The following is a 123,483-nucleotide window of genomic DNA, read 5'->3' as shown; positions in this document are numbered from 1 at the left end:
CTAGCATTTCAGTCTCTGATCGTAGTCAATCATATCTTGTCAACCAGGTCCCCGCGCAAAGTCTTTGCCTTTTTACCACGACCAGGAATTAATTTTCGCCGGTAGCTTCATTGCATTCCCTCACTCATGGGAGGGCATAGATAGAATCTTGTATATTATGGCTTCGTAGCTTCTTGCCGCACTAACCTCAGATTCCCTACAACCACGTTGAATTGGGTTTTGAACAAGGTTCAGCATTTCCTTACGGTAGAAGATTCAGATAGTAGGTCGGTCTTCACGTCTCAAGCGTTAAAACAATTCTCAGGGGCACACAGTAGAACAACGCGTGGACCACGGCTAGCAGATAGCTGTTGTCTGGGGAACTATTCAAGGATTCTCTTCCTATCTACATAATTCTTTTTGGCCCTCATTCCTTCATAGTCTAGGCAGTTAGGTTTCGGTCCCACGATCTCCTGAGGCTGGGGCATTGCCAGTACTCCCTAGAACCAAAACTTTACAAGGTTCAGTTGGTTTTCATGATCCATTTCACAACGCGTTGGGGCAGTATCTGCAATATTGAGCATCATGTCTCTGGCCTTGTCATCCACAAGATGGGTTGTAGGTCTCCTTCTGGCCTTGCCTCATACACCCCTAATTTTCGCTCTAGATCCCTGACGCCTTGCAGTTGGCTTGGGGATTAGTTTGCACATGCCATTCGAGTTCCTTTTCTACCCTACTTGGCTTAGTTTTTGCACACTTATAGGCCTACCCACGATCACTGCTTAGGGCACACAACAAGCCATTAAGTCAAGTTAGCTAAGACACGCCTAGCTGGGTTAGGTTGTTCCCGTTGTTTCTCTCCCTAGGGTTCTTCAGATATCTCTTGGTCGTAGCCATGACCACAACTCTAATTTATTAGGTGGGGGCTTCACATTATATACCCTCCATATTAGTGGGAGGAGTGGGCTCACATGTTTGGTCTTTTAGCAAGGAGGAATGTAAACAGGAAATAAGTTTAAGGCATATGTATGATAGACTCAGAGGAATTCCTGACAGTTTCAAGTCTTTGCTGCAAATAGTTGCAATCAGAGAAAGCATACTGGGGGTTGTCTCTCGGACAGACACCATTTTGTTAGTGACAAGCAAGTGTCCATTATATTCCATAACACTTGTTTTCTGTTTCTACAGATGTCCAGCTTCTTTTCTTATGTGGGCAAGAAAAAGCTGAAGTCCAATTCCAATGTTATGTGTGCTAGTTGCCAACAACCTCTTCCCGTGGACTGGGAACATTTCCTGTGCTCTTATGGATATATGCCGAGTCTCCTCTGCAGTCTGAGACCAAAATCTTCCTCTCATAGTTCAAACACCAACTCTCTGATACTTTTCTAGAGATAGAGGCTGTTCTTTTTTTGTGGATACTACTGCTAATACTAAAAGGAGACAGAGTGTGCCCTCTCCTGGTTCCGCTTCTCCCTTTTGAACTTTCTCAGAGGGTGAAATTGTGTCTGACAACTATGATGATGATGATGCAGCTCATACTTATTGAATTGGGATCGGACTGGCCTAGGCTGAAACTGTAAAGGGCCCCAAAGGTCCAGGAGTAAAAAACCATTAGGCTGCCTTTGGAGCCAATCACTTGCCACTTGGCTCTATTTCTGTAATTCAAAACCTGTTAAACATTTTTGACAATATAGGCGTTGGGCCTCTAAAATAATTTCCTCTAATGGGCCCAAGGAACTCCAGTCATACACTGTATTGAATATAGAAAAGATCCCTGTACTTGTTAAGGCTGTCAAAGGGACTGTAGAATCGGATAAAGACATCAGTCAAAAGTAAAAAAAAAAAATGCTTTTTTATTTTTCTGTTCTGAAAGAAAAAGTTCTACCATTCCATTCTGTATTTCAAAAAGTGGTTTCAGAAAGATTGGAACAAGTCTGAGAAGAAAATGGACCCAGGGTCAGAGGATCTCAAAACAACTATGGATTGAGACTCCCCTCCAAAGGCAGACCTAATGATAGCTTGTCTATCTAGAAAAAACGGTATTTCTTACATCTCCTTTTAACGAACCTGTGGACTTCAAAGCTGATAATTTATTGAAAAGGGTGTATTTTTCTTCTGTGTCTAATTCAAAGGAAATGGCAATCTCAGTTCCAGAGGATTTTGCTCAGCCTACTGACGTAGGATCTTGAGGAGGGAGTGCCTATCGAAAACACCCTACAAAACATACCTCTTCCAAAGTCAGCAGCTGAACTGCTATGCAATACGCCGTTGGACATCTTGAAATTGTCTTCTAGTTCTCTAGAACTCTCTAATGCTGCATGTTGTGCTTTTTGGATTAAGCAATAGGAGGGGGAGGTTCCCTAAAAAAATAAATTGTTCACTTCATTTTCACCCCTCTTCATTATTTGGGCCCCAGCTTGATGGTATTCTTAAATCTCTGAATGAAACTAAAGAAATATACTTTCCCAGGTGCAGTCCAGCCAGAAGAAATACAACAAGTCAAAATCACCTTCAGTGGGGGGAAGGTTGAAAGCCTTTGTCTTGACCTGGCTAAAAACATCTTCAGACGTCTGGGTCTGTATCACCATTGTGAAATTCCTCAAGAGTGCTTCCTGATGAATGGTGGAAAAAAAATCTGTCCATCCTGTAATTTCTTCAAAAATGTCTTTCAAAAACAAGCAGGTAATAATACCTTTATAATACATTTTAAGTACCTGAACAATTGTAATGCTGTCGGTCTGTGGCTGCCAGTGACCCTCTGCTTCTGGTGGGCACTTCCACCAGGTTACTCATCCACTTGTTGCTCCAGCTCTGGGGGTCCATGCCCGATGCACACCAGTGTCCTCCTGCACCTTCCTGGTGAGCACAGTTGCCAGAGTCGCAATGCCATTCCTCTAGGCCTATGTGGCTCATTACATCCATCTGTGGCAGCCTTTCTTTGGGTGTGTAAAGGCCCCTTTAAACTGCCAGAACATTGGAAAGATTATCACTAACAAGAGTTCATATGAACACTTGTTAGCAATAATTTGCCTGTGCAAAGGTGCATCAGGTAATAGGATAGTTTATGCAGATCGTGTCGTCTACTCTGCTGCCAGCAAGCGTTAATTTTAACGTAAATTTATTTTCCCTTAGTCCTAACAGCAGCACAAGTGGGGAGTTCTCCCCTGTGAAACTGGTAGGACAGGTGGAATTTTTATTGTTAAAAATTACTACCAAGCTAATTAAACAATTAACCCACCCCCTATAAAAGGGACACCCGCCCCTCAACCAGTGCTTTATCAGCAAGTACACAAAAGAAAAATAGGGTGAGAAATTTGTGTGCTGCTGTTAGGACTAAGTGAAAACAAATTTACGTTAAAATTAACGCTTCCCTTACGTCCTAACCAGCAGCACAAGTGGGGACCTAGCAAGGAGCAAAAGACAAATTGGGAGGGTCCTCCGTTTTTTTTTTTTTCTGAGAGGGCGGCACTGAGAATGGTATGTCCAAATGCCACTCCGTCAGAGCCCCTAGAATCTAGGCGGTAATGCTTCATAAAGGTGCTGTGGGAGCTCCAAGAGGCTGCAGCAGAGATTTGTTCTAGCGGAACCAAACTTTTCTCCGCGTACGAAGTAGATACTGCCCTTGTAGAGTGGGCAGTGACAAAGGATGGAGGAGCCAACCCCTGAGCTAGAAAAGCTTCATGGATTGCCTCTTTTACCCATCTTCTCAAAGAGGGTTTAGAGGCCTTTAGACCTTTCTTTTTCCCCGACAAGGACAGCAGGAGGTGTTCGGATCTTCTGAAGTCCGCAGTTCTGTTCAGGTAGATTCTGAGATTTCTTGAAATGTCCAAGGAATAGAGGGATTCTTCCTCCGGAGATCAGGGAGAGGGACATAACACCGGTAAGGTGACCGAAATCTATCGAAATTACGTCTTCCGCCATAGGCACAGGACCTGGCGATGAAACTCTGGCCCTCTTAGAAGAAAAGGCACTCTTGATTTTCATAATGGAATTCCCCATAAATTCTTTCATCCAACCGAACATGTCACCCATAGTGGGTTGCGTCGGGGGAGGACAGCATAAAGGACACCTATTATATTCATCGGAGTCCGGCATCGGCATCTCACAGGGTAAAAACCTGCAAGAAAAACGAGGGGGCCGAAGCACAGCTACAAACAAAGCTGATGACTCGCGCCGCCGACCTGGAAGTCGTCATCCAACACACTTCCGGGTATGGCGCGCATGCGCGTGAACGCCCAGCCCGGCCAGGACCGCGGACAACATGCCGAACAAAGCGCCGAAGTGCTGGGCCGTGCCACAAGAGTGGAAGCTCGCCAGGGAAATAGACGGGGAGCCGAGCTCCTATCCGAATGAGGAGGCAGAAGCCGCGTCCTGGCTGAAAAATAGAAAAAATGGGCCAAAAGGAGCAAAGTCTTGGTAGCAACAGAAAATAATAAGGTAACAGGCAGGACGCCTGAACCTGTCCCAAGTCCACAGGACAGAAAAAAAGCACTGGTTGAGGGGCGGGCATCACTTTATAGGGGGTGGGTTAATTGTTTAATTAGCTTGGTAGTCATTTTTATCAATAAAAATTCCACCTGTCCTACCAGTTTCACAGAGGAGAACTCCCCACTTGTGCTGCTGTTTAGGACGAAAGGGAAACAATGATTCTGTATGGGGACGAGTTTAGCAATCTATCTAGCATGTAAATGCAGCGATCTCCTTCACTGACGAGCAGGCAATTGTCGGGAAGGAAGTGTCTTCTCAACTGAGCAGTGCAAAGGGGCCTTTAGGCAGCCGCCCTCATGATCGAGTGGGACAATGGATTATTCTGTGACGGGGTAGATGTCATTCACATTGAGTTGTGTGCTGCCTGTTCAGAGACCTCCGGTTCTGCAAAGTCTTCACAGTCTGCCTTTGGCCTATGTCATTTTTACAGACATATTTGACAAGGAGTCCAGTACGCTGCCACCAGATCGTGCATATGATTGTCCCATCGATCTCATGCCCGGAAGCACTTCTCCCCGAGGTCAGGTGTACCCATAGTTTCTACCAGAGACCAAGCAATATCAGATTACATCAAGGGGAATCTAAAGAAAGGATTTATCTGAAAGTGCTCCTCACCAGCTGGAGCAAGATGATTCTCTAGGACTTTGTATTGATTATCAAGGGCTGAACAAGATTACAGTAAAAAAATAAATACCCTCTGCAATTGATTTCTGAACTATTAGACAGAATCTGTGGAGCCAGGATCTTCACTAAGCTGAACTTACAACCTTATATGAGGTTGATAAAGGGAAGACAGCTTTCAATACTCAGGATGACCATTACTAGTATTACTTAGGTCTTAGTAACGCTCCCACTGTCTTTCAAGAATTTGTGAAAAACATTTTCCATGACCTGCTCTATGCCCGTGTGGTAATTTATCTGGATGACATCCTTTTTTTTTTTTCTCCTGGTTTGATTGAAAGCATGTTCGTATGGTGCACAAAACTATGATAAGTGTCTTTTTGAAAAGACATCTCTCCTTCTTCTGGGCTATGTAATTTCCAACCATGGTCTACAAATGGACCCTAAGTTTGTCTGCAGTACTGTATTGACCTAGTTCACAAGGCCTTAGAGCTATCAAGCTTAGGATTCGTAAATTACTACAGTCAATTTATTTCTAATTTCTTGGTGCTCACTGCGCCTATCTCTGCCCTTGCCAAAAAGGGAGCCAGTTTTTCCGGGCGAAGGGGAGTCTCCTTCTGGGAGGCCGTTCTGATACATGTGATTCACTATCTATTCTTTTGATACCGTTGTAATATGCTGTCATGAGAGTCGATTGTATGATTTGATGGATATGCCATACCATTGTAGAATATGTATTTGAACGCAATGAATCAAACTTGATTTTTGTTTCTGCTCTTCTGGATCTGACTTTTCACCTGAGAGACTGTCGATATTTCTCCAAAGAGCAATGGGACTTCTGGGACCAAGGAAGGGGGGGGGGGGGGGGGGGGGGGAATGTTCTGTATTTTTTCTGATGTTGGAAAAAAAAAAAGAAAAGAAGAATCTTTCAATAAAAATAACCTGATTAAAAAAAAAAAAGGGAGCCAGTGCCAAAGAATGGTATCCTAGGGCTGAGGACTTATTACAGTCTATTAAACAGGCTTTCTTCTTGGCATCCATCTTGCGCTGCTCAGATTTTACCTAACAGTTCTTCTTGGAGGTGGGTGCTTCTTCTGTTGGAGCTGGAGCAGTACTGACTCCCGTGATAAGGTGGTAACTGACTCAGCTGAACCAGACCTATTCCATCATAAACCAAGAACTGCCTACTATCAAGATGTCACTGGAGGAGTGAGGACATCTTCTAGAGGGTGCCAGTCATCCTGTTATTTATACTAACCACAAGAACCTGACATATTTTCAGACTGCCTCTCAATCCCCATCAAGCCCAGCGGTCTCTGTTATTTTCCCTGTTTTAACTTTGCATTTCTGTCCCACGGAAAATAACACTAAAATGGATGGCTTCTCTTGATCCTTCAACCCAATTGACCAAATAGTAGAGCCTTAACAAATCATTGACCTATCCTGAATCATCTCTGTCGCGCCTGTCCTAGTTAAGGATATTTCTCCTGATAAGACATATGCTCCTGCAGCCAGAAAGAGGCAGGTCCTGGCTTGGGGTTCTAGGTCTAAACTAGCTGGTCACTCTGGACTCTGTAAGACTTTGAACTTCACATTCTAACACTACAGTCGTGGCCAAAAGTTTTGAGAATTACACAAATATTAGTTTTCACAAAGTTTGCTGCTAAACTGCTTTTAGATCTTTGTTTCAGTTGTTTCTGTGATGTAGTGAAATATAATTACACGCACTTCATACGTTTCAAAGGCTTTTATCGACAATTACATGACATTTATGCAAAGAGTCAGTATTTGCAGTGTTGGCCCTTCTTTTTCAGGACCTCTGCAATTCGACTGGGCATGCTCTCAATCAACTTCTGGGCCAATTCCTGACTGATAGCAACCCATTCTTTCATAATCACTTCTTGTAGTTTGTCAGAATTAGTGGGTTTTTGTTTGTCCACCCGCCTCTTGAGGATTGACCACAAGTTCTCAATGGGATTAGGATCTGGGGAGTTTCCAGGCCATGGACCCAAAATGTCAACGTTTTGGTCCCCGAGCCACTTAGTTATCACTTTTGCCTTATGGCACGGTGCTCCATCGTGCTGGAAAATGCATTGTTCTTCACCAAACTGTTGTTGGATTGTTGGAAGAAGTTGCTGTTGGAGGGTGTTTTGGTACCATTCTTTATTCATGGCTGTGTTTTTGGGCAAAATTGTGAGTGAGCCCACTCCCTTGGATGAGAAGCAATCCCACACATGAATGGTCTCAGGATGCTTTACTGTTGGCATGACACAGGACTGATGGTATCGCTCAACTTTTCTTCTCCGGACAAGCCTTTTTCCAGATGCCCCAAACAATCGGAAATAGGCTTCATCGGAGAATATGACTTTGCCCCAGTCCTCAGCAGTCCATTCACCATACTTTCTGCAGAAGATCAATCTGTCCCTGATGTTTTTTATGGAGAGAAGTGGCTTCTTTGCTGCCCTTCTTGACACCAGGCCATCTTCCAAAAGTCTTCGCCTCACTGTGCGTGCAGATGCGCTCACACCTGCCTGCTGCCATTCCTGAGCAAGCTCTGCACTGGTTGCACTCCGATCCCGCAGCTGAATCCTCTTTAGGAGACGATCCTGGCGCTTGCTGGACTTTCTTGGACGCCCTGAAGCCTTCTTAACAAGAAGTGAACCTCTTTCCTTGAAGTTCTTGATGATCCTATAAATTGTTGATTGAGGTGCAATCTTAGTAGCCACAATATCCTTGCCTGTGAAGCCATTTTTATGCAACGCAATGATGGCTGCACGCGTTTCTTTGCAGATCACCATGGTTAACAATGGAAGAACAATGATTTCAAGCATCACCCTCCTTTTAACATGTCAAGTCTGCCATTTTAACCCAATCAGCCTGACATAATGATCTCCAGCCTTGTGCTCGTCAACATTCTCACCTGAGTTAACAAGACGATTACTGAAATGATCTCAGCAGGTCCTTTAATGACAGCAATGAACTGCAGTGGAAAGTTTTTTTTGGGATTAAGTTAATTTTCATGGCAAAGAAGGACTATGCAATTCATCTAATCACTCTTCATAACATTCTGGAGTATATGCAAATTGCTATTATAAAAACTTAAGCAGCAACTTTTCCAATTTCCAATATTTATGTAATTCTCAAAACCTTTGGCCACGACTGTACTGATGGTCTATGATTTCCCAAGACTATTTAACCTTCTGTGCCAAATGCGTCAAGAAAAAGTCCTCTAGACAAAAGCATCCAGGGCTTTACCTGTACCTAATGCTTCATAACAATACATAGGAATGGACTTTATTACTAATCTGCCTCCATCCTCCATGGTTGTTGACCAATTCTCATTTTGTTTTTCCAACTGGCCTTCCCTCAGTAATCAGTTTTCCAATCTGTTCATTAAACACATTTTTCGTCTGCACAGCCTGCCGTAACATCTAATTTCTAATCAAGGACTTCAGGTTACATCTAAGTTCTGGAGCTCTATCTATAGACTGCTGGATGTCAAGTTGGACTTTTCTCCCCCCTACCATCTGTGTCCACCATTCTTTATTATGTATGGTTGTCAGTTGCAGATTCCTCTTCCAGTGCCAGTCTCTGAAGTACCTTCCGCCAGGTCTACTATCAGTGAGCAGGAGACTAAATCATCAGTGATTACCCCCACATCTGGCAGGAGACTAAATCATCTCTGTTTCAGATGACTATTTGCATGAAAAAGTTTGCAGATAGGCAGGGCCGTCTTTAATATTGATTGGACCCTGGGCAAAAATTTACTTGGGCCCCCTGGATCCCGCCTTCCCACACCTTAGCAGGCAATCACGCCCTCCATCACAACACACACACAAAAAGTCCACACATCTGGTAGAGTACAGTGAATGACTGTAAATACTTCCAGTTCTGAAGACTTCAGCGGCTCAGGATCAGTGCTCTGGGCCGCTGGGCTCAGGCTGGAAGTGGGCACCGCTCTGCAGGAAGGAGACCAGGGCTCGGCTCACCCTAGCGTTACAGTGCACCCCAGCACCCCACAGTATGCAGTATAGCACCCTATAGTATACAGCAACCCACAGTATGCAGTATAGCACCCTATAGTATACAGCACCACACAGTATGCTGTATAGCACCCCACACTATACAGTACCCCACAGTATATAGTAGAGCAGTATAGCAGTCCACAGTATACAGCACCCCACAGTATACAACACCTCACAGTATACAGTAGAGCAGTATAGCACCTCACTGTATACAGCACCCCAAACTATACACGATACAGCACCCCACACTATACAGCCCCAACACTATACAGTACAGCAGTATAGAACTCCACAATATACAGCACCCACAGTATACAGCACCCACAGTATACAGCACAGCAATATAGCACTCCACAATATAGTATACAGCCCCCCCACAGTATAGCATTCCACAATATACAGTATACAGCCCCCCACAGTTTTGCCCTAATTCATTCTGAATGGAAAAGGATCCTCTCAGAAACGAAACGGAGCCAAACGGATCTGTTCTGACACACAATGTAAGTCAATGGGGACAGATCTGTTTTCTATGACACAATCTGGCACAATAGAAAAGGGATCCGTCCTCCATTGACTTTCAATGGTGTTCAAGACTGATCCGTCTTGGCTATGTTAAAGATAATACAAACGGATCCGTTCTGAACGGATGCAGACGGTTGTATTATCTGAACGGATCCGTCTGTGCAGATCCATGACGGATCCGCACCAAATGCGAGTGTGAAAGTAGCCTAACCCTGTATGTTACAAGTTGCACCTTCCACCCTTTTTACGCATCCCTAATTCCTTCCACATCACTCTTCCCATCCATTTATGCTCAACCACTACTCCAGCTCTTTATTCTCTGTCCCCACTCCAATTAGCTCTCTACAAGATCAAGAGTATTCTGGGTGTGAAGTAAGTTAGAGGTAAAACTCTTTGGCCCAGATTTACTATATTTTTGCCAAAAATCTGTCTAAAAAGTTGCGGAAATTGGCATGATTTTGAGCATTTAGGGTTTCTAAATTTTTTTTTTTTTTAACATGCTTGACAGAAAGTTGACCAAGATTCACTGGAAAGTGGGAGAGGCCTAAGAGGCATCATTTTGTGACAAAATATCAGCACAATTCTGGTATAAAAATCAGTCTCAAAGTAAGCCAATCAATAGTTGGTATAGAGTAAGTGCAAAGTGTCTATCCCTGCACTAGATTTATCACCCAGCCTGAGCCACTGTAATAAATCTGGCGCAGGTCTAGATGGCCTGTCTAAGCTTATGCCATTTTTGGGATTAGTAAAATATGGGCCATTATTTGGTGGATTGGAAGGAATTTGGTCCAAAGGAGAGATCTTGAGAACCAACTGAGAACATTAAGGTACTTGCTTTTCTTTTTGAATTTTGCGAATTATCTGGACCAATGAAAAGGGTGCATAAAGGGGGAGGTACTGGAACTCCCATGGCCACCGGGTTACTCACCGATTTATTGCTACAATTGCATTCCATTACGCCTATACTTCTTTTCTGCTGCATCTCCTTCTAGGGTGTTCATGCTTTCCTCTTAATCTTTGAAAGGGCCAGCGCATACAGAACTCCATCTGTCTCCTGCCTATAGCAGCATCTATGGTCTGTTTACTGGATTGTGTGAACTCTGCCAGCCCTGAACTTGGCATTTTCCTGACTATGGTTTTGTCAGATCTGTTAGTGCTATGCACCAGTGTCTCTCAACCCCTGTGGGTCAGCAGCCACTAAACAGAGAAAATTCCAAGCGATAACGGCCTGGTGGGTCCTCTTCAGCAGAGTGCAGATCCTTATATAGGATTTATAGGGTGAAGACCAGGGGGGCCACTTAGGAGCACCAAGCCAAATAGGTTCTGTGACACAGTGGATCCACATTCGCTTCAGTTACAACGGCTTGTTCATAAAAAGAAATTCAAAATGGAGTCCATCCAGTCATAAACATTAGCCAGCAAATTGATTATCTCGCAGCAACAGATCTTAGGGATGCATTTCTGCATATTCCTGTCTTCTACAAACACAGGAGATTTCTTCAGATAGTTCTAGCGCAAGACCAGAATCTTCATCTAAATTTTTACTTGCCTATTGTTTGGGATTGTAAGTCAAACTTTTCTGCTCCCTGGCACATGGAGTATCAATCTGAGTCTTTCTTCAGATAAGGATAGGTTCACTTTTACTAGATGTCATGGCAACAGCCCAGAACTCCAAAACCAATAACTTTTATTCCCTTGACAAATTGGATCTCCCTTTAGCAATAGACAGACTTTCCATCCCCTGGTAGGGGATATTCATCTGTCTTTCCTCCTATCCTTCTAATACCTTAGGTACTGAGGAAAATCAGGGGGTAAACATGATTTTGGAAGCTTCCACTTCAAAAAGACTTGCTAATTTGATCACAGAGGTCTATTTCACTCTGATCTGTATCATCTCCATCTCACTGCCTGGAGACTGAGCAGTAAATCCTGATAAGTAAAGTTCTGTTGGGGGGCAAGTAGTTGATTCCCGTATCTGGTGCATTTTTTCCCCAGCTGGTATAAATAACATGGCTCCAGGCACAGATTTTTATTGTTCTTCAGTTTCTACAAGAAGGGCATCAACATGACAAATCTAACACTCTAGAGGTCCATCTCACTGCAATCAGTGCTCAAATTGAAGGGAAATGTTCTCACCATCAGGGGCGGATTGGCCATATACCTTACAGGGAAATTTCCCAGTAGACAGATGCCTAAGGGGCCGCCTGAGCCCTCCTCACGTAATGTTTTTGGGGATGTATTTTGTGCTGATGGGGGCAGTATTTTGTGAGGGACAGTGGTATCTGGCTCTGTTGGGGTGGTATAATGTGCTGCAATATGATATTGCTGGCCCGCCTACTTAGGCTGTCCCTGCCTTACATCAATTTGGACTCAACTACAAAACTGGGCCATTTTTTGTATTTTTTTCCAAGGCCACTAAGTTCCCAATCCGCTCCTGCTCACAATCCTCTTATAATAAGATTTTTTTAAAGCAGTCAGAAAGCTGAGGCCTTATATGAAAAAGAGATGTCCAACTAAATTCATGGTAATATGGCAAGGATGGTTCACAGTACCAGGATTGGCGTCTCGAGCGCTACAGAGTGATTGCTTGATGGAGCAGCTTTCCACAATAAATCTTGTAGTCCCGTAATTGAAATAGCTAATATGATATCTACCTATATGCATGGCCTTCTAATCATGAGCCAGTAGCCTCCTAGGACTTATTCATTATATTGAAACATCTCTGTCTTTAGCCCCTTCAGGATACCGGCTTAAAATTTTTATTGAACAAATTTATCTTCTTTGTTGCCACTACCTTTCTCAGGAGAGCTGCATGCCTTGTCTTCTACAGAGCCATTTCTTAGCCTACTTCCTGATGCAGTAATTTTGAGAACTATCCCTGGTTTTCTACCCAAAGTTGCTTCAAGTTCCAATTTAAATCAAGAAATTGTTCTACCTGCTCTCCATCCTTGAGGTAACAATGGCTCAGATTAGAGATGAGTGAATTGATGCTAAACTAATTGATATGTTATGAATTTCCCATAAATTACACTTCCAAATAAAGCCAAAAGGTTTGAGGATTCCAGTGGGTAGAATTGCACAAAGTGGTGCCTGCAATTTTACCTATCAAATTCAGTAAACCAGTAAGCGAAACAGGGCAGGAAAGATGAAGACAGAGATCATGAGCAGGGTCCATGGCCAGCGGGCTTGCCCTTAATGCCTTGCAGTCAACTTCACAGCGAATCAGTATAGAGAATATTGACTAATCTACTAGGCACCATTGTAAAAACTTCACAGCGAATCAGTATAGAGAATATTGACTAATCTACTAGGCACCATTGTAAAAACTTCACAGCGAATCAGTATAGAGAATATTATCTAATCTACTAGGCACCATTGTAAAGTCCCAAGCAGACACCATTCTGAAATCAGCCACTGATGTGATAGGATGCGTCTGTCACAGACACACAAGACAGCTATATAGCCATTGTAGGGTCTTATTGTTTAAAATATATCTTACCAGTGATTGGCAAGATATATTTAGTTAGGTCGATTGAATTACTTGATAGAAAGAAAAGATAAAGATCTATCAATCTCTCTCTCTCATAATATACTGGTATAGTGCAAAAAATAAAAGTAATCATATAACTGGGATTGAACCAGTCAAATTATAATATAGTATATGGTACCCATAAATATTGTAAGTATAATTGGAAAGTGGGATTACCTTAAAAATAACTTTTATTAGTCAATAGTCCAAATAATAGTCCCAATAGATTAATTGGAGACTACATACACTAGTAGTCAGACACCACCAATGAATAAGGTAGAGAGGAGAAGCAGGTGTGAAATGTAAACACTTGCTGGGAGGGTGAGTTTACGAAGCATAGGGATACAAGTAAAGAGGGAGACAGATGCTGGGTCTCTTCCCCTAGTGTATCCCTTGGTTCTAGCTCAAAATGATGCCCTCACTATATGTCCCTTAGTGTCCTTTGCAGGCAATAACAGTGACTGCCCAGCTTCGTCAGAAATGCAAAGGTGTCACACATCCAAGGACATACAAATCAATTTGTGTCAAATATGTTTATATAGATATGTAGGGCTGGCTGAGTTAGCCCATCTCTCAACCCCTCATCTCCATATCTCCGACCTCCCAATGCTATCCGAATCACCGCTACTTAATCGTAGGGGACGGACATGGGGCTACTCTGACACACCTCTAGTCTGAGTCCCGGTAATGTGACTCCTTTTTGTGATGCGGCGCACTCATGACCAGTGAAGTCACGACCCGCGTGATCGGAGCATGTGACTTCTTGAGGGGCGGATTTATCTAGGCCCACGCTGGTTAAAAAGAACGCCGGTATGGGCACTCACTGCCATACGCAGGAGGAGTGGACCCTGAACTGCTGCACATTGAGAAGCTAAGTACCAGTTAAACAACACTGCTCTTTCTCTGGCTGGCCCCAATATACTTGGAGGCGCCGTTGATACTTCTCTATTTGTGTATATGTGTATACTTTGTTTTGTATATAGGTTCCCTGGTGACCTGGCTGACTGCCAGTGAAACGCGTCAGAACTATGTCTTATGCTTGACACAAATTGATTTGTATGTCCTTGGATGTGTGACACCTTTGCATTTCTGACGAAGCTGGGCAGTCACTGTTATTGCCTGCAAAGGACACTAAGGGACATATAGTGAGGGCATCATTTTGAGCTAGAACCAAGGGATACACTAGGGGGAAGAGACCCAGCATCTGTCTCATTCTTTACTTGTATCCCTATGCTTCGTGAACATTTACAGTCTATGCGCAGTCAGCAATTTTTAAGGTATCTTAATTAATTGCAACTTTATGATTGGTAGATGCTGAAGAAAAAATAAAAATGGTACCCATTTACAGCTTCTAGGAGTTGTACAAACATGACCATTTTGTTTGAGCAAATCACTATTGGACCAGCTTCTGAAACCCCTGGCACTATTGCTGGGGAAAAGAGTGCAGCCATTTGAGGTTTTGCCGCTAAAAACAAATTGATCACCTATCCATAGCATGTTTTCCCGCTGGAGGCTCTCACTGTTAGGACCATCATGTTCATGAGAACATCCCCTCTGAGAATAGTGCAGAAGTGTGCATACTTGACCATCATTACATTCACTGCACTGGGACTGATGGAAATAGCCAAGCATTGTACTCAGCATTCCCATAGAAGTGAATAAAGTGCATATTGTAAATAGGGATGAGCGAATCGATTCGAATTTCTAGCTAATTGAATTAGTTCAAAATAAGCCTCATGGAGCACTGAGGGGCTGGCCCTACTCCTCAAGAGACCGACCCCCCCCCCCCCCCCTTTAAAGGGTTTCTATCACTTGGTATCACATATTTAGGTGTCAGACACTAGCGATCCGCTAGTGTCTGCTCTAACAAACCATCCTAATACGATAGGTTTTGGGGCAGCTGTTTTGCTAAAATAACAACTTATATCTATATGCTAATGAGCCTCTAGGTGCTATGGGGGCATCATTAGCACCTAGAGGCTCCGTCTACCTTCATAAACTGCCGCCGCCCAGCGCGTCCCTCCAGCCCGCCCATCTCCTGCTGAATGCAATCCTCTCCGTGCGCGTCTCTGTTCTGCGCAAGCGCAGTGAATGTCTGACCGCTTCCCTGCTCAGACATCTCCACTGCGCCTGTTCCTCGGAGCACTATGATGTCATCGGCGCAGGCGCAGTGGAGATGTCTGAGCAGGGAAGCGGTCAGACATTCACTGCGCATGCGCAGAACAGAGACGCGCACGGAGAGGATCGCATTCAGCAGGAGATGGGCGGGCTGGAGGGACGCGCTGGGCGGCGGCAGTTTATGAAGGTAGACGGAGCCTCTAGGTGCTAATGACGCCCCCATAGCACCTAGAGGCTCATTAGCATATAGATACAAGTTGTTATTTTAGCAAAACGGCTGCCCCAAAACCTATTATATTAGGATGGTTTGTTAGAGCAGACACTAGCGGATCGCTAGTGTCTGACACCTAAATATGTGATACCAAGTGATAGAAACCCTTTAATTGACAGGGCCAAACATTTTACTTGGCCCTATCAATCTTACACTCCCATGCCACCACTTCCACATGTACTAAGATGTCAGCGATGCATGTGCAATCGGTATAGTGCAATGCTCAGATAGCAGATCCTTTGCACTTGCGCTGATAATCTTCTGCACCGCTTGTTCAAGTGACAGGGCCAGGAGAGATGTTTGGCCCTGTCAATCAAGGAGGAGGGGGAGCCTCTTGAGCAGTAGGATCAGCTCCAGGGGGCTGGTTTTGAACAAATCTAATTAGAATTGATTCGCTCATCTCTAGTGATTAATACGTTTTGTGGGGCAACCCATTAAAAACTGAAGCAGCTCACTTTGTGAAAACCAAAATCTGTGTCAGTCTCAAAACATTTGGCCATGACTGTAGATTGGTACAAGCTTTGCCAGTTCCAATAGACTAAAGTATACTGGTATACCTCAGCAAGCAACCATGCATATAATGCTAATTTACAAGGTATACACCCTATAAAACGGGTATGGCAACATTTAAAGGGAATGCTTCACCTAATTGCTTTTATTCTTTTTCATCTGTACACAATCAGCTAGGACTACAGAGAAATGGTGCAGTGCTACTGATTGATTTTAACTACTGAGCTGTAGTCCAAAAGACTACATTGAGGTGGACCTGCAGCTGCTGTCCTAGTCTTGTGGGGGCAGCCATCTTGCCCGATTTGAAACTGAACAGCAGGTCAGTGATTTGCTTAGCCGGAACAACAGATCACCCCAGTAAGAAAACCTATAGACTTCTATGGAGAGTTTTCTGGGTATGCTCTGTCACCTATGCTAACAGGATGGGGAAGGTGACCCTATCATCTATTGTCTATGGTATGACCCAGTGTTTCAGGCTGCCAGCCTTGTTTTAATCGTGCCTATAATAAGGAGATATCTCTAGACAACAGGAAGTGTCAGCCGTGTATGAGACTTCAAGAGCAATATGAAAACTGCAAGATACCAGTGTATATTTATATTAACATATATAACAAGAAAGCATACAAAGAAATTCCGTTTAAAAACCCATGTTCTTCTCAAAAAGATAAGCCATTCAGGGATGTCATTTGTAAAGATTCTATTAGAGGACAGAACCATACTGTCTGGATATAGAAACTGTGGGGAAACAAGGAAAATGGCAAGATTTCTGAAATATTATGCATAAACATGTTTTATTCTCAAAGATTTCATTATCTCTTCTTTCAAAACTCAATGGAACTACCACTCAACACTAACAGAAATCGGTAGAGGCGAATTCAAAAAAGAGCTTGCATGCTTTCAATTGAGCTGTATGGGCAGAAATGTACTTTACAAAAATACTTATCCTTCTTTACATTTTATATTTCCTAAGGACGCTGTTTATAAAACTAAAACCCACATCTCATTTTCCATTATGATGAGTCAAATGCCCCATTGTGGCATGGTGTCTACGTAACCTTACTCTAGACTACACAGCCCTCTCCTTGTCCAGTTGAAACACTCGACTCATGCTCAGTGGGATAAGGCATGGCCAGACTTGGTCAGCTTTCTAGGAACTAGCTTAAAGGAGAACTGTCATTTTCACTCAAAATTCAATTTTCATATATGTTGTTGCTGCTGTGGTGATAATCCATAATCACTAATTATTGTGTTCACATACCACTTGTTTAATAAGATTCCGTCCATAGCAACCGCTCCTCACAAGACTTCTTTCTGACTGTCTTCTCAAGATGACTGCCAATGCCCTTGGTTCATTCACACGTCCGCATGTGTTTTGCGGATCCGCAAAACACAGACACCGGCAATGTGCGTTCCGCATTTTGTGGACCGCACATCGCGGCACTCTCATAGAAAATGCCTTTTTTTGTCCGCAATTGCAGACAAGAATAGGACATGTTCTATTTTTTTGCGGAACGGAAGTGCGGATCCGCAAATGCAGACAGCACATTCCGGCCCCATTGAAAATGAATGGGTACACACCTGTTCCGGAAAATTGCGGAACGGATGCGGACGTGTGAATGGACCCTTACCCTGAGGATAAGACCTCCCTCCCTAACTACCCAGAATTCATTCAACTCATCTCGGGATAGCGCTGCCTCACCCCAACCAATCGGCTTTCTCCAGACTTAAACACACCCTCTTCCTCCTGAGTAGATGATCGTGAATATTCTAATTGCAAATTTTTATTGAGAATATTCTAATCGTGAATTTTTATCGCGAATATCGGCACTATCCCGGTCCGAATTCGGGACTGGCCACTACTACATCCTCCGTCTTCTGTATATAGAAGATAGGAGACGGAGGACACTTAGCAACGCTGTTTTAGCTGCACCACTGAAATGCCTGGGGGAGGAAAGAACATGCTGCAATTACTAGGTAATTCAATACCTATACAAAAGTATTAAGTAGGGAACTAAGGTAAACTTAGACCAATCCAATTACATTAAAAAAAAAAAGACAGTTACCCTTTAAAATCAATTTTCATCCATCTTCCGCCTCCTGTTTCCCCTCGTACAGTTTATGCCTCTATTAGCTTAAAAAAAATATATAGCATTTGGGCTATAGAAACCCTATTTTTCACCAGTTATTAAATAAAACAACCTTTGTGTTCAGGTGACATGTAGCAATTACAGTGCCCTAAATAGTTGTACTTTAAAACGACATGCCCACTCTGCTACTATATAGTTGTATCAATCAATATAGTATTTGGGGTATTTTTGTAGGTCTGGTGCTGGATTGTTCTTATTTACTGGTGGTATTGTCTTCAAACACCCTTAATTTAATGAATGCTCTGTGAGAGATCACTAAGCGTAATAGCCTATAAAAAGTCCTATAAGTTGGGCCAGTGAAGACGGTATTTAGATAACTAAAAGTTTATATATAACAACGTATTAAAGGCCCTAGAATTTGTTAGTGATTATATTTGTAATATTAGGGAGTTCAGACTACTGTTGTCAGTGATGGCAGCTAGACCCTAACTTCCTTGCATTCAAATAAGAATTTTGCTGTATATCTCACAATCAGTAAATACCTCAATTGATAATAGTGACTTTCAAGGACTGCAGCTCAGATTATATTTCAGCTGGCTAATAAGTAGCAATTCAATTCTCACTGACAGGGCTCCATAGGAACAAAGTAACATGCCCATAGACTCCAATGCTAATGTACTTCCATTATAGAGGTGGTCATTAGTACAGTAGGACCGAGGAACAGCAAATGCAGTACTTCCTGGTTTTCGTCTGCCAATGGCGCATGCGGTGCTGTGACTTGCACACAGCGCAAGCACATTGGCTTGCTCTGTGAACTCACACTGTGTGACATCGGATCCCAGCACAGCGCGGCAGGAGCGACAGCCGGAATAGGATCGGTGAGTTTATTTATTTTTTGTCCGATTTGAGGTCTGATTAACATTAGGGGGTCTAATTGGAGCTCTGAGCCGAGGTCTGATTAACACTGGGAGGCTGATTGAGGGTGTGATCTGAGGACTGACACTATATTTTTTCTTATTTTCCTACCCTAAATCATAGGTGTGCCTTATAGGAAAAATATGGTATATGAATGTGGTATCATTGTAATCGTACTGACCTGGAGAATGAAGGTAGCAGGTCAGTTTTACAAAAACAAAACCCATAAAACTGAGGCGGAATATTGCGTGCAAATAATTACATTAGAAAGTACAACTTGTCCCGCAAAAAAAGCAAGTCCTCATACAGCTGACGTGAAAAATGTGAAGGACGTGAAAAATAAAAAAGGTTATGGCTGTGAAAAAGCATGGAGTATAAAAATTCAGACGAAAAAATGGAAACTGTCCTAGTCCTGTAGGGGTTAATTTCCTCTAATTTACTATGTGAATGAATGCGGTCTTCCCAGAGGGGAAAACTGATTACCTTTCATAGACGTCAGTTCACCAACACCTAAATTATTCACATTTTTAAGAATTACTCAACTTACTCCTATTATAGCATCTGCCCACTGTATGACAAATGGTGGATGTAGCATTTTTCTTTTCTTTCCCCTTTTCTTGGTCGTGGTTTGCCCAGTTGTATTTTTCTATCCTATATTTTTATGTTTCTAGTACAGCTATTTGGCAGTAATTTAAGACCATTTAAAGGGCAACTGTCAGCAGATTTGTACCTATGAAATTGGCAGACTGTTACATATGCAGTTGGCAGCTGAAGGCATCTGTGTTGGTCCCATGCAGGGCCGTTTCTAGGGGCGGGCGGGCAGGCCGGCCGCGGCACTGTCAGAAGGGGGGCGCCCTCTTGTCGTTTCTCTACCATGGGCCCTGGCTCCCTCCCTCTTAGATCTCGCCTGCCCTGCGACCGAGTGCCCGTACGTACTACAGAGTCCAGTCATTCAGCTCCGGTACGTGCGGGCGGCACTTACTGACGTGACGCGCCTGCTCCTCCCACTAGGCGGCGCAGGCGTGTGACGTACAGTGAGTGAGTGAGCGCTGCACTGCATGCCTGTTACCACCCGCCCTGAGCCGTGCTGATGCAGAAAAGAAGCCTGCTGTGAGGAGAATGATGGTCTGTGGGGGGGGGTACTGTTGGAGACATGAAAATGGGGGCCACTGTCACTGTGGGGAACATTGAGTTTAATAAGGATCACTATGGACATTATTTAGAATGGAGGCTGCTGTGGGTGTCATTACTCATTATAACTATAGTGTCTGATAGGCCTAGTCCTGAGCTGAGTTATATTACCCTGCCCTGTATAATAATGTACCCATCCCTGATACCCCTTAGTTATATTACCCCGCTGGGGTAATATAACTAAGGGGTATTAGGGTACATTATTATACAGGGCAGGGTAATATAATACATTTTTTACAATGGGGAGACACTTATTTCATCGAGCAGTTTTGAGAGGGGGGGGGGAGTTTTTTTGACACTCGCCTTGAGAGAAATTTTACCTAGAAACTGCACTGGTCCCATGTTCATATGTGCCCGCACTGCTGAGAAAAATGAAGTTTTAATATACGCCAATGAGTCTCTAGGAGCAACTGGGGCGTTCCCATTACACCTACAGGCTCAGCTCTCTCTGTAACCTCCACATCCTCTCCACCTTGCCAGGACCAGGCAGGAATGATCACTTTAACACTGTCTGGCCCTGTCAATTAAAGTGGAGAGGGTGCAGCAGTTGTAGAGAGAGCTGAGCCTCTGGGTGCAACAGCAATACCCCCATTGCTCCTAGAGGCTCAATTACATATATTAAAACTTGATTTTTCTCAGCAATGTGGGAACATATGCACAGGCCCCTGACTAGTAAGACACTCATTCACTTATTCATTTCTAACTTACAGTCATAAGAACAGATGCTCCAGAATTGTTAGTTTGCAGGGAATGTGAGAAGTTGCTAAAACGGGAGAGGTCTTTAAATGTGCATATGATTAATGTCACCGTCTCCAGGATTACAAGTCACATTGCATATAATTATTTTGTTTAAATGAATCCAATGAAAAAAAACACTCACTGAAAAGAAGGTGTGTGGGAATTGAAGACACAAATCAAAACTCTTATTGTATAATATGTCCACAGTTCAGTATTTTTATTTCATTTACTTATTTTTTTCTTTTAAATCTGTCATCTCAAATTGCACAAACAAAACCGAACAGCATTGATAGATGTTGTTGCTTAAAGTCTCTCCTCTGTACACTCAAAACAGTGACCTAAGAACACCACAATATCCAACATACACGAACCTCAGGGAGCAGGAGAAGGGTACACAGACTGGATTTATGGTGCCTTCTTTGTTCCTGAATGAAATGGTCCCACAAAAAAAGCACAGGATACAGCACGACATAGGGCCATCTGTTCATCATGGAGTGAGCTACACACACTAGCATTATCTATATGCGCAACTGAATATTCCCTTACGTGACGGATGGGGTTTTTTCTTTTCCTTTTACGTAGAGTCGTCTTTTATGTTGCTAAAATTAACAGAGTCACACAACAAGTGGTATAGAATATGTAGATTAGTGTTCTTTTGTCATCGGCAGTCTTGCATGTGGAAATAGAAACAATTTCATTTTTTCTTCAGAATATACAAGTAGATTTATATGCATTTAGATAAGACAGTACATACGCTGCTTACATACATCAATTCTGAGAGTCAATATTAACTTTTTCTAACGCTAAGAGTGCAAATCAGATTCTTCACGACAGACTGTTAGCATTGTTAACCCCTCGCTACCAGTGTCTCTACAACATTTTGTTTTACATCATGTATTGCAGGTCCTCTAAGGGGTTGAGAGTTGGATTAATTTCTCTAAGAGCTGAAGCAGCCGCACCATATGAAGCCCCAACTACTGGAGGGGTTACAAGCAACTCATTTAGGAAAAAAAAAAAAAAAGGGGAACAAAAAAAAAAAAAAAAAAAAAAAAAAAAAACACAAACAAACCACAATGCCAAATAAAATAAAAAGCCTGCTTAAAAGAAATCAACTAACATACAAGATTGCAATTTTTGTAGATTACGGAATGTGAAGAAAAATAATTAAGGGAAGTATGATCCAAATACACTGTAAAAAATAAATTGTCCTTCATGACAATAGGGAGCCAATTTCTGCAGCTTTTCCCTGCTATGAGACAGTAGGCGGAAGAGGGACGGTGGAGTTTCAGTAAGAAAATAGCCCAGGTTCAAAGATTCCAACCCTTTTCTTTTACATGCTATATCCAAATCCTGGCTGGGGCTGCCCATAGGCAGGTGCAGTATAACCATAGCCAAATGCAGCTTGTGGAGGTACTGCAACACTGGGTCCCGCTGTCAGCATTAACTGGGGCTGACCTAGAGAAAAGAAATAAGACAGAGGTTAGAGCATACAAAAAAAAAACCTCAAAGCTCAAGAAACCAAAGTTAAAATAAATAAATAAAATAGACTGGTCAACTAATAAGGAACATTTTATTTCCAGTAAAATAGAAATCACTCTGCTGACCAGGTTTCCTGGGTAACAGCAACTGAAAAGAGGAAGCCTCTACCATGTTTAAAGAGGTTTTCCCAGCCATAGATACTGATGACCAATCCTTAAAGGGGTTGTCCAGCCTTAAATATTGATGACCTATCATCACGATAGGTCATCAATATCAGATCGACTGGGGTCCAACACCCGGACCCCTGCCGATCAGCTGTTTGACGAGATGGTGGCGCAAACACCTCTTCCTCATCTTGACACTGTGCATCTTCTCCTGTGGACCGGTGGCATTCACTTGAATGGAGCGGGTACTTGTATTACACAGCACTTCTGAGACAAAGTGCAGTGTAATGAAAATAAAGAGCTGATTAGTGGTTGTCCAGCCGTTAATATTGGTGACCTATCGTCAGGATAGGTAATCAATATCTGAATGGTACGGTAGTTGGACCCGTACCATTCAGATATTGATTACCTATCCTGACGATAGGTCACCAATATTAACGGCTGGACAACCACTTATCAGATTGATGGGGGTCAGACACCCAGGACCTCCACTGATCAGTTTTCAGCAGCCACTGGAAATAACAAAACTAACACAAACACAGAGCAGGAAGCACAGCTCCATTCTCTGTGTTGTGACTGTGTTGGACTACTGCAGCTCAGCCTCACACTCTGCACAGTCCCATCTGTGAACAGCTGCATGGTGGGGGTGCCAGGTGTCAAGAACTAGAACGTGGAAAACCATTTTAAGGCCAGACTCAGACTATAGAGTTCAAGGAGAGAAACGCTTAGAGCATGGCAGTGTGAGTTCCCGTCCTGACCTGTGCTCCTCTGACAGAATGGCACTGCATTATAATGTTTTATAAGTGTCTGTGTCCCTGTTAGACTAGGAATCTACTGAATTACACCGATAGCATTATGTCAATGTAATCCAATAGAATGCAGGTCTAGCAGCATTATAAATCATTATAATGCTGTGCGATCCTATCAGAGAAGCAGAGATCAGAAAGGGAACTCGCATTGCCACATGCTGCGTATTTCTCACACTGAACTCGCTTGTGTGTGCTTGGTCTAATAGAGTGGAAATTATCAATATCTCAATATCTATTGGGGGAGGGGGGGGGGGGGGTCTGGATAGGAGGCAGTCAAAGTTGTATTAAGCCACTATTAGACAGGCAGATAATGCAAGTGACTGTCGGGAAGGAAGCAGAAGTTCGTATTGCATGCAACAATCTCCTTCTCAATATGGGGAAAAGTGATAACTAATGCCATCGCTCGTCCCCATACTGAATCATTGTTTGCAAGCAGATCTGCCCAACGAAGCAATGATTTTTAAACCTGTTGAAAAAACGTTGGGAAGATTTTATGATAATAGTATATTCAGATTTGGAGTTGAAGAGCTTGATGACACCATTTCTATCCTCGGAGTGGTATTTGAAACGAAAAATTGCTGGGACCTTAGGGAGATTATTGTCCGATTAAAGTATAAAATGTATCTAGATCCGGTATACTGGAGAAAAAAGTTTGGGAGAGGGGGAAGGGAGGGGGGGGGCAAGGGGTTATCTTCAGTTAGGGGTTAGTTGACTACCTTTGAAGATCAGAATTTTGATCGAGCAGCCAATAAATAATGTGAAAGGAATGACAGCTGGGGATCAGCTTTATTCTTGTAAGAAATTGTTCAGTATGTGGCAGATATATTGTATCTTTATGTCAAACCTTGTCAATTTCTCATACCATTGTAACATGCTTTTGGAATGAAAAATGATAAAAGTTAATAAAGATTATATTTAAAAAAAAAAAAAAACTGTTGAAAGACTGGGATTGCCCGATGAACGAGCATTTGTTCATTCATTGGTTAATCGGCAGCAGTATTACACTGCCAGATCGTTAGCGATAATCTGGCAGCGTATCTGCCATTCTAATAGACCCTTTACAGTCTATGGTCCTGCCTCACTGCTACAAAGATAAACCCTGTTTCACACTTGCGTTGTGGCTTTCTGGTTTTGAGATCCAGCAGAGGATCTCAAAACCAGGGCAAAACGGATGAGTTTTGTGCCCATTCATTGACAATGGTGAAAAAAAATAAAAATAAAAATCAAATAAAAATCAAGATGCATCCTGTTCCATTTTGCTGCATTTTTTGACTGGACACAAAACCGCCGCAAGCTGCGATTTTGTGTCCAGTCTGCGGAACTGAAGAACCAGATCTGGCATGAAAAATCAATGTAAGCCTATGGTGCCAAATCGTATTATTTTTTGTTAGCTAAAAAACTGGATCTGCTGCTTACAATGATTATCATACCAGATCTGGTTTAGATTTAATACAAACGATATCGGCCAAAACGGATGCATTTGGATGTATTGAATGGCACGAATCGGTTTTATTCCAGTTTTGAGATCCTCTGTGTCAAACAGGCCTAAAGCAAATAACTGTAGGCTGTATAGTAACATGCAAAGAAGGAAATGTCATGAATAGTAAAAATTACCATAGACAATAGGCTGCGTTTCTGTAGCTTGTTCCTCCTCTTTTCTAAGGGATTCAGAGGCATCCAGTTTGTCAACCTTTTAAACGGTACAGAAAAGGATGTTAATACATTACATGATCCCCAAATGATATGAGAATCCTAGAGTGCTGAAAACTAAAAACGTGGAAAAGCCTTAATATTCAGAAAGATTTATATCTAATATATATAAAAAGGCTACATATTATGCCACCCGCAAAATGGAGCCTGGATTTAGTATCAGCAGTCACTTGAAATATGCACATTAGAGAAACATATCAATTATTGTTTAATATAAGCACCTATAGAACGACTCGTGTAGATATTTCCAAGCAACACAGCTTTAAAATGAAGCAATGACATCACGGGGAACATGGTCTTCATATAGTCGCTCCAAAACAATTTTTAATAAATAACATTTTTTAGGACTTCTATGTCTCGTGTTCCACTGGACTCAAGACAACAATGGGAATCTATTGTGAGTAAGATATGAGATTACAGGAAAGGACATCCTAATGGCTTGCAAGAAGGAAAATTCAAGCAATGCTCAAACATGCAGGTCATTCACATTAGTTCCAGTCACAGAGTCTAACACTGAATATTAAAGGTGCAGAAAAAGGGTTAAAACAAAGGTGTAATGTATATAGGTATAAAAATGTCCCCTGACCTCCTTTATAGCCAATATTCTTCATTCTGTCTGATCATCCCTCATATGTCCTCCTCTGTGATCCACAACATGAAGCTAAAGTGCCCAGATACAAATTCACTTTAAGAGTTAATATATGGGGCTCGCTTTTGTGAGGCCTGCTGGGATTTCGAATACATCTTCCTAGACGCCTGACGGCAGAAGAGTACTGAAAACCTCCGAACATAACAGCCTGGAAGACACCACCTAAACAATTTGTGCGTGTGGTCCTGCTCTTCGTGCAGGCAAGGCATTGCCACAAATGCAATGATGCAGTATTATGGTGTTAATCATGCCATATAACCACTAAGTGGAAGACAAAAAGCCCCAAAAAGGCAAAAAGCACTATTTCTACACCCATAACAGGCGGGTATGCAGACAATAAAAGCTGAGGTACAAACACTTCCACATGCTCCTTGCCCGCCTATGAATAAGGGGCTTTACAGGTCATATTCGGGATATGGAGTCTTCAATACCTACATACTGCTAGTCATTTAAAATATGCAATCCACTAAGAAAGAAACATATATGGGAAGAAATAAAAAACACAATTGTGACTACCAACATCGTATCCTTTGATACTTTGTTTTTCTCTGAAATTTGGAAAATTGGGATTTGTCACATTTTCCCCCAAACTGGAGGTGGATTCAAAAGCATTTAAAGGGGTTGTGTCACTATTAACACTTATGCCCTATCCTGGGGGATATAAAATAAGTACTTCATATCAGGAGAACAGGGGGTCCAGAAGTGCCTCTGAACTGCCCCATGAGAAGAGTGGTGGTGCTCATGTGCATCCACCTCTCCAGACTTCTATAGGATTGCTGCTGTAGAAGTGAATAGAGCACAAAGTTTTATTCTCATGGGGCATTTGCAGACCCCTGTTCTTGTGATCACTGGGGGTCTCAGCAATCACTTACCCCTGTCTTGTGGATAGGAAATAAGTGTTATTACAACCCCTTTAAAGATCTATTCCTAGGTAACCATTCTTTACAGTGATGTTCGAATACAGGTGCGGTCATTCCTGTTACTGCAGCCCATGACGACTTTCAGATGGCCACTGAACGCTAATTGGGAGTAGGAGCAGCACATACAACTGGTGGTAATAGTAGGGAGAAAAGGCATAAAAGCATTGGACTGCAACCATTTGGGCTTACAGGGATGCCACTTGCTCCGTCTACTCTGTTCTCGCACCTCGTGTCATCCATGTAAACGTCAAGACAGAACAGCTATGAAAGGCTTTTCCACAGAAGCAGCACATTGCAAGGTAAAAAGAAGAACTCCTCTGGAAACATGCATTGAACGCCATTGGCGCGTGAAGTGTAAAATGTGTGCATGAAAAGAAACGGCAACAGAACTGAAGCAAGGAGTGGATTCTGGGAAAATAAAAATAATATGGAGGTCGCCATACAGGCTCCTGATAAAGACAGCCAACCGCAAGGCTTGCTCTATCATTTGAAAAACGTGGTGGTAAAAGGCTGGAATTCTTCATGCTGTGCTTTCATAGTGCAACACTACTGCAGTTCAATTACCGGTTTGGTTTTCACACAAACACACTCACACAGATTTCTCTCAAGGGTCAGGCACAGAAGGACATTCCCCTGCTGTATTTCCGGAGTCCAGGAGATCATTCCTATGGCGTCAGGCCGTTTGCCAAAGAAACTACAAAATGCATTAACAGGATTTTTGCAATATAGTTTTACAGGAACCCCAAAGTATTTATATGGGAAGGGGCGCAGAACAAATGGCCACCATCTTTTTTTTTTTGCACCCCCCTCCTCCCCTTAATTTATATATATAATGAATGTACTTTGGCAATGGACGCTGACACCATACGATCTGGACCAGTGAGGGGAAGGAAAAAACCAATAACCACAGCAAGAGAGTCACTTCTGTGACTTTAGTTTTGGCTATTGTCAGAAAATCAGTAAAGAAATAAAAAAATAATAAAAAATAAAAAAAGATCAGGAACTGGATCACAGTTTTATCAAATAAAAAATTATAATTTGATAAATCTGAAGGATGCACATAAGTTTGACTACACGCTTGTTGATAAAGCCTTACATAACCTGTATCCCTAAGGTAGGTTTGTCAACGAAGGACTGCGCCATCTGGTGGTGTGCGATTAAACTACACACGGCATATGTATCACATCCTTCAGAATTAGGAGACCAATGACCAGGTTTACATTAGTAACTGTGAACCAATACCTTGTATCTTCCTGAGATTAGCCGATTAGTATCAAAACACTAGAAACAACCTAAATCTAACTATTTTAGTTCTGGTATTTTAGGCCTGCAGAGGCTTTAGTGAGTGTTTTTTGAGGGGGGGGGGGGGGGGGAAGGAGGACAGCAGCAAAAGTAGTAATTGTAGTAGTAAAAGAAAGGAGGCGGTGTGGGAAACGCATGCAGATTCTTTAGACTTAGTCTTCCAGGTTTACAGATGGAAAACAAGAATCAACTTTCACCTTTTCCTTTATTGCATCAACCTGCAAAGGAATTCAGAGGGTGCAGCTTAGAAAATCAAATTTCACATTGAGCATAACAAAAAGGAAGAATAAGCAAAGAAAAAAAAATAATGAAAAAATAAAAAAAATTAAGGCCGTTAGAGAGAATAAAAACAAAGAAATCAAAGGAAATGTGACAAGGAGAGGAAACAGGCATGGGTTCCATTGTGTCTGGGTTTCTGTAGTGGATTTGATGCATAAATCCAAATCAGTAGCCTAGCAATATACCATTACAGGAGGCATGGGTACGGTAGAAAACAAAGTGGTGCATAGGTTGATCGCCCCCCTGTAAAACAGTTATAGAAATGCATTGTGGTTGCTAAGTAGATAACGTGCCTTCCTGACAGGCAACACATCATTATGGAGGAAACAGGACCTTAAAGGGGTTCTCCGGAACTGTAGCCTGCTCAGTACTTAAATAATCATAAGCAAAGACCTTGGTGATTGCACTTGAAAGATCTGCCTGCATGACATCAAGACTCGATGTAAGATGGGTGTGTTCTCTGCTTGGAGTTGGACTGCAGCAACTAACAATCCCTTAAATTTCGGATACAATCCATCTGTCAGGCCTTGCTACTAGAAATACTTGCAGATTACTGTTTCAGATTGGTCTTTTTTTCACTAATAGGAAATCTAGAGTGAGGTTGAATATAAACCAAATGCCAGGCTGCTGCCACAGTCACTGTAGCTGTGAAAGATTGTTGGTGCAACCCTCGCCAATACAAAATCCTGTTGGTACCCTTTAACAGTGCATAAACACTCAGCACTACACGTCAACTGCTATAGACATTTATCTTTCCCACCAAACAAGTGACAGCACAGAATCGCACTAGGAAGCATGGATAGGGTCCTCCTGGCGTGTGCATGCATTACTTTATTGGATGACCTGGATCTTTGCACCATAAGGCCTCCTGCACACGGCCGTTTTTTCCCCCCCGTTTACTGGCCGTTTTTTGCGTTTAGTATACGGAACCATTCATTTCAATGGTTCCGCAAAAAAACATGAATGTACTCCGTATGCATTCAGTTTCCGTATTCCTGTTCTAACATGGAACATGTCCTATTATTGCCCGCAAATCACGTTCCGTGGCTCCATTCAAGTCAATGGGTCCGCAAAAAAAACGGAACACATACGAAAAATGCATCCGTATGTGTTCCGTTTTTTGCTGAACCATCTATTGAAAATGTTATGCTCAGCCCGATTTTATCTAAGTAATTACTGTATACTGTATATGCCATACGGAAAAAACGGAACAGAAACTGAAACAAAAGACGGAACGGATCTGTGAAAAACGGACCGCAAAACACAGAAAAAGCCATACGGTCGTGTGCAATAGGCCTAAGGCTTTATTCACACTTCCGTGAGATACCGGACTGGCATCCTGCTTAGTGCAGGAGCGCACGGAGTCATTGGTTGCCATGACGCCGTGCGCTTTGTGCCGCTGCAGTACAGTAATACACTCATATAGATCATATGAGTGTAATACCGTACTGTGGCGGCAGCACAAAGAGCACAGCGTCATAGCAACCAATGACTCCGTGCGCTCCTGCACTAAGCAGAATGCCAGTCCGGTATCTCACGGACCGTGTTCCATGGATGTGTGAATGAAGCCTAACTGTGCCAGCCGAATAGGATGACACTATATAAATATAACTGCATGTTCCAAGTATTCCATGGTTAAAAGGGACCTGTCGCAACCTCCAGCAATGGCAGCTGCGTTTGCCTGGCTGTAGCTGGCATTCCACAAATTCTGTGCTGACAGTTACGGCTTCTGATATGCCACTGAGTCCATGAGTCCATGCAAGGGGGCAGACCTCTGTGCCAATTTTCAATAAGGAGTTAACCACTGTGCTCGGCTCCTGTCCAATCAATGCAGAAAGTGTCACTCTCTCGTTCACTTGCAGGTGAGAATCAGCACTCTACAGTCCCCTTGACAGTCCATGGACTCATTGCGTATTTGGAACCTAAACGGCCATAATGAAAGGGAAAACTGTCTCTGAAGCTATAGTAGGGTTGTTTCGATACCAAAATTTTGATTCAGTTTCGATACCATATTTTGTCCTATTCACCCTAATAAAGCAATGTTTTTAATACTGGGGACGGGAAGGGGGGAGGGCGCACTGCACCACCAATGATAATTAACATTTAATATACAATTACAGCCGGCGGCAGAAACACATTGCTGGCACCCGACCTCTGACAGGGAGCTGCGATCAGCGGCAGTTAACCCCTCATGTGCCGCACACCTGAGCGGTTAATTGCCGCGGATCACAGCACCCTGTCAGAGGTCGGGTGCCAGCAATGTGTTTCTGCCGCTTGTATTTGTAATGTATTAAACGTTAGTTATCATTGGTGGCGCAGTTGCCACAGCCTCTCCCCTCTGCGCTCTCATTGGTGGCAGTGGCAGCTGCTTCCTTCTCCCTGTGCTGCTGAGGGAACATGGCCGCACTGAGAGCAGCACGATCATGTTCTCTGATACTGGGCTATGCAGTAGCACAGCCTAGTATCGATAAAAGGCAAATCCCGGTATCGTATTGATACAGGGACAGGGACAAAGTATCGACTGGGTTTCGAAAGTTCGATACCCGAAACAACCCTAGGCTATAAGCAAGGTAAAGGAAGCTGCTATAGTTAGAGGATGTGACAGGTCCTCTTTGAGTGCAGCATAGTCCACTATTAGCCCAAACAAATACACTGTGCAATTTTGCAAGAATACAGTTGATTAATGATCGATGGGGGTCATCACAAATCATCACACTTGGGCCTCTTTCACACGGGCGTTCCGGATTTGCTCCAGATGCGTCGCGTGTGCATTGCGGCATAGTCTTCTTTCAGGAAATGCAAAAGGACCTTTGAGGACGTAACCACGTGGTGACGTCAGCGCAGGTCCTGCTAAACGAAGATAGAAGATCCTTCTATCTTCATTCAGCAGGACCTGCGCTGACGTTACCACGCGGTGAGCGCCATTACATCAAAAGGTCCATTTGCAGGTCCTGAAAGAAGAAGAAAGAAGACGATGCCGGCTGCGGGATCAAGTGGAGTTTTTTTTTAACCCCTCAATCGACATTTTACTAAGCATTCTGTATTAAGAATGCTATTATTTTCCCTTATAACCATGTTATAAGGGAAAATAATACAGTGAATTTACATTAATGGGGTCCGGGGTTGCTCATCCCCATTATCTGCTTGCAACCATGCGTGAAAAATCGCACCGCATCCGCACTTGCTTGCGATTTTCACGCAGCCCCATTCATTTCTATGGGGCCTGCGTTGCGTGAAAACCACCGCTCATCTGCACAGCCCCATTGAAGTGAATGGGTCCGGATTCAGTGCGGGTGCAATGCGTTCCGCTCACGCATTGTACCCGCGCGGCATTCTCGCCCCCTGTGTGAAAGGGACCTTAAAAAATAAAAATTCCTGTGAACAAATAAGTCAACGCTCTAGCTTGTAGGATAACTTATAATGGTGATTGCTATTCATTATCCAACTAAAATATAAAGTTCCACTTCACAAATCTAAAATAAGACATCTTTCTGACCAAAACGCTGCCATGTTTAACTGGTTAGTCCTGTTGCCAATTCAGCAATAAATCCGCTAAAAAATAAAAAAACACAAGCGTGCAGATGTACATTTGTAAGCGCTCTAGCACAACAGATGCAGAAGGTTCCAATACTGATGTGAACAGTTTTTCGTTAGGAGCCAGCACTTCTGCGCCATTCTTATATTCTCTTCATTTATTATCGGAATAGACTTTTTTTTGTCTATTGTTTTGTGTCTGTTCTTACCTTGCTTAAGTATTCCCTCATGACCTGAATGAAGTAGGGCATGGCAAAGTCCATAATGTTGTGCCGCCATGCAGTTTCCAGGACCACATCTGGCCGCAGCAGGTCGTAACAAGTGAAGAGACAGGCTGCAAAGCACTCTTTCTTCCCTTCCAGCAAAAACCACTGCAAAAGTTCCTCTGCCAGTTCTGTGTCTTTGGATTCAGAGCCATACTGCATGGCATCCTGGGAGAGAAAGGTGTAAATACAGATGGCATCACTAGCACACTGGTTAAGTTTTATCAATGAGACAATTAAAATATTAAAATAAAGCAAGAGAACATCTATCCTTTGCTATAGCGTATGGCTTCCAGTCAGGACTAATGGCCATCAAGGAAATGTCATCTCCATGTGAAATATTTTAAATATATCCATTTGGTGCTAGAAAAATGTGCAGCAGTCTATCAAGTACAGTGATGGCAGCAATTTTTGGACTGACCTAATTATTCCGTAGAATAATTAGGGTCTGCATTGTCAACGGTTGGAACCCTTATTAGATTTGACCACTGGTCATATATACCTTATAGAGCCGGTCTTTCTTGCACAGCTCGACACTTTGTTTCCAGCGGTTGTTGCCCTTGAAAAGGTATGCAGCAATTCTTCTAAATTCAATAAGCTCATGCCTCTCCAAACGCTGAGCAAGGGATATGTTGTCAAAGTTGTCATATGCATCTATGGATGTACGAAGTGCCTAGAACAGAAAGTACAAGAAAAAAAAGGAATATTAAAAAAAATGACACTTTATAATGAAACTTCTAGGTAGCATTTTTTACAACTATTACCTGATAGTCCTCTTCTGTTATGAAAAGGTTATTAAGAGCCTCGTTGACGGATTTATTGTTATGGTTCTGTACTGAGCGGAGGTATGGTTTTACAAGAGGAAGCTGCTTCACCTTGAACAAAAAAACAAAATGTTCAGTTCAAGTAACATCTGTGCATGCGGGATTATCCTAATAATGAATATACAGATTTTCGGTGGGTATAAATCCTTGCTAGTCCACACTGAACGTACCTTGCTGAAGTAGTTGACAGCGCGGGTGTGGTCCAGTCTTGGAGACAATACCATCAGGAGATCGTTCAGTAACAGTGGCTTGAATTCCAAATAAAACTGAATTGCTCTGTAATACAGCTCCACGTTGGCCACCTTCAAAACCAAAAATGGCAGATGATACATCAGTTATATGAATACTAATACATTCCCCTTAGCTTCAGTCTGACTCAAGAACCTGCAGACGGCAGTTTTTGCTCACCATGCATTATGCGGCTCTGTTGTAACATACATGTTAACCCCACCCAAATAACATCTTCTGTTAATTTACACTTTTTTAGTGTATAAAAGGTGTCTACTTTGTAGATGCCTAACAATGTCAGTAAATACAAGCATTAAACACTTTGCAGATGGCACAAGCATTTGCAGCATTACCTTTGTGATAATATCTTTAAACTGTCCTTCCTTCCATGCGTCTGTCGGGTGGCTCATCATGGTGATAATGGCATTATCATACTCTTCATATTTATCATAAAGGAACACCAACTCTGCCCAAAGGTGGGCTTGCTCGGCTGCTCTGAGCACCTGCAAAAATAAAGCACACATATAACACCATTCGTGATGGAGACACTTTCCTTCAATCTACATGTATAAAAGATGCTGTGGTTTACCTTGGGAATGTTCACTCTGGACCAGAAGAGCTCCAAGTGCTCTCTCATTTTTTGTGGCTTGAACTTAGAATACAGAATGGCAAGCTCAGTGAACATGCCCATGTGTGCCCTCTCCAGTCCCAGAGCTGCTTCAAGCATGGTGATGAGCTCCTCAAAATACCCACGATCCTACATAAAGACAAAACACACGATGGCACAAATGTGAAGTGTTGAATTAAGTTCCTAGACTCCACTTGGTGAAGTCTTAATGTAGGTACTGTAGCTTACAATAAACCATCTGCAGTTACCTGATAATAGTTTATTAGCTCCTCCAGTTCATCAGCATGTACCACAATGTGAAGGCCACACATTTGGGCAAGGCGGAACTCTTTACCATCAACACAAGCAAAGCAAACCTGGTAAAAAAAAGACAAAAAAAATATTATTTGATGGAATATTCCAAAATGAACTGACAAAAATCCAACTGGTGAAAAGATGCCCGTTTCACCTCTTTCCATGTGCGAGTGCTGTTTGCCTTTCGTGCCCCATCGACAGCCGCTTGATATTCTCCCAGATGAACCAATGTGGATGCCAAACGGCCAAAGTTTGAAACGTTATTGTAGAGCAGCTTAGCAGCATCATACATCTTCTCATCATAGCATCGATCACCAACCTAATAGGAGAAAAATGAACGGTGGATAAACTCACTGGTTTTATACACAACAAACAGTACTGATTTAAACTAATTAATACACTAGCCTCCAGCTATTAGAAATGAATATTTAGCTAGGGAAGGTGCTTGTTGCAAACAGGCTTCCAAATCTGGATGTGGCTTGTCCATGCTTTAAAAATATGTAGAACTCCGCAGCACTCTTCTGTTTGTGAAAAAAATAGTATTTTATGTAAATCAGCAGCATAGTGAAAGCGACGTTTTGACCATTTCTGGTTTTTATCAAGCTTGATAAAGACCAGAGATGGTCGAAAAGGAGACTTTTGTATTACTTACCAGTAAAGTCTCTTTCTCGCTCTTCCTTGGGGGACACAGGAAACCATGGGTATAGCTCTGCTCCCTAGGAGGCGTGACACTAAGTGAAAGCTGTAAGCCCCTCCTCCATCAGCTATACCCTTCAGCCTGGAGAAGAGACTGCCAGTTGCGTGTCCAAGTAGTGAAAGATAACCACCAACCGGAAAAAGAACCGTCAAGCCCCAACGGGGGCAACCAAGCCGGAACCACAACTGTAAACCCAAATGAAGGGCGGGTGCTGTGTCCCCCAAGGAAGAGCGAGAAAGAGACTTTACTGGTAAGTAATACAAAAGTCTCCTTTTCTCGCCCATATTCCTTGGGGGACACAGGAAACCATGGGACGTTCCAGAGCAGTCCCAGAAGGGAGGGACCAGAACAAACTAGACCAACACCGGAGGCATCAATCAACTGCCGCCTGCAACACCAGACGGCCTAAAGCAGCGTCAGCCGACGCATGAGTATGCACCCTGTAGAACTTGGTGAAGGTGTGCAAGGAGGACCAAGTGGCCGCCTTGCAAATCTGCTCCGTAGAAGCCCGATTTCTCTGAGCCCAGGAAGCCCCGACCGCTCTAGTGGAATGAGCGGTAACACCGAGGGGCGGAACCTTGCCCTTGGCGAGATAAGCCTCAGTAACAGCCATCTTGACAAAACGGGCGATAGCAACTTTGGATGCCGCCAACCCTCTGCGCGACCCCTCCGGAACCACAAAGAGCGAGTCAGTACGCCTGAAAGAGCCGGTTACCTCCAGGTAAGCCTTGAGCGCCCTGACAACGTCCAGGCGATGAAGTTCCCTCTCCCTAGGGTGGGAAGGGGAAGGACACAAAGAGGGGAGAACGATGTCCTCGTTCAGATGAAAGGCGGAGACCACCTTAGGAAGGAAGGAAGGGACCGGACGAAGAACCACCTTGTCCTGGTGGAACACTAGGAAAGGTTCCAGACAGGAGAGTGCAGCCAATTCGGACACCCTCCGAAGAGAGGTGACTGCTACAAGGAAAATAACCTTGCAGGGGGGAGAGAAAAGCGGAGCGGAGGAATCCCTAGATCGGCACAGAACCCCAAATAGGTCCTCCAGGTCCTATAATAGATCCTAGAAGAGGACGGCTTACGGGCGCGGATCATGGTGCGGACGACGTCCGCAGAAAAACCCCTACGTGTCAGGACGGTGGTCTCAACAACCACGCCGTCAAACGTAGGGACCTTAAACGCGGGTGGAAGATCGGTCCCTGAGAGAGAAGATCTTCCCTGGCGGGCAGCGGCCAGGGCGCGTCTGCCAGGAGCAGCATGAGGTCGGCATACCAAGACCGGCAGGGCCAGTCCGGAGCGACCAGAATCACCGAGACGCCTTCCGCCGCGATCTTCCGAAGGACCTTGGGCAGGAGTGGGATGGGAGGGAATATGTATGGACGCGCGAAGCCTCGCCAAGGAAGAACGAGGGCGTCGGCTCCGCAAGCTCCCGGATCCCTGGCCCTGGACAGATAGGCGGGGACCTTGTGATTGAACTTGGAGGCCATGAGGTCCACGTCCGGTATGCCCCAACGAAGGCAAATGGCCTCGAATACCTCCGGGTGAAGAGACCACTCGCCGGGGTCGACAGTGGTGCGACTGAGGAAGTCCGCCGCCCAATTGTCCACCCCTGGAATAAAAATTGCCGATAGGGCCGGGACGTGGGCTTCCGCCCAACGGAGAATGCTGGAGACCTCCCTCATTGCAGCAGCGCTGCGAGTGCCCCCCTGGTGGTTTATGTACGCCACAGCCGTGGCGTTGTCCGATTGTACACGAACTGGATGACCCTTCAACAGATGAGTCCAGTGTCGTAGAGACAAAAGGGCCGCTCTCAGCTCCAGGACATTGATCGAGAGTTTGGACTCCAATGGAGACCAAATGCCCTGGACGGATCGGGGAGGAAACACGCCTCCCCAGCCCAAGAGACTGGCATCGGTTGTAACCACCAACCAGTTGAGTGGCAGAAAAGACCTGCCCAGAAGAGGGGACTGTAACCACCAGCGGAGAGATGACCTCACCGGAGGCGATAGATGGAAGGGATGATCCAGAGACTGCGGCGATTTGTCCCAGGAGGAGAGGATCGCCCGTTGGAGAGGGCGGGAGTGAAACTGCGCAAACGGGATCGCCTCGAAGCAGGCAACCATCTGCCCCAAGACCCGCATGCAGAAGCGGAAGGACGGTCGACGGTGGAGAAGGAGACCCCGAACCGCCCCACGGAGGATCAGACGTTTTTCCGAGGGAAGACGTACTTCCGCCGCTCCCGTGTCTAAAAGCATTCCCAGGAAGACCAGTTGTCTGGAGGGGGGAAGGGAGGACTTGGGGAAGTTGATGACCCAACCGAACCTCGTCAGAGTCTCTAGAGTGAGATCCACGCTGGCAACCGCTTGAGAAAGGGACGGAGCCTTGATGAGGATATCGTCCAAGTACGGTAGCAGAAAAACACCCCTGGAACGGAGTAAGGCCAAAACCGGGGCCAGGACCTTGGTGAACACCCGGGGGGCTGTTGCCAGCCCAAAGGGAAGGGCGACAAACTGGAAGTGGAGGTCCCCCACGGCGAACCGGAGGAAGCGATGGTGACACCGGGCTACCGGAACATGGAGGTAGGCATCCTGTATATCGATGGAAGACATGAAATCTCCCTGCTCCAGGGAAGCCACCGCGGAACGGAGGGACTCCATCCGAAACCGTCGAAGGAGGAGAAAACGGTTGAGCTTTTTGAGGTCCAAAATGGGCCGCATGGAACCTCCCTTCTTGGGAACTACAAAGAGGTTCGAGTAGAACCCTTGGAACCTTTCCTCTAGAGGAACGGGGGTAATCACCCCCCTGTCCAGTAAGGCTTGAACGGCCGCGGAGAACGCAACCGCGCGTTTCGGGTCCCGTGGCAGGCGGGAGCGAAAGAACCGATCTGGAGGGAAGGATGCAAATTCGATTTTGTATCCGGAGCACACAATTTCGAGGGCCCAGGCGTCGGAGACGTGAGCCAACCAGACGTCCCTGAAAAGGAGGAGCCGGCCCCCCACCCGGGTGGGTGGGGGCGCGCCTTCAGGCAGAGGATTGCTTTGCTGCGGGTGTGCGGGCAGCCTGCGGCTTGCGCCAGGAGGGCTGCGCCCGAAAAAAACGGCTTCCTATGCTTATCCTGGGGAGGAGCCGAAGCGGCAGCTGTGGTGGGAGCCCCAGAGGCCCTGCGGGAGGACCGAAAACGAGACGCACCAGGGCGTCCGCGGGGGGCGCCCCTGGCTTGGGGTTGAGGAAGATGGGTGCTTTTACCACCCGTGGCCTCCGAAATAAGTTCGTCTAGGCGGACCCCGAAAAGGCGGGAACCCGCAAACGGTAGCCCCGCCAAGGAACGTTTGGAGGCAGCGTCCGCTTTCCAAACCTTCAGCCAGAGCTCCCTCCTGACGGAAACTGCCAGGGCGGAGGAGCGTGCAATAAGGGCTCCCGCATCAAGGGAGACCTCACAAACAAAATTCCCGGCCCGAACAATAAGCTGGGCCAAGGAACGCAGGTCCTGGATAGGGACGTCCGAGTCCAACTCCTGTTCCAGCTGCGCACCCCAAGCAGAGATTGCTTTCCCTGCCCAAGCAGAGGCAAAAACCGGTCTGAGAGCCGAACCGGAGGCAGCAAAAATGCCCTTAGAAAGGGTCTCCATGCGACGGTCCTCCGCTGACTGAAGAGAGGACCCGTCGGGAACAGGGATGGCCGTGTTCTTCGACAGCCGGGCCACAGGGGGGTCCACCTTGGGTGGGGAAGACCATGTGGCCACGACATCTGCTGGAAAAGGATAGCAAATGTCCAGCTTCTTGGGGTTGACAAAACGGGCGTCCGGTCGAGCCCAAGCCTTAGACACCACAGAGGAGAAATCAGAGTGGATTGGGAAGACTTTTGAGACCTGCCTGGGTCTGATAAATGAGACGCTAGCTGCGTCCGAGCTAGGGGGATCATCCTGCACCTTAAAGGTGTCACGAATATCAGAGATGAGATGACCCATCGCTGAGGCTAGCTTGGACGGCAGGGCCGAGTCCATTTCCAAATCTGAAACCGCCAATTCACCTTCAGAGAGCGAATCCTTTGGGGAGGAGAGGCTCGTCTGGGTGCGCACGCGTGGCGGGGAGAGGGAGGCATCCGAGGAGGAGGCTCGCTCTACTCTAATACGCTTCTGAGAGTGCCTAGCTCGGGAGGGGTCACTAAAGGAGAGTGAACCCGCTGCAGCGGCAGAAGCGGTGGACCCGGAGGGCGCGACAGTAAGAGTGGCGTCCTGCGGGGTAGGCGGCCTGTCTATTAGGCGGCCCACGACATGAGTGAGGCTTTCCACGGCCTGGGACAGGGATCTAGCCCAGTCAGGCGGGTCAGAGGCAGCAGGGAGCGACACAGCGGGCGACTGAGGCTGCGGTGGAGCCCGACATGCAGTACAGTGCGGATCAGACTGCCCCCGGGGAAAGGGTTCCCTACAAGCAGTACAGGCATGGTACCAAGGCTTGGCGGCTGCAGAAGGGTCTGACATGGTGGAACAAAGATGTTGCACTTAAGTGGGAGACCCCAAGGAAAGAAACGGGGATAACACCCAAGCGACAGTACTGTGGCACGGAGGGGGTTAAAAGTCCTACCAGACCCGGATGATGCAAGCGGCAGCGGTAAGGGGGAACAGACTGAGGAGGCTGTGGAGGAGAGGCAGCAGCACCGGCTTCGGATCGCACTGCAGAGAGGATTCCACGCAGCACTGTGCGATGAACCCGGAAGTAGCGGAGCGCATGTAGGAAGCTCCGCCCCCTCCCTGCCGCTCTGAAGCAGAGCCGCGCGCGCGCGGCAAAATGAACTTAACCCCCAAGGATAATGAAGTGCCGGCCTGAAATGGCGCCGTTCACGCCAAGAAAGCGGCCCCCTCCGCGCCTGGATGTGGCAGAAGGCAGCGTCCCTGCCAAGGACTTGCCCAGATAAACTCCCCTGCCCGGTAACGGTCCGATATCGGGGGGGGGAGGGGTGGGCGCACGATGTAGCAGTGGCCATGTAGTAACAGTGGCCATGGGAGCCCAGGAGGCCTGTAGCAGCGGTGGGAGGGAGGAAGGGGAGGCTGGAGCAGCCTGTCTCACCATACGCTGTCTTCACCCTCAATCCATCCAGCGGGGTCGCCCCTTCAGCTCCTGGCACCGCAGTGGCAGCAAGCCGGGGGAGGGACTTGGCGTGCGGGCGACCCTGAGCTGGCGGGACGCAGGGGAGCGAGGCTGCCCTGGTCCACCTTGTCTTCTGTGGGGGAGGCGGCAGTGCGGAATTACCGGCACTGGCGCAACTCAACCCCGGGAGAAACAGAGGGGTCTAATGCGCCTCTGTTGTCCCTGTAAGTAGAAAAAAACCGAATTAAAAACAACAAATAACGTAAAAATAAAAAATCATAGGAAAACAACCCTGCATAAGCAGGGGGTGTCTTGCCTCCTTGGACACTAAGCAAAAACTGGCAGTCTCTTCTCCAGGCTGAAGGGTATAGCTGATGGAGGAGGGGCTTACAGCTTTCACTTAGTGTCACGCCTCCTAGGGAGCAGAGCTATACCCATGGTTTCCTGTGTCCCCCAAGGAATATGGGCGAGAAACGTCGCTGTCACTATGCTGCTGATTTAAATAAAAGACTGGATTTTTTTCACAAACGGAAGAGTGCTGCGGATTTCTACATGTTTTTGGTACATGTCAGGACCCCCAGCCAGGCTCTCCACCCACGAGCACCACCTTTCCTATTAATGGTAGATACTCCGTCCAATTGTTGGAAACTGTAGTGCTGCTTATCCTCTATTATTCTCTTGACCATACTTTACACAGAAAGCACATTAAATGGCAACTGTGTAGTTCTTACCCCAGCAGTGGTGCTGCGAGTGAATTCAGCGCTTGCTGCTAGGTTCCCCCAAATATGACATGCTGGGGGTCCAAGCAACAAAACGGCTTGTGTTCAGCTTATTATAGAGGGATCCTTGTAACAAAGAAGGATTATCTAAAGTAGGAAACCCAGGATTAAAGAATACTAACATTAGGGCTCATTCAGATGAGTGATATTCTAATTTGTATGCTGTTCAAGTCATCATTTTTCAAGGACCCTCAAGTCTTTGTCAAGAAAACTGCAACATGCACAATTGTGGTCCGGTTTTCATGTAAGGCTACTTTCACACTGGCGTTTCTGGGGCCGCTTGCGAGATCCGTTTCAGGGCTCTCACAAGCGGCCCAAAAAGGATCCGTTCAGCCCCAATGCATTCTGAATGGATAAGGATCCATTCAGAATGCATCAATTTGGCTGCGTTTGGTCTCAGTTACGTTTTTTAGACAGTCACTAAAATGCAGCTTGCAGTGTCGGAGCCAAACGTATCCGTCCTGACTTACAATGTAAGTCAATGGGGACGGATCAGTTTTTCACCGACACAATATGGTGCAATTGAAATCGGATCCGTCCCCCATTGACTTTCAATGCAAGTCAAGACGTTATGAACGGATACAAGCGTTTGCATTATTGGTGCGGATCCGTCTGTGCAGATACAAGACGGATCCGCACCAAACGCCAGAGTGAAAGTAGCATTAGACTCATACTGATGCCATCCAGAAGGAAAAATGGACAACAGAATAGTCTGAAACATTACAGATCCCACACGGAAGGATATTTTTTGCAGATTCAACACAAATGACTTGTAACGCTCAGAATACTAGCAATGTAATATGATTTGATAACCGAAAAACTTACTTGCTGAATATGAGCATTGTTAGGTCCATTAATAAACTCCTCAAGTTCTGTGAGGCGGTTGGTTTTAGCAAGAGCAAAGATGAGTTCTGTTTCTACATAGGACTCCCTTGCCTTCTTACGGGCCATCTGTAAGTATTTGACAAGTTCTTCCCAATTCCCTAAAAAGACATCACATGAAAAAAGTTAGTCATCTGATGGGGTTTTCCTTTCTGGTTTTACAAAAAAATAATATATATGGGGCCAAAGCAACCAATCAGATTCCACCTTTCATTTTTCACAGCTCCTTTGGAAAAATAAAAGGTGGAAGTGATTGGTTGCTATGGGCAACTAAGCCAGTTCTACTTTACACCAGTTTGATAAAAATTACCTCAATAGCAATTTTACCTGTACAACTACCACTCGACAGCACAGAAATGTAATTTGCTTGCTCAACGATGTGGGTTCATTAAAAAGGGTTTTCCAGGACTTGATGACCCATCCTTAAGAAAGGACATCAACAGCAGATCAGCAGTAGTCCGACTCCCAGTACCCTAGCTGATCAGCTGTTTTTAGGAGCTATTTTCATTTGAATGTGAGCAGTGCAGCAGTAACCAGGCATGTTCACTATGTGTATGAGCATTGGCCACTACAGTGTATGCACCGGTGTGATTTCAGTAGGTCCTGAAACAGCTGATCAGTGGGGATGCTGGGTGTCTGACCTGACAGATTTAATATTGATGACCGATGCTAAGTAAAAGCCATTAAAGGGCTTGTTTATACCGATGACTTATCCTCAAAATAGGTAATCAGTATTTGAATGGAGGGGTCAGACTCCCGGAACCCCTCTCGATAAGTTGTTTGAAAAGACCGCAGCCGTTTCCTTGGCCAATGAGGTCATATTCATCAGTCACATGGTCTATGTGCAGCTCAGTCCCATTCAAGCACAGCTGCTAACCAACGGACGGTGCTGTACTTGGTAAGCTGCGAGGAGGCCACTGTGCTCACTAAAGAGCCATGGCCTCCCCAAACAGCTGAGCGGCATACTGAGGATAGGTCTTCATTATAAAACACTTGGAAAACCCCTCTAATAGTAAAGATCCTGAACCCCCAGGCCCAGTAACTTGTCCTGCTTTCCCAATTTTAGTAAATAATTGCTTTCCCAATGAAATAATTCTGGAGCAACTTCTTGCCTTGTACTGTTCCTCGGTCATTTCTTTTAGAAATGTATGAATAAATGTATGACAAATGGGTGTTACTGCTTGGGCAATGCCCCCCCCCCCCCCCCCACAGTGTGGCACTGCTCAATCACAGCTGACCGTATGAAACTGTGGAGGGACACCCCACTTTGGCAACAAGAAAAGTAACACCCAGGTGTCAATTTATACATACATTTCTCGGAGGAATAACAGACATACCAGGAACGGTGACAGGTCCTCGTTAAAGGGGACCTGTCACCGGGATTTTTTGTGTATAGAGCTGAGGACATGGGTTGCTAGATGGCCACTAGCACATCCGCAATATCCAGTCCCCATAGCTCTGTGTGCTTTTATTGTGTAAAAAAAAAAAAAGATTTGATACATATGCAAATTAACCTGAGAGGAGTCCTGTATGTGAGATGAGTCAGGGACAGGACTCATCTCAGGTTAATTTGCATATGTATCAAATCGGTTTTCTGACACAATAAAAGCACACAGAGCTATGGGGACTAGGTTTTTCGGATGTGCTAGTGGCCATCTAGCAACCCATGTCCTCAGCTCTATACACAAAATCCCGGTGACAGGTTCCCTTTAAATAAGAAATTAGTTGTATCACCTTCTCTACACACCAAATGCAGGACAGATCCCAGAAGCTGTGTCTGCGTATATATTTAAAACTGCTACCTAATTTGATTAATCTGGTATAAACTCTCGTGTTCTGATATAATGGTCTGTTTTAATATCCACTCATGCATTACATTAGGCCGGTTTCACATGTCACTCTGCTGTACTAAACAGCGTGTACAAACAAACATACCACTAGCATTGGCAGCCTGGACAACTTCCATGTAAGAAGAAGGATCATCTGCTTTAATGTAGGAGTCAATTGCTTCTTTGACCATTCCTTTCTGCAGCTGAGCCTTTGCCAGTTGGCTCCAAACGGCTGGCTCATTGCAGCGCTCAGCAAATTCATAAGCACGGTCCAGATTTCCAATGTGTTCAATCAAAACCTAAAACAGATGAAAAAGTCATTAAAATCTTGACACAGGGGAGACAAGTGATAAGAAGATAAATTAAAAACTGCTGCCTTGCCTGTATGGCTGAAGTGTTCACATCAAATTTCCTGAAAATGGCAAAGGCTTCCTCGTACAGCTCATTACTGATGGCGATATTTGCAATATCAGGAGCGTCATAGTTATCCAGACGATTAATATATTCCATAACCCTGGTGCGGTCAGCTTTAATAGCAGTCAGGATCAGCAAGTTCTGGAGATTTCTGAGAAGGAAAATGAATGAACTTCAGTAAATATATGATTGCCAAAATGTTTCCCAGACAATGCAGCAGAACGAACAAAAAAGAACCAAACTACTGGTCGGTCCCATGGCATAGAAACTGAGGTGACCTCTCCACCATCACAACCAGGTTGTCTGATAACAATAGCAGGACTGCAGGAATGGAGGTGACTTCCAAAGAATTTTGTTGGACTGGTTCTCTGGACCGTCAGAGTGGTAAAATGAAGACTTTTGAATGTTTTGCACTGGGAATTTTACATTATTTTAATACTTTTTCATTTAAGTGATTAGTGTTTTGTAACATTTTATATCCAAACCTACCTGTGCTCACTGAAGACTGAATTATCTAAAACAATCTTCTCCAATAGCTCAATGAGTTCATTGGGAAGGTCTGCGGTCATGAAAGCTTTTACAGTAACAGACACTTCTTCTGGGTCTTGGGTTTCTGACAATGCTGTTTGTACGACCTGGAAAGAATGAATATTGCTTTATTTGGAAGAGAACGCCCTTCACAGTGCAAAATGACTCTGGTTTCAGCATCTCTCACATTAAGGGCTTTCACACAAGCGAGTTTTTCATCCTAATGAGATGCGTGTAGCAAACGCATAGCATCCAGACCGAATCCGGACCCATTTATTTCAATGGGTGTGTGTACATGAGCGGTTTTCAAGCATATTTGTGTTAAGGAAGAAACATTTGCAGCATGTTCTATAATGTGCATTTTTCATACACCTCTGGCTCTATAGAGGTGAGTGGGGCTTGTTCGCAAAACCGAAGGCATCCGGATGTAATGTGTTTTTCACTAATAATTACTAGTAGATGTTGAATGTTATTCTTTAGTTTTTTTAAATGCATGTAAAAAAAAAAAAAAAAAAAGCATGAAATCTGGATGGCAAATGTCTTTCACTGATGGTTGGTAAGAGATGTAGATGATTGTTCTTCAGTTTTTTTCTTTCACGCATGCAATCCAGATGGAAGAAAAACGGAAACACTGAACACAATCTCAGAAAGCACTGATTCAACTTCTGTGCAAAACAATCAGTTTTTTTCCTGAACAGATCCTGACAATCTGTATCGCTTGTGTGAAAGAAGCATAAGTAGTTGTGGAATGTACCTGATCAATAAGAGGCCTTCTGTATGGATTGCTTTCTAACAACACACTGGCCCACAATTCAGGGTCTTTACGGCGTACCAGATATCTTGACAGGCTTTTAAAGAGTGAGTTTTCATTGCAAACCTTAAAAGAAACACAAAAACAAAATGTATACTTTCATTAGTTTTTTTTCATATTACGTAGTGCACAAAAGTTATCCGAGCATCAACGTTCTCAATCTTCATCTGGGAAAGAAAATAAATTATATAAAATGTACCCCACAACTGCCATATCGCCGCCCAATGGGGAGTGTTGGCTCGAGTCCTCGCCCAATGGGGAGTGTTGGCTCGAGTCCTCGCCCAATGGGGAGTGTTGGCTCGAGTCCTCGCCCAATGGGGAGTGTTGGCTCGAGTCCTCGCCCAATGGGGAGTGTCCCCACCCAAAAACTTTTACACATTTCAGTAAGGTCAACCAAAATTTTCACAAGGCATATAGAAGCAGCACATACATTGATAAGCTCCAAGTCACACTGTCCTCTCTCATATGCAACACAAGCCAGATGGGGATCTCTCTTTTCACAATACTTTCCAACAACTCTGCTGTCATAATAGGGGTTTTCACGAAGGAAGCGCTCTGGGTTGTTGTTACTGTCAATGTAAATCTTTGCCAGAGCATTGTGGGTTGCTGGCTCCTCACAGCCTTCGTGGATCCTAGACTCCAACCATGGCAGCAGCAACTTTAACCTAATAGGAAAAATAAAATACCCAAGCTAATTTAGATGATATAGTGTATTTGGGTAAGTCATCCAACAAAAGCTCTCTGTAAGAGGACAATCATACACGAAGGGAATGTGCGGCACCTACCGGTTTCTTTTTTCAACTTCAGCAACAAGTTCATCAGTGGAGAATTGTCCCCTCACTACAAGGATGAGGCTCTTGATTACATCCTCAGAGCAATCTACGTCAAGCAGGCCACCAATAACCACAGGCAATCGGCTAGGGTTAACCTTGAGAGATAAAAAATATAGTAAGTCTTAATCCCAAAAGTGAACAGTGCAGCGCATAAAAATTGAAAACAAAAACCAACAGCCTGCATGTCTAGTTTCTCCTGTCCCCTGGCGATCAGCTGGTCTTTAAAGCCAAACCAAGTCTGGCCAGATATACCCCCTGAATGTAGCATTACAAGCCAGCCATTCAAATGAATCGCCATCAATGTAATACATCGCCTCTCCAGTCTACAGAATGGCTCTCAAGCAGAGAACCCCCTGCTATTAAGTCCATATGCCCTTAAAGCAGGAGGAGAGAGGCTGTCTTCATGAGGCTACGCCTTTAAAGAAGGAAGAAGACTATTCCATTACAAAATAGAGGAGATAGGAAGGAAATTTCACAAATCCTACTAAAGCAGCTAACTGCTTTAGCTAAAGTATTTAATTATTACTACCTTATACTAGAGATTTCTCTCTAACTGACCCTAAAGTTGGCCATACATTGCGGCCGATCAGTCGTCCATGGGATCGTTCGTACGAATGATCCCACCAGATAAACTGCACGACCTGACTGTCAGTCTTCAATATAACACAGACTCCCTTGGTGCTTGAGTACAAAGGAAAGTGACTGGCTTAATTCAGCCAATCATGCAATCAATATGAAGTTTCAGCCGATGAACGGACTAATTTTTCCAGCACGGTGGACATTTTCGTCAGCGATCGCTTGTTCGCCCTAGTTTTTCAAACGACAGTCGGAAGGAATTGCCGAAATCTGCCATTCCAGCTGACTTTAATCTTATGTGTATGGCCACCTTAAAAAGGCAGCCTACAATTTGATGATATATGCTGGGGCTTGTTAACAAGACAATTACTGCAATTATTTCATTAAGGATAAAAAATAATACATTTCACAGGCTCAGATGACTTACCTTCTGGACATAAATCTCAATATACTTCTGCAAATTGTTTCTGTACAGATACAGGACAAGATCATGGACAAAGTCAAAGCGGTCACATACAATTATGAGTGGCAGCTGGTCTGTAAGTTTAGCTTCCTGCAACGATGCATAAAACGGGAAACATGTAAAACCATACAATTCAGCAATCACTAACTACCCAAGCATCAGTATATCAAATGTTAAAAGGTAGGTAAACAATCAAATAACAATGATCTGTCCAATATAAAGGTTTCTGACGCGGATGCATGCCATTGTCATTAATATCGGCTATAACTGTACTGCGGACAGACTTATATTGGTTGCAGAGCTATATCACTAAGTTTCCGCAATAGTCGCACAGCACTCTATAATAAAATTAATTTCCATCCAACAAAACAAAGGAAACCTTAAAATGTCCCTTTTTCCACATGACAATCCTACGTACACAATTACACCAAAAAAGGAGACCCGTATGAGATTTACCTTGTACAAGTCCTGCTCATTCCACAGACAAAAGGAAAAGCACAAAAAATAATAACTTCCATCAGGAAAAGCTTAAAATGCATTAACATGGGTCTACATGGGGTACTAAGTCTAAAACTTGTCATGGCAATTCAAGCATTCAGTAAATGAAAGAAAGGTAACTAAGTGTAGAATGTAATTGTAACAGGCAATGGAAAAAAGCTCCAGAACCTGCAATCCGGCATCTATACCTTCACCTCTGCAGGCCAAAGCAACATGGCCAGTTGGCTGCAAAGTTTATGCATCAGCCTCAAATTTAGTCACCATTCACACGACTGTATTGGTCTGCATCTGATCCGTATTTTTTGCAGATACGATGCAGACCAATTCATTTCTGGAAAAAACAAACAAACAAAAAAAAAAACGGACAGCACACCGTAAGATGTCCGCATCCATATGTCCATTCCACAGAAAGAACATGTCCTATTCTTGTCCGTTTTGCCGACTAGCATAGGCATTGTTACAATGGGTTTGCACAAAAATAAAAACGGATGCAACATGGACGTCATCTGTACTTTTTGCAGATCCGCATTGTCGCAAATTGCTAAATATATACGGTCATGTGAATGCACCCTTAAATCCTCTCTGACATGTCACAAGACATGTGAGAAGTTATTGTGGGGCTCCGTAAATGCTTTCTATTTCCAAGTCTTGGTGATTTAAAGTGTATCTTTAATTCTATAGAGAAACGATTATAGTGCAGGAGCGTGCACAATGACTGCTTTTCTAAACATATTGCATATCAGAGTCTGCTTCTAATTAGCAGCACAAACCAGCCAAGGTCCATGCTTGGGCTGCTCAGATCCCTTATGTATTAGGGGGGACACAGTCCTAGTCTCCGAAGCTCCTGTATTCACTAAGGCAGCCAGCATTGTAAATTCACATTACAACCTACAGCCGTGGCTCCCATACTGAATACAGAAGCCTAGGAGGCCAAGAAGAACAGTGTCTCCCTACTTCCTAGATATAAGTGAATGTGTGTGCTGTAAATGTTTCCCCAATTTTGGCTACTTTCACACTTGTGGCAGTGTGATCCGGATCCGTCTCACAAATGCATTGCAAGAACGAATCCATCTCTCCGCTTGACATGCGGACAGACGGATCCGTCTTGTATTTTTTTTTCACATTTGTACTGGTCTGCGCATGTGCAGGCCGGATCCGGGATTCCGGCATTTTGAATGCCGGACCCGGCACTAATACATTCCTATGGGGAAAAATGCAAGTCTTCCGTTTTTTTCACGGAGATAAAACCGTAGCATGCTGCGGTTTTATCTTTTCCCTGATCAGTCAAAAAGACTGAACTGAAGACATCCTGATGCAAACTGAACGGATTACTCTCCATTCAGAATGCATGGGGATAAAACTGATCAGTTCTTTATAGAGCCCCTAGGACGGAACTCTATGCCGGAAAAGAAAAACGCTAGTGTGAAAGTACCCTTACTATATTATATATTTAGCAACTACAAAAGTCCTTTAAAGCCATTACAGGTCTTTGTAAGAAGATCATGGTTTTCCACTATAAATGGCCACCATAGTTTCCCCAGTTAATAAACTGTCCTGCCTTCTCTGTAGACAGTATAGCTGCGTCTGGGCAGGGGGCTCTCGAATTCTGCAGTTGCACATTTCAAGGAAAGTGAAACTGAACTTATAAGGCTACTTTCACACCTGCGTTCGGGTGTCTGCTCGTGAGCTCCGTTTGAAGGGGGTCACAAGCGGCCCCGAACGCATCCGTCCAGCCCTAATGCATTCTCAGTGGACGCGGATCCGCTGAGAATGCATCAGTCTGCCAGCGTTCAGCCTCCGCTCAGTGAGCGGACACCTGAACGCTGCTTGCAGCGTTCGGGTGTCCGCCTGGCCGTGCGGAGGCAAGCGGATCCGTCCAGACTTACAATGTAAGTCAATGGGGGCGGATCGGTTTGAAGATGACACCATATGGCTCAATCTTCAAACTGATCCGTCCCCCATTGACTTTCAATGTAAAGTCTGGACGGATCCGTTCAGGCTACTTTCACACTTAGAATTCTTTTCAAACTATAATGCAGACGGATCCGTTATGAACGGATACAAACGTCTGCATTATAGGAGCTCAGACATCAGACGGACCCGCTCTGAACGCTAGTGTGAAAGTAGCCTAAATCGTATCTGGACCAACCAGAAACTAGGTGGTCCAAAAAAGGGTACGAAAAGGGAGAAAAAAAAAAAAAAAAAAACCTTGCTACATTTACATGGCAATTTTTTAAAGGAGACCTAACCTCAGCAATATTTTGAAAGGAGGTGTGTGTTCGAATAATATTTTAGGTTGGTACAAAGCGTAAACTAAGTAATTATTATTTAATTATAGCAACGATAAAAGGACATTTCACACAGAACATCGAGTGGCATTACTTGATCTATTCAGTCAGAATTACCTTGAGGAAGTTTTTCACACGCTCTGGGTCATAACAGTTACTCTCTCTGCAAATTCTCTCAACTTCTTTTATCTGACCAGTTTTGCAAGCTGCCTGAATGTACTTGAAGTGAACGTCAGGATCTTGGCTGAAGTTAACAATAGAGCCCAGGAAATAAAATAGCCCTATAGAAACAAGGTTAAAAACACACTTCATCTCAGATAAAATAAATTATTCAATAAAAAAAGGTTTCTTTGGGTTTGTACCAATAAAATTAACCGAAATGAGCACAACATGTGCCCCATTCAGCCCTGCACAGTCAGTCCTGGAGAACAGGCCTATGGGGAAACAAAAGCTCACCTTCTCCCTGGCTGTGACGCTCTCCGCTGTGATTGGATCGCGGAACAGCCAGGGAGAAGGAGACACCCATTGAGAAACCCTGGCGTCTCCTCCTCCCTGTACTGATGCACACGATTAACATACTGAGCGGGAAAACTGCAGGGGGGCACAGCGGGGCGTACGAGCGATATTTGAAGAAAAAAAAAGAAGAAAAAAAAACACAACAGGCAAGGTGGCAGCATCAGCGGGAGGTACCCCTAAAGGAAAGGTATTTAATTAAACTAAATGGCAAACCACAGAAATACCACCAAAGCCAAAAGTTTGCAAGCTACCTGTGCGTTCCCCACTTCCCCAAACCATTCCAAATAGACTACGCTTTAAAGTGGTCCGGAAACATCTGCAGGCTGGTTGTTATCAGGAGATGCTAAGCAGAATTATATATAGTTTTATTGTAAAATAAAGCATTTTATTCATACAAGTCTCTGATGTCTCTAATCTTAGGAGTCCAATGGGCGGTCCTACTCAGTGACTGACAGCCTTTCACCTATGACTGTGCATACAGAGATAGCAGTCAAGCACTAAGGCTGCCTACTGGACTTCTAAGCCCAGAAAGACCACTGATGTAAATGAATAAAATATAGCAATCTGCTCAGCTCCTCCTGCTCTATAACATCAGGGCCTGAAGCTTGGACTGCATTTCCATGGTGACAATAAGATGTTATGACAAAGTGGAGGTAGCACATTTTCAATAGATCGATATGTCTACAGGAAATCTTACACTACAAATGTACGCTTTTTAACTATCCAGCCAAGATAATTGCGCTACTAAAAACAGTGCATAAAAGAAAACCTTATGTATGTCATGATCAATAAGTTAAACGTTCTCAAGAACCACAAACACAAAGTGAACCCCCCCCCCCCTTTATACATAGAACATTTCAATTTTTAATTTGATGCCTGCTCTAAATGTATTTTTCTTTACTCCCAACATACCTTCAAAACTCTTGAACGATTCAAAAAGTTCAATCAGAGACTGGGTAGAAAGCTGCTCATGGTACTTGGAGGCCACCTGTACACATATCTGCAGGTTTTGCCGGATGTTTGCAGAAAGCATTGCACGCAAGCACTCAAGAGAGTCTTCAACGGACAGAGAGCCAAAGTAATTAACAAGCCACTGCAAAAGGAAACCGGGAGAAAATGTGTTACAGACATTCTTAGTTTATTCTACCAAAAAAGGAATACAACACATACACTGACAAGTCGGACATAACCGCAGCAGGGACACCTTCTCTGTGCAACATAAAGGGGCCTCAAACACTACATAGTCTGGGAAGGATTGGAAGGGGGAGGAGTGGACGGACTTAAGGCAGCACACTTTAGGGCTCTTTCACACTTGCGTTGTCCGGAACCGTCGTGCACTCCATTTGCCGGAGGTGCCCGCCGGATCCGGAAAAACGCAAGTGAACTGAAAGCATTTGAAGACGGATCCGTCTTCAAAATGCGTTCAGTGTTACTATGGCAGCCAGGACGCTATTAAAGTCCTGGTTGCCATAGTAGTAGTGGGGAGCGGGGGAGCAGCATACTTACAGTCCGTGCGGCTCCCGGGGCGCTCCAGAATGACGTCAGAGCGCCCCATGCGCATGGATGACGTGATCCATGTGATCACGTCACCCATGCGCGTGGGGCGCCCTGACGGTAAGTATACTGCTCCCCCGCTCCCCACTACTACTATGGCAACAAGGACTTTAGCGTCCTTGCAGCCATGGTAACCATTCAGAAAAAGCTAAACGTCGGATCCGGCAATGCGCCGAAACGACGTTTAGCTTAAGACCGGATCCGGATTAATGCCTTTCAATGGGCATTAATTCCGGATACGGCCTTGCGGCAAGTGTTCAGGATTTTTGGCCGGAGCAAAAAGCGCAGCATGCTGCGGTATTTTCTTCGGCCAAAAAACGTTCCGGTCCGGAACTGAAGACATCCTGAACGGATTTCTCTCCATTCAGAATGCATTAGGATAAAACTGATCAGGATTCTTCCGGCATAGAGCCCCGACGACGGAACTCTATGCCGGAAGAAAAGAACGAAAGTGTGAAAGAGCCCTTAGAGGAGATTTATCAAAACTTGTGCAAAGGAAAACTGGATTAGTTGCCCATGGCAGCCAATCATGTTCCACCTTTCATTTTCCAAAGGAGCTCTGAAAAATCAAAGGTGGAATGTGATAGGTTGTCATGGGCAACTATACTGGTTTTACTTTGCACCAGTTTTGATAAATCTTCCTCTCAGTTCTGGAGACACTGGAGTAAAGAAGGGCATTGAAAAAGAAAACCCATACCAACATAGAATTGGAAAGCCCTGTGCATTATATTACGAGCTGTACGTGTGCTAGGTACAGCACAAGCATGCATCTAGCAAAAGGCATTATTAAACCATTGGCGTCGATGGCTAATGGTTGAATGTGACTAATTAATGCGTACTTGCAAGTGCGCTCATCTGCCTGCTAGCGTTGCACTCCCAAAATGTCTGCAAAGTACGTCCATCAGCGGTCTTCATTCAATTACACTGGGGGTAGGAAGGTAAACTAGCGCATGCGCAATTCGTCCCCAGCGCCACCAAGCAGGGGCATAACATGAATTAGTCATTAAACCATCGGACATTGGCATCAATTGTTTAAAGCGCACCTGTCAGCAGATCTGTACCTATGAAACTGGCTGACCTGTTCCATGTGCGCTTGGCAGCTGAAGACATCTGTGTTGGACCCATGTTCATATGTGTCCGCATTGCTGAGAAAAATTTTGTTTGGCCCTGTCAAAGTGCAGAGGACACAGTAGTTGCAGAGAGAGCTGAGCTTCTAGAGGCTCATTTGCATATATTAAAACATCATTTTTCTCAGCAATGCGGGCACATATGAACATGGGACCAACACAGACGCCTTCAGCTGCCAAGAGCACATACAACAGGTCAGCCAGTGTCATAGGTACAAATCTGCTGACAGATGCCCTTTAATAATGCCTATTACTAGCTGCATGTGCTGTTCCTAGCACATGTACAGCTAGTAATAGATATTGGCCAACCCCTTTATTAACTGTGCTAAATAAACTACAAAAGCCTGGAAAACCTTATTAATATTCAGAATTCCAATTTGCACAGTCTTCGCTCCTACAAAAGAGGGTGAACATCTTACCTCTGGATTGAGAAGATGAGTGTGGACAACTGCACGCTTGATGTCATACAGATCTGTGAAGTGTTCTAGAGCTCTTTGCAGTAGACCCGCTTTTTCACAAAGCTGGGCGATGTGGGCACGATCATAGTGTGTGAACATCTGGTTGCCCAAGATAGCATCTGCAACCTACATGGAGACACAGAGATTAGCACTAAACGACATGACAGATGTCAGCTTACAATTGAGCCCATATTTTAGAACTGTTAGGGCAGACTACCTGTGGAGCATGCATTAGGTTCATCTCAAGCAAGCGTGTTTGCAAGGGACCCTCGCTGGGGCGGTTGTTCTTTAGAGCATCCAGCAGAAAAGCTGTACACTGCTGGATTAGATTGTATTCCATAAAAACATCCACAATCTGTGAAAAGAAAAACACATTCTGTTAATACCACACAGTGCACAGAAAATCTAAAAGTTATTCGTTATTTTCTAATTTTATTACATAAAAAAACAAAACTCAAAAACTTAGGCTACATGCACACGAACGTTCTTTGTTTGTTTCCGTGTCCGGAAACAGGCACATTCATTTTAATGGGTCCGCAAAAAATGTCGACAGCACACCATGTGGTGTCCGCAACAGTATGTCTGTTCCGTAGCCCCGCAAAAAAAATAGAACGTCCTATTCTTGTCCGTTTTAGGCATTGTTACAATGGATCCGCAAAAAATAAAATTAAAATAAATGGATGGCATTCAGATGTCATCCGTTTTTTTTTTTGTTTTTTTTTTTGCAAATCCGCAATTTACGGACCGCAAAACACATACGGTTGTGTGCATGGAGCCTTATTGGTACTATTTTGTAGTCCAACCTAACAGGGTTTTCCAGGAGTAATACTGATGACCTATCACCAGGATAGATGGGCTGACCAGTGAGCCTTTTCACAGCTCACCATGCACAGTGCCGTACATTGTATAATGGCTGTGCTTGGTACTGCAGCCCAGGTCCATTCATTTGAATGGGGTTGAGCTGCATATAGGCCATGCAACCAGTAAATGTGAGGTCACTGGCTTAGGAAAAGGCCACAGTGCTCACTGGCCTATTCAAACAGCCAATCGGCGAGGGTTCCAGAAGTCAGATCCCCACCGTTCAGATGAATGACCTATCTGGAAGACAGGTCATCAGTATTGTTCTAATGGAAAATCCCTTTAAGGCAATAGGCCGTAAAATTGTAAAACAAAAAATCTATTTTTTACCCAGAATTATTTGTCAGATGCCTTCAGCATTGTCAATTTCCTTTACCTGTGTGATATCAGCAAGTGGCTCCTCGTCCTGCACCAACATTTGAGCAAATTGCTGGCCTTGATCTGGGTTAATTCTCATGACATTTCTCAGCAGGAAAATCCAGTCTGGGGTGTATCCAACCTGCAGCATACAAACAGTGCAAATTCACGCAATATAAAATGACTCATTTGATAAAATAAAATGATAAAATGAATGATGCAAATATATATAAAAAAAATATATAAATACAGCAACCATCATACCTTTTTAGCATATAGGACAATTTTCTGAACCTGCCCAGTTTCTGCGAAACACTGAATAACCTTGTTAGGAACATTAGCCCTCAGGTAAACACTCAAAGCCAATGTTGGGTCCACAGACTTCACAAGATCTCCCAGCTCCTCTGAGCACTCAAGCTGAAAAAAAATACATATATATAAAAAACTAATTTATAACACTGAACCACATACTTTAACAAGAAGTATTTCTTACAGATAAGTATTGTATAGACAGTATATAATATATAAAGTGGAATAAAAAGCTCCACTACTACCATTTCAGCATATCAAACAATGGCTAAGATATCACATGCTTTGAGACAAACCTTATCTTCCTTTAACCACTTCTCAAGGAGCTGCTTGCGACCCTGCTGTAGGACAGGTCTACATAATTCCAGAGACTCGTATTTATTCAGCTGACCCTGGTCCAAGAGAATGCCGAAATACTGTAGCAGTGGTGAGGTCTGACCAGGCTGTGCAGGAACGCTTTGAAAGCGTCTTATTGTCTCTGGAGTCCGAAGAATACCCTAGAGTAAAAACAGATAAACTGTCAAACACAGAAAAACTAAAATGACTGTAGATTGCAAGTTTAAAAACCAATCCCACTTGTCCTAGGCTACCAAAAGGTCCAAACAAAGGGCACTTTTTCCTGCATGAACTTTACATTCAGTCTACTCTGCTGCTGTCCATTTTTAAGCCATTCAATGCCATAAACAACACCCATTACTAAAACAAAGGGCAAAACGCTAAACTTTTCACTCAATCGACATTTAGACATTCACTGAATTTTGGCGAAAAGTAACTTGCATTAAAGGGCCTTTACATTTATGGAATATCTACATTTATGGAATATCTTTCAAGGGCTCTTTGGCGCCCTGTTGGCGGCACTTGGTCAGCCTACTGACTAATAAATAGCCCTTCTGAAGGAAGAAGAGTGATGTAATCCATGGGATCATGGCCTACAAAGATTTAATACCGAATAGCTGCTAACCTTTGGTGCATTTGCAGCCACCTTTGCTGCCTCTGAATAGTTTCCCTGGGCAAAGAGAGTATTAAATTTACGAGCAAACAGTTCCTCTGCTCCGGCAAGATTGTTGCGGACAGCCATGCGCAGGGCTAGATCGGGGTTCTGCAGGACATTTGTGATGTATGGGATAATATTTTCTTCTTCTACACAGACAGACAGAACCTGAGAGCAAAAAAGACAAAAAAAATAAAAATAAATGTATTAGCCAACTTGTGCCATTATTAAGTGACAATTCATCTACGGATGTGTGGTCTAATAACACACCTACAGCGTATGAGGCAATAGCCAAGTGATGGAGGATACCTGAAATCGGCTTTATTTATTTTATTCCCCAAGGAAAATGGCCCCGTGCCTTACACCAAACCACACAGGAACAAGGACAGACAATCTGCAAGTATCCAAATTTACCTGGCCCTTCCTGTTGACTCCAATAATTCCAGCAGTGGCTTCATGTGGTGCGGTGACAAATATGGTCTCTCCGCTAATCCTGTTCATATAAATGCAGGTGCCGGTTTCAAGATCATAGAGGTGAATGTAGCCATACTTGGTAATTAAGAAGACAACATCATGTTTTTCACTAATCTATAGAGAGAATAAAAGTAGTAGTATTAGACGTTGGTGACAGGAGTACTGCAATTACAACCATGTTACAGTAAAGATTTCATACAATGGACTATTAAGGAGGACCTGTGTCTGCTGTGTCTTTTTAGTGAATAAGTGTATCCCCCGTGAATTGACAATTCTGGAGGATCTATTCTTATAAGGGTTCATGCAAACTGCTGTAGTCTGTACTGTGGTCTGCAAATTGCGGATCCGCAAAACACAAATACTGGCCGCGTGCATTCTGCATCTCGTGGAATGGAATGTCCTGGCCTCTATAGAACAGTCCTATCCTTATCCGTAAAACAGACAAGAATAGGACATCTTCTATTTTTTTACAGGGCCGCAGAATGGACATACAGATGTGGACAGCCCGCATCTGTTGCAGCCCCACTGAAGTGAATGGATCCGCATCTGATCGGCAAAAAATGCGGATCAGATGCAGATAAAAATATATAAATGTTTGTGTGCATAAGCCCTTACTGGATGTTGTGCTAATCCACTATTATTCCTAATAGAAGTTTAGGAATTAATCGCCAACTGGTTGTTAGCAGTTGGGGTGTGTCCTTGCATAGTCTGACACTGGTCAATCAGGGCTACCAGAAGCAGACTGTGCAGTGACAATCCTTTGACAAGAGGATGGCAACACCCACAAGGTAATGTATTCATCATTTTATAGTACAAATAATAGAGGAATGGCACAAGGCAGAGGTATAAGAAAAAAAATGCTCCTGAATAGTTATTACATGAGTAATGCAGGTAGAGTAGTTACTAAAACAGATAAGCCGGGAATGGCAACAGGTCCATTTACAGACTTAGCACAACATGCTGTACATACACATCTATGGATTTTGCTAACTAGTAGAGTTACTAGTGCATAATTAGTCACTGCTCGTAGACATAGGGGTAAATTTATCATAGGCCGACGACGTATTCCTGTCTATGATAACCAGGAGTGCTGCCGAGTGCTCCGCCTAATTTATGACGAGGCGTATAATTTATGCACAGCATTCAGCAGTCCATGCATCTGAAATGAAATCTATGCCAGCGTCTGGAGTAAAATATGATAAATGTGGGGGGCTACTGGCCCTGCCCCCTCCCTAGAATACTTTAATGATAAATCTGCCACAAATTTTTCATGATCGCAGAGTGCACCACATTTAAATGTGCCCGTTTTCCATCCACAGACTACATTTAGGTGCACCTGTGAGGCCTGGGCCATATCAGCCAGTCTTGAGTGGGACTCGCAGACTCCTCCCTCCTCCCATTGCTAGCATGGTTACATGATGGAGGTAACTGGTGAGTTGTCTGTGAGTCGGACCTCACACTCCTGTAATTCGCCCACTGGCTCCTGGTATTGCCCAAATGGCACAGGTAGGTGATTGTTAGGACCCGAGCTACTAGAGAAACCTTGGCGCGGTGCTCGGGCTCAGACATGTCCTCCATAGTAGGATATGTTGGCTAATCTCTAAATTTTAACATCAGTTTGAGTGCTTAGGTAGACCGCAGAGTGCACCTGTCTTTGTTGTTATTAGATTGTTATATTGGTTCTCACATCCACATAATTGCTATCTTGTGTAGGATGTCTATTGTGGTACTTGTGGTTCGCTGCAGGCATCCTCCACTGTATGCATTTTTGCTGGGGATTGCCATTAGCAACGGGCCACAAGTGCAGGATTTGCTCCCCTGTATATATATGCACAACTGCATGTGGGTTTCAGCACTTCCTTTCTGTTTAACACCACACTATTCTTGTTAGTTTGCATGACAATATGACTAAGAATTGTCTACAGCTAACAGCACATTTAACTACAGACTGCTCTAATATTATACCTGCATGGCCACAGGAAAGTCATTCTGGGCTTCTGGGGGGAAGAAAACATCCACTGCCTTCTTTGGGAAAGGCTGGTTACCAGTGGGGGGTGTTCCAACTTCTATGATATGCAACTGCAAAACAAAAGAAACGGATAAAGACAGAGTAAAGACACTGGGGTCCTCCTAACTGGAACATGTTTGTTCTCTTTAATGCTTTAAAATCTCTCAATAAAAACAATCTGATTTAAAAAAAAAAAAGATTAGGTTGGGGTTGTGGCGCTGAGAGTTCTTCAAACACCTGATCAGCGGGGGCTGCCAGGAGTCTGACCCCCACCAATCAGACATTGATGATCTATCCTGAGGATGTCCAAATCCTGGACAATCTCTTTAAAAGGGGTTAGCCAATTTCTAAAAAAATATTTGCCAAGAGCTGATATTTATAGGGATAGTTGTAATGACCACTGATATGATGTCAGGCAAAACACCTTACATCTTTTTTTCATAAAAAATAATGTATCCCCGCGAATCAGTAAAAGAACTGTGCTTTACTGTACACTGATGAAATACTGTTCATACGTTCCTTTGAGCTTCCAGTATTTTTCGACACCCTCACTGCTGTAACAGAGATCCCCTTACCTTTCCTCCAGCCTGGCCTCTTACTGCAAAGCAGAACAAGGTGGACTCCTCCGCATTCCCTTCCATTTTGAACTGGGCAAAGCTGGCTGCGTGGCCCTCGATGGGTTGAGACACTTTCCTGTCCACAGAGTACAGCTGCATTGCTCCAACGACACGGTTTTGCTATGTAACAATAAATAATAAAATGTAACAAAGCTGAAAAGAGATTAACAGTATCACACAGAAATGTAAGTAATCAAACAAACCAGATTTGCTATATACTGTTCACCCTGTCGGATCCGTCCTGCCACTATTTTGCCTTGCCACCGGACTGCCGCTCCGTTCCCATTGACTATAATGGGGACGGAGCTCCGGCACAGCACGCGAAAGGCCGCCGGACTAAAAGTACTGCATGTCCGACGGCCTCTCGCCTTGCACTACCGTGCTGTGCCGTAGCTCCTCCCCCGTCCCCATTATAGTCAATAGCGACGGAGCGGCAGCCGGCTGTACGGCGAGATAGCGGCAGGCCGGATCCGACAGGGTAAACAGCCTGTCGGATCCGTCCTGCCGCTAGTGTGAAAGTACCCTTAGTCTTAGACAACTAGAGTTTTATCATAGGGAGAATATTAACTTAGTAGAAAAGACTATCTTTCAAGTGTGGATGATTCGACACCAGAGAATGCATCACCCAACAGACAGGCTTTGGATTCACAAACCATTGAGGAGACCCTAACCTCTACAAGACCAGGCCAATTTTTGTTTCATCTCCCTGCCGTCCAAGAGCCACCACTTTTTTACCTTTCCATTCAAGTAGCCATATAAGGGCATGTTATGTGTTTTAAGTATTTTTTTAAGGCCATTTTTTTTGGGGGGGGGGATGTCTTTTTACTGCATTCATTCTGTGCTAAAAATATTTTATTTTGATAGTCAGTATGATTATGACTATGCCAAATTTATTCAGTTATGATGTTTTACTACTTACAAAAGACAAAAAAGGTTTTTTGCATGCTCATATTCTGCTATCCATGACTTTATATTACTGTTAACACATTAACAGGGCCATGTGAAGGCTTTTTTCTTCTTCTGCAAACCAAAATGTAGTTTTTCTTGGTACCATTTTGTGGTGTACACAATTTTTTGATCAGTTTTTATTCCATTTTTCTCAGGGACGAGGTGACCATAGGGGTGATGGGGCTTAAGTAGGTGTGACCTACTGCATAAACAGCACAGCTGGGAGGCTTCTGCTGCAGCCAGTTATTTTATTACCAGACAATGCTCAGCTCTTAGGACAATTTTTTTTTTATACATTTCTCATATGAGACAAAATAGGATCAAAAGGAAAAAAAGAAGACGAAGGGAGGAAGTGCTGGGATATTTTTTATTGTGCATTTAATGTGTTTTATGTTCCTTTAAGGCCTCTTTCACACTACCGTGTTTTTTTTTTTTCGTTTTGCGGGCCATTTTTTGCGTTCCGTATACGGAACCATTCATTTCAATGGGTCCGCAAAAAAAACGGAATGTACTCCGTATGCATTCTGTTTCCGTATCTCCATTCCGTGCAAGGATAGAACATGTCCTATATTTGGCTGCAAATCACGTTCCATGGCTCCATTAAAGTCAAAGGGTCCGCCAAAAAAACGGAATACATACGGAAATGCATCCGTATGTCTTCAGTATCCGTTCAGTTTTTTGCGGAACTATCTATTGAAAATTTTGTGCCCAGCCCAATTTGTTCTATGTAATTATTGTATACTGTATATGCCACACGGAAAAACGGAAAACACAACGGAACAACGGATCCGTGAAAAAAAGGACTGCAAAACACTGAAATAGCCATACGGTAGTGTGAAAGAGGCCTAAAACAAACTTTTCTACAGTTTTGGATGATTAACAATTCACTGCCATAAAGCTTCATGCACACGGCCGTGGCTCGCCGCATCAACCAAACCATCAGGACAGCCACTGCCCTATACCTTGCCAGGGAATATGGACTTCAGAAGTGCCCCTGTTCAAAATGAGTGAGCAGCAGAACTATCGTGCTTCCAAAATCAGAATGTCCATGTATTACATCAGCAAAATCCACAGGGGATTTCAGGAGGAGGATCTCAAACAAAAGATTGCTGGAGGTTATATATATATATATATATATATATATATATATATATATTCTCAAATATGATTAACCTCCAGCAATCTTTTATATAAAAATTCTAAATTAGGATTATAGGTCATCACTCTCTTACCTGGGCAGATATTCCGGTGAGAAGCAGCCACTTCTGTTTTGCATCGGTGCGGTAGTTAATGATCTGGCATCCTGCCAGGCTGGAGTGGCGATCAAACACCTTTACTGGCTGCGATTCCCCCTCCATGCTCCAATGATATACAGCATTGTCAGTTACTAGAGCCACAGTGTTCAGCGAGATCCACTTCCAAAAGGTGACATCATCTGTCATGGTGTGAGCCTTCATTTTACTTTTCATTTCAATGTTAAAGATCTGGAGGGTTTTCCCAGCTGAAAACAGAAACACAGCGTTTGGAAATGAAGCCATTTTTTCCCGCCCCACAACCGCAGCAGAGGTCATATTTTCGTGTCAGTTTTCATCATGCATACGTAACACGGTTGTAGTTCATGATGCATTATGTTAAACAAAAAGCTACAGAGGATCAAAATGTGAAACAAAATCACCGGGATAATAATAAAAGGAAACACTTTTACACAGAAGGCATTAAAACGGTGCATTGGAAGAAACATTTGTAAATTGGTTTAACAAAGGGTTAACCAATTTGATAAAAAAAAAAAAGGAGACTTTTGTATTACTTACCAGTAAAGTCTCTTTCTCGCTCTTCCTTGGGGGACACAGGAAACCATGGGTATAGCTCTGCTCCCTAGGAGGCGTGACACTAAGTGAAAGCTGTAAGCCCCTCCTCCATCAGCTATACCCTTCAGCCTGGAGAAGAGACTGCCAGTTGCGTGTCCAAGTAGTGAAAGATAACCACCAACCGGAAAAAGAACCGTCAAGCCCCAACGGGGGCAACCAAGCCGGAACCACAACTGTAAACCCAAATGAAGGGCGGGTGCTGTGTCCCCCAAGGAAGAGCGAGAAAGAGACTTTACTGGTAAGTAATACAAAAGTCTCCTTTTCTCGCCCATATTCCTTGGGGGACACAGGAAACCATGGGACGTTCCAGAGCAGTCCCAGAAGGGAGGGACCAGAACAAACTAGACCAACACCGGAGGCATCAATCAACTGCCGCCTGCAACACCAGACGGCCTAAAGCAGCGTCAGCCGACGCATGAGTATGCACCCTGTAGAACTTGGTGAAGGTGTGCAAGGAGGACCAAGTGGCCGCCTTGCAAATCTGCTCCGTAGAAGCCCGATTTCTCTGAGCCCAGGAAGCCCCGACCGCTCTAGTGGAATGAGCGGTAACACCGAGGGGCGGAACCTTGCCCTTGGCGAGATAAGCCTCAGTAACAGCCATCTTGACAAAACGGGCGATAGCGACTTTGGATGCCGCCAACCCTCTGCGCGACCCCTCCGGAACCACAAAGAGCGAGTCAGTACGCCTGAAAGAGCCGGTTACCTCCAGGTAAGCCTTGAGCGCCCTGACAACGTCCAGGCGATGAAGTTCCCTCTCCCTAGGGTGGGAAGGGGAAGGACACAAAGAGGGGAGAACGATGTCCTCGTTCAGATGAAAGGCGGAGACCACCTTAGGAAGGAAGGAAGGGACCGGACGAAGAACTACCTTGTCCTGGTGGAACACTAGGAAAGGTTCCAGACAGGAGAGTGCAGCCAATTCGGACACCCTCCGAAGAGAGGTGACTGCTACAAGGAAAATAACCTTGCAGGACAGAAGTCGCAAGGAAACCGTCCGCAGAGGCTCGAAAGGAGAAGCCTGGAGCGCTGAGAGAACCAGGTTCAGGTCCCAGGGCGGTACCGGAGGCCGGTACGGGGGAACCGCGTGAGCCACGCCCTGAAGGAAGGTCTTGACAGGACCAAGGGGGGCCAGTGGGCGCTGAAACAAAATGGACAGCGCAGACACCTGACCCTTCAAAGAACTAAGACCCAGACCCTGGGCAAGTCCGCTCTGCAGGAAGGACAAAACGGTGGAGAGAAAAGCGGAGCGGAGGAATCCCTAGATCGGCACAGAACCCCAAATAGGTCCTCCAGGTCCTATAATAGATCCTAGAAGAGGACGGCTTACGGGCGCGGATCATGGTGCGGACGACGTCCGCAGAAAAACCCCTACGTGTCAGGACGGTGGTCTCAACAACCACGCCGTCAAACGTAGGGACCTTAAACGCGGGTGGAAGATCGGTCCCTGAGAGAGAAGATCTTCCCTGGCGGGCAGCGGCCAGGGCGCGTCTGCCAGGAGCAGCATGAGGTCGGCATACCAAGACCGGCGGGGCCAGTCCGGAGCGACCAGAATCACCGAGACGCCTTCCGCCGCGATCTTCCGAAGGACCTTGGGCAGGAGTGGGATGGGAGGGAATATGTATGGACGCGCGAAGCCTCGCCAAGGAAGAACGAGGGCGTCGGCTCCGCAAGCTCCCGGATCCCTGGCCCTGGACAGATAGGCGGGGACCTTGTGATTGAACTTGGAGGCCATGAGGTCCACGTCCGGTATGCCCCAACGAAGGCAAATGGCCTCGAATACCTCCGGGTGAAGAGACCACTCGCCGGGGTCGACAGTGGTGCGACTGAGGAAGTCCGCCGCCCAATTGTCCACCCCTGGAATAAAAATTGCCGATAGGGCCGGGACGTGGGCTTCCGCCCAACGGAGAATGCTGGAGACCTCCCTCATTGCAGCAGCGCTGCGAGTGCCCCCCTGGTGGTTTATGTACGCCACAGCCGTGGCGTTGTCCGATTGTACACGAACTGGATGACCCTTCAACAGATGAGTCCAGTGTCGTAGAGACAAAAGGGCCGCTCTCAGCTCCAGGACATTGATCGAGAGTTTGGACTCCAATGGAGACCAAATGCCCTGGACGGATCGGGGAGGGAACACGCCTCCCCAGCCCAAGAGACTGGCATCGGTTGTAACCACCAACCAGTTGAGTGGCAGAAAAGACCTGCCCAGAAGAGGGGACTGTAACCACCAGCGGAGAGATGACCTCACCGGAGGCGATAGATGGAAGGGATGATCCAGAGACTGCGGCGATTTGTCCCAGGAGGAGAGGATCGCCCGTTGGAGAGGGCGGGAGTGAAACTGCGCAAACGGGATCGCCTCGAAGCAGGCAACCATCTGCCCCAAGACCCGCATGCAGAAGCGGAAGGACGGTCGACGGTGGAGAAGGAGACCCCGAACCGCCCCACGGAGGATCAGACGTTTTTCCGAGGGAAGACGTACTTCCGCCGCTCCCGTGTCTAAAAGCATTCCCAGGAAGACCAGTTGTCTGGAGGGGGGAAGGGAGGACTTGGGGAAGTTGATGACCCAACCGAACCTCGTCAGAGTCTCTAGAGTGAGATCCACGCTGGCAACCGCTTGAGAAAGGGACGGAGCCTTGATGAGGATATCGTCCAAGTACGGTAGCAGAAAAACACCCCTGGAACGGAGTAAGGCCAAAACCGGGGCCAGGACCTTGGTGAACACCCGGGGGGCTGTTGCCAGCCCAAAGGGAAGGGCGACAAACTGGAAGTGGAGGTCCCCCACGGCGAACCGGAGGAAGCGATGGTGACACCGGGCTACCGGAACATGGAGGTAGGCATCCTGTATATCGATGGAAGACATGAAATCTCCCTGCTCCAGGGAAGCCACCGCGGAACGGAGGGACTCCATCCGAAACCGTCGAAGGAGGAGAAAACGGTTGAGCTTTTTGAGGTCCAAAATGGGCCGCATGGAACCTCCCTTCTTGGGAACTACAAAGAGGTTCGAGTAGAACCCTTGGAACCTTTCCTCTAGAGGAACGGGGGTAATCACCCCCCTGTCCAGTAAGGCTTGAACGGCCGCGGAGAACGCAACCGCGCGTTTCGGGTCCCGTGGCAGGCGGGAGCGAAAGAACCGATCTGGAGGGAAGGATGCAAATTCGATTTTGTATCCGGAGCACACAATTTCGAGGGCCCAGGCGTCGGAGACGTGAGCCAACCAGACGTCCCTGAAAAGGAGGAGCCGGCCCCCCACCCGGGTGGGTGGGGGCGCGCCTTCAGGCAGAGGATTGCTTTGCTGCGGGTGTGCGGGCAGCCTGCGGCTTGCGCCAGGAGGGCTGCGCCCGAAAAAACGGCTTCCTATGCTTATCCTGGGGAGGAGCCGAAGCGGCAGCTGTGGTGGGAGCCCCAGAGGCCCTGCGGGAGGACCGAAAACGAGACGCACCAGGGCGTCCGCGGGGGGCGCCCCTGGCTTGGGGTTGAGGAAGATGGGTGCTTTTACCACCCGTGGCCTCCGAAATAAGTTCGTCTAGGCGGACCCCGAAAAGGCGGGAACCCGCAAACGGTAGCCCCGCCAAGGAACGTTTGGAGGCAGCGTCCGCTTTCCAAACCTTCAGCCAGAGCTCCCTCCTGACGGAAACTGCCAGGGCGGAGGAGCGTGCAATAAGGGCTCCCGCATCAAGGGAGGCCTCACAAACAAAATTCCCGGCCCGAACAATAAGCTGGGCCAAGGAACGCAGGTCCTGGATAGGGACGTCCGAGTCCAACTCCTGTTCCAGCTGCGCACCCCAAGCGGAGATTGCTTTCCCTGCCCAAGCAGAGGCAAAAACCGGTCTGAGAGCAGAACCGGAGGCAGCAAAAATGCCCTTAGAAAGGGTCTCCATGCGACGGTCCTCCGCTGACTGAAGAGAGGACCCGTCGGGAACAGGGATGGCCGTGTTCTTCGACAGCCGGGCCACAGGGGGGTCCACCTTGGGTGGGGAAGACCATGTGGCCACGACATCTGCTGGAAAAGGATAGCAAATGTCCAGCTTCTTGGGGTTGACAAAACGGGCGTCCGGTCGAGCCCAAGCCTTAGACACCACAGAGGAGAAATCAGAGTGGATTGGGAAGACTTTTGAGACCTGCCTGGGTCTGATAAATGAGACGCTAGCTGCGTCCGAGCTAGGGGGATCATCCTGCACCTTAAAGGTGTCACGAATATCAGAGATGAGTTGACCCATCGCTGAGGCTAGCTTGGACGGCAGGGCCGAGTCCATTTCCAAATCTGAAACCGCCAATTCACCTTCAGAGAGCGAATCCTTTGGGGAGGAGAGGCTCGTCTGGGTGCGCACGCGTGGCGGGGAGAGGGAGGCATCCGAGGAGGAGGCTCGCTCTACTCTAATACGCTTCTGAGAGTGCCTAGCTCGGGAGGGGTCACTAAAGGAGAGTGAACCCGCTGCAGCGGCAGAAGCGGTGGACCCGGAGGGCGCGACAGTAAGAGTGGCGTCCTGCGGGGTAGGTGGCCTGTCTATTAGGCGGCCCACGACATGAGTGAGGCTTTCCACGGCCTGGGACAGGGATCTAGCCCAGTCAGGCGGGTCAGAGGCAGCAGGGAGCGACACAGCGGGCGACTGAGGCTGCGGTGGAGCCCGACATGCAGTACAGTGCGGATCAGACTGCCCCCGGGGAAAGGGTTCCCTACAAGCAGTACAGGCATGGTACCAAGGCTTGGCGGCTGCAGAAGGGTCTGACATGGTGGAACAAAGATGTTGCACTTAAAGTGGGAGACCCCAAGGAAAGAAACGGGGATAACACCCAAGCGACAGTACTGTGGCACGGAGGGGGTTAAAAGTCCTACCAGACCCGGATGATGCAAGCGGCAGCGGTAAGGGGGAACAGACTGAGGAGGCTGTGGAGGAGAGGCAGCAGCACCGGCTTCGGATCGCACTCGATGAACCCGGAAGTAGCGGAGCGCATGTAGGAAGCTCCGCCCCCTCCCTGCCGCTCTGAAGCAGAGCCGCGCGCGCGCGGCAAAATGAACTTAACCCCCAAGGATAATGAAGTGCCGGCCTGAAATGGCGCCGTTCACGCCAAGAAAGCGGCCCCCTCCGCGCCTGGATGTGGCAGAAGGCAGCGTCCCTGCCAAGGACTTGCCCAGATAAACTCCCCTGCCCGGTAACGGTCCGAGATGGGGGGGGGGGGGGGAGGGGTGGGCGCACGATGTAGCAGTGGCCATGTAGTAACAGTGGCCATGGGAGCCCAGGAGGCCTGTAGCAGCGGTGGGAGGGAGGAAGGGGAGGCTGGAGCAGCCTGTCTCACCATGCGCTGTCTTCACCCTCAATCCGTCCAGCGGGGTCGCCCCTTCAGCTCCTGGCACCGCAGTGGCAGGAAGCCGGGGGAGGGACTTGGCGTGCGGGCGACCCTGAGCTGGCGGGACGCAGGGGAGCGAGGCTGCCCTGGTCCACCTTGTCTTCTGTGGGGGAGGCGGCAGTGCGGAATTACCGGCACTGGCGCAACTCAACCCCGGGAGAAACAGAGGGGTCTAATGCGCCTCTGTTGTCCCTGTAAGTAGAAAAAAACCGAATTAAAAACAACAAATAACGTAAAAATAAAAAATCATAGGAAAACAACCCTGCATAAGCAGGGGGTGTCTTGCCTCCTTGGACACTAAGCAAAAACTGGCAGTCTCTTCTCCAGGCTGAAGGGTATAGCTGATGGAGGAGGGGCTTACAGCTTTCACTTAGTGTCACGCCTCCTAGGGAGCAGAGCTATACCCATGGTTTCCTGTGTCCCCCAAGGAATATGGGCGAGAAAGTATGGAAACACATCTTTCTTGCCATGCTAACAAACAAAGCATGGCTCATCCCCCAGGAGCCACCAGCATGAACTCTGGATGATTCAAATAACCTGCATCGTCTACCATCATTTATAGTGTTTAGTAAAGGCTTCCAGAAGAATTTTACATATACTGCCATCTAATCCTCCAAAAAGCTTAAAGGGGTTGTCCAGTTTTAGGGCTCAAGTACATGAGCTGCAAATTTCCAGTCAAGGATGAGACTAAATGCTGCCCTGTGAGATCAGGAAAGCTTCTCCCAAAGAAATTTTTTCTGACTTTTCTGATTTTTCTAGTCTAATCCAATCACCGCCACAAAATATGCTGCTTATGAATGGAGCCAAAGGGATTTATCCAAAAGAAAGTCTGCTTTCTCACTCAGAAAGAGCAACAGTATTGTCCATTGGCTGTGTCTAGTATTGCAGCTCAGCCCAGTGTTGTCCAATTTAATGTTTTTTGTTTTGTTTTTTAGTTAACTTGGTGCCGCTGCGTGGGGGTTGTTAATGTATTCATACATTTCTAGAAAAAGTAACAGTGTCCTAAAAAAGATGCCCCAGAATGGTTTTTACATTAAAGGGGTTTCCCAGGAAGTAAAAATTAATTTTACAGCACTATTAGGTGTGCTGAGACTTTGGTGTGTACTGCACCTTCCTGAACTCTCCTTGTGCCGCTACAGTACTTAGTCATGTGAAAGGAAGTTGCATCGCTTCCTCCCGCTTGTGTCAGCTTGTCATTGCAAAGGGCTTTTCTCTTGCCTGTGTATAGAAGGATATGGCAGCAGAAATGTGAGACACGTGTGTGAGGAGATGGCAGCAGCGATGGGGAGGTGTGTGTGTGTGAGGAGATGGCAGCAGCGATAGGGAGGGTGTGTGTGTGTGTGTGTGTGAGAGGAGATGGCAGCAGCGATAGGGAGGGTGTGTGTGTGTGTGTGTGTGAGTGTGTGGAGATGGCAGCAGCGATAGGGAGGGTGTGTGTGTGTGAGTGTGTGGAGATGGCAGCAGCGATAGGGAGGGTGTGTGTGTGTGAGGAGATGGCAGCAGTGATAGGGAGGGTGTGTGTGTGAGGAGATGGCAGCAGCGATATGGAGGGTGTGTGTGTGAGGAGATGGCAGCAGCGATAGGGAGGGTGTGTGTGTGTGAGTGTGTGGAGATGGCAGCAGCGATAGGGAGGGTGTGTGTGTGTGAGGAGATGGCAGCAGTGATAGGGAGGGTGTGTGTGTGAGGAGATGGCAGCAGCGATAGGGAGGGTGTGTGTGTGTGTGTGAGGAGATGGCAGCAGCGATAGGGAGGGTGTGTGTGTGTGAGAGGAGATGGCAGCAGCGATATGGAGGGTGTGTGTGAGGAGATGGCAGCAGCGATATGGAGGGTGTGTGTGAGGAGATGGCAGCAGCGATATGGAGGGCGTGTGTGTGTGTGTGTGTGTGTGTGTGTGAGAGGAGATGGCAGCAGCGATAGGGAGGGTGTGTGTGTGTGTGTGTGTGTGTGTGTGAGGAGATGGCAGCAGCGATAGGGAGGGTGTGTGTGTGTGTGTGTGTGTGTGTGGAGATGGCAGCAGCGATAGGGAGGGTGTGTGTGTGTGTGTGTGTGTGTGTGAGGAGATGGCAGCAGCGATAGGGAGGGTGTGTGTGTGTGTGTGTGTGTGTGTGTGTGTGTGAGGAGATGGCAGCAGCGATAGGGAGGGTGTGTGTGTGTGTGTGAGGAGATGGCAGCAGCGATAGGGAGGGTGTGAGTGTGCGTGAGGAGATGGCAGCAGCGATAGGGAGGGTGTGTGTGTGTGTGTGTGTGTGAGGAGATGGCAGGAGCGATAGGGAGGGTGTGTGTGTGTGTGTGTGTGTGTGTGTGAGGAGATGGCAGCAGCGATAGGGAGGGTGGGTGTGTGTGTGTGTGTGAGGAGATGGCAGCAGCGATAGGGAGGGTGTGTGTGTGTGTGTGTGTGAGTGAGGAGATGGCAGCAGCGATAGGGAGGGTGTGTGTGTGTGTGTGAGGAGATGGCAGCAGCGATAGGGAGGGTGTGAGTGTGCGTGAGGAGATGGCAGCAGCGATAGGGAGGGTGTGTGTGTGTGTGTGTGTGTGAGGAGATGGCAGCAGCGATAGGGAGGGTGTGTGTGTGTGTGTGTGTGTGTGTGTGAGGAGATGGCAGCAGCGATAGGGAGGGTGGGTGTGTGTGTGTGTGTGAGGAGATGGCAGCAGCGATAGGGAGGGTGTGTGTGTGTGTGTGTGTGAGTGAGGAGATGGCAGCAGCGATAGGGAGGGGGTGTGTGTGTGTGAGAGGAGATGGCAGCAGCGATAGGGAGGGGGTGTGTGTGTGTGTGAGAGGAGATGGCAGCAGCGATATGGAGGGTGTGTGTGTGTGTGTGTGTGTGTGTGGAGATGGCAGCAGCGATATGGAGGGTGTGTGTGTGTGGAGATGGCAGCAGCGATATGGAGGGTGTGTGTGTGTGTGTGAGGAGATGGCAGCAGCGATATGGAGGGTGTGTGTGAGGAGATGGCAGCAGCGATATGGAGGGTGTGTGTGTGTGTGAGGAGATGGCAGCAGCGATATGGAGGGGGTGTGTGTGTGTGTGTAAGGAAATGGCAACAGCGATATGGAGGGGGTGTGTGTGTGTGAGGAGATGGCAGCAGCGATAGGGAGGGTGTGTGTGTGTGAGGAGATGGCAGCAGCGATAGGGAGGGTGTGTGTGTGTGTGAGGAGATGGCAGCAGCGATAGGGAGGGTGTGTGTGTGTGAGGAGATGGCAGCAGCGATATGGAGGGTGTGTGTGTGTGTGTGTGTGAGGAGATGGCAGCAGCGATAGGGAGGGTGTGTGTGTGTGTGTGTGTGTGTGAGGAGATGGCAGCAGCGATAGGGAGGGTGTGTGTGTGTGGAGATGGCAGCAGCGATAGGGAGGGTGTGTGTGTGAGGAGATGGCAGCAGCGATAGGGAGGGTGTGTGTGTGTGTGAGGAGATGGCAGCAGCGATAGAGAGGGTGTGTGTGAGGAGATGGCAGCAGCGATAGGGAGGGTGTGTGTGTGAGGAGATGGCAGCAGCGATAGGGAGGGTGTGTGTGTGTGTGAGGAGATGGCAGCAGCGATAGGGAGGGTGTGAGTGTGCGTGAGGAGATGGCAGCAGCGATGGGGTGTGTGTGTGTGTGTGTGTGTGTGTATGTTGGAGGATATATCAGTGGCAATGCTGAGAAAACAAAAAGGATGCCGAAACTGGCAAGTCCCGCTTCCATCCTGGAAGATCTGTGGCAGCACGGGTGGCGTAATAGGGTACAGAAAAATGCTAAATATGTTGCTGCAGAAGATGACGGTCAATTTCCTTTTATGATAAACAGTATATGGGACTCCCTTTATTTTTGCTACCTCCCTGAATAACCCCTTAATGGAGTTTTCCAGGCTGAGATATACACGAGCTCTCAGCTGCTTGCGGCAGCCCCTGCAACAGCTTAATGCAGAGCGGTAGCCCATGTTTTCCATTACACAGTGGACGGAGCTGTCCGCTTCCGTCTCCAATTGCCCCAGCGCCAACTGCCCCTGAACAGCTGATTGGTGAAGACGCCGGGTGTTGGACCCCCACCAATCTGATAAGGATGGGTCATCAATATCGATAACCTAGAAAACCTCCTTAAGAATATAAGATTTACTAGAACAGACAGGTAAGAGCTTACAGGAACTGAGCTGTAATACCACACACACACACAAATGGTGATGATTCTGGGGGAAAAGCAGAGCGTTTTTCTAATCCTGGACCACCCCTTACGGCCATGTGCCCCACTCCTTGTGTGAATAAGGATATTCCATTTATAACAATTTTGAATATTTCAGTGAAACATCCTTGCTTACATCCAGAGGCTGAAAACTCTCTTCGCCCAGATGCTAGATTTGCTACAGTGTATCAGGACACAACCTAAAGTCCAGTACAGATCAAGCTGCTACATAAAAGAATATATAAAAAGCCCATACACCTATGGTTTTTGTAAAAACTCTGCATAAAAAGTTTTTTTTAGAAAAAGTTGTGGCCACCTAGGCTGAGCGTATGCTTGACGGGAAACCGAGCCAAGAGCTGAAATACACCGTAACCAACCCCATGTACCTGAATGTCAACAATGTTGTCATTCACTGACTGCAAGCATAGATCTTGGCAAAAGAAAGAAGCACCACATCTTAAAAAGTTGTACGACTTTCTTAAACAATGAGGCTTGGCAAGATTGTTTGGCTACCCCCAAATATATAGATATTAAAATGGCCCCAGGAGTGCACTAGATGGCTCCTCAAGTCGACAGTAATTTGTTAACCCCCCCCCTTCCCCGATCAGGTTTACCTATTTAACCCCTTTAATACAGTGTTTTAACTGTTTCAGTACTGAATAATTTAATACACATTAAGAAACCAGGTTTTTTTTTCCCCAACAATACTATGTTCCCATCACTTTCAGAAAGCAAATGTTAACAAGCAAGGAAATGATTGAAAATGTAAATCATTACTACAATGGGATGCAGAGGGGTATTTGGCCTTGACTGGATGCATGCAAGTAGGCGATCTGGAGTCGGGTGGAGCGTCTCTGGAGGACACAGATTTGTTTTGGATATGAACTAAGGACAATAAGTGGGGTTTACAATGAAAGCGTGCAGGACACTGAAGACGTTCATGTTCTTCCCAGAAGCCATTAGCTACATCAGGACTACCCAACAGTGATTATAGCTGGCTAGAAGAAGGAACAGGCATGCTATATCAATGATCCCTGGTCCATCGACAGCCCCCCCCCCCCCCCCCCCCCCAAAGGTCAGCGAAGCCAAGAAAACGTTTAACAGTCGGCAGATTATATCAAATCAGCATGGTCTATGGTCAGTCTCTATGTAATGTAGTGTCACCCTGTGCCCATACTAATGAACAGAATGTAACATGCTTGATGGGGGACGTCCATACACCTGGGATAACTCTTACTGCAGGGTGTACCAGGTCTGCCCTGCGGTCACAGGTTCTGCTTCCCCAGTGAATGCCTGCCACTCGTCCTGCTCTCACTTCTTCCACTGCCTGCTTAGGTAGGTACACATTCACTCACACTGCACCACATACTATATTGATCCAACATGTAGGCAGAAACGGAGAATCTGTTAATGCATAACTTCTCATCACATTTGATTCACATTTATTAGGGTTCGGCTCCGTTCACATCTGCGTCGGGCATTCTTTTCCATGGTATGATTGCTACTAGAGATGAGCGAAGTTTTGAAAAATTCAACTTGGTAGCTTCAATAAATTAGATATGTAATGAATTACTTGGTCACAAATCGCTTTTCACTGTATGGAGCGGGCGCAATGATGGGGGAACAGATCATGCGCCCCCTTTCCCCGTCACTTAACCCCTCAGATGCCGCATTTAACATTGATAATGGCATCTGAGACTCACATTCTGGTGCTCAGGGGGTTAAAAAAAAACTAAATAAAAATGATACTCAAGTCTTGAGTGAAGAAAACTCGCCAAAGGACCTGCTGTGAGTGTGAAGCAGTCACCATGGGATCACATGGCGACGTCTTCCCGCTCGCAGCAGGTCCTTTGGCGGATTTTCTTCAATTAAGGCCTCATGCATATGACCGTTGTGTGTTTTGCGGTTCGCAAATCGCGGACCTGCAAAACACGGATGGCATGGACAGCCATTGATGTAACTGCCTATTCATGTCTGCAAAACGCAGACAAGAATAGGACAGGTTATATTTTTTTTGCGAGACATGAAACGGAGCAACGTATGTTGCTATCCGCATCTTTTGCGGCCTCATTGAAGTGAGTGGGTTCGCATGCGAGCCACCAAAACTGCGACTCGGATGCGGACCAGAACAACGGCCGTGTGCATGAGGCCTAAGACAGGAACAGACAGCCTCTCTGCAATCAAGTGGATAAGGTGAGTATAATTTTTATTTTCAGGAAATTTTTGGAAAAATTGATTACCACAAAGAATTTCGGATTTGTGGCGAATCTAATTCTTCCTAAACATCAGATCTAATTCAACTTTGGATGCATTCGATTCGCTCAACGCTAATTGCTACCAATGGACTATAATGGTGTCCGCATTTCCATCATGGCGTCCATGGAACAGAGCATCAAACAGATGTGTACCAAGCCTTAGTTAAGCTTCAAAAGAGGTGAGGAGGCTGCAGAATGAGCCATCAGCGAGCTCATCTGACAGACTTAGCACAGAACGGAATCAAGCAGTTTGCACAGTAGTATGCATACACTGAAGCTGCAAAAGTGGAAGAAATTTTTTAATGAAAACCAATTTAAAATCTGGTTTAATTGGAAAAGCATATGCAATAAAAACGGGTTTAAAGATGTCCATGGTCTTTAAGGTTTACTATTAAACTTTTTGCTAGGCATGGGTTGGTGCAATTTCTACTGGACTCCCTACAGTCCCCATGGTTTGCATATTATATAACCACTACAAAAGGTAGGTGAGCCTCTGCATTTATAGTCTTTGTATATCACAAATGTGAGCTTTGACCAATGCAAAGAGCTCAGTTCCCATTAAGATGAGTTGCAAAGCCCTGCCGTTTTAATAAATTTAGTCTAATTATGCTACGGCTAAATACGGAAATTCACACATGCATTTCCCGACATTGGAAAGCAGCAGCCAACTCTCATAGGAGAAATTAAAGGCCTATCACACAATTATTTATAACCCAGAAAGCAAGGGAACTGCTAATAAATGCTGCGCTAACCCCCATCACTCTCCCAGCTCCATACCTGGACCAGCACAACCCTAGCCCGCTTCCATTTGTATTACTGAGCAAGCGTACATGGTTAGTACATCTAAATCTACTGGTTGATACTTACCCTGTGGTGAGGCATTCTCTGCAGAGCCTGCTTCAAAAAAAGAATTAAAAAGATTGCAATCACATTATAAAGAGGCGTCTATACAGGGCTACTGAATGGTACATACACAACAATATGAAATCTTTAGAAAGAGATTGAGAGTCACCTAGTCTACGGGTGAGTTCTAGGGGCACAAATGAAATCACATTCTAGATTGATCTAATTAGAGGTACTGGCATTTCTCAATGTTGCAGGAAGGAAGAGCAGCCATACGCTCTAGAGCGCAGTCAGTCGAATGCTTGTCTCGCCGACACCTATAAACCAGCATGCTCAGATCGGCTGACCATACATGCCTTCTGAAAAGGGAGAGGGGAATAAGCTGCTGCCAGACACCTCTGGTGGCTTATTCCCCTAAAAATATTATAATCGGGTATGCTAAATTCCAAATGCCTGACCCTTATCCCCCAACCTGGAGCTAAGGCAAAGTGAGAACACCCCATACATATTGGATGGTCCCACCAAAATCAGCACTGATGTAATATGAAGTGGCTGCTGCAACAAAACTTCAGATTAAGATTTACAGCATTTTGCCGATTTATAGTTTAGGCTACTTTCACACACGCGTTTTTTGCGGATCCGTCATGGATCTGCAAAAACGGATCCGTTACAATAATACAACCGCATGCATCTGTCATGGACGGATCCGTTTGTATTATCTGTAACATAGCCAAGACGGATCTGTCATGAACTGCATTGAAAGTCAATGGGAGACGGATCCGTTTTCTATTTTGCCAGATTGTGTCAGAGAAAACGGATCCGTCCCTATTGACTTCCATTGTGTGCCAGGACGGATCCGTTTGGCTCAGTTGCGTCAAGCGGACAGCAAAACGCTGCAAACAGCGTTATGGTGTCTGCCTCCAGAGGGGAATGGAGACTGATCAGAGGCAAACTGATGCATCCTTTTCCATTCAGAATGCATTAGGGCAAAACTGATCCGTTTTGGGCCGCTTGTGAGAGCACTGAACAGATCTCACAAACGGAAGCCAAAACGCCAGTGTGAAAGTAGACTTAGGTTGGCAACTATGTTCACTTACCCTGACTAGACTTTTTCTGGATAAGTTTGTATATTGTAAAGGCTATCGGTATTTAGGGAAGGTTTAGGGTCCATGCACACGTCCGTAGTGTATTGCGGATCCGCAATACACCCGGCCGGCACCCCGATAGAACTGCCTATAGTCCGCAATTGCGGACAAGAATAGGACATGTTCGATTTTTCTTTAAAGTTTGGGACCGCGCTCCGGAAATGCGGATGCGAACAGCACACTGTGTGCTGTCCGCATCCATTCCTGCCCCATAGAGAATGAATGGGTCCGATAATTGTGGAACAGGTGCGGACACATTCTATGGACGTGTGAATGGACTGCTGCTTTCTGAAAAAATGACGTCAACTTATAAAAACTTACAAATGGTTTAGCTCATTTTCCCCCTCCCCATTATTTGCTGCCCCCTAGGAGACCTGACAGGAATGTTTCAGTAATTTTATGTTTGTGTAGCGGTTACTAGTTTATAGCCACTGACTGTAAATCCCTATAGGCGTTCAGTTTCCCCTAAGGCACTGTCTGACCTATGTGTCATAAGTAGACTATGAAGATATTTACTTTATGGAAAGGAAGGACGCTAAGACATTTACATAAGACACGTGTTCTCTGGCATATACAGCACAAACCTCTTCCTCTAAAAGATTTTCATTGTCTATTGAAATACAAATACTATAGAGGCAAAAGCACTAACGCAGAGTTTAAAAGGGACAAGCCACTAGAAGCCTGCGCCTCTACTTTGGCGCTTCCTTCTGCAGCACAGAGGGACTTAAAGGGAATCTGTCACCTATTTTGAGCATATAAAACTGTTAACATAGCAATGTGCAATAAAGTACCTTCATTCCAGCATGTGTCTTCTTGCTTTTATTCAAGTTTTCATTTAGATCAAAAAGCAATTTCTGATATGCCAATTAAGTCTCAAGGTGCCCAGAGGGTTGTTATTACTCTGCTCTAGTGCCCAGTAACGCCCCCCTGCAGTGCCCAGCCCGCCTTTCTTCCAAGCCCAGCACGCCTCCTAAGAAATACATTTACTCCCACATCCTTGCCGAACGGCGCCGCCCCCTCCGCTACGAAATCTCACGCAGCCGCAGTATTGCTGACTGCCTGCGCCTGTACGATACTCCGGCTCCTGAGGCAACAGCGCTCTGATTACGTCACTGGGCTCGGCGCATGCCCAGTGACACTATAGAGGCTGTTGCCCTCTGGAGCCGGAGTATCGTACAGGCACAGGCAGTCAGCGATACTGCGACTGCGCGAGATTTCGGAGGCCAAGAAAGGAGGACGCAAGGATGGCGGGGTGAATAAATTACATGATGTAGTGGAGGGGGTGGCGCCGTTCGGCAAGGATGTGGGAGTAAATTTATTTCTTAGGAGGCGTGCTGGGCTTGGAAGAAAGGCAGGCTGGGCACTGCAGGGGGGTGTTACTGGGCACTAGAGGAGAGGAACAACGTCCCTCTGGGCACCTTGAGGCTTAATTAGCATATCAGAAAAATCGCTTTTTGATCTAAATGAAAAGTTGAATAAAAGCAAGAAGACCCATGCAGGAATGAAGGTACTTTATTGAACATTGCTATGTTAACAGTTTTACATGCTCAAAATAGGTGACAGATTCCCTTTAAGAACAGTGTGGAAAACGCTGGTCTTAATGTCATCCTGCATATTTAAATGTATACTTTTTTCCTTTTAATTGGATGTTCTGAGTAATGGATTCCACTGTCTAGCATCAATTATTGGCATCTACTTAAAGGGGTATTCCCATCTCAGACATTGATGGCATATCGCTAAGATAGATGTGGGTCCCACCTCTAGGACCTGATCCTGTCTCTGGAACGGGACCCTTGAAGTGAAGGAGAGCACCATGCAAAAGCACGGCCACCCTCCATCACTATGGGTGTTCCGAAAATGGCCGAGCTCTGGCTCAGCAATTCCTGTCAGTCCTATAGTGGTGATGAGACAGGTGGTGTCCTTGTTCAAAACTGGGGAAAGCACTTCCTAAAATAGCGGAGTACACTCACCCTGCTATTCTTACAACTCCCATAGCAGTGAATGGGAGGGAATAAAGGCAGTGGATAGGTAAACTATCGGGGATGATCTTTAGCACAAATGCTTGTTCCCGATAATTTTCCCACGTGATGAATAAGAACACACTCGTTCATCAGATGATCGCATCATTCATGTGGCACACAAAATCATAGTTTGTAAGAATCTGTATGGGCACGTGTGATCACAGTAGCAATCCCCATACAGAGGGGATAACTGCAGCATGTAAATGCAGCTCCCACCTCCACTCACGATCAGGCAATTACTAGGAATGTTCAGTTCAGTCCAAATAATTGCCTGTCAGTCGGCTTTTAAGACTGTTTCTTGAGAACAAACTGCTAATTTTTTTTAATTTTGGGGGGGGGGGGGGGGGGGGATATAATGGGACAGCCAAATACACATTAGCAGTGCCATGACAGCATTTTAAAGCTGCTCAATACAGTTAGATAGTTGTGAAATACTCATATCATATCCCTGGCTTACACTGTACATACCGAACAAGGTCTCCCGTAAACACTTGGAGGGTTGGTGCCAGCACAGTTGTCAAGTATTTACAAGAGCATAGACATTCATTGCTTCCAACAAGGACTTTCTGTGGAGGCTGAAAGAGCTCAGCGACTCCCGTAGAGTAAACCAAGCAGTAAGTATAATGGGGGATGGACATAAAATTAATTATGCCGTACTCTGCCTCAATTTGCCAGGACTCAAATCAGCGTACCAGCACACCTTTACTTGTCCTTTATGAAAATGACCAACCCCTTGTGTTCTACCGTCTGCATAATGAAGAAAATAACTAAACGTACAAAAGTGATATATATATATACCACATGAGATGAGAATGGACAACTGACTCCAGAACAAATCTTTATCCACATCCTGTGGCTATGCCATGTCTAACATGGGAATAACCCTTCGAAGGCAATTTCACACAAGGGTATTCAGTGCAGGAAATACGCTCCATGTGATAGCAATATTTCCCAGACTGAACATTGCTTTTGTAACAGCATTATAATGCTGTATAACGTTGTGTGTTCCTGCTCGACCTCGGCTGTACTGAACTGTGCACACATAATGTCGTCAGTGCCATTTAGTACAGCCAAGGTCAGGCAGGAACACAGCATTAGAAATCATTATAATGTTGAAAGTTTGTGACACAGGAGCAATGTTCAGTCCGGGAAACACCCTCGCCACGTGTAGCGTATTTCCTGCGCTGAATACACTCATGTGAAGTTGCCCTCAAAGGGCTTAGCCCCATCTTAGACATTTAAGGCATATCCACAGGATGTTCCATAAAAGTGTCACACCTATGTCTGTAATGGGGTACCCTTAACCTGCATGGTGCTGCCTGCTTGATTATACTCAAAACTTCCAAGTGAATGGAGACACACACATGCTTGGCCTCGGCACAAGGCAGGATGAGGGTCAGGGTAACCCAGTTCTGGAGGCAGGTTGAGGCCCAAACGTGGGACAGGCATCCACCATGGAGATTGGGGGAGCTCTATTCCCACCATTACCAGACATTAATGGTCTATCCTGTGGACTACCCCTTTCATTCCCCAGCCACACAGCTACTTATATTATTACTTGATTGACTCTTTTTCAGACAACATACTTGAAGGACAAACCAGATTCTCTGCAATGCCTAGCTTATCTCCCTCTGTTCATGATGGTTGCTTCTGCTGGAAAATTAAACCATCAGAATCCATACAAGAAACTGAATCCAGACAACTAGTCAAGTAGTCCAAACCTTCTTAGCTGCTGGGATAGGAGCAGTGTTTTTTTTTTTTGGTTTGTTTTTAACTAGCCCGTCAATTTTTTTTTATTGAGGTTGGACAACCCCTTTAAACCTAGGGTCATAGCCCTTGATCTGTCAAGCAATATGGTAGACTCATGTTCAATATGACTTCTCTAGGATCCATTTGTTTTCTAAATGCGGGACTCACATGCTGCTGTATTTTATCTGCTAAGGGAAAATTTAAAATGACTAAACGATGCCTAAATGTAATATCTAGTTTCCAGAGGATACTGTTAAAAGGGAACCGGGGATAGAACATTTGACCAGTGTTTGACTGGTGCAAGTCTGCCCCCTGCCAACCCCGATGAGGAACAGAACAAAAATTCAATTTAATGGGAACACATTGACAGACCAGCCGCAGTCTCTGGATGAACAGTAAAGGTATATGAATACCGCAGCCCCAGTCGTCAGGGGCCAACTGAACATTAATAGCCTATATACGTAAGATATTAGTGCTGGAAGATCCTTGGTGCTTGAATACTTGTTGCCCAGTGAATGGCTCTAATTTTACCCCTCATGCTGAGCATGGGCTCACCTCAATTTAGCAGGAAAATAAAAAAATAAAAAATCTGGTGAATTTAATATCTGACATGGTTTATGTTAAAGTCTGAAAAATTCACAAAAAGAGGTCAAGCTCTGCTTCCCCCCATGACATGTGAAGAGGGGTGTCTGAACAGGCATAGTTAGGGCTCTACCCAAAACACTGTGGAAAGCATATGGAAGGGGATATAAAGCACACTAAGGGGAAACACTACGAGAGACATTGTAAAAGTCACTTCCCAGCTAATAAAAAGCTCTTAACTGTTTCTGCAGGGCTCATTTCAATTTAATACAAATGAACTTTGCTTGGCGTAATAAATCATAGCTGAACTGCTATATCAAGTCCCTGGCATACATTAAACTAGAGGAAAATGCTTCAGTTCAGGAGTAAGGGGTGAACGTTTCCCCTTATATACTTAATTTCTGAGGTGGACATGGACAGAAACAGTGGCTAAAGCTTTTTACCTATACAGGACTATGACTTGTACAATGTAATAGGAGATAACTCACCATCTGCATACACACAAGAAGCATTAAAATGTAACAAAAAGCAATGCAAAATTAAAAAAGAGCAGGTTTTAAAAACAAGAACATTTTTTTCCTTTATCTTTATAAACATCTTTTATAAGGGCACAATCTCAGGGGTGGTAATAGTACAGGTGAGAGATGCATCATGCCAGTGTGGTAGTTACATGGGTGGTGCCTACCGCACAGTGCCCTGTGCTGCTATCATCTGCACCATTACATCCACCAGTGAATAACCAGAAGGGTACACGTTAGGGCAGGATAGGACAAAATGCATTTCAGAACATTTCAGGATTGCCATAATGACAATGTTAGTTGCATTGTAGTCAGTCATTTACACTTGTTGTAATAATGAAAGAATGATTGTATGTTTAGGGAGGCACCAAGATTAAAAGGGACCTGTCACTCCTCCTGTTATAGTGACTGCCTGCATTCCCCATGTAATAACAGTTCTGCAGCATCTATTCTTATGACAATCCTTTATTATTTCTTCATGAAGTTAAGAATGAATTACTAGCAGTTTGCAATGAAGGTCCAGATGGGTGTTACCAGTTAGGGTGTGTGTCCAGAAACACTGGCAGCACTACTTGGATAATATCAGATTGTGCAGGGACCAGAGGTCACAATAACGCCTGTACAAGTGTCATAGATGTCTGTTCAGGTCATTTTACTCCCTGGAAAAAAACTCATGCGTTTTAGAAGCTGCCAGGTCCGGCACAAATGAAGCCCCCTCACGGACATCTCTCTCACCAGGAGAAGCTCCAGACTACATTGTGGTTACAGGACCTGTGGTGATGTCACAGTCATGTGTGTGGGAGGAGTTAGGGGAACACAGGCACAGTGTAGGACTGTGCTGGTGGAGAATGCAGAGGTACTTTATGTATGGAAGGTGTGTATAAAGCAGGGCTATATCAGTGTAACCAGTCTATTGTCCAGTATTCGGTGGGCGCCGTGTAGGGCAGCAGAGGTCTTATGTTTAGTGTATGATGTTGGATAAATGTAAAATTGTCTACATTTATTTCTGTATGGGAGACTAGCAATGGTTTCCCTGCAGAAATATCAGCCTCATAACGTTATGTGGGCCTATGCATTATATAGATGGATTGCCGCAAAATTTGTACTCCTCCTCGGCTAAAAATACTCCTCAAAATTGTTAAGACGAGTATTTTTACTCTTCTGGAAAAAGTGTAGTGCGACCTCTGGCAGGGACACACTCCCAACTAATAACTCCCAGCTGAACCTTCATTGCAGACTGCTAATAAGTCATTCTAAACTTCTAGCAGGAATAATAAAGGAACAGAACAACAGAGCCGTAATAGATGCTCCAGAATTGTTATTACATTTCAGGCATGTCAGGAGAGGTGACAGGTCCTCTATAAGGATCACATTTAAGAGTGAGTGGTTAATGCTGACACATTTGAACGTTTCAAAGGGAAAAAAAGAAGAAAAAAATGCAATCTGATTTTAGATTTCTATATGTTGTCAATAGAGGGTCTGCAATAATAACCAGAATTCACACGTGACAGGTTTTTCTGCAGAAATTATCAGTGACTGAAAGCTAGTTCCATTCATTTGAATGGGGTTGATTTGGCAGCAAGCATGTGGATTTCTGCAAGCGCCATTTAGGTGAATGATACCGATTTTCAGTTGCAGAAAGTTTCTACAGCAAAACTTGCCACGTGTGAAGGCACTGCGAATCTACCTGGACTAGGGATGAAACCGCATGCATCAGGTCGCTCACTATTAGGCTCCAGTCCGGTCTGTGACATGGATTTCATCACATATGACTACCAGCACACAGTGCCGGACCATCACACGACTTATAATCGAGTCCGTCGGGTTCAGTTACGACACCTGTCATTTTAACAGGAAAAATAGCGCTGCGTGCAATGCGATTCTTCCTGTCTGCGACGCAGGCGTGTACATAGCTTTCATAGGGAAATTATGTGACAAACAGCTGTGTGTAGCTCAGCACACATACAGTGGTCTACTGTAATTTTATAGGACGCCAGTGGCAGAAACAGATGTGTATGTGCAGGAGATTCTTTACTATATACAGGCAGAGATTACATATTGAAGGATGCCTCCAGACATGTACGTGCTGCCGTGCTTCTTGCACAGACATGTAGACATGAACATATTAAGTATTGGACACGTCATTGTTAAAATATTAGTTATTTTGCTATAATTATTTTTATAAAATCAGGGCCTGCCTGGTTTAGAAATATTCCAATACCCTGTTAGACATGTCTAAGCTACGGAAAGCGTTGGATGCATGTCTTCCACCAGAGGCAGCATCTATTATACGGCTGTATAGAAGTTATTATCCAGTTCTGGAAATCCCACCAACACAACTCCACTAGGAGTTATTCATCACCCAACTAAAACTAAGAACATGGCCACAATTACCTTCCAAAATGGGCAGACAGGTGTGGGAATGTCGCACATCCTATGTCTATGGGGATCTCTAGTTGCAAAGGAGAAATATTTAATACGTTCCTCTTAGAGGATATATTTGTGTAAATATATCATTTCAAGGATTACTCCCATCTGAGAAATATATGGCTGAGATAGGAATAACCCTAATATGCCGCGGCCAGGGGTGGCCGGAGTTACAGAAACAGCCGAGCAGGTTGTGGAATGCTCCCATTCACTCCTATAGGAGCTCCAGAAAAAACACATCACAACCTGCTCAGCTATTTTCGTAACTCTGGCCAATCCTAGCCACAGTGTGAGAGTCATTCTGACTTAAGCCTTGTGTATGAAGATGGAAATAAACCGGTAACCAATACTGACTAGGAAGATCCCCTTGTTTGGGACACTGTTTAGAACAGATCTAACTTTGTCCTTCAAAAACCAAATCATGAAAAATAAAGTGTGCAGTTATAATTTTAAGGAATATTGTGCCACTGATAGAATTTGATCAGTGGTGGTATCAGCTATAACTCTAGTTGATCCCAAGAATGAAAGAGCAGATTGTATGTGTCCTGCACAGGAGACCTCTCACCCGCCTGCAGAGCAGGGAGAAACAGAACTATACTGGGGAAGCGTTCCTTTCATTCTGAGGATCGGTGGGGTCCTCACCATCAGATCTTAACAAATAATGGCATATCCAAGAGATCTCTAAATCCCTTGTTATGATCGGAAGCCCGAAGACAGTAATGTCTGCATAGAAGCTTCAGACCCCCACATCTGATGTCAATCCCACTTTATAACAAGCATGGAGTCTGCAAAACTGCTGACAGCATTATGTAGGGCCTGGGGACAGCAGTACAAACACACTGTGGTGGAGCTTTTATTATCAGCGGTAGTGTAAGTAAGAACTTTTATTCTGCTCCTGCACTAGAGGAGGAGCGTCACTTTGAAGTACTGTCTGCACTGAGCTCCTTCACAGCCCCTCCCCTCTGATCTGAGTGACAGCTGTAGCATCCAACCGGGACACCACTACAGCTGTCACTCAGCACAGGGGAGGGGCTGAACACTTCAGGGTGAGGGACCACCTTCATTTGCAGGGGCAGACCCCAGCAGAATACAAGTGCCAGTTCATATCGCTGATGCTAATAAAAGCACCAGCGAAAGTATGTTTTCCCTGCTCTTCACAGACCCTAACTAGATCTGTCAGCAGTTCTGCTTGGTCAAAACTGCTGACATAAGCCCTTAAAGATTGAATCTTCATATAATCTCAGCAAGGAGCCATGTTTTCTCTTCATCGCATTCACAACCCAGAAATGTAAATAGGAATGGTTTACTTAAGGTGCAAGAAGACAGCGCCTCTCAACCTAACCCGCAATGTATGGAAGACCTGCACATAAAGTGAGACAGGGCTGCCCCAATAGGACAGTCCCCATTCAGCACGGCCATATAACACAAGCCACTGTTATTATAATATTGTCTATTAGGTATTATGATGAAAACAGACAGTGAAAAATTCAAATGCAACAAATACCTTTCAGCGCAATGACTTTGCTGGCTGGATTCATAATGGCATTATCGGCTGAAATTGGTCTACGAATAGGATTGCTGGGGTCGTTCATATCAATGATAACTACTTGGGCTTGTTCTCCAACCTTCTCCCTGATGCAGATGAACTTGTCGGACTCCATTGTAAGCGTGCTAAAGCCAATATTCGCTGGGTTAATACCCAGATTTTGGAGCTGAAGCAAAAGAAAGGAGAAAAAAAAAAAGTTGTTAGAATCATGGATTCAGACGCGGTAACATTATATATACAAACCTTAAAGGGGTTAAAAGTGTATGCCCATCGCTAGGTTATGCCATTACTTTACATCTTGTGGGAGGTCAGATCTCGGTGACCCCCAAGGATTTTGAAAGTGAAGGGAATGCAGCACTGCATTCCTTTCCGTTTTTCCCCTGCACAGCCACCCACCATGCATGGAGCGTCATTGTGGCCCCATTCACATAAATGATAGCCCACTGCAGTTCTGTGCACAGCCAAGTGGCCAAAAGCACTGTGGTGCAAAGGACATTCTTAGGATCTCTGGATCCCCTAATGACCATAACGTGATGGCATAGGATAGGCTATCAATACAAAATCAGTAGGTGCTTGACGCTACACAGCACCGCCAAGCAGCTATTTCAGAGTGGCTCCGGAAGTACAATGCTCTATCCATCGCGCAGTGGATGGAACTGGTAATCCCAGTGCTGCTCCCATTCACTTCTAATGGAGCAGCACCATAGTTACTGGCCTCGTCTACTAAACAATGGAAGAGGCAGGGTAGTCCAAGCACCAAAGCTACAAAGAAAAAGTTGATATCAGACCCCCACCGATTATGTACTGATGGCCTATAATATTCAAATCTTGGAATACTTTTATACACTATTATGTCAGTACTAGAGAAATTACAGAAATATGAAGGGATGGCGCATAGAGCATTCACATGTTACACTGCCTCTTGGTACAGTGTCCAGAATAGAGAATACCATATTCTAGGATGCATTTAAAATCCCCACCTTAAAACTAGGGGTGCACCGAAATTCCGGCGGCCGAAAATATCGGCCGAAAATGGGCCTAATCCATTTCGGCCGATATTGGTACATATCGGCAGAAAATATGGGGTTTGGGATTTGTGGGATTTGTCACCCACCAAGTACCTTTTTCGCCCTATAAGACGCACTTTTTCTTCCCCCAAAATGGGGGAGAAATGCCCCTGCGTCTTATGGGGCGAATGCTTGCCGTTTTACATCGCAAGCTGCGATGTTCGAGCGAGCGGGGACTCGGGGAGGGACTGGGAGGAGGATCTGGGGGCTGGCAATAGCGGCGGGGCGGTGCAGTCAGTGTAGTATAGCCGAGCCCCGCCCCGCCGCTCCGGTATACTAATATAAGATGTCATATTCATTTATTGGTTATTAAACATGCCCCCTCAGTCCTATTACTACCTTACATCCTAATCGCATCTGTAGAATTCAGGCAGGCCAGGCGGGCGGCAGCGTAACTCTTGTCATGTGCCTGAATGAAGCTGGCGGCGCAGGCAAGTGACGTCAGTGAGAGACGCGCCGGCCGCCCGGCTTGGGCTGCCTGAATTCTACAGAAGCGATTAGGAAGTAAGGTAGTAATAGGACTGAGGGGGCATGTTTAATAACCAATAAATGAATATAACATCTTATATTTGTATACTGGCGGCAGCGGGGGCGATCTGTGGATGGCACAGTTATGGGCTGGGGGGGTCTGTGGATGTCACCGTTATGGGCTGGGGGGGGGTCTGTGGATGGCACATATATAACAGTGCCAGCCACAGATCCCCCCCGTAACAGTGTCTGTCATCCACAGATCCCCCCCATAACAGTGTCCGTCATCCACAGATCCCCCCCATAACAGTGTCCGTCATCCACAGATCCCCCCCCATAACAGTGTCCGTCATCCACAGATCCCCCCCATAACAGTGTCCGTCATCCACAGATCCCCCCCATAACAGTGTCCGTCATCCACAGATCCCCCCCATAACAGTGTCCGTCATCCACAGATCCCCCCCATAACAGTGTCCGTCATCCACAGATCCCCCCCATAACAGTGTCCGTCATCCACAGATCCCCCCCATAACAGTGTCCGTCATCCACAGATCCCCCCCATAACAGAGTCCGTCATCCACAGATCCCCCCATAACAGTGTCAGTCATCCACAGATCCCCCCATAACAGTGTCAGTCATCCACAGATCCCCAGTAATAGTGCCATCCACAGACCACCATTAGTTCCAAACCCACCAAACACACAGCACACCTTTTGGTTAAAAATATTTATTTTCTTATTTTCCTCCCCAAAAACCTAGGTGCGTCTTATGGGCCGGTGCGTCTTATAGGGCGAAAAATACGGTAATATGATTTATTAAATTCATGAAAAAGAATTATTAATAAAATCATTAAAAAAAAAAAGTATTTTAAAAGTATTTGGGCAAAAAGGCAGTTTCGGTTTCCGGTCAAGGACATCCTGAATTTTCGGCTTCGGACCAGAATTTTCATTTCGGTGCACCCCTACTTAAAACACTAACCTGGTGCCCTCATCTTCACCTGTTTTTTAGCTGCAGATCTGCAAATTACTGGGCTCCTTTTCTGCCATCCAAGATGGCTGCATCATTTCTCAGACTGCTTGACGCATACTGTGCATTTAGTAGCCCCAAGACACTTCTTGCTGCCATTGGATAGGCCAGCACTGCTCATGTGAATAGTACTGGCCAATCTAAGAGCAGGGCTGGACAAGCAGTCTGAGAAACGGTGCAGCCATTTTGAAAAGCAGAATGGGAGCCTGGGAATTAGCGGATCTGCCGCCAAAAAGATAAATGTCTGTCACCATGTAAGTATTCTGTTTGTTCCCCAGTTAATGTGACATTATATTTTTTTTTGAACTGGAGGGTTATGTGGGTGATAGATCTGTAGACTTTATGTGGCTATTTCTAAAAATGGACAGCAGATGGCATTCTTACCGGATGCGAGGATTATATACCACGTTATCCAGTCAACCGAGTCAAGACAGATTTACCTTAAATAATCACAGCCAAACAACCATCTGCTAACTGCAAGAAAATACAAAGGAGACACGTCCTACAAGGTCTGAACCTGACGCCACGTGTGCAAGCTCTATTTACCCAGGTATCCACCGCTGGGAAAAATAAATAGGTCAAACGACGTAAGGAGCAGAAAGTGGCCAGATTAGTGTCAACAGGCCTGTCACCTCTAGGGCCTGCAGAGAACAGACTCGTAGCCAGATGACATGGAGAAGAAAAAATATATATTTTTTCCATTAATAAAATGTGCTGACAAGAACCCTTCCACTACTTTCCCTAAAGTTGTCAGCAGATTCAGGCCGGGCACTGTAAGGAAGGACACAGAAGTGCTGAGCAGACCGCATTCTTTACTTCCACACTCAACAACAGGATGTCAACTATTGTTCTCAACGGATTTCCCAAAACGAAACCCTCAAATGCTCCGACAACTGAAAGTCCTCATTTCGCGTTCACTACAAGCAGAAATCATCCAAGTCACCAAAGCTGCAGAGACATCTACAAAGCATGGAATAAAATGGACAACATTTGCCAACACTGAATGTTAACAACACATTCCAACTAAAGTGGAATAAAACACAGGAGACAACCCCTTGAAGACCAAGCTTCAGCACACAACAGTCCAGCAGAGGAACGAGAAGATACTATTAAAAAACTTTTGATAGGTCATAGTGACATATCAAAGTTTTTAACAGGAGGAGGTGCGAGTGCGGAGAACCCTGCCGATCACTAAAACAAGGAGTTAAAAGGGCTCACAGAGTGCGGTGGTCTCTCCTCGCTGCAGGAGACGGCCTCACAGACATTCTGCTAAGCCTGCCTTCAGCATCAAGGAGAGACCACACTCTGGGGGACATTTATCAAAAACGGTGGAAAGAAAAACTGGCTGCTTGGTTGCCTATAGCAACCAATCAGATTCCACCTTTCATTTTTCAGAGCTCCTTAGGAAAATAAAAGGTGGAATATGGTTTGTTGCTACGGGCAACTAAGCCAGTTTTCCTTTAAACCAGTTCTGATAAATCTCCCCCTCTGTGCAAGCCCTTCTATCTCCTCATTATAGCAAACTCATAGGGGTCTCTGCACTTGAACCCCCACCGATCAAAGCCTTAAATGTCACTAACATATGAGAAGATCTGAAGAGTGGCCCTACACACATGAATTTTGCACTAGTATTTTACACCAGTTAAAAAAAATGACAGAATAACTGCACGCATGTTTTTTTTTGGGAGTGGGTGGATCAAGCGGGAAGAGCAAGAATGCACAGTGCCGTGACCCTGCCCCCAATGCACTTAACTGCTTATTTGCATATGGATCAGTTTCCTGAAAATGAAAAAATGGATCACTAAGGCCTCTTGCACACGAATGGTGTGTGCCCGTGGCCGTATTGCAGCCCGCATACGGCGGGTCCGCAATACACGGGCACCTGCCCCTGTGCACTCCGCATCACTTGAATGGGTCTGCCATCACGGAGATGCGGAACGGAAGCGCGGAACGGAGCCCCACGGAAGCACTACGGAGTGCTTCTGTGGCGTTTCTGTCCGTGTCTCCACACCGCAAAAAAATAGAACTTGTTATATTTTTTTGCGGTACGGACGGATCACGGACCCATTGAAGTGGAATGGGTCTCGATCCGTCCCGGGCTGCCGCACTGACGTTGCCCCGGCATTGGGGACCGCAAATTGCGGCCCCCAATGCACGGAACGGATGCACAACTTTCGTGTGCAAGAGTCCTAAGTGAAAGGTATCGTTACATTCAGCTGAGCTGGCTCTACAAGGCAACGTGTCTGGTTTACCAGTGAATTTCCTGGTGACAGGCTCCCACTAAAGGGACACTTCCATGAGAAAAGTGTGACTTTTTTAAACTCCATATTCAAAGAAAACATTTTTTTAAGAGTTTTTGACTCTTACATTTTGGCAGTATTATGCCATTGAGGATACAGATTACTGTCTTTCTGTAGCAGTGAGCACAGAGATCTAAAACATCCATATAAAACAGAGAGCATTCTTCAGTTTACTGCTGCTGTGAGGGGAAGATATCTGCTTGCTTAACCCATTGGATACTGGAGGTTTTTCTCGTTTTTGCGTTTTCATTTTTCTTCCATCTTCCTGGAGCCATAACTTTTTTTATTTTTCCGTTCACATATCCATATAAGGGCTTGTTTTTTGCGGGACAAGTTGTTATTTCTAATGCCTCCATTTAATACGGCATACAATGTAGAGGGAAGCGGTAAAAAAAAAAAATTCCAAATGGGGTAAAACTGACCTGTGCCCTTCATTCTCTGGGGCAGTTCGATTACAATGATACCACATATGTGTAGGCTTAATATGTCTAAATACTGTAAAAATTCTAACTTTTAAAAATTAAAACATTTTGCGGGACGATCTGTAGTTTTTATTGATACCATTTTGGAGTGTTTGACTTTTTTGATCTTATTACCTTTTGGGGTAAGAGAAGCGATGAAAAAAAAATGGCAAATTGGCCATTTTTATACCTTTTTCTGCAAACTGTGTATCACTTATATCATTACTTTTGCAATGAGTGTAATTCCTCACTCACTGCACACATCAATATTACTTATCTATGTGCACTGGCTGCATTTCCTTAGGGACTATACTGACCTTGTTTCAAGCTGAATATCTATATGCATTCAGTCAGCATAGGGAGGGGGTAGAATGAGAAAGCCTAGTTTTTACAGACACAAACAGGATCATAGTTTAGATCGCTTTCCTTGGAAATGTATATGGTGCAGTGTCCAACGGGACTGTGCTGCCTCAGCAGAACTACCAGGGCGACAGGGTCATACTTCACTGTGAAACAGACAAAGCTGAAATGAAAGGTTTCACTGGACACCACCAATGTAATGATTAGGGATGAGTGAATTTCATGTTTTGAAATTCATTCATGCTTCGTTGGGTGGTAAAAGCAGAATTGCGTTATGGATTCCGTTACCACGGACCATAATACAATTCCATGACGGAATGCCATTAGAGTCATTCCGTCATAATAGAAGTCTATGGCCTGCATAACGGATCCGTCCCGTTTCCGTTATGCAAGAGAGGACTCCCCTGCATAACGGAAACTGGACGGATCCGTTTTGCAGCCCGTAGACTTCTATTATGACGGAATGAATAACGGAATGCCTCTAAAGGCATTCCATTATGCATTCCGTCGTAGAATTGCGTTATGGTGCGTGGTAACGGAATCCATAACGCAATTCTGCTTTTACCACCAAATGAAGCGTGAACGAATTTCAAAATATGAAATTCTCTCATCTCTAGTAATGATCATTCTGGAACAGTTGCATTGGCAAATTAGTATTTCCACAGAACGTCACCAGCACCCATCTACCCAGAGCTTTAGTGAGGCATCATTGTCTGGGGGCCCTATTCTTGTTAGAGTCAGACAAATCAGAGCTGTATTCAACTGGAAAGGTTACAAGATGTCAAACATTTTTACTCCGTGGCCTAGGGCTGATTTACATGACGCAGGAAACACGGCCAGCGTGTCAGCGACTCTTCCGAACCGACCGTGGCTCCCCTGACCCGAACTGACTGCATCATAGTGATTTTTGATACAGTCAGTTCCTATCTGATGGTGGGTCTACTGTACTGTACCCATATCATGTGAGCACAGTAAAATGGAGCCGCGATCAGATAGGAAGTGACTGTCATAAATAACTATGATGCAGTCAGTTCAGAGGCGCTGTAGTCATTCCAGAAGATGCAGCCGGTCCTGTGAATCCGCCCTAAGGCCCCTTTCACACGAGAAAGTATTCCGCGCGGGTGCAATGCGTAATGAGAACGCATTGCGCCCGAATGGAAACCGGACGCATTCATTTCAATGGGGCTGTGTACATGAGCGTTGATTTTCACGCATCACTTGTGCGTGGCGTGAAAAATCGCAGCATGTTCTATTTTCTGCGTTTTTCACGCAACGCTGGCCCCATAGAAGTGAATGCGGCTGCGTGAAAATCGCATCCGCAAGCAAGTGCAGATGCAATGCGTTTTTCATGGATGGTTGCTAGGAGATGTTGTTTGTATACCTTCAGTTTTTTATCAATCGCATTGCACCCGCGCAATAAAAACTGAACGCAATTGCATAAAAAACTGAATTACCTTGCTTGCAAAATCGCACATTTTTCACTGAACGCATCCGCAACGCATCCGGACCTAATCCGCTCACACTCGTCTGCAAGGGGCCTAAGGGTACATTCACACAACAGTGAAAAAAGCCTGTTAAATACAGACACTGTCAGTTTCTAATGGCCATTTTGCATCCACGTGTGCATCCATTTCATGGCCGCCAATCAGTTTTTAACGGTCATTTAAAATGGATGAGTTTCACTGGACTGGTTCCGAAAACAGCTGCGTGATGGCTGCTAAAAAATAAATAAAAAATGGCCATCACATGTCGTGTGAATGAGGCCTTATATTTTGCTCAGCTGTGTCTGGACCTGCACGGAGAGGTATGTAGTCGAAAAGATCTTATTCCTGTCATTATGTGACCCGCAGAAAAATGCATCCGTCTGTTCATACAATCACAAAGTGTAAAAGGAAGCGCAACAGCAGCCTAGCCCTAGCCTAAGGGGTACGGCGACTCCCAAATAGGTCAATTTAGTAGAAAAACGAAATCATTACTATATAAATGTATATACTGACTATCTCCGATTTGTGGGTAGCTCAGCAGCTCGTTGATGTCAATGTCCGAATCATTTTTCTCGACGTGATTTAGTTGCTAATCATAATACCCTAAGGCCTATTGCACACGAACGTGACAGATTAGGCCGGGATGCGCTCAGGGTGCGTTCAGTAAAACTCGCACTATTTTGCAAGCAAGTTCAATCAGTTTTGTCCGCAATTGCGTTCGGTTTTGTCCACGTGGGTGCAATGCGTTTTGATGCGTCTTACACGCGCGTGATAAAAAAAACTGAAGGTTTACAAACAACATCTCTTAGCAACCATCAGTGAAAAACACATTGCATTCACACTTGCTTCCGGATGCAATGCGTTTTTCAATGAAGACACCTTCACTTCTATGGGGCCAGGGCTGCGTGAAAAACGCAGAATATAGAACATGCTGTGTTATTCACGCAACGCAGAACTGATGCGTGAAAAAAAAAAAAAAAAGGCTCATGTACAGTCGTGGCCAAAAGTTTTGAGAATGACACAAATATTAGTTTTCACAAAGTTTGCTGCTAAACTGCTTTTAGATCTTTGTTTCAGTTGTTTCTGTGATGTAGTGAAATATAATTACACGCACTTCATACGTTTCAAAGGCTTTTATCGACAATTACATGACATTTATGCAAAGAGTCAGTATTTGCAGTGTTGGCCCTTCTTTTTCAGGACCTCTGCAATCCGACTGGGCATGCTCTCAATCAACTTCTGGGCCAATTCCTGACTGATAGCAACCCATTCTTTCATAATCACTTCTTGGAGTTTGTCAGAATTAGTGGGTTTTTGTTTGTCCACCCGCCTCTTGAGGATTGACCACAAGTTCTCAATGGGATTAAGATCTGGGGAGTTTCCAGGCCATGGACCCAAAATGTCAACGTTTTGGTCCCCGAGCCACTTAGTTATCACTTTTGCCTTATGGCACGGTGCTCCATCGTGCTGGAAAATGCATTGTTCTTCACCAAACTGTTGTTGGAAGAAGTTGCTGTTGGAGGGTGTTTTGGTACCATTCTTTATTCATGGCTGTGTTTTTGGGCAAAATTGTGAGTGAGCCCACTCCCTTGGATGAGAAGCAACCCCACACATGAATGCTCTCAGGATGCTTTACTGTTGGCATGATACAGGACTGATGGTAGCGCTCACCTTTTCTTCTCCGGACAAGCCTTTTTCCTGATGCCCCAAACAATCGGAAAGAGGCTTCATCGGAGAATATGACTTTGCCCCAGTCCTCAGCAGTCCATTCACCATACTATCTGCAGAAGATCAATCTGTCCCTGATGTTTTTTTTAGGAGAGAAGTGGCTTCTTTGCTGCCCTTCTTGACACCAGGCCATTTTCCAAAAGTCTTCACCTCACTGTGCGTGAAGATGCGCTCACACCTGCCTGCTGCCATTCCTGAGCAAGCTCTGCACTGGTGGCACTCCGATCCCACAGCTGAATCCTCTTTAGGAGACGATCCTGGTGCTTGCTGGACTTTCTTGGATGCCCTGAAGCCTTCTTAACAAGAATTGAACCTCTTTCCTTGAAGTTCTTGATGATCCTATAAATTGTTGATTGAGGTGCAATCTTAGTAGCCACAATATCCTTGCCTGTGAAGCCATTTTTATGCAACGCAATGATGGCTGCACGCGTTTCTTTGCAGGTCACCATGGTTAACAATGGAAGAACAATGATTTCAAGCATCACCCTCCTTTTAACATGTCAAGTCTGCCATTTTAACCCAATCAGCCTGACAATGATCTCCAGCCTTGTACTCGTCAACATTCTCACTTGAGTTAACAAGACGATTTACTGAAATGATCTCAGCAGGTCCTTTAATGACAGCAATGAAATGCAGTGGAAAGTTTTTTTGGGGATTAAGTTTATTTTCATGGCAAAGAAGGACTATGCAATTCATCTGATCACTCTTCATAACATTCTGGAGTATATGCAAATTGCTATTATAAAAACTTAAGCAGAAACTTTTCCAATTTCCAATATTTATGTAATTCTCAAAACTTTTGGCCACGACTGTACACAGACCCATTGACATAAATGGGTCAGGATTCAGTGCGGGTGCTATGCGTTCACGTCACGAATTGCACCAACGTGGAAAACTCGCTCGTGTGAAAGGGGCCTAATGGGTAAGACTGTTCAGATCATATCAGCAAAAACATCTGCAGTGTAAAGGAAGAGGGACGCAGAAGCATTAGGAGCCTTGGAATAGAATAGCAGTGGATTTGAGATGATAGGGGAGATTTACTAAGCACAATGTGCCAGTCTTCTGTCCTAATTGCCCCAAACACCGCTATGCAAGCAGTGGGCCAAATTTATTTTGACAATTTTTATGCCTCACTAAATAGTACATAGAAATGAAGGTGCCACCTCCTCTTCAAACAGTTGATATGTGGGGGTGCCGGATGGAGGCCACCCAACAATCTGATAATAATGACCTATCTTGAGGATAGTTCATCGATATAGGAAACCGGCAAACCCTTTCAAAGGAAAAAAATAAATAAGAAAATCCACCCCTTACTACAGCCCCGTTCCTCTAGTACTTCTGCTGCAGCCAATATCACTGGGGTCTACAATTTAGGACTGTGAACGGCTGCAGAATCCAGGAATGTCACCAACTACTGTCACGGGCACAATGACGTGTCTGGATTCCAGCAGAATGGAGACCTATAAGTCCCTCCTTTATATAGCTTTGGCTCAAAAAACGCTTAAAAAAAAAATGCCACAAACACCACATTTTTTTTTATGGATCAAATGCAGACTCATTCATCTTAGTGGCGCGGCTTTTCAGAATTCCCATGGACTTTCAGCTAACTGGAGTTGGGGAAAAAAAAAAAAACACACCACAGACAACATGAATGGCAGAAAACAAGAAAAATGCAAAAGTCGACAAAGACTCCATAAAAAACAGTGTTAACCCAGCTGAGGCTACTTTCCCACTGGCGTTTCTGGGTCCGCTTGTGAGATCTGTTTCAGGGCTCTCACAAGCGGCCCAAAACGGATCAGTTCAGCCCCAATGCATTCTGAATGGATAAGGATCTGTTCAGAATGCATCAATTTGGCTGCATTTGGTCTCCGTTGCGTTTTTTGGACAGTCACTAAAACGCAGCTTGCAGCGTTTTTGTGACCGTCTGACTATGCGGAGCCAAACGGATCCGTCTTGACTTACAATGCAAGTCAATGGGGACGGATCCGTTTTTCACTGACACAATATGGTGCAATTAAAAACGGATCCGTCTCCATTGACTTTCAATGTAAGTCAAAACGGATCAGTTTTGACTTACTGTTTTTTGGATGAATAATGCAAACGGATCCGTTATGAACGGATACAAGAGTTTGCAATATTGGTGCGGATCCGTCTGTGCAGATACAAGACGGATCCGCACCAAACGCGAGTGTGGAAGTAGCCTTAACAGTGGGCAGAATATTATTGTGAAGTATCGCAGCCAAGGGGCGAGTAAGGCATGTCCATCCATAGGTTAATGCCACCCAGGATGCTGCACCAAGGGGGTGCATCCCCATCATACATCTGACATAAAGATCAGGTGAATCTACCAGACTGGCCTCGTCTATGTCCGCCAACCAAACTGGCAATTAATACCACAGATCATTTGAACACATCATTAAAAATGCATCCATTCCATCAGTACTGAAGGAAGAAACGGATCTGGTTCCTAGCCCTGCATCAGTGTAATGATTAATTCTGTACTTCACATATACATTACCAGTCCGAGAAAACATCTGACAATCCTATTCATTTTACCCAAATCCTTAAATAACCCAGGCATCGCATGTATGGATATGTAGGGGGAAGGGGAATAAAAACCGGGGTCATTGTCCTCAGCAACAGTGGGAGTCCAGCAGCCAGCCCTCAAACAAGCCATGGCTGTGAAGTCCGATAGATGCCAGTAAAATTGTAAAAATTCCAAACTAAATCTATTACACGATGGTGAAGAACATGAAATTGGCTGATTTTAGGCTACTTTCACACTTGCGGCAGAGTGATCCGGCAAGCAGTTCCGTCGCCCGAACTGCCTGCCGGATCCCGCAAAACGTATGCCAACTGATGGTATTTGTAAGACTGATCAGGCATTCATGCAAGTGTTCCGTTTTTTTGGCCGGAGATAAAACCGTAGCATGCAAGTAAAAAATAAATAAATAAAAAAGCCCGATAGAGCAGCTTTGCAAATACATTGAGTCAATCAGCAGTTTTGACTCCCCCCATCCTGCCAACATCACTACACAGAGGACAGGGAAATAGTTGCCGATCATATTGAGATCAAGAGAGAAAATGAATTCTGCATGACCTGTACATACATATGCTAATGAGAAGCCAAGTGACCGCTGAGCATTTATCCCAGAAATGTCCTGCCCTGGCCGCTAGAAGAGCTCATTGGAGGGGCTGGAGAAGATTCACTGCCGGGAGCCCTGGTTGATGAACGCCCAGTGGTGACATCTCATTAGCATTTGTCATTAGTCATCAATGCTCCACTTTCTCCGTTATGCTATGAGCATGAAAAATTATTACAGAGTAACAGGCTACATGTGAATTTATAGGATGATTTTCTGGATGCCATTTTTTTTTAAAAGTTATTCCAATTGTACTTCTGGCTCTTTTACTTCCTCCCTTGTTTGCACAGCAAACAACCTCACTTGACTTTCTCAATCTAAACAGTCACTGTCACTAGATGAGTGACACAATTACATCACACTGTTAAAGGGTTTCTACCACTTCGTTTGACATATTTAGCTGTCAGACACTAGCGATCCGCTAGTGTCTGCTCTAACAAACCATCCTAATATAATTGCTTTTGGAGCAGCCGTTTTGCTAAAATAAGAACTTATATCTATATGCTAATGAGCCTCTAGGTGCTATGGGGGCGTCATTAGCACCTAGAGGCTCGGTCTACCTTCAGAAACTGCCGCCGCCCAGCGCGTCCCTCCAGCCCGCCCATCTCCTGCTGAATGCGATCCTCCCCGTGCGCGTCTCTGTTCGGCGCATGCGCAGTGAATGTCTGACCGCTTCCCTGCTCAGACATCTCCACTGCGCCGATGACATCATAGTGCTCCGAGGAACAGGCGCAGTGGAGATGTCTGTGCAGGGAAGCGGTTAGACATTCACTGCGCATGCGCCGAACAGAGACGCGCACGGGGAGGATCGCATTCAGCAGGAGATGGGCGGGCTGGAGGGACGCGCTGGGCGGCGGCTGTGTATGAAGGTAGACGGAGCCTCTAGGTGCTAATGACGCCCCCATAGCACCTAGAGGCTCATTAGCATATAGATATAAGTTCTTTTTTTTAGCGAAACGGCTGCCCCAAAACCTATCATATTAGGATGGTTTGTTAGAGCAGACACTAGCGGATCGCTAGTGTCTGACAGCTAAATATGTCAAACGAAGTGGTAGAAACCCTTTAAGTGCAATGCTCCTCCTGGTCATTATCTAGGCCTATCAATTAAAAAAATAAAGCGGTCATACTAAACATCCCAAATTCCACACTTACTATCATCACAAGGATTAGTTTGCAGATAACATCTTCCCCTCACAGCAGCAGTAAACTGACAGTGGAATCCCTAGCTACATAGGTTTATCTCTGTGCTCACTGCTACAGAAAGACAAGATTTTGTATTTCATGTTCAATGGCCCAGTACTGGTAAAATGAAGAAGAGCTAAAAATCTATGACTGAGTTTAAAAATTCCCCTTTCTAATGGAATGTCCCTTTAAACTTGTTTCAACATCACCCATGCAGCAATGTTTGCCAATTGAAAACCACTAACAGTTGCTGTACCCAGGCATGTCAGCGCTGCCAGGAGTACCAGAGGAGCGCTGGAGAAGCAGATATGTATATCATGTTTTTGTTTTTTTAAGCAATTGTAGGAGTTGTCCAGTATTATTAATTATGTGAGACAACCATTTTCAGAACTGGGGTATAGAATGAAAATGTTCTATCACACCAGGCCATTCCACTTGCTAACACAATACCGTTCTAGGTTTCCTACTACCTGAAAACATATGGTCAATCTGAGGTTCACAACCCCTCCACATACCAGCCATGTGCAACACTTTCATTCCCTGTAATATTCAGAATTGGCACATCCCACATTTACATGCTGTGTGTGTATTTACTCCTGATTTTGGTTAAAAAAAAAAAAAAAAAAAAAAAAACGGATGCAAAAATGCTGATCAAATACTGCAAACGAGCCCCAAGTCCATATATAGTGACTATGACTGTACAAGACTTTCAATATCCTAATGGGTGCCAGGCAAGGGCAATAATCCACAGACATAAAACCATTCACATGAGGAAGATTTGTCACAGAAATTTCTGTGCATGGAAATCCGTTCAATTCATCTCAAATTAAAGGGGGTTGTCCATTTTATTTATGTTGATGACCCATCCTCGGGATAGGTCAACAATAAACGATCCGGGAAGGGGGGGGGTCGGACATCCCTGCTGATTATCTTTTAGAAGAGAAGGCGACGAGTGTGAAAGCAAGTGTAATTACAAGTATGTTCAAGTGAATACTACAGAGCCGTTCCATAGAAGTGAATGGGGACGCCATACTTGTAATTACACCTCCTCACCACTGCAATTGCTGCAGCGAGCAGGCAAACCGAGCAGAAAAGGCAGCTAACCTGGGCCATTAACAGCAAAAAAGAAGAAGACAACCCCTTCAAGCTGTTTTGTCAGGAGGCACATAAATTTCAGATGAATGGGACAACTGCAGACATTTTGGCAACAAATCTGCTGCATGCAAATTCTCCCTAAGGCTATTTTCACACAGGCGTAAGCAGTCCTGAAAGCACGCTCCATGTAACAGCCACCTTTCCTAGACCGAAGAGTGCATCTCTGCCCTGAACTCACAGCATCATAATGATATATGATGCTGTGAGTTTATACCAGACTGCAGATCAACTGTACTTTACTCATAATACCGTGAGTACGGTAGACCCGCAGTCAGGCAGGAACGCACAGCATCATACACCTTTACGATGCTGTGAGTTCTGATCTAAGGTGCAGGTGCCGGTCTAGGAAATGCGACCACCCAATCATTGGGTCCATTATATGGGAATGTGAGACCCCAAAAGGGAGTGGCAAAAGGGAGCTAAAACGTAACTTTTACTTCTGACTGATAAAATATGATAGGAGCACCAAGACATACAGATAGTACTCACAAACACAAACTCCCCAGTGAATGGAATTTGCTCAAGATAAAACGGAACGTCCTTACCAGTTCAGACGTACCCCAAACACGATAAGCCAGGCTAAATTCAAGTTCGGAGTGGCCTGTCAGATAACACGATGTGGTTGGGTAACTTCATGCATAGATGAGACCGGGGAAGGCTATCCCTAAATAACACTAGATGTTGGGAGGGGGTAGCTAGTCTGACCCTGCCTATCTATACAAAGTACTCGCCCCGATAGGGCTAGGTATCCGGACGGGGTCGCCCCTAGGGACGGGCGGTATCCCTATTGTGCCCTACAGGATATTCAAGACGTGTCACGTTTCAACTAGTGTATCATCTTTACATCAGGGTATGTATAGTGGTCACCTGCTTAGATCTATGAGCCAGTGGATGCAGCATGGCCATGTATTACATAGTGTCCTTTCATGTAATATGACATCTCTCAAGTAAGGGTACTTTCACACTAGCGTTGTTAGAATCCAGCAGGCAACGGAATTGCCTGCCGGATCCGGCAAGCTGTACAAACGGATAAACTTTTCTTTCCTGGATCCGTCTCATCCGGAATAACGGATCCAGTATTTAAATTTTTTCAAAGATCGAAAGCCCGATGCATGCGCAGACCGGAAAACCGGATTCGGCAATTTCCAAAACACTTGGTACCGGATCTGGCATTAATACATCTCTATGGATCCGGCAAATGCAATATTGTTCCAGGATTTTGGGCGAAAAAAAAAAAAAAAAAACCTGCAGCATGCTGCGGTATTTTGTCCGGTCAAATACCGTACAAGGGACGAAACGGAAGACATCCTGATGCATACTAAACGGATTGCTTTCCATTCAGAATGCATTAGGACAAAATTGATGCATTTTTTTCCGGTATTGAGACCCTTTACCGGATTTTAATACCGGAAAAGAATAACGCTAGTGTGAATGTAACCTAAGGCTATGGATATGGCTGAAAGACTCCAAAACAGCCTCTGGCAGCACTATAGGCCTGCCAGTCATGTCACTGGGCTCACTGCTATTTGGAAGTCTACAGGGTGGGCCATTTATATGGATACACCTTAATAAAATGGGAATGGTTGGTGATATTAACTTCCTGTTTGTGGCACATTAGTATATGTGAAGGGGAAAAGTTTCAAGATGGGTGGTGACCATGGTGGCCATTTTGAAGTCGGCCATTTTGAATCCAACTTTTGTTTTTTCAATAGTAGGAGGGTCATGTGACACAAACTTATTGGGAATTTCACAAGAAAAACAATAGTGTGCTTGGTTTTAACATAACTTTATTCTTTCATGAGTTATTTACAAGTTTCTGACCACTTATAAAATGTGTTCAATGTGCTGCCCATTGTGTTGGATTGTCAATGCAACCCTCTTCTCCCACTCTTCACACACTGATAGCAACACCGCAGGAGAAATGCTAGCACAGGCTTCCAGTATCCGTAGTTTCAGGTGCTGCACATCTCGTATCTTCACAGCATAGACGATTGCCTTCAGATGACCCCAAAGATAAAAGTCTAAGGGGGTCACTGGATATGCGAAATTGCTACATGATGATGTGTTTCCCTCTTTATGCACTGAAGCCAGCACGTTCCCTGAGTTTTTCCAGCAAGATGGTGCACCCACCAGCACATTATGGGTCAGGTCCGAGCATTCCTAGATGAACAGTTTCCTGGAAAGTGGATTGGTCGTCGTGGGCCAGTTAAATGGCCCCCAAGGTCTCCCGATCTGACCCCCTTAGACTTTTATCTTTGGGGTCATCTGAAGGCAATCGTCTATGCTGTGAAGATACGAGATGTGCAGCACCTGAAACTACGGATACTGGAAGCCTGTGCTAGCATTTCTCCTGCGGTGTTGCTATCAGTGTGTGAAGAGTGGGAGAAGAGGGTTGCATTGACAATCCAACACAATGGGCAGCACATTGAACACATTTTGTAAGTGGTCAGAAACTTGTAAATAACTCATGAAAGAATAAAGTTACCTTAAAACCAAGCACACCATTGTTTTTCTTGTGAAATTCCCAATAAGTTTGATGTGTCACATGACCCTCTTCCTATTGAAAAAACAAAAGTTGGATTCAAAATGTAGTGGTAGGTTGTGGTGGCTCACTAGCAAGTAGTTAAGGTATGGTGCTGCAAGCTCATATAGAGGGAATCACCCCACCCTCTCTTAAAAGGCAAATGTAGTAATAGAATAATGAGCGAGCACTCATACACTTGGCAACCAGATTGACATGTGCAGAAAATATTTATTAAAGCCCCATAAAATACAAGTAATAAAATTTATAAGAACAATGTAGCAATAATATACAACATTACAGTCACATATATTGTGGTAGATATGATCGATACTATATTCAATAAAAATATATTCAATAGAAATATTCGATAAATTGAATGGTAGAAAATTCAATGTTGAAATATTCGATAGAATATTCGATACCTCTCAATAGTGTTGATAAATTCAATAATATATATCACACCAAAAAACTTCAAGTATATGCTGTTATTTGGGAAAGAGGGGGTATTATCTTCTAGCGCTCTATCCCAATTGAATGTCACTGAAAATGTTGTAGGTGTATTCACTGGGAGCGCAACATGTTCATAAAGTGTCCACAGGAATCCTGATAATGTGAAAAGTCTCTTATAGCTGATCCTTTTATGGTCGATATGAGCTTTGGATTGAAGAAAACTTTAAATCGATATTTGGCTTACCGTCTAGCGTCTGCTGTCTCCCTATTGCTTCAATGGAGCTTTAAATATTTGCCGGCTTATTCAGTCGCTCCATACAGCAAGCTGGTTTAAATTCCGCGGGAGTTCCAAAGATCGCGGGAGTTGCCACTCTGTTCCGCAATTTCCTTTGGTGCAGCTTTCGACGATAAGAATAGTTAATCCTTTACTGTAGAAATTATCTTCTGTATGGCCATACAGTATTATCGGAGGCTTTTCAATGCAGGTACATCACTTGTTTCACCATACGCGTTACGGGTAGATTCACTCTCCCTTCCTCAGTGGTGCTGAGTGAATCTACCCGTAACGCGTATGGTGAAACAAGTGATGTACCTGCATTGAAAAGCCTCCGATAATACTGTATGGCCATACAGAAGAAAATCTCTACAGTAAAGGATTAACTATTCTTATCGTCGAAAGCTGCACCAAAGGAAATTGCGGAACAGAGTGGCAGCTCCCGCGATCTTTGGAACTCCCGCGAAATTTAAACCAGCTTGCTGTATGGAGCGACTGAATAACCCGGCAAATATTTAAAGCTCCATTGAAGCAATAGGGAGACAGCAGACGCTAGACGGTAAGCCAAATATCGATTTAAAGTTTTCTCCAATCCAAAGCTCATATCGACCATAAAAGGATATGCTATAAGAGACTTTTCACATTATCAGGATTCCTGTGGACACTTTATGAACATGTTGCGCTCCCAGTGAATACACCTACAACATTTTCAGTGACATTCAGTTTCCCAAATTGGGATAGAGCGCTAAAATACCCCCTCTTTCCCAAATAACAGCATATACTTGAAGTTTTTTGGTGTGATATATATTATTGAATTTATCGACACTATTGAGTGGTATCGAATATTTCAACATTTAATTTTCTACCAATTTATCGAATATTTCTATTGAATATATTTTTATTGAATATAGTATCGATCATATCTACCACAATATATGTGACTGTAATGTTGTATAATATTGCTACATTGTTCTTATAAATTTTATTACTTGTATTTTATGGGGATTTAATAAATATTTTCTGCATATGTCAATCTGGTTGCCAAGTGTATGAGTGCTCGCTCATTTTCCTATTATTGGATTCAAAATGGCCGACTTCAAAATGGCCGCCATGGTCACCACCCATCTTGAAAAGATTCCCCCCTTACATATACTAATGTGCCACAAACAGGAAGTTAATATCACCAACCATTCCCATTTTATTAAGGTGTATCCATATAAATGGCCCACCCTGTACACTTGGCATAGTGATGCAAAGCTCTGTACGTCACCATAACACAACAGAGCCTTGAGTTGCAGCGTGGCAAGGGGGAGCACCCGATCAAGGAAATGCTCCAATCCTCCAGTCCACTTATATGTAATCCAGGAATAAAGAGCTTATATCCAGGTTCAGCCCTTGAGAACCCCTTTAAATTAATGTAACTATTTAGTAATTAAATGTTTTTGGTGCTGCTTTTTTTTTTTTGCTGCACAAAAATCCCAGCACAGCCACAACATGTGACAGCACCCAAAGCTAATCAAGGGAAAATGGGAGATCCATAGAAGTAAGTTTTTCCTTTTTAATAAATTTGCAAACATTTTTAAAATGTTGTCTTCACTTTCTTATTATGGGTGCAGAATGATGGGGAAACTGGATTTTTTATTTTTTATTTTAGAACAAGACAGCAACATAAAATGTGAAAAAAATTGAGCAGTCCGAACACTTTCCAAATGCACTGTACCAAAACCACTGGGAATACACCAGATTTACTAAGTAGCAGTATATAACTATGTTATTGCATACAGGAACCACTAGGAAGACACCCGATTTACGAATCTGCAGTATATAGCGGTTATTAGACACCTGATTTATGTTATTATACATTTGATTTACTAAGTACTATCACTGAGCTTGAGTGGATACACCTACTCTTAAAATATAAGTTTCATTTCCAGGTCTATGGCGACGTCTAGTGAGGACTGACGGAGCTAATTAAAATCAAACTATAGTCTACTGTTTGATGTCCGCTGGAAAGTTTGAAACTTCCTCTGTATTTGAGAATTCACTATATGGTTGTTGTCACCATGGATAATCTTGGCGCACAGGCTTGGACTGGAGAAACTGCAGGATCACAGAGGCGATCGGTCCGGGTAAGGCTACTTTCACACTAGCGTTCAGAGAGGATCCGTCTGGTGTCTGCACATACGGATCCGCTCCTATAATGCAGACGTTTGGATCCGTTCAGAACGGATCCGTCTGCATTATAGTTTAGAAAAAATTCTAAGTCTGAAAGTTGTTCAGACGGATGCGTCCAGACTTTACATTGAAAGTCAATGGGGGACGGATCCGTTTGAAAATTGAGCCATATGGTGTCAACTTCAAACGGATCCGTCCCCCATTGACTTACATTGTAAGTCTGGACGGATCTGTTTGCCTCCACACGGCCAGGCGGACACCCGAACGCTGCAAGCAGCGTTCAGGTGTCCGCCTGCTGAGCGGAGGCTGAACGCTGCCAGACTGATGCATTCTGAGCAGATCCGCGTCCATTTAGAATGCATTGGTAGCTGGACGGATGCGTTCGGGGCCGCTTGTGAGACCCTTCAAACGGAGCTCACAAGCGGAGCCCCGACGCTAGTGTGAAAGTAGCCTAACAAGTGTAGAAAAAGTGTCTGTAGATATTCAAACTATAAAGTGCCATGGGCAAACAAGGTCTATTGTCCAATATTCGCTATTAGGCAAAATTGGTCTGGGACTCCTCTGTCCCTATTGCCAACAGATGACCCTGCATAAAAGTGGAGAATTAGCCTCGAAAGGGGCGGCCCGACTTATCAGTGGCTGTCCCTAGATTAGAAGACCCTACCTAGTCAAATGTCCCGTTTCCCCTGGAAGGCTAAGTTACAGGTTCATCGGGGGACTAAGCTTGGTGCTCAGTCGCAAAAAATGATGATCATCTCAGCTATGATAAGTGCCACATCCAGCTGGTCAGACAGCACTAGGTCATTTTATATAGTCCCTCTCAAAATTCCGGCGTTACCGGGTCCCCTGCTGCCCATGCGCCAATAGTTACTTCATGGTTTAATAGCAATAAGGGGGGAGATCCAAGGATAACTTAAAGGGGTTATGCAGTTTGTTTAAAAACTGATGATCTATCCTCTGAATAGATCAGCATCTGACCGGCAGCGCAGCTGCCTCTCATTGTTTACCGCTGGCCCAGTGACGTCACGACTAGTATCTCTGGCCTGGGCTAAGCTCCCTTCAAGTAAACAGAGCTTAGCCGCTCCCAAGCCAGTTGATACTAGTCATGATGTCACAGGGCCAGCGGTAAACAGTGAGAAGGCAGCGGCGCTACTGCCAGCGCCGCTGCCTTCTCAAACAGCTGACGATCTATCCAGAGGATAGATCAGTTTAAAAAAACTGCAGAACCCCTTTAATAAGGAGTAATGGATATGGATAGATTATTTTTATATATATATATATATATATATATATATATATATATATATATATATATATATATATATATATATATACATACATACACATATACACACACAGTACAGACCAAAAGTTTGTTCACACCTTCTCATTCAAAGAGTTTTTTTTATTTTCATGACTATGAAGGCATCAAAACTATGAATTAACACATGTGGAATTATATACATAACAAACAAGTGTGAAACAACTGAAAATATGTCATATTCTAGGTTCTTCAAAGTAGCCACCTTTTGCTTTGATTACTGCTTTGCACACTCTTGGTATTCTCTTGATGAGCTTCAAGAGGTAGTCCTCTGAAATGGTCTTCCAACAGTCTTGAAGGAGTTCCCAGAGATGCTTAGCACTTGTTGGCCCTTTTGCCTTCACTCTGCGGTCCAGCTCACCCCAAACCATCTCGATTGGGTTCAGGTCTGGTGACGGTGGAGGCCAGGTCATCTGGCGCAGCACCCCATCACTCTCCTTCATGGTCAAATAGCCCTTACTTTCAAAGTTTTCCCAATTTTTCGGCTGACTGACTGACCTTCATTTCTTAAAGTAATGATGGCCACTCGTTTTTCTTTACTTAGAATTTGTATTATGGCAAGAAAAAAAGCAGCTAACAGTCTATTCAGTAGGACTATCAGCTGTGTATCCACCTGACTTCTCCTCAACGCAACTGATGGTCCCAACCCCATTTATAAGGCAAGAAATCCCACTTAGTAAACCTGACAGGGCACACCTGTGAAGTGCAAACCATTTCAGGGGACTACCTCTTGAAGCTCATCAAGAGAATGCCAAGAGTGTGCAAAGCAGTAATCAAAGCAAAAAGGTGGCTACTTTGAAGAACCTAGAATATGACATATTTTCAGTTGTTTCACACTTGTTTGTTATGTATATAATTCCACATGTGTTAATTCATAGTTTTGATTCCCTCATAGTCATGAAAATAAAGAAAACTCTTTGAATGAGAAGGTGTGTCCAAACTTTTGGTCTGTACTGTAAAATATATATACACATATACATATATACACATATACATATACATATACACACACACACACACACACCTAGTATTGCCTTAAAACAGGAAGATTTATTTTACCTCTCCGGCTAGATCGCGTCTGGAGGTGCGCATGGGCATGCACAGAAGTCCATGTGAGGATAGGGATACTAAAAGGTATTAAGAGCAAAAGTAAAGAGGAGCAGGTGTTGAAAAACTAATGATTTTCACCTTAAATGGATACTTTATCTAATTCCAGACGTCCGCTCTATAGATGAAATAAATTGAACTAGGCTAGAGACGCCCCATATTTAATGTTATGAGGAAAATGGCAAATTAAAATAGAGAAAGGTGGAAAAGTTTCGGAAAAACACAGGGGTTTATAAGTTAAATTCCCAGTATCTTCTTCCAAATAGATGAATTCAAGAGGACCCTAATTATGGTCGGATATATATACCGTAATCTGTGGCCTTCTGGTATGAGGTGCACAGGTTTGTTCTTTATTAAAGACAAAAGCACTAGAGGTATTTGACAAAGTTGGGGGCCAGGAATAGGGAGGATGGAGGGAATGGAAAACTAGTGACCGACAGTTGTTTCACGGTCTTTCATCTGAATATCCTTCTGCAGGTTTATCTTATCCAGGTTCCCTCCCCTGTGTGAGGGACGGACCACTTAAATAACACAAAATCTGAGAGATCCAGGGTCCCCTCTAAAACTCCCTTATATGTTGTGATATGGGAGTATCCCGTTTGTGTTTAATGCCTCCCAGGTGGTCTCAGTTCTCTTTTTGTTTTTCCCACATATTTTAAGGGGCAAGGGCACAAGCACAGGCATACCAACTGATGTCAAATAAAAGGAATTTTGCCATTTTCCTCATAACATTAAATAAGGAGTGTCTGTAACCTAGTTTCATTTATTTATCTCATCTATAGAGCGGACGTCTGGAATTAGATCGCTTTAAGGTGAAGATCATTAGTTTTTCAAAGCATGCGCCCCTTTACATTTGCTTTCAATATTCCTATCCCCACATGGCCCTCTAAACATGCCCATTTGATGAGCCAGCATACTATCATTGGCGCATGCGCACGGACCATGTCTTCGTAGGAATCCCACTAATGCGACAATGGCATCTGCGCACCTCCAGACGCAATCTAGAGAGGGCGGTAATAAATCCTCTTCTTTTTCTAAGGCAATAACCTAATTACCATAAGTTATCCTTGGATTTACCCCCTTATCACAACTTAAACTATGACATAACTTATCAGAGCACGCGCAGGAGGAGGACCCGTAACGAGAGGGACTATATAAAATGACCTAGTGCTGTCTGACTGGCTGGATGTGGCACTTATAGCTGAGATGATCATCATTTTTTGCAATTGAGCACCAAGCTTAGTCCCCTGATGAACCTGTAATTTATCCTTCCAGGGGAAACGGGACATTTGGCTAGGTAGGGTCTTCTAATTTAGGGACAGCCACCGCAGGGGCATCTATCTGTTAGCAATAGGGACAGGAGTCCCAGACCAATTTTGCCTAATAGCGGATATTGAACAATAGACCTTGTTTGCACATGGCACTTTATAGACCAAAGAACATAAAGTAGTGATCAATTGTTATATTGAAACATAACTTTTACTAGTACATTATTAAAAGTATAGGCCCTTGATTGATAAATAATACTAAATAATAGAAACAAAAAATAGCGGTAGTAAAGAACCAATGTGCACGGCGGCACCTGAACAATAAACCGAAGGTAAAGGTGCACGGCGGCACTAAGGAATGATAACCGTAATCCTACCGCTCTGTCGTCAAGATCCAGGGTGCAGTCTGTATCCAGATGTAACAGAGTTGTCTTGCTCCAGTCGGTCTATTTGCTGCTAAGGGTGGCGGGGTCAGTTTAATCCCTATTATGGCCCTGTGGTATAAACCTCGGCTGACCCTAGTTGCTAAATAATAGGAGCAGCCTAACCACAGGGCATTCGTCTTTAAAAGGGCGACCCTGTCAGGAACCTTACCCTGTATACTGGCCCTGGTTGGCCCTAATCTAATCCCGCTCCCTACATGCACGTTTCATATTTGAAGAATCATCAGGGGAAGATTATCTAGGATTTAAAAACACAGAATGGACGGTCGGGCGATACCAGTAATAACACACCCAAATGATCATCCATTAAGTGTATAGACAGATGGGGAAGGGAGTGCTGGATAAGGGTACTTTCACACTTGCGTTATTCTTTTCCGGCATAGAGTTCCGTCAAAAGGGCTCAATGCCGGAAAAGAACTGATCAGGCATATCCCAATGCATTCTGAATGGATAGAAATCCGTTCAGTTTGCATCAGTATTCCTTCCGTTCAGTCACTGTCAGGCGTTTTGGCCGGACATAATACCGCAGCATGCTAGTGTGAAAGCACCCTAAAGCTCCTCAACCTATACGGTTTTGGATACAGACTGTATTATGCTAGGAGGCATTTGTGGCGTTAATATGTAGATAGAAACTTGGTCTCAGAAGTAGAGAGATACAATCATGTAAAGGACAGCAATAAATCAGCTACAAAGGAATGAGATATTCAATCAGAGAGGGGATACAATTGAGGGAAAGCATAATAATGCATGAAGTAATCCCTTCATCCTATTATTTTTATATTGTCCTGGGGTGCAATCCAGAGGGGACTTCAAATAAAGCAGCCAAAGTTTAGCTGCTCATTTAGGCCAGTGGGGGACACCGTGCGCAACCGAAAAATCCAGAGTCTGGTGCTGCAGAAGGGTTCGGTCCCAGCCTCCCCCTCTCAGCGGTTGACTGACCAGCTCCATCCCAACAGCACTTATGCATCTCGGATTCCCATGGTGGAATTCGTTCACATGTCTAGATACTGCTGTATCTCCATTGTTGGCGATGTCTCCAAGGTGTTCACCTATACGTCTGCGCAGTTCCCGTTTAGTTTTGCCTATATATTAAATCTTACAAATCACGCCGCAACTACTGCAGGTGATAAAATCACGGATTTCAAAGGAACGCTGTAGATTGGTGCTCAGAAATGTCTTGGAAGATTTCAACGTGCCACAAGCCACCACACGTGAAACAACCCTGCGGCTTGCGATCCAACCAGGTGCCGCTAACGGGTCCTGAGGAATAGTGGCTGTGAACCAAGACATCCCCGAGACTCTGACTGCTCCTACAAGTGACCTGTGGGTACTCATGTACAGTACCTTGGATATCAGGATCCATCAGGAGGATAGACCAATGTTTATTCAAAACATTCCTCACTTTGTCGGATGTCCCGTCATAAGTCGCGATCAGGCGAATCTTCTGATCGCCAGTCAATTTCTCTTTGGAGAACAGAAGATTAGCACGAGGTGTTGAAAGTGCTTTTTGATAAGCCTTGTCGGAGCACGTTATTAGGGTAACCCCTAGAGAGAAATCTCTGCCTAAGGTTTTGGGCCTAACAAACTCACGATCATCAGAGCAATTTCCACGCAGGCGCAAATATTGTCCGCCAGGGATGCCCCTTTTCAAAGGAGTGGGGTGACCACTGGCCCAATGCAACACTGAATTTGTGGAAGTTGGCTTTCTGTAAATAGTGGTGCTTAGTTCGTCTAACTGCAGATGTCCAAGAATGGTAATGTTTTCAGATCATTTTTGACAAAAACGCAATTGTCTCTTCCCTGTTCTCTGCACGTGGCACTTCATAGTTTGAATATCTACAGACACCTTGGAACACTTATTAGGCCTCTTTCACACTTGCGTTGTTGGGATCCGGCATGCACTTCCGTTGCCGGAGGTGCCTGCCGGATCCGTAACAACGCAAGTGTACTGAAAGCATTTGAAGACGGAACCGTCTTCCAAATGCTTTCAGTGTTACTATGGCACCCAGGACGCTATTAAAGTCCTGGTTGCCATAGTAGTAGTGGGGAGCGGGGGAGCAGTATACTTACAGTCCGTGCGGCTCCCCGGGCACTCCAGAATGACGTCAGAGCGCCCCATGCGCATGGATGACGTGATCCATGTGATCACGTGATCCATGCGCTTGGGGCGCCCTGACGTCACTCTGGAGCGCCCGGGGAGCCGCACGGACGGTAAGTATGCTGCTCCCCTGCTCCCCGCTACACTTACCATGGCTGTCAGGACTTTAGCGTCCCGGTAGCCATGGTAACTATTCAGAAAAAGCTAAACGTCGGGTCCGGCAATGCGCCGAAACGACGTTTAGCTTAAGGCCGGATCCGGATCAATGCCTTTCAATGGGCATTGATCCCGGATCCGGCCTTGCGGCAAGTCTTCAGGATTTTTGGCCGGAGCAAAAAGCGCAGCATGCTGCGGTATTTTCTCCGGCCAAAAAATGTTCTGTTCCGGAACTGAAGACATCCTGATGCATCCTGAACGGATTACTCTCCATTCAGAATGCATTAGGATAATCCTGATCAGTATTCTTCCGGCATAGAGTCCCGACGACGGAACTCTATGCCGGAAGACAATAACGCAGGTGTGAAAGAGCCCTTACTCAGACTGATCCTGCAGTTTCTCCAGTCCAAGTCTGTGAATTCAATACTGTAGACTATAGTGTGATTTTGATTAGCCCCATCAGTCCTCACTAGACCTCGCCTTAGACCTTTTATCGGACATTTATTTTGCCAAGTAGTTTTTAATATCTAGAAATAAGAGTTATATTTTAAGAGTAGGTGTATCCACTAATTACTGATTATACCAAAGGGATTCAGTGACATTAATAAGCAGCAGTATATAACCATGTTATTATATACAGGAACCACTTGGAAGACACCCGATTTACCAAGCAGCAGTATACAGAGATGTTATTAGATACCTGACCCAATAGGAAGCCATCTGATTTACTATTGAAGTAACAGTACAGTGGTGCAGCGCTGGGGTCCTAGTATTGACTCCGACCATGGACAACATCTGCATGGAGTTTGTATGTTCTCACCGAGTTTGCGTGGGTTTCCTCCCACACTCCAAAGACATACTGATAGGGACCTGTGAGCCCCATTGGGGACAGTGTGATGTTAATATCTGTAAAGCGCTGTGGAATATCGTAGCGCTATATAAGTGAGCATAATAAATACATAGTGACGTTATTAGATACCAGAGGAAGACCTAATTTACTAGGTAGCTGTCTATAGCAATGTTATTATACACCTGATTTACTAAGTAGGTGTACATAGTGATACAAGAACCACAAGAAGACCTGATTTACTAGACAGCAGTTTATAGTGCCGTTACCAGCTATGTGATCGCCATGTACAGTGCCGTAACCAGCTATGTGATCGCCATGTATAGTGCCGTAACCAGCTATGTGATCGCCATGTACAGTGCCGTAACCAGCTATGTGATCGCCATGTACAGTGCCGTAACCAGCTATGTGATCGCCATGTATAGTGCCGTAACCAGCTATGTGATCGCCATGTACAGTGCCGTAACCAGCTATGTGATCGCCATGTACAGTGCCGTAACCAGCTATGTGATCGCCATGTACAGTGCCGTAACCAGCTATGTGATCGCCATGTACAGTGCCGTAACCAGCTATGTGATCGCCATGTACAGTGCCGTTACCAGCTATGTGATCGCCATGTACAGTGCCGTTACCAGCTATGTGATCGCCATGTACAGTGCCGTTACCAGCTATGTGATCGCCATGTACAGTGCCGTTACCAGCTATGTGATCGCCATGTACAGTTCTGTTACCAGCTATGTAATCGCCATATACTGTGCTGTTAGCAGCTATGTGATCGCCATATACTGTGCTGTTAGCAGCTATGTGATCGCCATATACTGTGCCGTTAGCAGCTATGTGATCGCCATATACTGTGCCGTTAGCAGCTATGTGATCGCCATATACTGTGCCGTTAGCAGCTATGTGATCGCCATATACTGTGCTGTTAGCAGCTATGTGATCGCCATATACTGTGCCGTTAGCAGCTATGTGATCGCCATGTACAGTGCTGTTAGCAGCTATGTGATCGCCATATACTGTGCCGTTAGCAGCTATGTGATCGCCATATACTGTGCCGTTAGCAGCTATGTGATCGCCATATACTGTGCTGTTAGCAGCTATGTGATCGCCATATACTGTGCTGTTAGCAGCTATGTGATCGCCATGTACAGTGCTGTTAGCAGCTATGTGATCGCCATATACTGTGCTGTTAGCAGCTATGTGATCGCCATGTACAGTGCCGTTACCAGCTATGTGATCGCCATGTACAGTGCCGTTACCAGCTATGTGATCGCCATGTACAGTGCTGTTAGCAGATACCAGAAGGGCAGCACTGACAGATCAGGAAGTCAGGCCCTGCTCGGATCTTTGGCCTTTACCATACAGCCTATAGTCATTCATTCGTCACTGCACCTGAATTACACAACGCCCGTCAGTGACACTCCCTGCTGTCCATACATGAGATCTCCCTTCACTCTATCCACCTAGTGACTCTCTTCCGCCTGTGACATCAGCAGGCCTGTGGCCACCGCACGGAACAGAGCGACCACGGCCGAGCAGTGTCAAGGTTATGGGCTGCTCCGTCCATCACCCGGATGAAGGGGTCAGGGGGACTGGGGCGCTGTGGAGGGGGTGAGGTTAATTCATTCGGCCGGCCTAGTACACGGCACTGGAGACAGATAACCTGCCACCAGCTGACGTGCTGCGGCCCCGGGTGGCAGGGCCTTGGAGGGCGACGCTCCGGTACCTGCAGGTGCTCCTGGAAGCGGATGGGTAGTATCTGAGCCATGGCGGTTACGAGCTGTGCTGCTTCTCTCTTCTCCCCGGGCTGTCGCCTCTCTCACGGATTGGTGATAGTAGTAAGATGTCCTCAGTGCGCCGCCTGTCTAGGAGAGGGCGTCCTCCGGCTGTTCCTCGCTGACTATCGGGCAGGAGCCGCAATGGCGGAAACGGGGGAGCTGCCTCTGCAATCCGGAACGACAGCTTCACCCTTACTCTGCGCCCCGCCCCCTGCACGCGCAAGGATACTACACATAGGTATCATAGGCGTCCTCTCAACGCCCGGCGGAGGGATACCACTATAGTTCTCATTCCAGCGCTAGTAAGCTCTTCGCTAGTGAGTGCAGTAAGCGGCTGTTGGTAAATATGTTTATTGTAGAGCTGTCCGGTACAGGACACCGTGAGGTAAACACTTCTGGGAGCGTTTATACACAGCACCCGGGATTCTTTTTCTCTTTTCCTTTTTAATTCTGCCACATCATGCGACTGGGTGACGTGACGTCACTTCCGGAAAATTTGGACCTTGGCCTTGAGTTGGTGATCACATGACGCTAGATGCTGCCTGGTGCTGAGACTGTGGGGGGCGAGTGGCCGAGTGTCAGTCACCTGGTGCCATGTGTGGTATGCCGCCCGGGACTGGCACAGCCTAGGACCGCTCATGTGCTAAAACTACAGCTACCCACCCCAAAGGGAGTGCTAATGATAAACCCCCCAGTGAGGGAGGCTGGCAGAGTTCCTGTCAGACATTATACAGCCTGGCTATGCTTGGGGAGACTCAAGAGCAGTTTTTTACTTCATGGAGGGAGTGTCTGAGGTCTTGTAACCTTGACTAAGGTCATGAAATAGGCGGGCAGATAAAATGTACCTCCATCAAAGGAAAATCTGCTCTACATTTTCTTTCAATGCACCTCGTATCCTATGAGAAAAATAGGGTGTCATTCTGCCCACCCCACTTTGTACCCCTATACAGTAATGGTAACCTCCAATGCCCAGTATAGTATTGATGCAGGCTGCTAATTAAAGACGCCATTTTTGTTTCTCCCACACAGTAGTAAGGCCACATAACACCCCCACGTTAAATGGGTATTCCAGTTATAACAAGTTATCACCTATCCACAGTATAGGGGATAACTGTCAGATTGGTGGGGGGTCCTACCACTGGGACCCCCACCACCAGAACTGATCCCTGTACCCTGTGGAGCTCTCTGAAATGGAGGCCAGCAGTGCCATCCATGTCAGAGGGACACCACAGGGTACAGGGCCCTTATTCTTGTGATGGGTGGGGGTCCCAGCGGTAGGACCCCCCACCAATATGATAGTTATCCTGAGGATAGGGGGTAACTTGTCATAAATGGAATACCAACACCCCCACACAATGATGTTTCTGTAGTGCCCCCCCCCCCCTCACAGAAATGATGCCCCTACAAATAACAAAATGAATAGACACTTAAAAGGGTTTTCCAGGATTTTTTTTATATACTAGCGGTAAATATGTTTATTGCCCGGTACAGGACACCGTGAGGTAAACACTCTGGGAGCGTTTATACACAGCACCCAGGATAGGTCATCAGTATCCTGTGGGGGTCTGACAATCAGGACCACTGCCAATCAGCGCCTCTGCCTTCTCGCAGCTTAGCAAGCACAGCGCCGTACATTGTATAGCGGCTGTGCTGGTATTGCACCTAGCCTTCTTCACTTTCTATAGGGCTGAACTGTGCTAGGCCACGTGACACATGAATGTGTCCTCACTGGCCTAGGAAAAGCTGAGAGAAGGCCGTGGCTCTTTGCAAACAGCTGATTCGCAGAGGTCCGGGTGTCAGACCCCCAACAATTAGTGACCTGAGGATAGGTCATTAGTTAGAAAATCTCAGTTAGAACAATGCACAGGACCGTTTCATCAGTTGCTCGCCTCTTTTGTAAAGGTGGTTTGTTACAATATGGTTTTACAACAGTCCACAATCCAATATGGTAGAAATCTATGTAGAGAGGCTTCTGGAAAGGCGTTGCTGTAACCCTATACGGTCACTACTACTACAGCCTCTGAGCCAAAAGCAAAGCTTCATTCAAAGTGCTAGTTCTGGCCCCAGAAGCTGCAGGGAACAGCTAAACGATAGCAATGGCGGGAGTCAGACCCCCAGTGATCAGACATTAGGATAGGTCATCAATATCTGAAGCCTGGAAAACCCCTTTAATATACAGGTATATTTATGTATATTATAGAGGAAATGCAAAAGCAGTGACATTATTTTTCTGATTTCATTTTGTTCACCATAAATATATCTTTTATTTATTGATTTGCTTAAAGTGCTAGAAAGGATGTCAAACATAATTTTCCTTCATGAGTACATACTTAATAAAGTTTGTTATTGGCAGGTAAAAAATCTTGTGTATTGAAATTCAAATAATATATTTACGGTATATATTTTTTTTGTCATCACTTTTTATTTATTTTTTTACAATGTAAGTGGAAATGGAAGCCATGTATAGGCTACCAGTGATGGCTCACCTCCGGCACTCCAGCTGTGGTGAAACTACGACTCCCAGCATGCTCCATTCATTTCTGTGGAGTTCTGAGAAGAGCCTAGCAAGTCTGCATCTTGGGAGTTGTGGTTTTACCACAGCTGGTGTGCCGGAGGTGAGCCATCAAGGGGCTAGGCTGTGGGTGCAATCTTTTCATGCAGTCACAACAAGCCACAGGGAAGGGGAGTGGGTCTGAAATACAGTTTTAATACAAAACAATTTTCATAATATCTATGAATAAACTGGACAATTCCTTATAGCAGTGTACAGACTTACCACTTTCTAGCTCCCAGTATTCTTGAAAAGTGACCAGTGCTTAGTGAGGCAGAGGAATATACAGCTTCCAAACTCTGAGGAAAACTTGCTATATACACTGCTCAAGAAAATAAAGGGAACACAAAAATAACACATCCTAGATCTGAATTAATTAAATATTCTTCTGAAATACTTTGTTCTTTACATAGTTGAATGTGCTGACAACAAAATCACACAAAAATTTAAAAATGGAAATCAAATTTTTCAACCCATGTAGGTCTGGATTTGGAGTCACACCCAAAATTAAAGTGGAAAAACACACTACAGGCTGATCCAACTTTGATGTAATGTCCTTAAAACAAGTCAAAATGAGGCTCAGTAGTGTGTGTGGCCTCCACGTGCCTGTATGACCTCCCTACAACGCCTGTGCATGCTCCTGATGAGGTGGCGGACGGTCTCCTGAGGGATCTCCTTCCAGACCTGGACTAAAGCATCTGCCAACTCCTGGACAGTCTGTGGTGCAACGTGACGTTGGTGGATAGAGCGAGACATGATGTCCCAGATGTGCTCAATTGGATTAAGGTCTGGGGAACGGGCGGGCCAGTCCATAGCATCAATGCCTTCGTCTTGCAGGAACTGCTGACACACTCCAGCCACATGACGTCTAGCATTGTCTTGCATTAGGAGAAACCCAGGGCCAACCGCACCAGCATATGGTCTCACAAGGGGTCTGAGGATCTTATCTCGGTACCTAATGGCAGTCAGGCTACCAAACCGGTCATGCTGGAGGATGTTGCAGGCAGCAGAACGTTCTCCACGGCGTCTCCAGACTCTGTCACGTCTGTCACATGTGCTCAGTGTGAACCTGCTTTCATCTGTGAAGAGCACGGGGCGCCAGTGGCGAATTTGCCAATCTTGGTGTTCTCTGGCAAATGCCAAACGTCCTGCACGGTGTTGGGCTGTAAGCACAACCCCCACCTGTGGACGTCGGGCCCTCATATCACCCTCATGGAGTCTGTTTCTGACCGTTTGAGCAGACACATGCACATTTGTGGCCTGCTGGAGGTCATTTTGCAGGGCTCTGGCAGTGCTCCTCCTGTTCCTCCTTGCACAAAGGCGGAGGTAGCGGTCCTGCTGCTGGGTTGTTGCCCTCCTACGGCCTCCTCCACGTCTCCTGATGTACTGGCCTGTCTCCTGGTAGCGCCTCCATGCTTTGGACACTACGCTGACAGACACAGCAAACCTTCTTGCCACAGCTCGCATTGATGTGCCATCCTGGATAAGCTGCACTACCTGAGCCACTTGTGTGGGTTGTAGACTCCGTCTCATGCTACCACTAGAGTGAAAGCACCGCCAGCATTCAAAAGTGACCAAAACATCAGCCAGGAAGCATAGGAACTGAGAAGTGGTCTGTGGTCACCACCTGCAGAACCACTCCTTTATTGGGGGTGTCTTGCTAATTGCCTATAATTTCCACCTGTTGTCTATCCCATTTGCACAACATCATGTGAAATTGATTGTCACTCAGTGTTGCTTCCTAAGTGGACAGTTTGTTTTCACAGAAGTGTGATTGACTTGGAGTTACATTGTGTTGTTTAAGTGTTCCCTTTATTTTTTGAGCAGTGTACATTTTAAAGGGTTGGGGGTTATTCAGTCTGATTAGATATACATTTAAAGGGGTTGTCCGGGTTCAAAGCTGAGCCCAGACATACCCACAATTTTCCCATACACCCAGGACAGCACGTAGAGAGAGAGGATCTGCCCTCTGAGACAGGAAACCTGCACAATAAAAAAGGCAGAGACTCTCCTACACCTCAGTGTGGTTTCCTGTCTGTTTTCTCCCCCCGTACTCTTTTTTCCAGAGCCCTTAACTGCAGTCCCGGAGCCATGAGCGGGCAGCATCAGTGATGCACCGGGGTCAGTCCTGCAGAGACGCCGCAAGCCTCCGGAGGGAGTTTTTCGGGCGTTGGAGGTGTCGGAGGCAAAAGGTCGCGTCAACAAATATGACCTGGAAGGTCCAGAGCCAGAGGGCGGTAGGAAGCTAGCAGGGCACGGGACGTCTGGTGGAAAGCAGCGTGGAGCGCGCTGTGATGACGTCACACGCTACAGAAAGTGCGTGCGGGAGATTTAAAAGCCCTGCATTAAAGTCCGTGGTGATGGCGTCCTTTGCTGACAGGACATTCTTTTTGGAGAAAGAGAGCTCCTAGACTGCCAGAGAGGTTCAGTGTCATGGAGGAGGACAAAGTGGCAGAGGATATTGGATTCACTCCTACCCCCACCCCGGTACCTGAGTAAATTGGTGAGTCTAATGGATTAATGGGGGTCATATTCTTATGGTATTTCTTTTTTGTTTTAATATTATAGGTTAGGCCAAAAAAACAGTGTCTAAAAGAAGGAACATGGAATGTGCCTTATGTAAGGCTGCTTTTCCACGATACTGGGACAAGAGACTGTCAGCCTTGTATTGACAGGACTGTGGCGGAAAAGTCGCCTTCCTTTTACAAATGTTTGCAAGCCTTAGTGAAATCGGAAGTTAGTTCTTTAGCCAACAAGAAAGCTATGCCAGTTAAGGGCCATAGACAGGGCCGCCACAGTCCCCCTTCAATTCAGGATTCTTCGGCTTCCGAGGAGGAAGAATCTGTAAAATATTCAGATGTTTCCTTGGGCTCCTCTTCTGATGAAGAAATAGAAGGAGGAAGACCGTGTTTTCCTGTTAAAGATGTAGATAGGCTAGTGAAAGCGATACGATCTACTATGGGAATTGTAGAAGCTAAGGAGCCTAGGTCTATGCAGGACATTATGTTCGGTGGGTTGGAATCCAGAAAGAATAAAACCTTCCCAATCCACAAGAATGTTACATCTTTGATAAAAGGAGAATGGAAAAGACCAAATAGAAGCGTTTTTATCTCCAAAAATCTTAAGAGAAAATATCCCTTTGAAGAGGATGCTTCCGCAACTTGGAATAAAGCTCCAAAAATAGACGTTGCGATCTCTAAGGTGTCCAGGAAAGTAGCCTTACCATTTGAGTACATAGAAGTCTTAAAACATCTCTTTGACAAAAAGGCAGAAGCATTTCTTAGGAGACGTGGAGGGGGCCGTAGGAGGGCAACAACCCAGCAGCAGGACCGCTACCTCCGCCTTTGTGCAAGGAGGAACAGGAGGAGCACTGCCAGAGCCCTGCAAAATGACCTCCAGCAGGCCACAAATGTGCATGTGTCTGCTCAAACGGTCAGAAACAGACTCCATGAGGGTGATATGAGGAAGAGTCTACTTCCTCGTTTAGGCCAGGAATTGCTTCTACTTTTGCGGCAAGATCTATGATTGTTTGGCTTTCTGAACTTGAGAATCAGATTCGCAATAGGGTTCCTAGGGAGGACATTCTTGCCTCTTTGCAGACTATTAGGAAGGCGGCGGATTTTCTAGCTGATGCTTCAGCAGACTCTGTCAGATGAGCCGCAAGATCCTCTGCGTTATCTAATTCAGCTTGTAGGGCCCTGTGGTTGAAGAACTGGAAGGGAGATCTTTCCTCTAAACAGAAGCTATGTGCAGTTCCGTGTGAAGGAGAATTTTTGTTTGGATCGGCGTTAGATAAATTACTTGAAAAAGCAGCAGATAACAAGAAGAAATTTCCGGTTTATTTTCTTCCTCTTCTTTTTTGGGTAGAACAAATCGTTCCGTTCGTCCCTTCAAAGGGAATAGGGATAAAGATAAGCGAAAGAGAAGAAAGATTCAGAAACCAAAGAAAAGGAAGAGGTTTCTTCTTTACTCAATCTGGAGGTGATAAAAAGAAGTCGGACCCCCCCAATGACGCCAGGAATCAGGTAGGGGGGGGGGGGGTAAAAAAAATTCTCCCTGCCTGGGCCCAGATTTCCAACAACACCTGGGTCCAGGATATCATCAAATTAGGTCTAAAGCTAGATTTTCGTTCTCATCCTCCAGACAAATTTCTGATGACAAAGATACACCCATCAAAAGCAGGAGCTTCAGCCATGGAAGAAGAAGTCCTAAAATTGTTAAACAAAGGTGTTCTAATTCCAGTACCGGTAGAAGAAGAAGGAAAAGGTTTATACTCCCATTTATTTCTGGTGAAAAAGCCAGATGGGTCTTACAGAACCATTATAAACTTAAAAAGATTAAATCTGTACCTAAATCTAAAAAAGTTCAAAATGGAATCACAAAAATCTGTGGTAAACTTGCTTTTCCCGTATTGTTTCATAGCAGTCTTAGATCTAAAAGACGCAAACTACCAAGTACCAGTTTGCAAAGAACATCAGAGGTTTCTAAGAGTGGCAGTACAGATAAAAGGAAAGATATTACATCTACAGTTCCAGGCCATGCCCTTCAGCCTGTCCATAGCCCCTCAAGTATTTACAAAGATTGTAGACGAGATGAGCGCCCATATAAGAGAACAGGACATTCTTTTCGCTCCTTATTTAGACGATTTTTTGATTATAGAAAAATCGGAAGAGAAATGTAGATGGGCGGTGTCAGCGGTTCTTCAGATTTTAGCAGAATTAGGATGGATATTGAACGGAGAAAAATCTCAGCCTTGCCCATCTCAGGTCCAGAGGTCTTTTTTAACAGAAGAAAAGATTCAGAAGGTACTTTCCTTAATTTCAAGTTTATTTCACCATCAGGTGATTTCTTTGAGGAGGGGAATGTCGATCCTGAGGTCCCTGTCAGCCTGCATCCCAGCTGTAGGATGGGCCCAATTTCAAACAAGGACTCTCCAATGGGAGATTCTCTCCTTTTGGGAGAAGGGAAGAATTCCCTTGGAAGAAAAATTAAAGATCTCGGAGCAGACCCTCCAGAGTCTGACTTGGTGGTTACAAAGAAATAATCTAAATCAGGGCCTCTCTTGGAAGCTGGAGAACCTAGTTTGCCTGACAACAGATGCAAGCCCATCAGGTTGGGGGGCTCACGTTCAGGGATGTTACCTTCAGGGCAGTTGGGAAGGAAGAGAGAAAGACTGCTCTTCGAACCTCAAGGAATTAACAGCGGTATGGAAAGCCCTGTCTGCAGCTCTTCCGAGCCTAAGAGGGTCAAATATAAGGGTGATGTCGGACAACAAAACAACAGTATCCTATATCAACAGACAAGGGGGCACAAGAAACTGGAGTTTAATGATAGAACCCCAAAAGTTACTAATTATCGCAGAAGAAAACTTTCTATCAATTTCAGCCGTCCATATCAGGGGGGTAGACAATGTGGAGGCTGATTTTCTAAGTCGCCATTCCCTGTCTCAGGCAGAGTGGAGTTTAAGCCAAAAGCTTTTCGAGCAGATTTCAGTTCTATGAGGTTGTCCTCTTGTTTTGCTACAGTCAACAACAAGAAGGTGCCACAATTATTTTCCCTAGATTCCAGGGGATCCCCTTATGGGATAGACGCCCTTTTACAGAAATGGGACTTTCCTCTCTGTTATGCCTTCCCTCAGATCCCGTTGATTCCGAGAGTTCTAAGGAAGATCAGGGAGGAGGGGGAGTAATTCTAATCGCTCCCTTTATGCCGAGGAAAACCTGGTTTATGTGGCTCAGGACGATGTCCATCACGGACCCCTGGGTTCTCCCCGAAACCCAGGACCTTCTCAGTCAGGGTCCAATATTCCACCCGTCAGTGAAAAACCTCCATCTGACGGCGTGGAATTTGAGAGGAAGTTATTAACAAGTAAGGGATTTTCTAAGAATCTAGTCTCTACTCTTCTAAAAAATAAAAAAACGTACTACCATTAATATCTACTGTAAAGTTTGGCATAAATTCCTGCAGTTTTCAGGGATTAAATTTGATAGTGTTCCAGAAGTTATCCCTATAGATCTGGTCTTGGAATTTTTACAGAAGGGTCTTGACATGGGCTTGGCCTGCAATACTCTTAAAGTTCATTTTTCTGCCGTATCTGTCCTTTTCATTCAGGATATTGCGAGGTCTCCATGGGTTATTAGGTTCTTTCAGGCAGTTAGGTCTACACCTCTGTCGATCCCTAAGGTTCCTCCGTGGGATTTGAACCTAGTGTTAGGGAGGCTTGGTCAAAGCACCTTTGAGCCCTTAGAAGAAATTTCTGTTAGGAGCTTAACCTTTAAACTATGTCTGTTAGTAGCCATTACTTCCGCTCGAATAGTTAATGAAATCCAGGCCATTTCTGCTAATCCTCCGTATATCAACATTTTGGAAGACAGGGTTCTAATAAAACCAGATCCTGCCTTCCTTCCAAAAGTAGTTTTAAAATTTCACAGATCTCAGAACATTGTTCTCCCAGCCTTTTTTCAGGATCCAAAAAATAGGGAGGAAGAGACACTCCATTGTTTAGATGTAAGGAGGGCCATGATTCATTAGCTTGTACGCACTAAAAAATGGAGGAAGTCCTCCTCTCTGTTTTTTCTCTTCCAGGGAATCAACAGAGGGAAAGCAGCTACAAAATCTTCAATTGCAAGGTGGATCACGTTTGCTATTTCTTTGGCCTACACTTCCTCTGGTCTCCCGGCTCCAGAGGGAGTTAAAGCACATTCTACAAGAGCAGTAGCATCCTCCTGGGCGGAGAGGGGTAATGCCTCTATTGAGGACATATGTAAAGCGGTAACGTGGTCTTCTCCTTCCACCTTTTTCAGACATTATAGGCTTGATCTCTCTTCTCCTGCAGATCTATCCTTTGGGAAGAAAGTACTTTCTTTTGTCAACCCACCCCAAGTCTTCTCTGTGAATTCCCTCTCTACATGCTGTCCTGGGTGTATGGGAAAAATTAAGATTACTTACGGTAATTGGATTTTCTAAGAACCCAGGATAGCACCCCTACTTCCCTCCCTTTCTGGTTTTTTGGTGTGTGTGTTTTTTGCCACGGGTGTGCATAAAAAAAAAAAAAGAATTAGTAAATGTTTTATGGTTATAATTGTCAGAACTTCTCTCATGCTTGGATACTCACACTGAGGTGGAGGAGAGTCTCCGACTTTTTTATTGTGCAGGTTTCCTGTCTCAGAGGGCGGATCCTCTCTCTCTACGTGCTGTCCTGGGTTCTGGAAAATCCAATTACCGTAAGTAATCTTCATTTTCACCCAGGTAGGCCCTCTGATATGAAATGCTCTGATGCTCTCCCTTACCCTGCGCTGAATCACACAGAACAAAGGCTTTTTCTGGAGATCCGGTGACGTACAGGGCTCTCCATGGGTGAGCTAGGCAGAGGCTTCCAACTAGCAGTGTTCCCAGTGACATCACCGACACGAATGGGTGGCTTTAGAGCTGCCCTAGCTGTTTTACAGGCTAGGGCAGCGCTATTGCCCGCCCATAAGTGACGGTGATGTCACCAGCCTCACTGCTAGACGGAAGCCTCCGCCTAGCTTACCCATAGAGAGCCCGGTACGTCACCGGATCTCCAGCGCAGGGCAATGGAAAGCATTGGAGCATGAAATGTTCCGATGCTCATATTAGAGGGCATGTCTGGGTGAAAATGGGGATATGTCCGGGTTGAACCTCTGAACCTGGATAACCCCTTTAACCACCTCAGTCCCCCT

At 45.2% G+C, this 123,483-nt stretch overlaps 1 protein-coding gene across 3 annotated transcripts; it reads right to left on the bottom strand.

Moving 5' to 3' along the window:
* Positions 1 to 21,196: 21,196 nt before the first annotated feature.
* Positions 21,197 to 113,457, bottom strand: CLTC (clathrin heavy chain). Of its 3 annotated transcripts, none has more exons than XM_040424662.1 (33): positions 113,181 to 113,457; positions 84,376 to 84,583; positions 74,454 to 74,483; positions 61,209 to 61,477; positions 58,987 to 59,148; positions 58,369 to 58,482; positions 56,344 to 56,517; positions 55,900 to 56,097; positions 55,235 to 55,435; positions 54,894 to 55,046; positions 54,649 to 54,771; positions 53,632 to 53,769; positions 53,376 to 53,540; positions 51,188 to 51,368; positions 49,877 to 50,040; positions 46,938 to 47,063; positions 45,887 to 46,029; positions 45,532 to 45,766; positions 45,045 to 45,167; positions 44,252 to 44,397; positions 43,730 to 43,913; positions 43,455 to 43,647; positions 41,463 to 41,620; positions 34,232 to 34,396; positions 34,032 to 34,139; positions 33,745 to 33,912; positions 33,509 to 33,658; positions 33,098 to 33,229; positions 32,868 to 32,978; positions 32,606 to 32,776; positions 32,050 to 32,271; positions 25,061 to 25,136; positions 21,197 to 22,449 (listed from the first exon to the last, which is right to left on the bottom strand). In XM_040424662.1, exons 1-33 carry the CDS (start codon positions 113,220 to 113,222, stop codon positions 22,325 to 22,327), a joined length of 5,058 nt encoding a protein of 1,685 aa, XP_040280596.1. In that variant the 5' UTR covers positions 113,223 to 113,457; the 3' UTR covers positions 21,197 to 22,324. The 3 variants fall into 3 exon arrangements, with proteins under 3 accessions (XP_040280596.1, XP_040280597.1, XP_040280598.1); XM_040424663.1 differs by having other exon boundaries at positions 74,454 to 74,480; XM_040424664.1 differs by lacking the exon at positions 74,454 to 74,483.
* Between the last annotated feature and the right edge of the window lie 10,026 nt (positions 113,458 to 123,483).

The sequence above is a fragment of the Bufo bufo genome, chromosome 3 (genome assembly GCF_905171765.1).
Source record: "Bufo bufo chromosome 3, aBufBuf1.1, whole genome shotgun sequence".
NCBI classification, from domain to species: domain Eukaryota; kingdom Metazoa; phylum Chordata; class Amphibia; order Anura; family Bufonidae; genus Bufo; species Bufo bufo.
Note: the sequence above shows the minus strand (reverse complement) of the source record. Positions and strands in the feature narration are given on the sequence as shown.

Excerpts from the sequence above, each read along its gene's own strand:
- CLTC (XM_040424662.1), bottom strand. The coding sequence starts at position 113,222 with ATGGCTCAGATACTACCCATCCGCTTCCAGGAGCACCTGCAG. Across the intron at positions 61,478-74,453 it reads AGAGAATGCCTCACCACAGG|CTGGGAAAACCCTCCAGATC; the intron begins GTAAGTATCAAC and ends TTCTGTTTTCAG. Across the intron at positions 32,272-32,605 it reads AGAAAGACCGGCTCTATAAG|GATGCCATGCAGTATGGCTC; the intron begins GTATATATGACC and ends TTTCTCTCCCAG.